The sequence below is a fragment of the Sphaeramia orbicularis genome, chromosome 13 (assembly GCF_902148855.1).
Source record: "Sphaeramia orbicularis chromosome 13, fSphaOr1.1, whole genome shotgun sequence".
In the NCBI taxonomy this organism is placed as follows: domain Eukaryota; kingdom Metazoa; phylum Chordata; class Actinopteri; order Kurtiformes; family Apogonidae; genus Sphaeramia; species Sphaeramia orbicularis.
In genome coordinates this window covers 43,921,225-44,065,403 of record NC_043969.1, presented here as the reverse complement: position 1 = coordinate 44,065,403, position 144,179 = coordinate 43,921,225, and the positions used below count along the sequence as shown (strand labels likewise).

General features: G+C 37.8%; 11 protein-coding genes across 16 annotated transcripts in view; 6 read left to right on the top strand and 5 right to left on the bottom strand.

The window, feature by feature from the left end:
• tmem91 (transmembrane protein 91) overlaps positions 1–36,424 on the top strand; it is a 37,578-nt gene extending 1,154 nt beyond the window's left edge. The window contains exons 2-4 of the mRNA XM_030152185.1: positions 17,292–18,897; positions 32,147–32,293; positions 35,312–36,424. Of these exons, the coding sequence (XP_030008045.1) occupies positions 18,460–18,897; positions 32,147–32,293; positions 35,312–35,467 (741 nt within the window). The 5' untranslated portion in view covers positions 17,292–18,459 and the 3' untranslated portion in view covers positions 35,468–36,424. The remainder of the gene's footprint in view (positions 1–17,291; positions 18,898–32,146; positions 32,294–35,311) is intronic.
• A 4,745-nt stretch (positions 36,425–41,169) lies between these two features.
• Positions 41,170–49,920, bottom strand: exosc5 (exosome component 5). Its single transcript, XM_030151193.1, has 6 exons — positions 49,773–49,920; positions 48,068–48,181; positions 44,533–44,654; positions 42,987–43,127; positions 41,633–41,722; positions 41,170–41,482 (listed from the first exon to the last, which is right to left on the bottom strand). The coding sequence occupies exons 1-6, from the start codon at positions 49,918–49,920 to the stop codon at positions 41,387–41,389; spliced, it is 711 nt and encodes a 236-aa protein (XP_030007053.1). The 3' UTR covers positions 41,170–41,386.
• A 944-nt stretch (positions 49,921–50,864) lies between these two features.
• Positions 50,865–56,202, bottom strand: LOC115431157 (C-reactive protein-like). Its single transcript, XM_030151392.1, has 5 exons — positions 56,149–56,202; positions 55,890–55,962; positions 53,335–53,437; positions 52,950–53,244; positions 50,865–51,083 (listed from the first exon to the last, which is right to left on the bottom strand). The coding sequence occupies exons 1-5, from the start codon at positions 56,200–56,202 to the stop codon at positions 50,865–50,867; spliced, it is 744 nt and encodes a 247-aa protein (XP_030007252.1).
• Positions 56,203–57,937: 1,735 nt separating this feature from the next.
• Positions 57,938–65,643, top strand: bckdha (branched chain keto acid dehydrogenase E1 subunit alpha). The gene is made up of 8 exons (XM_030152568.1): positions 57,938–58,229; positions 60,084–60,260; positions 61,732–61,818; positions 61,909–62,017; positions 62,735–62,896; positions 62,990–63,196; positions 63,284–63,425; positions 64,720–65,643. Exons 1-8 carry the CDS (start codon positions 58,134–58,136, stop codon positions 65,060–65,062), a joined length of 1,323 nt encoding a protein of 440 aa, XP_030008428.1. The 5' UTR covers positions 57,938–58,133; the 3' UTR covers positions 65,063–65,643.
• Positions 65,644–68,136: 2,493 nt separating this feature from the next.
• Positions 68,137–78,090, bottom strand: b3gnt2l (UDP-GlcNAc:betaGal beta-1,3-N-acetylglucosaminyltransferase 2, like). Its single transcript, XM_030152569.1, has 2 exons — positions 77,891–78,090; positions 68,137–70,845 (listed from the first exon to the last, which is right to left on the bottom strand). The coding sequence occupies exon 2, from the start codon at positions 70,702–70,704 to the stop codon at positions 69,412–69,414; it is 1,293 nt and encodes a 430-aa protein (XP_030008429.1). The 5' UTR covers positions 70,705–70,845; positions 77,891–78,090; the 3' UTR covers positions 68,137–69,411.
• A 486-nt stretch (positions 78,091–78,576) lies between these two features.
• napab (N-ethylmaleimide-sensitive factor attachment protein, alpha b) lies at positions 78,577–89,360 on the bottom strand. The gene is made up of 11 exons (XM_030152570.1): positions 89,134–89,360; positions 86,918–86,997; positions 86,705–86,821; positions 83,907–83,953; positions 83,701–83,778; positions 83,261–83,316; positions 82,988–83,072; positions 81,479–81,583; positions 81,321–81,389; positions 80,327–80,377; positions 78,577–79,297 (listed from the first exon to the last, which is right to left on the bottom strand). Exons 1-11 carry the CDS (start codon positions 89,229–89,231, stop codon positions 79,196–79,198), a joined length of 888 nt encoding a protein of 295 aa, XP_030008430.1. The 5' UTR covers positions 89,232–89,360; the 3' UTR covers positions 78,577–79,195.
• Positions 89,361–92,094: 2,734 nt separating this feature from the next.
• Positions 92,095–110,383, top strand: bicra (BRD4 interacting chromatin remodeling complex associated protein). Of its 5 annotated transcripts, none has more exons than XM_030152563.1 (15): positions 92,095–92,150; positions 94,189–94,234; positions 94,350–94,395; positions 94,912–94,977; positions 95,214–97,313; positions 97,897–98,025; positions 100,471–101,091; positions 101,962–102,163; positions 102,254–102,351; positions 103,096–103,230; positions 103,324–103,373; positions 103,469–103,617; positions 103,706–103,800; positions 103,899–104,004; positions 105,654–110,383. In XM_030152563.1, exons 2-15 carry the CDS (start codon positions 94,194–94,196, stop codon positions 107,501–107,503), a joined length of 5,688 nt encoding a protein of 1,895 aa, XP_030008423.1. In that variant the 5' UTR covers positions 92,095–92,150; positions 94,189–94,193; the 3' UTR covers positions 107,504–110,383. The 5 variants fall into 5 exon arrangements, with proteins under 5 accessions (XP_030008423.1, XP_030008421.1, XP_030008420.1 ...); XM_030152561.1 differs by having other exon boundaries at positions 97,897–98,085; positions 103,902–104,004; XM_030152560.1 differs by having other exon boundaries at positions 97,897–98,085.
• Positions 110,384–110,797: 414 nt separating this feature from the next.
• ehd2b (EH-domain containing 2b) lies at positions 110,798–126,550 on the top strand. 2 transcript variants are annotated; one of them, XM_030152567.1, is made up of 7 exons: positions 110,798–111,307; positions 112,294–112,762; positions 112,858–113,034; positions 116,369–116,466; positions 118,534–118,946; positions 122,074–122,238; positions 123,658–126,550. In XM_030152567.1, exons 2-7 carry the CDS (start codon positions 112,542–112,544, stop codon positions 124,204–124,206), a joined length of 1,623 nt encoding a protein of 540 aa, XP_030008427.1. In that variant the 5' UTR covers positions 110,798–111,307; positions 112,294–112,541; the 3' UTR covers positions 124,207–126,550. The 2 variants fall into 2 exon arrangements, with proteins under 2 accessions (XP_030008427.1, XP_030008426.1); XM_030152566.1 differs by having other exon boundaries at positions 116,369–116,484.
• A 4,074-nt stretch (positions 126,551–130,624) lies between these two features.
• Positions 130,625–133,197, bottom strand: nup88 (nucleoporin 88). The gene has a single exon (XM_030151706.1). The coding sequence runs from the start codon at positions 133,165–133,167 to the stop codon at positions 131,002–131,004; it is 2,166 nt and encodes a 721-aa protein (XP_030007566.1). The 5' UTR covers positions 133,168–133,197; the 3' UTR covers positions 130,625–131,001.
• Positions 133,198–133,236: 39 nt separating this feature from the next.
• Positions 133,237–136,517, top strand: psmd8 (proteasome 26S subunit, non-ATPase 8). Its single transcript, XM_030151708.1, has 7 exons — positions 133,237–133,383; positions 134,074–134,146; positions 134,259–134,361; positions 134,451–134,616; positions 134,748–134,848; positions 135,469–135,580; positions 135,725–136,517. The coding sequence occupies exons 1-7, from the start codon at positions 133,279–133,281 to the stop codon at positions 135,860–135,862; spliced, it is 798 nt and encodes a 265-aa protein (XP_030007568.1). The 5' UTR covers positions 133,237–133,278; the 3' UTR covers positions 135,863–136,517.
• Positions 136,518–143,169: 6,652 nt separating this feature from the next.
• Positions 143,170–144,179, top strand: part of spred3 (sprouty related EVH1 domain containing 3) — an 8,908-nt gene continuing 7,898 nt past the window's right edge. The window contains exon 1 of the mRNA XM_030151707.1: positions 143,170–143,459. Coding sequence (XP_030007567.1) covers positions 143,449–143,459 — 11 coding nt within the window. The 5' untranslated portion in view covers positions 143,170–143,448. The remainder of the gene's footprint in view (positions 143,460–144,179) is intronic.

Genomic DNA, 144,179 nt, shown 5'->3' with positions numbered 1-144,179 from the left:
TCTCCATTGTTTATGTTTGCACTGTTATTCACTGCCCTACAACTAGCCCTGTGTGCAGTCACATTAAACTCAAGCGCATCTATGCAGGGAATGTGAAATCGGATGCAATCTGATGTGGAAGTCTTTCAGCCAAGACTAATTTGAGAGTGAAATGTAAAACCTGCAGAAGAATGAGGATGTACGGTACTGTCTCACTGTCAGTATTCCTAATTAAGAGGCTTAACTGTGCATATATATCTATGTGTGTGTGTAAGTTATAGGTAATTAGCAGCTAACAAACATACCCTCCCTCTGATGATGTGATAACACCATGTAATACATCATCTGCCACGTTAAAGTCGGCGACAGGCTAATTACCTCACTCAGCTCATTCTTCAACACTTGTGAGCGTTTTTTTTTTTTGTTCTGTTTTTTTTTTACTTGATATGTGTTTCTTTAAAGGCTCAGTGTGTGGCTTTTAGTGACACCTAGTGGTAAAGTTGAATATAAAAAATAAATGAAGACCCTCCCACCACCCTCCCTTATGGTGGCCATGAAAAATATGGAATAATCTCCTTAGAACTCAGATTTTTTTGAGTGTTTTGTGTTTTTTTGTCAAGGGGATATGGACTAGAGCTCGACCAGTAGTGGTTTTTAACCTTCAACCAAGGCAAGGCAAGTTTATGTGTATAGCACATTTCAGCAACAAGGCAATTCAAGGTGCTTCACACAGGACATAGAAATACGACGACAGGGAAAAAGAAACACATTTAAAACATTATAAAAGAAACATGTAAAAGATGATTAAAAACAGCAAGTAAGAAAACAACACGTAAAATCCAAAAATATAAAAACACACATATAATAAAGTAAGAGTTGCAGTGCAGAGTTTCGAAAGAGATTATAAAATTTAAAAAGTCAAAAGCCTTTTAGTCAAAGGCAGCAGCGAACAGGTGAGTCTTTAACCTGGACTTAAAAGAACTCAGACTCTCAGCACACCTGATATTTTCTGGTAGTTTGTTCCAGATACACGGAGCATAGAAACTGAACCATAAGCACCTATTGATCTAAACAACATAATATCATGAAATCAACTAAATATACACACCACTTTTAATTGGCGTGTTATCTGTATGCATTATAAGCTTTCTGCGTGTATGTTCACGGCGCGTCAAGTACCACACACTGAGGGTTAGGGTTAGTGGTTACAGATGTGTGAAGTGGAGGTCTTGGCGTAAATTGACATGGCAAGTTACGCCATCAAGCATCAGATGGCATTGAATAATATGCGAAAGGACGAAAATGCGTACGTATAGCCCAAAAAATACCATGAGATCAGTCTCAAGCTAAAATAGTTTAATACCTTATGAACTACTAATCCTATCAATTAAAGTTGATGAATCAGGTAAACTGTGCTTTCTCTGCTTTTCGTGGTCATCAGATATGACCCATTTGGAAATTCAGAGGCTCCACAGTGAATGTGGAAAACCCTCATCTTCTGCAACATTGATTCACCAGTAAAACCCATGGAGTTTGATAAGTGACAGTGGTTGTAGGTACATTTTTTCACCATCAGTTAACAGTACATTTTGTTGAAAAAGTCTCTGACGCTCCAATATCTACAGAGTCAGTATAGTAGATACAGAAAAATACATGACTTTCATTGAAAATGCAGAGGATGAAATAACCCATTGTTCCAGTTCACTTAGGAAAGGTTAGATGTAGAAAAAAAAAAAGTCATTTGGAAGTCAATACAGAAATAGTTCTAGGTCTTCTTCTCATTGTTCAGTGTTTATTTGCGGTTGGTAAACGAGCTTAGAGATGCATTATCAACACCAAGATGACTAGAGTTGCTCCACTCTCAGTCGTGGGCTTTGGTAGTCTCATTTCTTCTCTTCTGACAGTCGTTATTATTCTATCCCTAATATTAACTCTGGTTCACACTCACATATAGTAGGTGGTAGTAATGTACTTCAACTTTGCATTCCCTGCCTAGAAGTCCATTTAGAATTGCTACAGACATATTTTGGACTGGCTTGTTCTAAGTAAGGAAAACACAGCTGTCATTTTTGTGCTACTTATTGTGCCAGTTCCCAAATTAATTTTTCTCTCTATTTAGCCTTTCTTAAGTGATTTATCACCATTTATTACAATATTATCCTCTGTATTTTGCATTTTTCAGTGTAAATTAGGTATTTTCCCTATATTTAACTCTTTAAAACCTGACGTGTCACTACTGACACACCCTGCGCGTTTGCAGTTTGGATGGCTGTAACTCTTCCACTGTTTGTCCAATTTGAAAAATTCCAATGGATTCTGAATCCTGAGATGTTGCGCTTTATAGCTCTTATTGAGTCATTTACGATAATTTCACTCACGCCTGTACGAGAGGCTGGAGAATAAACTGTTTTAGCAGAATTATAACATGCAGTAAATTCTAAATGATTGCTAGATTTTTAAAGATCTGGGGGGAAAAAAGTGCTCTGGAGAAATGGGCAAACAGACTCACTCACAGCAAATTTTCTAACCTATTTATAGTCAAAATAAGAAAAAAAAAGTCCAGGCAGGCCATTTTAGGCTTAGGGTTTAAAGGGTTCATTTCCTGATTATGTAGATGTTCATAAAATCTCAGAGTAAATTCAAACTTATTATATCAAAAGAAAGAAGAATTAAAGAAAAAGTGACTTTTTCAGCAAAATATGTCATTAATTGAACATAAAACAAGTGTGTCCATCCACTGTCATTGATCCAACTCCATGGGTTTTACTGGTGAATCGATGTTGTAGAAGATGACGGTGTTTCCATGGTAACTACAGAGCCTCTGAACGTCCAAATGGGTCATATCTGATGACCATGAAAAGATGACAAACTGCATTTTAAACTAATTATTTACATGTATAAACAGGATTAGTGGATCAACAGGTATTAAACATTATGGATGAGATGCTTTGGGTCTTTGGGTGTTTATGGGTTAACATAAACACAAACAGATCATATCCTAACCTATCCTATCCTAACCTCATCCATATCTGCTTCTTAGATGAATTAAAACTATAACTGACTGTCATTTCAGTGGTTTTACTCGTGTGGATCTGCTTCTTGTCCTCACATTGGAGGTGAATCACCACAAAATGTGTCAGCAGATTTAATCAGCACTTAGAGATTAACACAGATGAACACGTGCAGGCAGATGCAGGTCATTTTTATTGTTTACGCCGCCATATTGGTGTAATCGTCCGGTCATCTGAACAGCCTTTATTACTGAGTCTGTACACATCCTGTGAAGCATCGTGACAATTCTACCTCCTGCTTTAAAGTCAACGTGACCTGGAGAATGAGACAAATGATCATCGTTGCCAAGGTTTGATATGAAAACAAATAACAGTGAGCACTTGTGCCAAGAATGATCCCTGTAAAACCTGCAGGAAGAATTCCATTTGAAGCCATCAGTTTTACTCCTTCCACTTTATTTCATTTTTATTTATTTTATAGGCTTTTATGACATTTATGCATTTTAAAGTTTGGCAAAAGACCCTAAATGGCAGGTTTACTGCATCTCATCAGCTAGTAAATCACTATTTTTAAATATATTTTTCATATTTTGTATTATTTTGATCAATATTTATTTTATAGCAACCAGGAAAATGTATGTCAATAAACAAGAACCATTACGTTCAATCAGATGCATCTTGATCTGTTCATGAATGCATTTAGTGTATTTGTATGATCATTTTTCTTTTTCTATGATCAATGATACCAAATATCCAATAATTGTATCACTTTGGGACCACAGTATCAGTGGTAATAATCAGTCGAGGCTATCTCATTTTAATTAATTAATGTCTTTACATGAATTTCTTCTGACATGATATCTTTCAAGAGCTATTCTTAATATATATTGTCATTATTTATCAGAAATATAAGGTATTGTGGGCCAGTGTTATATTTACTCATTTTTATCATGACATGTGCATTCGTATTCTTCAAAATGCATTCATTTTAAGCCTATGGAATTTGATATTTAAAATTTTGCCTGTTAATCTGTTAATGCTGCTTCCAGGCTTTTTAGTGATACCTGATTATAGCAACTGCAGACACCACTGGCTATTGTCTATTAATTTCTTCTCTTCTATTTCATATTTGTGCGAAATTTTCTTCATATTTGGTGTATGAATTCTCATTGTGGCCGTGACCTTTGACCGATAAAAAGGTCAGAGTTGTTCCTTAAGTCTACTAAGCGAATGTTTTTTGCCAAATTTGAAGAAAGTTCCTGAAATGTAGTGTCTTAATGTACAGTAAATGCCATGTATGTTCCTCAAAATGGAAAAAAAAAGATGAGCCTCTCCTTCAAAACATAGAAGCTCTCATTCAGATGACTATTTCATGATGAAATCCTAAAAAACATGGATCATTTTTGCAGTACAAACAGCATGCCTCAAGTATTTTTATTTGATAAATTATTCAAAACATACTTGTGGCTGTACATGTTACTGAGGGCGTACAAGTGTGACCAACATGTGTAAACTTCACCTTACATGGTCAAGAGTTTTCTGCGCTGTAACATCTATATATAACTAGTACACACAAATAAACCCTGGGGAATATTGTAAACTGCAGTGGCACGACTGACAACCACACAAATGCTGTGAGATATGGTTATTCTCTGCTCAGAGCGTCCCATGATGCTCACAGATGCACAGAGCAGAACACTGAGTACAACATAACCCACTCTGCAGAGATGTGCCGGAGTCATTTGCCACATATTGCAGATGGGTAACTTCCCATTCCTCGGGCCTCGCTGCACACACGCACCAGCTGTGCGAGTCCAGAACATGTTCAAGTGTGTGTTTTTTGTGCGATCTTTGTGTAGTTCTGCATGTGAGCATGTAGGAGGCAGCGCATGAACGGCTTCAAAGGGTTCATTTATGGAAAGGACATAATGATGCAAAGCTTCAAGGGGATGTATGTGTTTGTATGTGTGGTTATGTAAAGGCAGCGTGGTGACAGAGTGTGTGTCTCTAGGGTTAGCGCAGGGCAAACCATGGACTGATTAATGAGCTCACGCTGTCATACACACATTCTGCACAGGGGGATTCAAGTAAACTGAGCGCCCAGCCAGCGTGACTGCTCTCATTTGTTGTTATAGAGTAATTCTGTGGAAATTATCCATCCTTTCTAGTCTAATGTGACAGTAACACATCCTTACTGGAAGGCACGGCTAGGCTGGAATTATCCCATCCAGTTATTATCAAGCCGAGCAGAGGAACAGTACTGAAATGGCAAATTAGCCTCTGCTTCATTTATCCTGCAGTGAGCACTCCACTCCACACAGTGAATGTGTTTCCATAGGAACATGATGTTACTTTGGGCTTCACAAGCTGTGCAATGCACTCCACGCCGCCGACAGTTTTTGCTTATCTTTTCTGTTCAGTTTCCTCCCTGCTTCTCGTCAGTCACTCCACGCAGATCAAGGAAAAGAGAGTGAGAAAAGGGGTTAGGAAGTGAAATCAATAGGACCATTAAAGTGCCACAGATTTCTGTTTGGCATATCTTGACGCCTGCTCTCGTCTTATCAGCCTGACATCGCTGTTCTTTAAAATGTCTTTTTATTAAAGCCTTACAGACCTTTACAGCTCCAATTTCCTACAGCCACTGTGCTGTTTCTTTTCTACGAGTGTGTTCACTGTATCTGCATCTCCTTGATCTGTATCAGCTGAAATATTACAGCAATTACTTCCAGCTCTGTGCATGAGTGTATGTGGAGCTAAGAGCCAGTGTGGGTAAAAAAAAAAAAAACAGAAAAAAAAAAAAACTGCAGAGTAGCTTAAAATTAGCCTAAGAGTCAGCAGCAACAGTTTTCTGCTTTTGTGACAGGGATATAAAGCAACATTTTACTTTAATTGCACATTTCAGCATCTCAGGAGCAGGCGTTATTCCACTGCAGCAAGGAGCAAGTCAAGTTTTAAGTTTGGTTCGGTGGCTTTGCAGACAGATTATGAAGAAGGCGAGGAGTCAGATATGCAGTCCGACCAAAACCAGATAATCATGAGTTTAGAGAAAAAAACGGTTTGTGTGATAATCAAAGTTACTTTGGAAATATTGTTTAAAATGAGAATAAAAGTCTAACCACTGAAAAACCTAATGGACTGAAATGAAAATGAGTTAATTAAAAGACGGACTTAAAGGACTGATATTTTCCTTTTTTTTAATGGAATTATGTATTTTAAAACATCTCACTGTGGTCTACATAAACTGTAAATGCTCTGCTTGGGTCTGAATTCTTCATTAATTCAACTCCACAGGTCCATCTTCAACCCTATTTCTGACTAATGACACCAGAAAGGTGGTTTTGAGCCCTGGACCTTTAAATGCAAATGAGCCACTTCAGGCCCCACCCCCTCCAGATTGTTGACTGTGCTGCTCTGTCCTGTTTAACCAACAACTGAACATTTTAGGTAATCATCTCGAAGTTTGGAATATTTTCAGTTTTTACTACAACTGCTGATGCTACTGATAATGTCGTACTCAGAGAAAAGTTCGTCAGAAGTCTTGACCTTATATGTGCACATGTCGTGGCATAACTAGTTATAGATGCAACAATTTAAGAAGGAACTGAAACAGGTTGTAGTAATCCACTCGATTTTTGCCAAAATGAATATAAAGATAGCTTTGCAGCACCTGGAGGGTTCAAATTCAAACTTTTTGAACTATTAGGGTCCAAATACACAAATAAATGAACCAAAGACTAATAAAAGCAGGTTTAGCAAAATATGACCCCTTTAAAGGTTCAATGTGTAAAATTTACATGAGTTTACATGAAGTTTGTGTTGGAGTCTGTGTTGTTCTCGGAGATTGATGCTTATTGACATTAGATTCTAGATATTAGCAGAAGCGAGTATATGGATTTTTGTGGATTTTGTGTGCATAAGCTGTTTTCATGGATGTAGGCACTCAAACCAGTTATTAGTTCAGAAATGGAGTTAGCTGACGTCAACTAGTGTTAAGTTCCAGGCACAAAACAACCTTCATGTAAACACATAAGCATAAATGAATCTTCCATATTTACTTTAGTATTCTTAAAATGAACATTGTGCTGGTCTGACTCTTGAAACTTCACTGTGCGATAGTTTTTTGGCGGTAATGGCCAAAAATTCCCTTATTATCATTACCTTAGTTAGTGGATGGAGGAACTATGATGTCACTTATTGGTTTCTGAAGCCAAAAGTTTGCAATTTAGACACTGTTATGTTGGCTTTTTGGTGGCCATAATTGGGAAAAAAGGGTGGGACTATGGGAGCCGTAGGGGTGAGAACTGAGCTAATGCTAAATGCTAGCTTACTGACTTGGTAAAATGGTGCATTTCATCAGGCACTGTGTAACAAGTTAGTTTTATAGTCTTGTTTGAGTACCCTACTACCCACTATTGTTGAGCTGTCTGCAAAAAAGTTTTATTAAACAAACCATAACTCACAAACTGATTTTGCAGGCGAACAAACTGTCAATCAAAGATGAATATGTCAGACATCAGAGCTTCAACTTGACCTGTGATCTAAGTAATGGAGGAAATAATTAAAGATGGTCCACCAGATCAGTTATTAGAGGATTCAAATAGAACGACAAAAAAGCATCGAAAAAAAGCTATTTACTTAGTAATTTTAGAGAGAAGTTCCATGTATGTCTATGGGAGATGGGGGTTTTTTGGAGCCATGTGAATTTATGTGTGTTCATTCAGAAGCATTAAATCTGTAGGTTACTTAAGCATTGGCTTCACTTTGGAGCTGAAGTCCTTCCCACTTGCTTTTATTATTGCATGTCAAGTAACGGGAAGTTTTTTGACTCAGTTGTTGAAGAAAATCTACTTTGTGGTGCAAGATTTTTGGTTGCTCACAGATGTCTTCAGACGGGTCGGGGCTTAAATATGTGATTGACAAGTTTAACTTCCAATGCTAGGACTCTACCACAAACAACTGCACTACTCTACTCATTGATTTGTCATAACAGCAACATGGCAGCTCCCATAACTGTGATATTTTCACTTTTACAACAACATTTGGTCATTATATATACAGTATATATATACAGTATAGATAGATAGATGGATGGATGGATGGATGGATGGATGGATGGATGGATGGATGGATGGATGGATGGATGGAAGGATGGACGGACGGACTATTTTGAACATAAGTGGGCAGCTTTTATTTATTTTAATAGGGAAGATCAATCTCAAAAACTTCCAATTACAGCACTTTTCACAAAGATTTGTTAATTCTGCAGCTTTAAAATCAGAAAAACTGTCTTTTTTCTCTGCTAGGATATTATCACATCACTATTTTTTAGTAAATTACTGGTTAAATCTACTTCACTGTTAGATGGAATATATTATTACGACAAAGTTCCATAGATTTTCTTATAAACAAGAATACTGTTCTAATGAAAACACACTTTACAAGACTACTTCATCTTAGAAAAATAACCTCATAAGACTTCCATTACATTCTTGAAATTCCTGTTTTCAGCTTAGAGGGCAAAAGAAGGGAGGCAACAGAGGCATACGAGTTGATGTGTAGTTGTGTATGACACAGCATCAGACTAAAAAGCAGCGATATACGGAGGCCAAAGAGAGGAGCTCTTGTAAAAGTGTCAGTGATGATTTGCAGCGACGTCCTTGCAACCTTCCCTCTACCTGACTGGATGTTTTATGAGTGTTGCAGAATCAGAAAAGGAGGCAGGCTTATGATACAGCTGACAGAAGTCGTTTTATGGTGCATGGGCAGAGGTGCAGGAGGAGGGGTGGAGGGCTGGTGGGCCTGTAATAAAGCTGAGTGCATCTCTCCTGGAATGAAGTTGTGAGGACTGGGAGGGGGCAGAAACGAGGAGGAACGGGGATGAAGTGCCTCAAACATTAGTGTATGAGTGAGTTTGGACGCATACGTGTGTGTTCGGTGTGTCACCACGTACAGTATGTGAACATGAGAGGGAGGCGTGCGCTCAGAGCCGCTGCTGACGTCAGTGTGTTGTTGGATGATCACTCAGCTTGTTCAGTATAAGAGGTACTATAGCCGTCCATAATGGGGTGAGTAAAGAGTGAGGAAGGGGGAGTCATGGTGGGTTTGCATGGTGAAGCATTATCAGAGCAGAATGCAGCCCTCAGCACCACATCAGCCCAGAGACACACTATTATCCTGTTTTTTTTTCCTGCGTTTGAGCGGTGAGGCATAGAACAACGACTCACTGAATTGATCTGGAGTTTGTAAAGCACTTGTGTTGAATACTTGCCTAAGAGATACGATGTAGTTTGTTCAAATGACATGTTCTCACTGTAATGAAAAGACCCAAACCACGCAGCACGCAGGCTGTTTTCATCTCCATGCACTTGCGAGCTCATAATAGCATTTCTTCTCCTCTCAATTAAGTTCTAATTTTAGATGTATTCAGTTTTTGCAGATTTTCTGTTTGGAGTATTTGGTGAGAAACAGAGTAGCAACGAGGACCACCCTACGAGGAATCTCCACTGAGCCTTTATATTAACAGAGTGATGTTGAAATAAGATAATTAAATGTTGTATGTGATGAATATTTAACCCATTCCACACCACAACAAATCACAACTAGAAGCTTTTCTCTAGTTCCATAATGGTGGATGACATACTGTAGTTTTAAACAGATGTGCTAAAGGTTGCACAGTGGAGAAGTGGTTAGTACTTCCACGTCACTGCAAGGAAGTTCTGGGGTCAACTCTCAGTTTGACCGGGCCCTTTTTATGCAGTGTTAAAGATTGGATACTCATCACAATAATTTTCACTATAATTACTCTGTACTGTACTTCCTGCACTTCCTTTTCCTATTGTATTTGTTTTTATCCATTGTTATGTTTCTTTGTTTGTTTGTTAACGCTGTAGCAGAAAAACTATTGGTTGAATTCATACCAAATTGGGTTTATAGATTTCCAGTGACCCACAACAGATCTCATTATAAATTGGAAACAGTAGGTCAAAGTTCAAATTTTTTATGAATTTTTAAAATCTTTTTTTTTTTCCTCACTTACTTATAATGGATGAAATTTCAAATGTCTGTAGCAGCAAAACTGTTGGTTGAATTCATACCAAATTGGGTTTATAGATTGCCAGTGATCCAGAATTGATGTCATTACATTTTGGGAAAAGTAGGTCAAAGTTTAAATTTTTTAGGATTTTTAAAAAAAAATTTTTTCTCCCATTTACTTATAATGGGCGAAATTTGAAATGTCCATTAAAAAACCTTAATTTTCTTTCAATTTACTTCAAACTTGGCACATATATAGAGTCAGCTGATATGCTGACATTAGCACACGTATAGACATGATGACAACAGCTGGATCGATGCCAAAATAAGCTACAATATGTGAGAGGGGCGGGCTTTGTTGTGCCTGGCACCACTTGTTAATAATATTATCATTAGTCGCTTTTCCATTGACCCTCAAATTGCGCAAATATAACTTGAGCATAAAAATTTACCTAATGGAAAAATGAAAATTTTGCCAAAAGCCAAACTTTTTGATTAAAAGTTTTTGCACTGGCAAGAAGTGGGTTTTTGGGCGTAGCGCAAATGGTATATCATGCAAAACTGCAATGGAAAGACCTTTTTCACAACTAGAGTCAGGTGAATTAAAAAAATGGATGTTGATGGACGTTACAACAAGCGAAGAAGAGGAAGAAACATGTTGCGGTATATGTGGACACACCAGGAAACCCAATCATTTTTTAATTTAGTACGAGATAGAGGAGTAATATATAATAATAATGAATATATCTGTATATATCTGGCATCCTGACCACCGCAAGAGACTGGCAGCTGCTGGTGGACCTCGAGCGGCAGCTGAAGTTCCCCAGACATATAGCTGCCACCACCCTACGCCCAGACATCGTCATACTATCAGAGGCCACCAAGCAAGCCGTGCTGCTGGAGCTGACAGTCCCGTGGGAAGATCGGATAGAAGAAGCCTTTGAGAGGAAGCTCTCGAAGTACACAGGACTGATCAGTGACTGTCAACAGGCTGGTTGGAAGGCAAGGTGCTTCCCAGTGGAGGTGGGATGCAGGGGTTTTGCGGCTCAATCCTTGGCCAGAGCCTTCAGTAACCTGGGCATCGAGGGAGAGAGTAGGAGGAGAGCCATCCGCAATGCCACCGAAGCGGCAGAGAGAGCCTCAAGATGGCTGTGGCTCAAGAGAGGAAAACCATGGAGCCATGGTAGCTAGTTGCCATCTGGACACAAGCCGGGGTCTGATCAGCCCTGGCTGGGTCACCTGGATGAGGGTGTATGATGTTGAAAGACCCGAAACACCCAGTGATTCCAGGAACATCACTGAAGATGTGTCCAGAGGCATCAGTAGATGTATTCCCACAGTAAATCAACACCATATTCACTTTCGTTGACATGTTTATGGGATGACTTCTCATGTCATCTCGCGATAATAAATGAACAAATCATTCGCATTTGTGATTTAATGGAAAAATCAACATTACTTCTGTTTTTTTGACATTTAGTAAATATCGGTAAAGTTTTGCACAGATGTCCAATGGAAAAGCAACTATTATCATCATTATCATTATTATTATTATTATTATTATTATTATTATTATTATTATCATCGTTATTCATTATTACTCCATTGGTTTCCTGTGGTTGCTGCAGTTTCTCCTGCCATTAAAAACAGGTATTTATGGGTTAATTCTCCAGTCAGCGCCATTGAGTTGTTTTATTTTGGCACTGACCAATAAATAACAACACAAACAGATACAGAAACAGGAAGAAAGAAACAGGTACATGATATTATGTACATAGACAGGTCATCCATTCTATAGATGAAAGTCCACACTACATGCACTAACAAAGAGTAAGTTATGAGGGAGTTGACATCACTACTAGAATCTCAACTAAGTCTATATCCATTATTATGTGGGTCCTGAAGTGGTCCCAGGAGGTAATTCTGTCTTCACTGCTACCTTTAAGTCTGTTGAACAAGGACTCATAAGATGCCGTCTCCACTATTGCACCACAGCTGTTTTTTAAGGTTGTCTTTTAAAGCTTTTCATCTATAATAAATAGCTTTAACAACATATTGTCATTCCCAAGTCGTCACATACTAAAGCCATGGTGATCGTATTTGGTTAGGTTTAGAAAAACTGTCACAGAAATAACCAAAATAAAAATGACAAAGCAAGAAAATGCAAAATAAATAAAGATAGCATGAAACAAGAGATGATGAATTTTAATCACTTCCTCCTAAGACAGTTTCTACTTAAATGCAGCCCCTGGTCTATGTCATTATTATTTTCTAATGTAAAGCATTTCCACCAACTTCTGTCTGGTTCCCTGCATGTTGGAATTTGAACCCTGGGCATTGAAATCAGATGTCAAGGGCTCTCAGCAAAAAAACACAGCATGACAAGCTGAATAGTGAGAACAGGCTCAAACAATAGGAAATCAGGTTTAAAAATTATACCTCCTTTCTGCCTCCTTTTTCCTTTCCGTGAATATCTATATTACAGTTCCATATGAATGCAATCACTCACAATCCTTACAAAAAAAAAATAATTTCATCTGTGGATTATAATGTGTAAAAGGACAAGAATAGAATAGAATAGAATAGAATAGAATAGAATAGAATAGAATAGAATAGAATAGAATAGAATAGAATAGAATCAGTGCTGGGCAGTGATTAAAATTTTTAATCGCATGGATTTCTGCAATTAATCGCATAGTTATGGGGCGGGGGGGGTTGCCTTTAAGTGATATTTCAGACTTAAAGTACTCCGGTGATAAAAATAATTCCACATTGCAGTGCTTACAAACAACTGTGTCCTTCTCAACCCCACCATCTGAACACAATTAAAATGAAAATGTCCATGGAACAGACTGCTACTTTTCTCCATGTTTATGTCCACACCAGTTTACTTCTGCTTGTGAGTAATTGACAGGAGTCTTAATCCCACTAATAAGTACTAATATTAATAAGACCAATAATATGTGATGTTCAGTTGTTCAAAGCAAGCAAAGGGGGCCCTCTAGTGGTGGTAATAAGTTGCACTAACGTTTGTTTTGTCCTTTCGGTGTTACCGTAGTCAGTTCAGACATAAGAAGGAACTAACAGACACGTTTCTTTCACTCTGTTTGTATGGCCCCAAAAACGTTTGCCTGTGAGTATTTTATGTTTAGTTGTTGTACGAATGAATAGTATAATATATATATATAGGCTGGCATATTATACCTAAACACAACCAATGAATTTACATAAACTTAGCATGAGCCTGCATAAAGAATTAGCAACCCATCTGCGACTGCTAGCATAAATGAATTAGCTTAAACATGTTAATAACACATTGTAATAAACACATCCAAAATAACGTCATAAACATGTTTCTAACGGCACGTTTGCATGTGAAATTATTTAGCAAACAACAGAATGGTTGATACATACAGGCGTTGAACTGCAGGAGTTAAAGTTTGATTCAGCATTACTGGGAAAGTTGGCTTTCTCCTCTCAGTTCGTGCACAGTTCACACAGAGCACCGGCGTGTGGAGCGCCAAAATAAAAGCATGAATTTCAAAATAAGAGTCAGTATGCGTAAATGAACTAAGACTTGCTTGAAAGGCAGAACGGCATTAACGGGAGATTTAAAAAATTGTCGGCGTTATTTAATGAATGAGTTAACGCGGTAATAACGCGTTAACTTGCCCAGCCCTAAATAGAATAGAATAGAATAGAATTGGATTGGATTGAATAGAACAGCTACAGGAACAATAAAAATCAGTTTAGCAGCTGTTTCTTTTTAGCAGCAAACTCTTAAAGTCGAAAAAAGACTTTACCAAAAAATATTGACAATATACAAAACTGCAATAACTACTAAAATATACAAAAAGCCAACTCTTTAGTATAGATCGAAATATGTACGACATACAAAGGATACATGCAGGTAATATAGGATATATACAAGGTGAAATTGAAAACAAGGGGCGTGATTCATGATTATTGCACTGAGGGGGCAACATGATATTATGAATTGTGTACAGATAACGCACCACTCTTTTAAATTTTTTTTTTCCTTTTATTTAGTGCTCGACAAAATATTGTGACGGGGTCACAAAGACAAATAAACAAACAAACAAACAAACAAAAGACAATTCATAAGACATACACATTAGGCAAAACAAAGACGGGTGCAAACAAAGGGCTTTTTACAAGTGCGTTTGTGTGCGTGCCTGTGAGTGTGGGCATGTGTGTGCGTATATGTGTGGTTATGTGGTTTATGATTTTATTAATTTTTTTATTTTATTTTATGTACAACATATAATGGATATATGCAGGTAATATAGGATGTATACAAGGTGAAATTGAAAACAAGGTGCGTGATTCATGATTATTGCACTGAGGTAGGGTGCAACGTGATATCATGAATTGCGTACAGATAACACGGCACTTTTAATTGGCGTGTTTATCTGTACACATTATAAGCTTTCCGTGTATGTTCACACCACATCAAGTACCATGCGATTAGCAGTTAGGGTTAGGTTTAAGTGTTAGGATTAGCTGTTACAGATATGTAAACTGGAGATTTTGGCTCACATTGACACCAAAGTTAAAATAGTTTTGGATTTTTCATTATAGTTTAGTTTTATTTAGTTTTGACTTTTTTTCTCTAATTCATTTAGTTTTAATGAGTTTTTAGAGCAGGTTTGCTAGTTTTTATTAGTTTTCATTTTTTTCTAAAGGCTTAGTTTTAGTTTAGCTTTAGTTTCATCATATCTTTTATCTTCTTCGCTGTCGTATTCATATAAATCCCAGACAGGACTCTGCTGCTTTCTCTCAGCTTTAGTCTCCATGTTTCAAGGTAGAGTGGGGACCAGAAGACGACCCTAAACCACAAGTGACAAAGTGCCGTATGGTGCCACTGGCTAAAATTACTCGAGCGAAATACATCGATTTCGTATCAATCCGACGTTGACAAAGATGAAAACTAAGGGAATTTTAGCTTTAATTTTTATACGTTTAAGTTAGTTTTGTAAGGACGCAATACAGTTTCAGTTAGTTATCGTTTTTTTCTTTGAAATATAGTTCTTATTTATTTCAGTTAACGAAAATGTTTTTGTCATTTCGTTAGTTTTCGTTAACAATAATAACCTTGATTGACACGTAATCAAATGGCTTTGAATAACACACAAAAGGTTGAAAATGCGTACATATAGTACGCCAAATGCCATAAGAACTGGCATGACATACAACGTGATTTCATGAGGTCAGTCTGTAGGGTGAGTATTGCAATGTTCATTAAACAATAAGCATGATTTTCCTCTAAAATAAGTGGAAAAAAGCCATAGTAGCCTCTGAACATATCTGTAGTTGCATTCAGACAAACACGTTAACCTTTAAGAGCAATTATAAGCTTCTCTGGGAGGTAAAATGACTGCACTATTTCGACAATGCAAAGCAGAAACACTAGCACTAGAAAAAAAAAAATACAGGATAAAAAGGGCTGGAGTTAAAAAGTGTCAGTTTAATGAAGTGAATGCACCAAAGCTGCAGCCGCTGCAGAGAACTGGAGTCTTGCATACATGGTGTCATTAATGCTCAGGCTGTTTTGCAGCATTGCAGTAACAGTCACAGTGTCTTATGTTCACTGTCCCCTTGTGTCATGAACTGAGCGCGTGTGTATCCATCAGAGGTTTAGCGCTGAGTTCGCAGTTTTCTCAAACAATCGGAACACGGGGCTAAGGGGACAGCAGCTGCTACACGTCGAGTAAACCTGGAAATACTTCAGAGCCTTTTCATTTACTGCTTTAAATCACATCACAGTGGACTCACACACAAGGTTAAGCTTTTATTCTAGTGTTAAGACTTGGCTTTGAGCTCCAGCGGTTCCCAAACTTTGTCAGTGTGAGACCAAAAAGAGAACTTAAGTGTTTCTCCAAGACCCAAACTTACAGAAATACATAAAGAATTTAAGATGAACACTTTTTACTGACTAACTGATGAACTTACATAATTAATGAGGGGAGGAGAGAGCATCTGAATGTCAGTTGTTTCTAAAACTGATGAATAATGTTGAAAACACCAACAAAATCAAGACAAACATGAATGATTTATACTTCTACACTTAAATCTGTGTCTTGTTACAAGTTTACCCAGTTTTACAAGCTGTGTTTTCTGAGTATTTCACCACCTGAAGCACATCCAGTATATCCTCTGCATGTCCAATAGCTTTATTAAAGCTAAAATCATCATCAGTCATCGTTGTATTTTCATTTTGACACAATTATTGACAGAGTTATAATTAAAAGTAATGGAGTCATAGAAGAAAACTCATCATATATTTTATTTAGAACAAAGAGCTGCCATACTATAGTATTATTGGGCCAACTGGGGACAAAATAAAAACAGGCCCTGACCCATTTTGGGTCCAAACCATAAGTTTAAGAAACACAGTAATAGAGGAACACATAGAGTCAAATAAATACACTAACAGCAGCAGAAATACACAAAACCACAGTTGTAAAACTTGCAAAGTAGGTCCCAACTAAGCATCATTTTTAACACGCAACTGTTGTGGAAATGTTCAACTGATAACCCACATGTATTTCTACTCAAATTTTAATTTACTGCACTGTAGTATTTATTCTTTGGAGTTTTATTATTACGTTTATAGATACAGTCAGCAAAGCTGGGGGTGGGAAACCTGAGGGGGAAAACACCCCCCCTCCCCTTCTGCAATACTGTAAAAAAAAAAAAAAAAAAAAAGTATACTTCTTTTGCTAAAAAATTGCTTTTTGGCCTAACTCATCAAATACTCAATTTCTGGTCAAGTTTTTGTGTTTTCTAAAAAAAAATGATATAGGTAATTATTTTAGGAAGGTGACAAAGTTTTTCCCTGTTATTTATAAGTTACATCTCATAACCACTCATGGAGTTTATATCATAATGTCCATTTCCTCCTGTGTTTTATTAGTTAACTCCAAACTGTAATGAAATGTTCATTCATACTGTGTATTTTGTCGACAGTCTTCCTTTGCCGTGAGCTTTGTCAGTATCTATGTTTGTCTTGAATTATTCCTTTTCTAATGTGACAAACAAGGCTGTGATGGTTTTCGTAGTTAAATATCATGCTGGTATTTCTTCCCTTTAACATCCTAACAGTGTCAAACTCTGCACAGATGTCACTATGCACAGTAACACTCACAGATTACCATTAAGGAGGATGAGAAAAGACTTGTTTTGGACTGGAGGGGCACATTAAACATGTTGTTGTTAGTGAGTGTGACCTTGTTTTTCTCTCAACAGACCAGGACTGGATAAAGAGCCACCCGACTCCTCTTCCGTCCTGAACGAAAACCCTCTTAAGGTGGACGTGGCTCGTTAAAAACAGTCCCGAAGCAGCGGCAGACGGCCCACCCACGGCCATAAATCAACACTCAGAACTTTGATTTCTTCATTATCGCTTCCAGCAGCAACAACAGAGGAACAAGCATGTTGGCGTGCCCGCTGACCCGCGGACGTGCACCATAGGATGCTATTTCTGGAGCCTCATTGCTTTTACAGATTAACTGCCCTCAAATATGGCCCCAATCCGTTCATTGCAGCACTAGTTTGACTGCTGCCCGAGGTTGTGCATATTCCAGCTTCAAAACACCCCGCAGTGAGTGGGTCCAGTCATCTGAAGGCCTGCTGCCTGTGGCCTGTTTTTAAAGCAGTGTCAGTCCAAAAGAACAAACACACAACTGTACATCACTGCAGCTTGGAAGTCTTATTCTCTTCGCCCTCACTTTTCACATTTCTACCAGATTATCTTTACTCTCAAAGGGTTAGATTGATATCCAGAGCTCTCAGACTAACACCATGACACAGTGCACTGAATAAGATTTCACATTTTATTGCGAGAGACATTTTCCATGAGTTCCTAAAGGCAAATCACACAGAAATCCCATTGGCTTGTGTTTTTATTAGACTGTCTGGGGGGTAATCAAGGTCCTCCATCACCAGAATTGACATTTCCATATTGTATGAGAGAAAGGAGCTGGCATTAGCATATTCATGAACGCTGACACACTCAATCATGTGAAATGAAAGACGTGGGGGCAAAGCCTGAGCCATCAGACCCTGAAACAAATAGCTTATGACACGTGAGGAAAAGAGGATCTTGTGAATCCCCCTAACGCAACTTCAGCACAACATTCCAAAGCACACAGGATTCCAGGAGGCAACCACCGGGATATTTCCCTTTGCTATAACCCTGCTGTTTCACACTGGACTCTGGAACTGGAATAACAAGAGGAAAATTTAAGCGTTAGATTAAATATGGATTATCACTGAAACTTTAAAGACGGCAAAGCAGCTGCCTGTTCAAAAGCTCATCAGACTCTTCAGGGAAACGCTGTGCAGACTGATTTTGTAGATTACAGTTCCTTGTTGATGTGGTTGACGCTTGCATTTTTGGAATTAAAAGAGAGGGATGGAGAATCTAGATGAGCTGGAGCACCCTCTACTGGGAGAAAGCACCCATAACAGCCGTGCGTCCGGGCCTGGGTTGGGGTCTGGAACCACCGGACAGGCCCCTGGTGGACTCTTGAAGGGCATCTTAGTGAAGTGTGAGGAGGACCGGGCGTACCCTCCTCTATCCTGGAGGAACTATTGTGGACATCCTCCTGAGCTTCAGCAGCAGCAGCTCCTGGACCCCTGCTCCTTACCTCGTACACTAGAGTCCTTTTACCCGGCAGCCCCCATCTGGGGCCACGCAGACTCACTGCTAAGCAAGGATTATCTGGAGACCACCTTTGTGGACATTCGACCTGGCTCAACGCTGGAGAGAAAGCTGCTGGCGGAGGCACAGGATTTCCACAGTGTGTCCTACAGCATGGATGATGAGGACGACCTGCTTCCTGATTCTGACGTAAGACCAGTCACATGACATGACAGGGCTTTTCTTGCAGTCACACCAGAGCTTAAGCAACATTAATCCAACATCAAGTGCCATGTTAAAGAGTTGAGTGGTCTGTACTATCTGACCTGTACAGTGTATTTATTCCAAATGCAAGTTAGAAATGTTCCCAAAAATATAGTCTTCATTGCGCGTTGATACAGTTCATTCCTTTTCTTTCTTGGTAAATTCCACTGGCATTTTCAGTTGATTAACCTCTCAGCTGGCATGTCTATTTCTGCACGTAAAATTTGACACCATGGCAACGTGGCCCTATCGATTATCTGTTGCTAGGTAACCCACTTCAGTGATGATTCTGTGATTCGAGACATTTGTAATGCCGTTGTATTCCAAAATTACTAATATCTCCGAAAATATTGGTCCTATCAACTTGCCGTTTTTGCTAGTCTCTTCCTTGACCAAAAATATAGAAGTATGCCAAACTGCAGCAGTCAGTCTACTTCCCTTTTATAATATAGATTATTTGAACATATTTACATAACCCATCCCACAGGCTATCTTCACCCATAAAGACCCAAACATCCACCGTCGACCAAAACCATCTACTGATCTAAAATGTTCAATACCTGTTGATCCACTAAACCTATCAATACATGTAAATAATTAATGTAAAACACAGTTTGTCATCTTTTCATGGTCATCAGATATGACCCATTTGGACATTCAGAGGCTCCGTAGTTACCATGGAAACACTGTCATCTTCTACAACATTGATTTGCCAGTAAAACCCATGGAGTTGGATCAATGACAGTGGATGGAGACAGTTGTTTTATGTTCAGTTAGTGATATATTTTGCTGAAAAAGTCACTTTTTTTCTCAGCCCTCAGAAATGTCCAGGGTGTACCCCGCCTTCGCCCGTAAGTAGCTGGGATAGGCTCCAAGCGACCCCCGTGACCCTAGTGAGGATAAAGCAGGTTCAGAAAATGAATGAATGAATGAAGTCACTTTTTTCTGTTTTCTTTGTTTCTGATATAATAATATTTGAATTTACTCTAAGCTTTTATGAACGTCTACATGATGAGTAAATTAAATATAGAAAAATACCTGATTTTATCTGAAGAAATGCAAAATAAAGAGGATAATAATACAATAAACAGTGATAAATCACACAAAGGGGTAATATAGAGAAAAATTCATTTGCAAACTGCCATTAAAAGTAGCACTGGGTCTGCATGGGTTAATACTGAAGGGTATGTCCACACTGACATGGATATTTTGTAAAGATTTTCTTCTGTTTGAGACTTTCTAAAATCTTTCCACAAAGCACATTTTAGAACACTGGCTTACAAATTACACCTCTGATGTCACAGCTTCATACACCCATACCTACTGAAACAACAGCTGGAACAAAATGTTTTCACAATACAAATTTCCAACTTGGCATTACTACACCATGTCCACAAAAATGCGAACTCTTTCCCATCTGCAGTTTTGTGTTTTACGCTGAGAAAATAAGATCACAACACAGGCTCAAAATACTGTTTGGTAGCTGAAGTATTGCTGATGTAAGCTTTATCAATGTCAACTGGCTTAACATATTTTATTAAATGTTTCTTGTCATATTTTATTCTCATCTGAACATGCATATTCTGTAAAACAAAGGTCACAGAGAAAATATCTGTATTAGTGTAGATGAGGCTTTGGTAAAAACCAACCTTAATTCCAGTCTTAGATTAATCTAATACAAGTCAGAGAGCATCACAAAAAGACACATTACCTTATTTATAGCACAAAACATTTGAAACACCAAAGATGCATGGACTACAGAAGCAAAAAGTTGATCTCCGGGTGTATTCATGTCACAGCCTTGGGGTCTTCAAAGGGAGACCAGGGTCTGATGTGTATGAATGGAGTCCTATGGGAGAAGTGTCTCAGTTCACTGGAGAAAAAACTATTGTGGGTCCCATAACGATCAGACGACTTCTGTGATGATCTTTAACATCTGATCTGTAGACGAACCAATTAAGACACCACCTCATAAGATCTAACATTAACCCATAAAGACCCAAACATCCACCGTCGACCAAAACCATCTACTGATCTAAAATTGATCCACTAATCCTATCGATGTACGTAAATAATTGTCGTAAAATACAGTTTGTCAGCTTTTCATGGTCATCAGATATGACTCATTTGGACATTCAGAGGCTCCATAGTTACCATGGAATCACCGTCATCTTCTACAACATTAATTCACCAGTAAAACCCATGGAGTTGGATCAATGTCAGTGGATAGACACACTTGTTTTATGTTCATTTATTGATATATTTGCTGAAAAAACCCACTTTTTCTTCAGTTTTTTTGTGTTTCTGATATATTAACCTTCAACTTTAATCTGAGTTTTTATGAACATCTACATGACCAGTGAATGAAATAAAGGAAAATACATGATTTATAATGAAAAACCTCAAAATAAAGAGGACAATATTGCAATAAATGATGATAAATCACTTAAGAATGGTTAAATAGAGAGAAAAATTCATTTGGGAACCTCTGTAGAAGTACCACTGGGTCTTTATGGGTTAAATAAATACTTGTTTTGTTCGACAGTGACAGTTTCAGGTGTTCACATTAAAAAGCAGACCTACAGTCTGCCATGAAGCTGAACCATGGAACAAACAAACATGTATTTATGTAGCTCTTTTCTTCTTTATCATCAAAGCCAAAGATAAAAATAACCAGTCATCAAACATGTCATTCATCTCTACCATCACAGCTAAGAAATCTCTACTGAACCACAACACTAACTGTCATAAATGTTCTGTAATGTCAGGGAACTGATATGATTGGTCACAGTGATACATGTGATCAAAACTTCATCTAATTAGCCACAGGTTAGACATTATATTTTCATCAATGGTTAAACTAACCAGATTGGAATCTTTCATCTTTCGTTTTAAGTATCTTTGGCGATGCTATGCTCACACTAACTTAGAAAAGAGACCCTTGTTACCATGGTAATACTCAGTTACAGCAGCTGACAGAGAGGATGAAAACATCATGTGCAGTTGGTGATTTAATAATATTATGGAATGAGAAATGAGAAGACATTTTTAGAAATCACATTAATCTGCTGGAAATATAAATCAATGAGAAATCAACAGTGATGCATCTAGGCTCATGTGGTAGAACATAAACACCTACAGTCGTGGGAAAAATTATTAGATCATCCCTTGTTTTCTTCAATTTCTTGTTCATTTTAATGCCTGGTACAACTAAAGGTACATTTGTTTGGACAAATATAATGATAACCACAAAAATAGCTCATAGTAGTTTAATTTCAGAGCTGATATCTATCCATTTTCCATGTTTTCTTGATAATAACCAAAATCACCTCAGTTCTTCCATCAATATCTGTGGCACTGTACCGACAAAAACAGTGCTTTTAGCCATTCCATGTTTTCTTTTCTGTCTGTTTTAGTCACATGATACACACAGGAGTTAGTACTTGATTACATAACCATTGTTTTTGATGACTTTTGATGGTCTGATAATTTTTTCCACAACTGTATCTGTCTCCTATATCTATAAAGAATGCTCAAAAAAGCCAACAAAACATATTTAACAGAGAACAGAAAGGCCCTGATCTCTCCGCCACTGAAGTAAATAACAGCTCACTATTTAAGATTCATTGGTGTATAAAATGTGTCTAATAAAATTATGAATCTTTTAGAGTGAACAGACTTGCTACATAAATAAAAATTATTGTAAAGAATAAGATAAAACACTACATAATGTCTTTCAAATACACAAATAAAAGTTTGTAAGGCTTTTAATGACAATTTAATAGGAGCAAATTATATGACTAGAACTTAAGAGTACTTACATATTTTAATATAGTATATATTTTATTGAAATACTTTTCATCTCTGTTTCATGTGGTTTCATTCAGATCATCATAAGTCATGGATTCCAAATGTCTGTTTTTTTTTTTTTTCCTTTCATTTTTCACCCAAAGCAGAAATAATGACATTATTAAGTACATCCTTCCTGCTGATGATAACAGAGGAGCACAGATAAAAACTAAAATTATCATATGATATATGATGGGTATTACTGACATGAAATGGACAGAATATACTTTTTGTTTTTTATACGGGTATGGTTAGGAATTGGACATAGTTTATTTTTGATAAGTATATTACTGCTAAGAAATGACAGTTTATTTTTGTGCATTATTGTTATGATACAGATAGTGTACTTTTGTTTCTGATATGGGCATTATTGAGTTTATTTTTGTTTTTTAATATCTGTAGTTTTGTTATGAAATGGACAGTTTATTTTTTTTTTTATATGTGCACCATTACTGCTCTGGAAAGGACAGAGTTTATTTTAATGTGAAATTTGGCTGCAAAATGGACAGTCTGTCCTTGATATGTACAGCAATTTTGTGTTTTAATCAGGCTTTAGTCTGATATGTGAGGATTTTTTTAGTTACTTATTGAATCTGACATAGGAATTTAGGGCAGGTGAAGGATGGTGTAAGGGGGCGGGAGCTTATAAATTCAACTTCTTCCTGCTCCTTTTCGAATGGTTTACTTTTTAAAATATATAATTCTTTTGTTGTTTGATTTTATTGCAATATTCGAAATAAATAACCAAACAAAATAATCCATTCATAAAATTTGGGAACTAAAGAAGACATTGAAGTAACCAGGTGAGTGGTGCATTCAGGGTACCTATTGAATGCTTACTGTCACAAAGCCAGATTAAATCAAGCTTCTGTCCTGCTGTGATGAAGGTAATGACTCCAGTCGAGATGGAGGATGCCAGTTCTATTTCATAGATCACTGAGCAAAGCTAACCCTGGAGTGAAATGTAAATTAGCTTTAAGTCTCTTACAGTGACGAGACTAGATTACAATGTATACGCTGTAAACGCCGCTGCTAAGTCAAGGTTAAATTAAAGGGTCCAGTTACCTGCTGTGACAAAAGACTGAAGGCCGTTTTTATTAAGCGCCAAAAGAACACGAGTAAAAGGACAAAAAACACACATAGTCCCTTTGAAATGATGCCACAAAGTTGAACTGTTACAATGAAGACTTTGTTCCACAAGGACAAAAGAACAGCACATGAAATAACTGTTGTTTTTTTTTTTCTCCGAGCTCATTCTGAATGCTGGCAGTAGTGCAGTGATGCAAAGACACGAGCCTGTGGGAATAAAACCTTGCAGTGACCTCAAAGAGACACAACACAGTCTAACCTCCTTTGTTTCACTTCAAACACTCAGGAGTGTCCTGCCCGGAGTGCATCTACATGAGCACCAGTGTCTGTCCGGCCTCCAGCTTCATTTAAGAGTCGCCTGTTTTGCTTTACAATCACAAACCACAGTAATTACACTGGGTTACAAAAAAATGTTTTTTGCAAGTTGTCTAGGTTTTTCCAACTGAAATAGGACCATTTTGCACCGCTAAATCCAAAAATGACATCTGTTTTTCTCAATCAGGTCAGGTTTTTTTGCTAATTTGATTTTGAAAAATTTGATCTTCTCACAAAATATAATAATTAATACCAAAATAAGATTGGTAAGCACACTTTATGAAACTTGTGACTTGATTCCTGTTAGGTACAATGGTGTATTCACCGCAGATGTAGCAGAATATGTCAGGCTTATTTTTGCAAGATCTTCTAGTCGAAGCCATTTCATTCACCTGTAATATTAAAAAAAACATTAATCATAAATTGGCAAAAGTAAAATCTTCAGAACTTGTTTATTGCAAGAAATATGAAAGAATTTTGTATCATATGATGTGAAAATGCCTATAAATGTACGCAAAAATGTTAAAAAGCCAATATGTAGCATAGTTCAGAAAGTTGACCTGATTGAGCAAAATTAATGTGATTTTTGGATTCAGAACACCAAAATGATCCTAAATCGGCTCAAAAAACTTAAACAATAAATTTGTTGTTGACCAGTGTTATAATTTAAGGGGAACTGAAATCTACAAGAAAATGAAGCGTACAACAAACATAAAAAGCCAGTGTATCTCTATTAGAGGGATACATCTGTGGAATAATCTGGAGCAAAACTTAAAAATGTCTTCTTCAATTTGTGCATTTAAAAGGATGTCTTTCATTTCACTTTTCATTTTATTTATTCATTCCAACCTCAATGATTGGAAAGGAGCAGGATGAAGAAACTTATAATACCTGCCCCTTTCTTCAAACATCTGCTTACATCAGATGTGTTGCTATTACAGCTATTACAATGAACACTTTACATAATAGTCAGTGTACAGGGTGGGGAAGCAAAATTTACAATATTTTGAGGCAGGGATTGAAAGACAGTGTATGACCAATTAGTTTATTGAAAGTCATGAGAATTTATTTGCCACAAGAAAATTTACATAATAGAAAATGTTTTTATTCTATGTGTCCTCCTTCTTTCTCAATAACTGCCTTCACACGCTTCCTGAAACTTGCGCAAGTGTTCCTCAAATATTCAGGTGACAACTTCTCCCATTCTTCTTTAATAGTATCTTCCAGACTTTCTCGTAATAGTTTTGCTCATAGTCATTCTCTTCTTTCCATTATAAACAGTCTTTATGGACACTCCAACTATTTTTGAAATCTCCTTTGGTGTGACGAGTGCATTCAGCAAATCACACACTCTTTGACGTTTGCTTTCCTGATTACTCATATGGGCAAAAGTTTCTGAAAAGGTATGGATAATAGTGTTAGGTATGATTATGACATCAATATATGTTTGGTTTCAAAACAACTGACGTAGTGCCTGCTGAGAAAAAACAACTAAATGCTCATTGTAAATTTTGCTTCCCCACCCTGTATTTAGCTTTTTGTCAAATGAAACATTTCACATTATAACATAACCTGTTGTTAAAACATAAAGTGTAGCACAGGTTTCACTGTTAGGATGTCAAATGTTTCTTGTTATATAATAAGTTTAAATGGGTGAAAATATCTTGGTATAACATGAAAAGTCCTTTTGTTGTAGCATATATGTCATGCTATAATAATGTGTCTAATAGCAAAGCATTTCCATATGTTCCATGTTATTTATCTTTATATTCATTCTCCATATAGATGCAAAATCATCCCCATCTTCTAGAATAACTACTTCTTTCCATATAGAGATATTCAAGTGATTCACTGAAAATCATAGCAATATACAGTACTATGCAAAAACCTTATTCCACCACTAGGCTTGTTGTTTTTTCAAGGCTGGGATGATGTTTGCTTTCCTGATTACTCATATGGACAAAAGTTTCTGAAAAGGTATGGATAATAGTGTTAGGTATGATTATGATATCAATATATGTTTGGTTTCAAAACAACTGACGTAGTGCCTGCTGAGAAAAAACAACTAAATGCTCATTGTAAATTTTGCTTCCCCACCCTGTAGAAGTAGTAGTAGTTTTATTTTGAGCTCATAGAATCATCAGATAACAAAGAATCATACAACATGGTCAAAAAAAAAAAAAAAAAAAAATCTGCGCTCAATGCAAATAAAACAAATCCAAAATCCATGAGTAAATTTATTTCATTTCATGCTTTATAAAGCTTCTCTATTCTTTCCTTATACAAACTCTTAAACTGAAAAATATTTGTACAGCTCTTCTCTTCCATTGCCAAAGAATTCCACATTCTGACACCCACAACACAAATACACATTTGCTTCACATTAGTCCGAACCCTTTGCTGTTTAAAAATTAACCCTCCTTCTATGTTCTTCATCCTTTGATACTAAAACAAATAATCTCTGCAAATTTGCAAAAGTCTGTTTCTCGCTCTCAACACAATTAACAATGTCTTTAATTCAGCTAACTCTTTAAACTTAAACAATCCTGATTTAATAAATCACTCATTTGTATGTTCCCTGAAATTAACATTATACATGGTTCTTATTGCCCTTTTCTGTCATAAAAACAATGGCTTTGTGTTATTCATATATGTCTTTCCCCATACTTCAATGCAATAACTCAAATATGGCAGAATAAGTGAAAAATATAAAATTCTCATTGCTTTATAATCCAACACATATTTTGCTTTACTCAATACAGAAATAGTTTTAGACACCTTTTTTTTTTTTTTACATAAGCAATATGTGGCCTCCATGTTAATTTATCGTCCACTATTACACCCAAAAAATGAATTTCTGAAACCTTCTCAATCGTAACACCAGAATAAATCCAGTATAATAACAAAATATAGAATATTGACTGAATAAGTGACTATCTAGTTATAACATAGAAGTACGCATAAAATAAGATACTATTGTAATTAATTAACCCTTTCATGCATGAATTATGAGAACCTTAATCATGATTTTTTCCCCCCCTGTTTTTATTCCTCTTTAGGCATGAAAAAAAAAATGCAGTTGACAGCTTTTTATGAACTTTTTTTTCATGGAGCTGCAAAAATGTCCACTCAAATGGATACGATGCGTTTAATTTTTGAATCAAAGAAACGTGTATTTACTGATATACTGTGAAAACTATGAAATATAAACACTTTTAATGCTGCTAATCTGATGTTTTCTCATATTTAAACCTACTCTAATACTAGTTATTACTCACTTCATGGAGATAATATACAAAAAAAAACCATTTTGTTAAAGAAAAAATGATAATTACAGTCTAATAACAATTGATTTACACTCAAACATGTTACTGCAGATCAGATTTATCAAGAACAGCAATGTTACATATGCATAAGCATCCACTGTGTTGGCTGATATGGAACTAAAACAACAAAACCCATGAATAGATAAGAGAACAGCTGGAGAATAACTGTCCACTGGAGTGAGCACTGTGCATGAAAGGGTTAATTATTATGATAAGAAGATATTATCACATTTATTGATCGTTGTATTTGTAGTAAATATTTAAAGTGCATATAAATATTATAGTTTATATTAAAAACGATTGATTATACAAATTGGATTGTGTGTGAGGTGATTAGAAAAGTGTATGTGAATGGTTTGATTGGATGTTTTGTGCTATTGTAAAAATATACAGAAGAAAAGGTTAACAAAGCAAAGAAAGCCGATTTAATTTAATTGTTAGTTTGTCAAAAAGGGTGTGAGAATAAGTACTACTACTACTACAACTGCTTTGTGTCAGAGAAAAAAAAATCTGATATACGAGAGTTTTATAAACCAGTAGTAATAGTCATTAACAGCAAATAATATCGGAAACATTGTACATTGGTTGACCCCTCTCTTAGTCTTTCCATTTGGACGCTGGTATATGAAGCAGATGTTCGTACATTAAAGGAGTCTCTTTAGAAAACATACACTGTTCTCATGCACAGAAACAAACAAGCAGAGTAACATGACAAGGCTGCAATGAGAGAGGGAGTCAGATTGAATATGCAGCTGTTTCCAAAAGATGCATGAGTCATGAATCGCCCGCGGTCAGCAGAGCTAGTGCACATCCAGTCTAACCCCATTCAGTCACATTATCTTACAGGCACCAGCACAAGTTAAGCCAAACACAAAAACACAACAACAAATATTTAATGCTTTCAGTAAAACAGGGATTACCTTTTACAGCAACTTGGAAAATGAAGTACAGTCAACACATAAAAATGTCTGAATGTAAAGGAAAGGGTAGGGAATGAAGAACAGAAGCATATTTTTATATTGCATTTTAGATTATTTTAACAGCAATTCTACAATCAATAAGCACAGATTTTGAAAATATAAAGTTTTTTGCTTTTTTTTTTTAATTAATTTTTTATTGAATGAGGTACAGTATACAGACATTGTATACAACAATAAAACAACACAACATGTTTGCTAGGGGGAATACACTACAATACAATGTTCAAATCAGAGCAAATACTGTTGGTTTTTATAGCCTTTTTGTTTCCAGATTTATCTAACAGCTTTAAATAAAGTTCAGCATCTTTCAAAAACTAAATAATATTTGGTTTTGTGTTATAGAACTTACATTTGTGAATGAAAAATTTTGCAAGTAAGAGAAATAAATTAATTATAAATGTTTTTTTTGTCCTTTTTGTGAAATAAAATCTGTAAAAACAAAATCATAAATTTTTCCATGATATGACAAAGTCTCTGAAAACATGGTCGATAAGAAATCTGCTGAATAAAAATATAAAGTTAATCCAAAATGTAAATGATTCATAATGTCATGGGTTGAGTTTGTGACATTTGTGCATGTTCATGTGCTTATGTCAAGTCTGAATCGGAGTCTGTTTTGCTGCTTTAGTTGCTATATTTTTAGGCTAATAGTAACCATGAGGATGAGGATTTCATCTTAAAAACGGAGTTAGCTAACATCAGCCGATGACCAGCTACTATGAGACACGAGCACCTACAAATCTTTTGCGCTGCATTATTATGTCAGTGGCTGAGTTTTAGAATTTCCTTTACAATATTTGAAGAACTAGCTGAGCTAAAGATTTTCCAAACTGCTCAAAATATGAAGCTAAAATGCAAATTTTTTATTCAGCATTTTATTTTCAATCAACTTTTAATAATTTACCCCTTCACTCAGGACCTCCTAACCCATCCAGTTGCTTTTGAATATCAAAAAGTACATCATTTATAAATGCACTGATCCATCATAAACCTGATGTTTAACTTGTATAATAAAATAAAAAATAGTAAGTAATAAAATGTATTTATTATATTATTCATGTTATGTTCATGATTTTTTTTCCTCCACATTTTTAAAAGACAATGCAATTTGACTAGTATTTATAGCAAGATAAATACATGATATCAAACAATTTGTTTGTGTCATTGGTAGCTATATGTATTATATATTATAATAAACAATGGATGGACAGATGGATGGTTTACTACTTATTATTTTTTATCTCCTTATATCTTTATCCTATATCTTTATTTTGTATCTGGCTTTTTTATTTATCAATTGCTGTGAGTGAAATTTATTCTGTTTATCTTATCTTATCTTATCTTATCAGTTTTCAAAGCAATTCTGTTGTTTTTCCAGCTCTAACAGAACAAAATATGTTGAGCGTTTCATCTAAATCATCATCTAATATATCTGATATTCATAAATGAGTTAAAATCAAATGAAAACCACAAAGTTAAAGGCTCCTTCTGTAAGATTTAGGATGAACTAATTGTAGAAATTGTTCAGAATTATGTTTTCATTGATGCATAATCCTGGAGGATTGTGTTGGGTTTCTGTAAATTGGCTTAGAGTCTGGTTTTGACCAACTTTATATGTAAAGTGTCATGAGATAACTTTTGTTATGATTTGGCGCTATATAAATAAAATTTGATTTGATTTGATAATGAAAATGAGGGCTGTTTGGTTTCCTTTATCATAGAACGTGTGTCTACATCTACAGAGGGAATGGGTCACCTTTCACAGTCCACCATGTTGCGATGCTACAGGCTTCTTGTTTTTTCTGTTTTATTGCATCGAGATTTAAAGTGCATTACATCACTTTCTGTGTCTGAGTGGGGACCAGAGTTAATGTCCCCTTGACTAAAAAGCTAGTTTTTAATGCTCATCATAGTGTAGGTTGAGGAGGGTATTCACCTGAATGTAATCTGCAGCTTCATCACTAGATGTCACTAAATCTTACACACTGGACCTTTGACCCTTTAACTCATGAAACATTATTTCAGGTAAATATTCTGCTGTGAATTAGTGTCTGTTTCAGTGTCATAAAAGCTGCTGTGAGTATGTGCTTGTGTTCCTTTTCTTCAGTGGTTTTGTTTTAAAGTGTGTTTTAGGGTCAAAACAGGGTGGAATAACAGAAGAGAGGAATTAAAGTTTTACAGGTTTTTACTAAATAAGGCACTAGGAATGTACATCAATAAGAGATTTAGGATACACTGAACATGAACTGTAGACTGGGACACACTGAAGAACATGTATTTGAATTTTGGCCAGGTAGTTCTTGTTTTTATGGCTCTATTTTTTTCTAAATCAGTCCAGCTGCTTTTCGACGCCTGGTTGAACTCCAAAAAACAGTTACACGGACAAAACTTGGTAAATACCCAGTAAAGAAAAATAATAATAATAAAGAAAAATCTCCACAACACTACAAACAACAGTAAAAACAAGAAATCACAAGGAAAATAGTGTAAAAAAAATCTATTTTTATAGCGAGTCGTTCTCACTCGCTGCTCTGTGTTTTGCCCCCCATTCCACAGGCAGCAGAGGATGCACTGAGCATGCTCAGTCTATGGAAAGAACAAGGTCTATTCTATTGGCACATTTTGAAATTTTTCCTATTAAGCAAATGGTTTAATTTTTACAAATATTTAAAGTAAATCAAACATTCAGAACGCTCACCACAGACACATTAGAGGTTAAAGGGTTAAAGTGAACAAAATCCATGCTCCTCTAAATACTTTAACCCATAAGGACCCAGCGCTATGTTTGTGTCACCCCAATGAATTTTTCTCTATACTTTTTTCACTTTGTTTTGGTTTTTTTCTTTCTGCTTTTAATTTTATCTTGCAGTATTGTTGTTATTGTTAATGTTGTTTTGTTTGATGGTTGAGTGTTCTTAAGAAGGAAATAGAAGGGTGAATCACATTGTTTTTATGCTTGTAAATGGATACTGTATGTCTGTTTGGAATGGGAGGACCCCAGGAAGAGTAGCTGATGTCCTGCATCAGCTAATGGGGATCCTAATAAATAAATCAATAAATAAATCTATATTTAACATTTCTTAAGAGATTTATCACCATTTATTATGACATTATCCTCTGTATTTTGTGGCTTTTCAGTGAACATTAGGTATGTTCCTGTATTCAATTTTGTGATCATGTAGATGTTCATAAAAGCTCAGATTAAAGTTTTGGATTATTCTATCAAAAACAGAGAAAACTGAAGAAAAAGTGACTATTTCAGCAAAATACATCATTAACTGAACATAAATCCAGTGTGTCCATTCACTGTTATTTATCAAACTCTATGGTTTTTACCAGTGAATCAAAGTTGTAGAAGATGACAGTGTTTCCATGGTAACTACGGAGCCTCTGAACGTCCAAATGAGTCATATCTGATGACCATGACAAGATGACAAACTGTATTTTACACCAATTATTCACATGTATTGATAGGATTAGTGGATCAGAAGTTATTAAACAGTTTAGATCAGTAGATGGTTTTGGTTGTCGGTGGCCGTTTGGGTCTTTATGGACTAAATGGGACTCCTTAGTAATGAAGACCCTCCATATAACCACACATCTTAACTCTATGAATCTATTTGTATCCAAATGCAGGACTCGTCCATCGATGACTTCAGTGACACAGACAGTGAGACCAACTTCCCGCTGATGATCCCACAGGACTACTTGGGTCTGGCCTTCTTCTCCATGCTCTGCTGCTTCTGGCCTCTGGGCATCGCTGCCTTCTACCTTTCACAGAAGGTACATGTACAGTCCTCAGCTGACGAGATACAAACTGGCACCGTAGTTCACAGCCGAGGGGGAGTTCTCACCCTGCGCAGTGTGTTTACACTAACAGCACTGTGTAATGTCAGTGAGGACACTATAGAAGTACCTGGGAGCTCAGACAGGCAGTGATTACACCTATAACTAATATCACTGTCGGCAGTGATGGAGAGTAACCAAATACTTTCACTGTACTTACTTTGAGGTACTTGTATTTTTAATTCTATCCATTCATGCTACTTTATACTTCTTCTCCATTACATCTCTGAGGTAACATTGTAATCATTACTCCACTACATTTGTCAGAACATTTTTTAATCTTTTAGACTTTTTCCATCTCTTTCTTGTTTAGAGAAAACCAAGTATCTCCAATAGCATTTTTTTTTAAATGTAAACTGTAGGATGAACTGTTTCCTTTAAAGGGGTCATATTTTGCTAAACCCACTTTTATTAGTCTTTGTTTCATTTATTTGTGTATTTGGACCCTAATAGTTCAAAAAGTTTGAATTTGAACCCTCCAGGTGCTGCAAATCTATCTTTATATTAATTCCGGCAAAAATCGAGTGGATTTCTACAACCTGTTTAAATTCCTGCTTAATTTGGTATGTTTTATAACTAGTTACATCACAACATTTGCACATATAAGGTCAAGACTTCCGATGAACATTCAGTTGTTGGTTGTATTAACAAATACAAGGGGGTGAATGGGACAGAGCAGCACAACCAACAAGCTGAGGGGGTGGGGCATGAAGTGACTCATGTGCATTTAAAGGGCCAGCGCTCAAAATGACCTTTCAAGTGTCATTACTCAGATATAGGGTTGAAGATGGACCTGTGGAGTTGAATTAATGAAGAATTCAGACCCAAGCAAAGGGTTTACAGTTTATGTAGACCACAGGGAAATGTTTGAAAAATGCATAATTCCACTTATAAAAGCAAAATATCATTTCTTTAAAAGTTGTGCTTCAAGTATTCCTCCTTCTTAGTAACACCCACCCATATTAATGTATGTATTTTGCTAAATGCATATTTCTGTGTTTTGGCATTTTGTCCACACATACATGTTATTTTAGGCAACAAAAGCAGATTATTGAAAACATTTGTATATCCTCGTGGACAGGGAAAATGGAGAGATTGGAAAACGATGGTGGTACATTCCATTCTGCTTCATTTCCCCAACATTCACGTCTCTAAGGAAGTCAAAAAAATTATGAACTTATTAGGTCCTACCCCCTATTTTCTTACCCTAAACAAATCAGTAATAATAGATAAATACCTTTGTGTTTTATCTCATTAAGATGTGCAAGTTCATCTCCAACAATAAATAAGATCATTTATATAACTGACATCATCACATGCATTTGTATTTCTGCAAAATAAATGCATCTTTAATTTGGATTTTATATTTATATTGCAAAGTTTAAAAGTCTAGGTCCACGTACTCTTTAAAGTCATCTGAACATGATATTTGTGGATTTGATTTTCCTCATGGGTTAAAAAATCTCCTTTGTAACTGAGAACTTTTTTGTATATTATCAAAAAGTCAATTGTTTCTTGCTTTACGTGTTAGTTGAGGTGTCTCAACTTTAACTAGATCTGTGAACTTTTTAAAAAAAATGTGTTTTCTAGATCCTACATTGTCAGCTCTCGTCATTCTTCTTGTATACATATAGATAATCTTTTCTACAGTATGTGTAATTATTTCATCTGTATACGTTCAAATACGGGCTAATATGTGGAAGATACATAATAACTAGCAATTGGAAATCAACAGTGTTGATTAAATGGTTCAAAATTAAAGTATGTGCCAAGTTTTTAGAGTTTAAGTAGTTGAAAATCAAGATATTTATTTTGAAATGCAAAGAGTTAAAGTAAAAATTTGTGAAAATTAAATATTAAAGTAGAACTACCAAAAACTCAAAAATAAATAAATGAATAAAAATAAGTATGCATCTGTATATGTTTTATTACTCATGAAAAATGTGTCTTAGCAGATAAGACACTTAAATGGATGATTTAACCTCCTGAGACCCAGAAAAGTACAACTTTTGGCTTTTTTTACATTAAATTATTGCCTTTATTGGAAATGACATGATGCAGCAGTTTTTTCCTGGTGCATTTGTAAAATTTTTATGGAATGTCCTTTGCAGCGAACAGTATTTTTTTTTTTTTTTGTCCCTCAATAAAGCTGTGAAACTCTTGTCCCCTACAGAGGACAAAAATGCATTGCTGAGTCTCAGGAGGATATCATGTTTTTTGATAATTAATGTTAATAATTTCAAACATGGATCAAATTGGACCCATAAACACAGCTCATAACCCCTGTCGATGTCAAACATAGGGTTAATCTGTTTGTTTGCTCAGATTATCAGTCTCTTTCAAGACGAGGTTGGTGAAAATACAGAGGAGGGCGACGGAAGGCGAGGACAGCAAACAGCACAAACTATCTCATCAGTCATTATTACCACTCGGAGCATGGAGAGGCCTCTAACGCCTCTATCTCCGGTCGCCAGAGTCCTCGAGTTTATACAGGCATCTTTCCAACAGTGCGGAGGGGGGAAAAAAAAATCCCATTAACACTTTTGCAAAGCTAACTGGCAGCAAGCTGCAAAGGCCTTTTGATCAGATCAATGGCCTTCGTTAAGGTTTAATTAGAGTCATAACAAGAAGCCTCAAGGTGATAGATTTCCAATATTGTTGAGTGCTACTTAGAACAGGGGTCAGAGTCAAAGACAAGGACTAGAGGGAGAAGAGGAAGGAACGGTGGAAGGAAGAGAAAGTGATGAATGAGGCACAAATGCTGGGTGTGATTCAGAGATGGAACATAATACGGGTTTAGCGTGCGACCGCAATGAGTGGAAGAGGAAAGTGAAGGCCAGGGAGGACACTGACAAATGATGACAAATGCCCTCCTCCTCCTCCTCCTCGTTTTCTTTCCCTCCTCCTTCTAATCCTTATCTCTTCCTCTCTCTCCTCACTCCTCTTGTTTTTCAGACCAACAAGGCATCGGCTCAGGGGGATTTTCAGGGCGCCAACGCAGCATCTCGCCAGGCTTTGTGGCTCTCCGTGCTCTCCATTGTGTTTGGAATCATAACGTACATCTGTGCCATTGCCGCACTGATCTCTTACCTGTCTGGAAAACCACCTTAAGAGCCACTCACACACAAAAAAAAAAAACCCAAACAAAAAAACCCAGACCTCTCACCACTCATTTCATGGATATCAACACATGCCGGCATACGTGTAAAACCTATAGATGTTAAATAATCACAGTATTTGTCCACTGATTCTGTCTCCAGTCATGTTACACCTACACCAAAAGCAGCAAACGGACATGAGGAGGTTTGGAGTAGAGCTCATCATCATCACGTCCAACTGGATCGAGCTTTGTTCGGCATCAACTCATGTATAGATTCACTCTCTATGTGTGATTATTTTGTCGCCAGAGGACTTCCGTTACCTACCATCGATCGGTTCGTTCTGTGCTGTCAAGTGTCAAAAAACAACTGTGACGACTAGTGCAGATTTGATCACAGCAGTGTACATATCACTGTCACAAAAAGATGAGCAATGGAGATGCAGAGAGGGTGAAAGGTGGCGCCGTCTGCCTCCGAGGAGTAAAGTAATGTTCGGCGTACTGCGATGGAGCCTGTAGATTTATGAGAAAGTCACAGCAAGGACGTGACACTGGCAAAGTCGTGGTAGACCTCGCCGTGGGTGTGAAGGAGGGGACGGCGTGGTGAGGAGGAAAATGGGGACAGTCTTAGAATCAAGGGTTTTATTAAAATGTAGAATTAATTGGAAACACCCACAGTTCCTTTGGACTATGGACTTACACGTGGTCATAGATACATCCAGGGTGCATTCATCTCCACTCACTGTTTACCTGCAAAAATGACTGATTCTGCTTCATTAATGCCAAGTCTAACCAGTTACAATATATTAGAAAGTTAAAGATGCAATATGTAACCTTTACACATGCTTGTGTGAAGTTTGTCTTGGGGCTGAGTAGTTTGCTGAGGTTTGCAGAATCGGCAGTGTTTACATGCACATTAATATTCTACCTTTAGTCTGAATATGAAATTATTCTGAGATTCATATAAATGGCAAAACTGGAATATTTCGTGCATGTAAACTAATCAGTGTTGACAATTATCTTCAATGGAAAGTCGCTAAAGATTATGGTGTGTTCAGTTTCAACTGGGGAATCAGAGTTTCTTAATTAGGTGCAGTGTAACGCATTTCTATCAGACTGTGGTGAACCTGGCTAGAACTGCACTGCTACTGGTTTTACATTGTACCACTAGAACAATATCAACTTAGCTGCATTCCTTCTCCTCATCCATCTTTCAAATTTTCAATTGTGAAAGGAATGCATCTTAACATTTGCATATCTGAATTGACATGTCTCTGAAACTCTGATTTCCCATTAAATACAAACACACCATCATTCATGGGTTTTAAATGTCAAGCCATCCTTCTCTTTAAGGAGGCTGAAATAGAAGGTTGCCACATTAGTCATTAGGTATTTTTTTGGGTTTTTTTACCCTCCCATCTGGAGGAGAGGCAAGAGGTATTGTTGTTTGGTTTGGTTTGTTTGTTTTTTTTGTCAACATTTTAGCAGCAAAACTATTGGTTCAATTCATCCCAAATTAGGTTTATAGATTGACAGTGACCCAGAACAGATGTCATTACATTTTGGGAACAGTAGGTCAAAGTTAAAATTTTGTATTTTTTTTTATCTTTCCATTTACTCATAATGGGTGAAATACATGCAAGGGCCAGGGTTTGTTGTATCTGGCACCACTTGTTTGTTTTTAAAAAAAAAAAGAAATAATATAAGAGGGTCTAAAAAGTTGCCAAATTTAGTAAAAAACAAAAAACAAGTGGTGCCAGGCACAACAAACCCCGCCCCTCGCACATTTTGTAACTTACTTTTTGCATCGATCCAGCTGATGTCATCATGTCTATGTATGTGCTGATGACAGCATATCAATTGCCTCTATATATGTGCCAAGTTTGAAGTAAAATGAAACAGAATTGATGTTTTTATAGACATGTGAAATTTCTGCTATTATAAGTAAATGGGAGAAAAAAAGAGGTAAAAAAATCATTAAAAATTTAAACTTTGACCTACTTTTCCCAAAATGTAATGACATCTATTCTTGGTCACTGGAAATCTATAAATCAAATTTGGTATGAATTCAACCAGTAGTTTTGATGCTAGTGTTAACAAACAAAAAAACTGAACCAAAAACAATGTCCCTTGCCTCTCCTTACGGGGGTGGGGTAAAAAACAACAGTATTAAAGAAACTCCATTTCTAAGTGAACAAAAGCTATTGTTGATAATGTTGTGGCTGTAGAGGAGCAGAAGAGAAGTACTGAAAAACCCAACAGCGAGAGTATGGATGTTCATGGAAAATTAGTAGAAATTAGTGACAAAGAAGTGACTCTGGATGTTGGTAACAGAGTCAGGGAAGATGGACATTCTTGAAGGTATGTTTTGTTCTGTTCACACTTTGGAGTAAAAAAAACAAAACAAAACAAAAAAAACAATTAATACATGTGTGTTTCTTCACATGTTACTTATTGCACCTTTAATGAATAAGTTTAAATACATTAGAAACTTGATAAATACTTATAGTGCCATGTTATCGGAAAATGAATAAAAAATGAGCAGCTGTGGAGTTTCTAAAGGGAAAGGCCATGATGTGAAAACTCTAGGTACAGACAAAAATGAACAGCTTCTATTTTCAGTGATAGAAAACGACATAGACAGCGAGGTGCAGAAGAAGGAAAAGTGCCAAAAAACATGGAAGAAACTCTGAGGATGATCCTTTTATGAGCTCTTCCATTAATAGAAGCAACTGGAACTGCAAACTTCATGCTCCCCAAATATAGATCCTGCTATTCTCTCCTCCAAAATAAGAAAAGACGACTGATATCCTTCAGGTACCTGCTACTGCTGCTACGTGCAGGATGACAAACTTTAGAAATGAAGTTGTCTACTTTAAACTTGTGTAAGCAAATAGTTGTTCCCGACGAGCTAAGGTGCTGCAAAAAGTGGGCTGACAGACGCCTGGTGCTCAGCCATGTGATGCATGACTCAGTGAAATCTCCATTTCGGTCGAACCTGCATGGTGAGTTTGCAGAATGCCATGTACAATTCTGCTCCGTGCTTCAGTCATTCCCTTCATTTGGTGTTTTGCTGCAGCTTTTATGAAGAGAAAAAAAAAATTACTTGGGGTTTATTGGTTGGAGCTTAAATGTGCCATTAATAAAACTGTGAACAAATGAACTCCCGCCTAATGTTTTAAAGAGGACTGTAAGGTAGAAGTCAACCTTTTCTATTTAGATGTACAGTATAGTTTTTATAAAGTCCACCACTGAACAACTCATTCACATCCAATGTTTTTTTTCTTCAGCTTCAATAGAATTTCTTCACCAAATCTGGTAAATAAATGTGCGCACATGGAATTCTGTAAGTCTTGTCACCAACACAGTCCACGTATTGTCTTACACTTCTGACAATCCCAAACCATCCTGTCTCCTGTGGACTTTTTAATGTCACGATTATCGATCTCCATGGAAGTGTTTATCGTGGATTGCCTTTATCGATCACTGACATAATGAGACGGACCCTGGTCAGATCTGTTTGTATGGACAGCAACCGGATGCAGTAAAGCAGCAGCTTATGTGAGCCAACAGCTGCTAAAGGTGGTGGAGAAACAGATAGATATATATAGATTACTAAATGATCTTCTTTACCTCCTTGTTCACTTCCTTGTATTACATGTAAATATTAAACTTTAAGAAATAAATCAATGAATCCCAATAAGTGCATTTGTTTGATATTCATGTTTTTCCAGAGCTGAAAAATGAAGCTCAAGGTCAGGTACGGCAGTCAAACCAGTTAACTGTGGACAGATGAGTCATTTACTGCATTTACTTCTAGGACACAGATGTGGATTTAGACTCTAGTGGTATAGGACTACAAAATCCAGCTGTGGTAAACACATTCCTGTTATCAAATCCCAACATACTGAGTTATTAATAGAATAATGCTTACAAAGTGTTTGTACTTAAAGACAATTAAAAACACTATATAGACAAAAGTATTGGGACACATTCACTTCAGGTGTTTCATTGCTAAAAGGAGGCTGGGTTACAAAATAATGATAAATATAACATAATTATGTTGTGATATCATTGCAATAAATGTTTTTAATTCATCTTTAAGGGTTAATTTTATTTACAATGTCACCGAAGCTACAAAATGCTTCACTGTTTGTTTTTAATTCATTTTACACAGTTTTATTGTGTTAAATGTTCTACTTTTAGATTTGTGAAATATCTAACCATAAATAAAGAATAAAGAAAAATCACCCTTTAAACTTAGAAATATCGATTTGACATTTATAGTGTTAATTATTAATAAGTGACATGGACATGTTTTTTATGATATGCCAAATTTACACAAATGGGAAGTCCTAAAAGCTGCAGGTGTGATGTGTCCCAATAGTTTTGTCTTAGTGCTGCGCTGCTGCTTCTGTTTATTGAATTAAACATATTTTTCCAGACAGATCTATTGAAGTTATATTTGAGGAGCTACGGTAATAAGATTTATAGGGGATTGTATCATAAGGTTTACAGGTACTGAATTGAAACAGCCAGCCCATTACGTAACTTAGCTGCATTAGCTAGCATTATTATTCAGTTAGTACTGCACTGCATAACGTTAGCCCCATAGCATAATTGCCAAAGTCACATTTTTTCAGGTCACAGCCAATGATGAAAAATGAAGCAGCAGTGTTCAGAGAGTAAAGTTACACAGATATCGCAATTTGGCCAAAAATATGATTTAGCCAACTATGCTATGAGGCTAACAATAAACTGTCATCTAGTGTAAATTAATATGTAATAGTGTTATTTAGCATCGTAGTGGGCATTTTCATTAAATCAGCACTAGCTTGTTGAGTTACATCCCTCTCTCATCTTCAGCTCCTCCCCCTTGTACATATATGGTCACTTCTGTTTCCAAGAAATAAGACCAAGGGTCCTGTAGTCAAACGGCATATTTAAAGACATTAATTGACATTTCTTTGGCCTTTCAAAGTCACTCAAGGTCAAAGGTCATAGCACCAAATAAAAGCCCATATGTGACTTCCTATCTATTACCAATAGTAATTATATCAATATCTTCAACTGTTTTGAAGTTACAACATACATTAAAAAATTTAAAAATCAGTATTTCTCAATTTTTTTTAACAAACTTGGTAGACCTTACCCAAAGAAACATCTGCTATGAATTTCAATCGATTGTGGCTGATGGTTTTGGAGAAGAAGCTTATAGAATCTGGACATAGATGACCTTGGGTTTGACCTTTCAAGGTTAGTCAAGGTCAAAGGTCATGGCACCAAATGAAAGCCCATATGTAACTTCCTATCTATTGCCAATGGTAATTACATCAATATCTTCAACTGTTTTGAAGTTATAACACTTTGAAATTTATCCTGTTATAAACCAATGGGGATTTTTAAAATTAAAAAAAAAAAATTTTAAATTTCAAAAATCAATATTTCCCAATTCTTTGAACAAACTTGGTAGACCTTACCCCAAAGATGGTCCACAAGAAATATCAAGTCATTCTGACAGACCGTTTTACAGAAAGATTCTTGAAAAATTGTTTATGGACAACGGACAGACACCAACTGATCCCAATAGTCCATTAGACCCTTCAGGACATTGGACTAAAAAACAAGATGGAAAAGACCAAAATGCCAAACTCATGGCTTCCCAATGTCAGTCAACAAACCAACGGATTACATCTTTGAGGTTTCATCCAATTTTTATATAAAATCTCAGCATTTCTCCTCATTTTGCAGATAAGCTAGACTTCCAATCTCATCCTCTCACTCACAGAAGTTCAACCACCCTCAGAATCAGACTTCACCCACAGCTGAATACAACTGAACTAAAGCAAATGTAGCCCAAAGCGCTTTCTAAATATTTTATTACAACATCAGTGTCTGCAAGTGTAAAAAAGGCTTAAAAGGCTGCGTCTGTATCAGAGGGTTTTGGAGTATCGTCGTCTGACAGAGTCTCTGTAGAACTGGAAGATCTTCTCTGATGCTTTCTGACTGACTGCTATGCACTGCTGCAGCTGTAGAAGACAAAACAATATTAACATCCTTCCTTTTAATGTATATCTGATATCACTTAGATCTGACACAATACTGACACATGAGAACAGTGGAAGTAAAACATCAGAGTACTTCGGGGAATCATTGCTCATTTTAGAGTGTTTACTGACCTCATGAACTGAAAAAGAACCTCTGGTTGAGGACATCAGTACTTTACGTTCTGTGCTGTCAACAGCAAAGGTCAGCAGAGCTCGACTTTCCTGGTGAAAAATAAGAGTGAAGTTTGACTTATCAGCAAATTCAGCACTGACTGTTCTCGTATTCAAATATTAACAAGTGGTTCCAGGCACAACAAACCCCGCCTCTTCCATGTATTGTAGCTTATTTTGGCATCCATCCAGCTGATATCCTCATGTCTATGTGTGTGGTGATGTCAGCATACCAATTATCTCTATGTGTGTGCCAAGTTTGACATAAATTGAAACAAAATTGATGTTTTTATAGACATTTGAAATTTCGCCCATTATAAGTAAATGGGGAAAAAAGAAAGATTTTAAAAGTTCATGAAAAATTAAAACTTTGACCTATTTTTCCCAAAATGTAATGACATCTATTCTGGGTCATTGGCAATCAATAAAACCAATTTGGTATGAATTCAACCAACAGTTTTGTTGCTACAGACATTTGAAATTGCGCCCATTATAAGTCAATGGGAGAGGAAAAAGATTTTAAAAATTTATAAAAATTTTTAAGTTTGACCTACTGTTCCCAAAGTGTAAAGAGATCTCTTCTGGGTCACTGGCAATCTAAACCAAATCTGGTATGAATTCAATAGTTTTGCTGTTAGAGTGTTAACAAACAAATCACACCAAAAACAATACCCCTTGCCTCCCCTTTGGAGAGTGGGGTAACAAAGATTTATTTATTAGTATTTAGCAAAACAAAAGTTATTAAATGAAATATTACACAATGATAACATTCAGATGCATATCATATATAATGCCATAGTTTATTTCATTATGTAATTATTAATTTAATCATGAAGTAACTAATTACATTTTATAGTGTCACTGAAACTGCTTTATCCAATACATTTCAGTGAGACTTAATACTAAAAATTTCAACTTATGTGATCATGTTGAAGTTTTATTTTTGACACCTCCTAAATCAAGCATCAGCCACTGTTGAAAAGGTTCCGTTTTCATCTAAAAATATATATAACCTTTATTTAATCATGAAACATAGTGAGGTGAAGGCCACATTTTCAATATAACTGAGAGAACGTGAAAAATAGTGATGATAAAAGCAGTTGATTCTGGAAAAATCTGAAAACCTAACATAAAATTAGAAGAAAATGGTTAATTTCACTAAAAGGAGGAAAATTTATTCCATGATGTTTATACACTTTTTGATAATTTGACTTAATTTTGAGGCTTTACACAAAAACCCCTGCAGGTATTAGTTATTTCAGACTCTGACCACACAGATACGTTGAATAAGATCAGTCAGCGTTTTCAGACTGACTTTTTCCTGAGCGGCCGTGGGGTCTGTGATGATCCGACCGTCGGCGTCGATGGCACATGTCACCCCACAGAACAGGCAGCTCATGGGTAAACCTGCGTCCATTAGAGCCATACAGGCGGCGTTCAGGGAGCATGACAAAAGCTGAGGGACAGGTAAGGAACACTGGCAACGGACATCAGACTGGACCACAATGTCAGAGCAGGTTCCTACACATTTCATTTTCAGACTAAATGTCAATATTTAAAGGCTCAATTATATCATTTACTTTAGTTCATTACTCTATCATGCATTAAACACCAACGTTTCACATTCTGTCATTGTCAGTTATTTTTAGGTTCACTTCAAATCCTCTAAACTGTCACTAATGCATTTTAATAGTTATCTAATGCACATTTGATATTTTGCATTGGAAAACGTTCATGTAAACAGCTCAACAGCCTCTGATGGTTTTAGTAAAGAGCCATCAAAGTCAAATTTAAGACATTTGAAGATGTTTCCAAGCCTAAAATTCAGATAACTGGATTTTACGTTGTCTATGGATCTGAAGAACACTTTCAGAAAAAACTGAGCTGACTTAAAATTGCATTGTAGTGTATTAAAATGGGCTTCAGCAAAAAAAATATTCTCTACAATGTGATGTGCAATACTGTGCGAGTCATATTCCACTTTTATCTTTTTTTTTTTTTTTTTTTTTAGTAATAGTTAACAGGACATTGTGGACAGAAAAACAACAACACATAGACGAAGGGAAAACAATGACAACATCATATTACAATGAAAAAGATCATAAATGTAAAGAGCAACTAAACAATATAGCTTGGTTAGGGGCGATAGGGAAAAGGGGAAGAGGGGAGTGTGAATGAAAGTGAGAAAGAGAGAGGGGGAAAATAATAATTGTTGTAATAATACAAAAATTTATAATAATAATAATACCAGTAGCCTAATTTGCTAGTATTATTGTGGCGGCGGTAGCGGCCTTTGTCTTGTTTTTTCAGGGTTGAAATGAACCTACATATTTATTTCTCATTCTCTTTTCTCCATTTACAACAAGTAAATATGTGCACAGCCTTAAAAGACACAAAAAAAACTGAACTAAATGTGTTGTAAAGGTTCAAGTCATTATAAAGTGTGACCTCTGACCCCATGACAAGAAGCAGAACAATTAGAAACATCTGACACGTGTTGAATGAAACCTGGTGTAAAACATCAGAAAATTAATGCCATAAATCTCAAATTGTCTGAACAAAAGGGTTAAAGACATGTTAAGAGCAAAGGGAGGTCACACTAAATACGTCCACTGTAGTTTATAGAAACTGTTTTTGCCCTGAAACTTTACTTTTTCCTGCTGTACATACTTCACATATATCAAATTAGATCTAAATACAGAGACAAATGCATATGTGTGGACATTAGAACTTTACTAAACCAACAAACAGAATGTTGGACTAAGACTTTTACACAGGAATGTATGTGATTATAGTGAATTTATGTGTGTGAACCCTGTTGCAGGTTGAATTAGTGATATAGAGTTTCAGTTAAAGGATACCGAGCCATCATCATGAAGGACCTGAAGGACAAGTGTGAGGGACGAACGAGGATGAAGTGTCAAGAGCAGAGACGCCTCGCATGTTTCTCGAACACACTGCTCCTGTGATCGCTCCTTTACAGCTAAAAAAAAAAAAAAAAAAAATTACTTTGAAACATATTACATACACAGGGTTCCCACACATTTCTACAGAGAAAATATCCAAACTTTTCCTCAATCTTTCTTTCACAGCCTTTAAGTCAGTGATTCCCTACTTTTTTTTGGCTCGTGACCCCATTTTAACATCACAAATTTCTGGTGACCCCAAACAAAACAGAGACATTTTTTTGCTAAAACTAATTTGTTTTGGATCATGTAATAGTTTGCTATACTATGTTGCAAATAAACGTTAGTTTTAAAGGACATTTAGTCTATATAATGTATATTATATAGACGGAGGCCGTAAAGCCAGGTGTAGATTACTGCACAAAGTGACAATTTTACTTTCCTTGGTCAGGATATGTACAGTCAGTCCAGCTTGGATTTACAAGGCTGACAATTAATACTGAACAAACAAGAACTCAAACTAGGAATTATGAAAGAGCTGCAGCATCTGAAACTGACCACAATGAACATGTGAAAGATAAACAGAACCACAGTGCTTCAGTTTCAGCTTCACAGTTTGTCATGTCTTTTATGGATTGTGATTGTCTCTCAATTCACCATATATTTTTTATTAGTAATTTTTTTTAAAATCAGTTACTAAAAATTTCAGGCGAACCCATTCGAATTCCAGGCGACCCCACGTGTGGTCCCGACCCCAAGGTTGAAAAACACTGCTTTAAGTACATGAACAGAAGAAACCTTTAGTTTATAATTGCATGACAATTAAATAGCAACATTTTTCACTTTTTAGTTATTTATTTTAATATTCAGTCCAAATACTCACAAAAACCATTAAGCTAATAAGCTTTAAGCTATAAGCTCTTCAGTCAAATATCAACAAAAAGCCACCTTAAGCTTTACTAAAATACATTCATTTGCTTCAGCTGGAAAGAAATGACTTCTGGTTCATCTTATGTTCTACTGATGTGATTATATTGTTGACATTTCACATTTAACTGTTTAACTGACCCGAAATCAGATCTGCATGAATCTCAGATGTCCTACTTCTATCTCAAACTAGATAATTACACCAAAAGTGAGCAATTATCTGAGGGGAGAAGGGAGTACAAATCCCTAACTATTCAATTATTTTTTCCAAACTTTACATGACTTCAATTTCATGACTTTCCCATTTCTGAAGATTTTAAAATTGGACGACTCTTTCAGCTTTTCCATGACTGCGCTAACCCTCATACATCAGTTTATTCAGATCAGCTCACTTCCACCTCCCTGTGGTGTGTTAAAGGTGTTACAGAGTCAGTGCATTTACTCCTTAAATTTCACAAGGCACCAGCGATTAAATGTCTAATATTTGTTTCAGCTGTACACCAAATTCTGTATGTACAATAGATCCAAATATGAACAAAAAACTAAACTTTTTTTTGAGTGTTCAAGGACTATATTTTTCTGCCTGAACTCAACACACAACATGATTGATAACTGTTTTCTCTAGCCAGACAAAAACAAATTAAAAAATGACACAAATCAGATGGAGGGATGGAGGGATGCCCCCCCCCCCCCCCCCCCCCCCCCACACACACACACACACACACACACACACACACACTCATGCACAGTGGTTAGAAGACTTTATGTCCTGCTTAAGACTGGAGAAAATTAGATACTCACTTCAGCAATCAAATGGGAAATTCCAGAAAGTGTGGGGTCCCTTCCTAAAAACATTCCAGACCCTGTAAATGCTTGACTTGTGCAGTTTAACAATGCTGCTTACTCCATACTAACTCCTAGCGCAGGTTTTTGTCATGATAGTGACCCCTTATTATTTCTAGTGCACTGGCAATGACTGAGGGATTATTTTATATAGTTTGTTGTTTGCTCTGCTTTGCTTTTTTTTTTTCTCCTCTATGGTGCTAGCTGCGTTTAATTTATACCCATGCTTACTTAAGATTTCTTTAATGACCATTCAGCACTGCACTTGTATTATATTGAGAAAACTTCAATAAAAAGATCTTGATCAAAAAAAAAAAAAAGGTACAAATCAATGGTGTCAATGTGGATTATCTGGTAAAAAAAAATAAAACAAAGCATACATTCTTGTAAAACAATGAATATACAACAAGTAAAGAGGTCACTTTGTGTGCGTTACATTTCAGGTACATTCAGTGAAGGCTTGGGGGAGAACTAAGGCAAACTAAAAACACAAATATATGCCAAAAAAGGCTTTAAAAGGTGATTTGGGTAGCAACCCCTAATCACCCATTAAATCCATCAGTGGAAATCAAATGAATGGGAACAGTTAAAATAACTCAGAACACAATGCAGGTCTTTTCTCTTAAGAGCAATATTGGGAGATCAAAATGAGACATTGGCTCCTCAGCATTCACAACCAGACTGACCAGTGAGTTTCAGCCTCCTTATATCCACACCCACTCAAGACAATTACCCTCAGCTGTGGTGGACACACAGGTGCATCCACTCACACCTGATCAATAGAACCTGAAGGCAGGATCTGCCTGAAACAGTGAGTTTTTGTTGAGCAGGAAAAGTCAACAGAGGAAGTACAAGAATTTACAATTCTTCAAAACAATCAGAGACAAAAACCGTATTAATCAAATGAAGGCAATAGATCATGTAATCCTAATCTACAATAAAGCCACAAAAATATGTGCACGTTTCAAAACAATAAAAAGCCATTCAGCTGTAATATTGTACTGTAATATTACAAGAAAAAAGATGCACTATTCTGAGAATAAAGAGTAAACCTGTTATTAAATCTAATGTTTGATTAGATACAAACAGTTGCTATTAGACTCATTTGTTATATTAAGACTTTTCTCAAAAAATATGACATACAAGTCTGCTTTGTAGACCTGTGTTAAAAAGGCAGAAGGATGAGCTGTGGTGAGTGTGCGTGGGATTCATCTGCCTGTGGGGTAGGCCCATGGTGGTGGTCACATGAGTGTTTTGTCCCTTTTGTTTGCTGTGATAATTTTGTAGTGTGTATTGTGTTGTTTTTGCTCACATGTTGATGTATAGCAATGGACTTTGATAGAATCTCCCCACAGTAAGTACTCCGCCCAGCTCTTATTTTAGCTTATTTTATCTTGTGTCTATTTTTAAAAGAATCATTTTAACTTTGAATTAATAATCATTTAAATAAAAATAACTATTTCTTTATTTGATAGATTTTCCTATCATTTTAATTTCATTACGTACCAATAAAATAGAAATTGGTGAAACTGAAAAAAAATATGACATGAATTTTTCCTCAAAATATTCAGATTTCTTTCAATGTTATGATTTCTTCTAAGTTTTGTTATCATCAGTGTGGCCCTAATACTCCTTCAAACTAACCTATACTGTAATTGTAACTTAATCAGATGAGGTCAGAACCTTGAGTGATCCTCCTCCTCCTCACATAAACACTTACTGGGCAGGCCAACTTTAGGCTGGACAAGAACCTCCAGCGTTGCTCGGTCATAGATCTCCTTACTGACTTTGACCTCAGCCGGTCCATAAACTCCAGCCAATACACTAGTGTCTCCTTAAAACAAGAGAATGACAGAAGATTAATGACCACAAACCACTATAGGAAACATTATTCCTGACTGACAAATAGAGCTGCAACCGATTAATCGGCTAGGTGCTTGAAGTCAATGCAAAAAGTCCTGATTCGATTAATCAACTCAAATTGATTGAAGGGAGATATTCTATTGCAGTTTTCCTGAATTGAAGCTTCTTTGTGCGTCACAATAAGTGTCCGTGTGAAACACAACAATGGAACCAATGTTTAACAGCAGAGAAATGAAGGAAACAAAGCTTTGATTCAGGAGAATTGTGGTTGAATGATTTTTTTGGATCACTTTGAGTCGATTAATCAGTTGCAGCTCTAGTGACAAACATGCAGACAGGAAGTGGAAGAGGAAAGCAAAAGTATTGAGACATTTCAGATAGAGTTCAAGACCTAAACCAGGACCAAGTCATGACGCAGATGACAACACAGACTAAACAAGAAAACATTAAGAAAACAGTATCGATGGAGCACATCAGCACAAAGCTTAATTATGGCTGGACAATAAGAAGAAACAAATATGTGAATAAATAAAAACAATCCTTTTAGTCTAATCACAGACAGAAGTTTATGTTTATACAACTAAAATACATTTAAATTAAAGATTTTAAAAATGTGTTGTACTTTTATTGGGTTGTTCGTTTATTGTTCTATTAGTGTGTTTTAATTGTGATTTTTTTTATTACCTACCTAAGGACTAGTACAGATGCAAATGAGCATTTCCACTATAATCCAGCATATTTACATTTGATGTTGTTCAATACAGACACAATCAGAGGTGGGTAATCCCAGCTCCATAGAGTACAAGTCCTGCCATGAATTTGTTCCAACCACTCACTGAACCAGCCCATTTGGATGAGCACAACTCCTCATCCAGGTAGATGAAGGGATAATGAGTGGAATCACCTGTGTTAAGTGAACAGGTAGAACTAATACATGGCAGGATTTTTACTCTACGGAGCTGGGACTACCCACCTCTAGACACAATACAATTCACTAAGGTGCACTCTCCCTACCAAATAACCTAGTAAATAAATACAATAACTACATACAAATACACCCAGACCACAAACACTGCCAAACAAAATTTTAACTTGTATTAAACATTTCCACCTTTGATAAAGACCAAAAGCAAAATTACTTTTCTCAAACATTTATGGATACAACTTAACAAGTTTTGTTGTAAGCTTTTTTTTATCATCACTTTTTTCTCTACAGTCTCTAGTTTTTAACTCTATAATATGCAGCAATATTAAAAAGACATGCAGCACACAAGACAAAACACTATAAATAAATGTAAATGTATATTTTAGTATTGCAGATGCAGATAAGGTGTGTATTGTGTGTACATGTTAGTGGAATGTTCACTTTTATTAGTTATATAAACGGCATGTTGGGAATGTACTCTTTTTCTGAATATGGGCAGAAAACAGGATTTCTTGCACGTAAACGTAGTCATTGACAGGTGATAGAACCCAGTCCCTCCCTCAGACTCGTCTTTAGTCGCAGTTTGCGGTTGTGATCCTGGTCCTGGCTCGACAAAAAGGAGACTACGTATCCTTACCTTGGACAAAGGATGCGGATCCGTCAGGTCTTGACAGTAAACTCTGTTCACAGCCAAACTCTCTGAGACACGAGTCTGTAGAACCGCACACTTCCATCATGTTGCCTTCACAGAGGGAAACGGACTCGTCGCAGGTAAATGACGTCATCTGTTGTTGATTTTCTTCTTGTCTTTAAGAGGCTGAAAAACTAACTGTTATCGCTCCCTATTGGTCGAATTAATGGAAAAGAAAAATACAATAAACACATTTATTATCATTATTATTACTATTATTATTACAGAATAAAACTCTATTTTTGTGGAAACCGTACCCTGATTTTCTATCTACCAAAATAAGTTTTATCACTTTTAGAGACATAATGTCTTATTTGTATAGGGCTATATCTTTAACTGTCATTAGACATAGATAGGAACACAACCGAGATGAAATCTGCAGGTAAGTCTTGAAATCCTCCATCCACAAGACATTGGTAATGCAAAACACTACAGAATATTAGATCCCCAGGCATATTCAGCTTGTATCCATGGTAAAAGGATCAACACAGGTTTTGGAGCTGCCCTAGAATTTTAAAACATTAAAATACTATTTTGTGTACTCAAATAAAAGCCTAAAAAAAATGTAGGTTTTCATGAATGTATTTCTCAAATGAACTAGATACACAAGAAAAGATTGTCATGATATGAGGAGATGTAAGGAGTTCCAAGAGGGTGATCTGAGAGGTGATATGATATGAAAATTTTGATAATTTTTATGAGTAATTAATTACATGTATATCTGTATTATTAGCCACAAGTGTCAATTCAATTTTTTAGACCATAGAGACCATGTGGCCACCAGTTAAAACAATACCAAGTGATTATCAATGTCTTATAAAGGCTGAATTTTTAGTTGTCAGAGAAACTCTATGAAACCAGACTTTATTTGGAGTTTCACATTTGTTGTAAATGACATAATGAGTCAAAAACAATATAAAAGACAAAACAAGACATAATGACAGGACCCAGTTTAGTTCTAATTTTTGGTCATTCAAAGTATGAGATGAACATTTGGTATTTTAAGTTTTTTTTTTTTTTTTTTATTGTTTTAGCAGCTTATGGACAGTTTAATGACTGCTTATTTTCTACCACAACTCGACCAAGGATGAAAATAGGCATTGATCCCCAGTTGAGCGCATTTCCTGGAGTGAAACGTAATTCTTCTGTGTAACGCTGGATCTCGCAGGGTGAGATAACATAGTCCCACATGTGGATGTCAGACATCATTCCAACAAATGACAGCTCTGGATTTGGACTGAGTGTAAAATCATGCTCCTGTAAACACAGTAGAAGATTATACTGATTAATGTTTGCGTGCACCAGCAAACTAAAGAAAAAAATAAATACAGAGAATTATTTAAAGATTCAGTGTGTGATATTTAGTGATATCCAGTGGTGAAGTCATAGACTGCAAACAACTGACTTAACTAATATGGATATTTTGTTAAAAAGAAAAGAAAAGAAAAGAAAAGAAAAGAAAAGAAAAGAAAAGAAAAGAAAAGAAAAGAAAATTTATTTTTTCTACTATGTTTGAGTTGTGGGTTTTGGTTTTAAAACAGCTTCCAATGTAAAGACCTTAAAAATGGAAAGTTTAGGAAATACACCCACTGTTCCCTTGATAATGGACATGAAAATGAGCATAATGTATGTTCATTATGCAAAGCCTGAAACAAGAATAACAACTGTTCCGTCTGTGTTGCAATATACACGTGTAGCAATATACACATGCTATACATCCAGGTAACCTCAAGAACAACAGCTAAAAAGTCAACAAAACCAATTTTCAGAAAATAACATTAAGCAGAGACAGCGAGACAAAAAAAGAGCAAAAAAAGATCACATTGTAAGACTGTGATTATGAATTTAGTCTTATTTTTGCTGTTTTGTGATCATAACTTGGTTTTCTGTGAATGAAGCTTCAGTTATCGGCTAATCCACTGTTTTATGTTACATTAAAATTATTCAGATTGGAAACATATGGTCCAGGGTTTAACAGGTTATTCTAAGGGATCTAAAACACAATGTTGTTTTTTTTTTCTTATGTGACTAGACACTAATGAAAACATAATTATGAATATTATAGTCCATTTCTGTAATTAGATCCTCCTGAATGCACCAACATTTTTACACACTGGACTTTTAACATTGTTAGGTGTTTTGGGGAGTAGGTCTACTCATACTCAAGAATTACATTGAAGTTCTCACTAAATATACAGTACTGTGTAAAAGTCCTGGTCCAACATTATGTTTGTTGGTTTAGTAAAGTTTTAATGACCATACATAGTCTCTGTGTTAAGATCCAAACTTGATATATGTGAAGTATGTAGAGCAGTAAAAACTAAAGTCACACTAAATAGTGACCTTTACTTTTATAACCCATTTAGTTCAATTTTTTTGTGTGTCTTTTAAGGCTGTCCACATATTTTCTGTATTTTCTTGTTGTATGTGAAGAAAAGGAAATGAGGAATAAATATGTGTGATCATTTCAACCCTGAATAAACAACACTAAAGGTGGCCTAAGATTTTTGCACTGGATTTTATATGAACTCAGTGAAACAAATGAGATGAACCACGGAAATGAAAAACCTAAGTCATATGCTGGAAAAAATCAGAATCTTACCAAGTGTATTTTTCCTCATTTCTAATCAAAATATCTCATCACACTTAAAACTAGAAAAGCACTCGGAGAGCGCAGACCTCCACCAAGGCAGATCAGTGTCCCCCCCCCCAATCACCACCAAAAATTAATCATTTGTTCCTTGCGCCAGTATCAACATTTCCTGAAAGTTTCATCAAAATCCTTCCTTAACTTGTTGAGTTGTCTTGCTAACAGTCAAACAGACAGACAAACCCTAATGAAAACATAACCTCCTTGGCGGAGGTAATAAGACGTGATCACCTAAAGAGGAACTTTTCAGTGAGATATAAGGACTTATTTTTAGACAATGGATCTTGAAAATCTTATTTCAAGAAATCTTACCAAGATAATTTTCACTTGTTCCATGGCAGATTTTTTTTTGCTTGAACTAAGCAAAAAAAAAAAAAAATCTTGAATTAAGAAAAATGCACTTGGTAAGATTTAGATTTTTTCCAGTGTAAAACTCATAACTGTTCATAGGGTGCTCAGAAATACAACTGTACCTGTCCTATACTGATTCTAAGAGAGCCTGCGATGTTTGAGTTGCTGATGTATTTCCTGACGGAGGGTTTTCCATTTAACCACATCTGCTCCAGTCCAGAGGCAGCATCCCACGTGGCGCAGAGAGAGTGCCACGTGTTTATCTTGTAGTCCTGACCTGGGAATCCTGTAAACATCTCCTTGGTACCAACCATAATCTCATTGGTTTCAGGATTGGTGAAGATACGGAAGTTGTGGAACAAGGAAGATGAAGCCAGATTGAAAAGATAGTAAGGTCTTTGGAGATCTGTAAAAAACCTGTAGCAACAACGAACACACAATCATCCATGACGGTACAAAGTAAAACACGCTCTTGTTATATTATCTGTTCTGTACGTTTAACCGTACCTGAGGCAGACTGTAATCGCAGCCAGATCCTCTTTGTCTGAAAACAGCTTCACATGATTAAGTCTGGTTCCTTGAGAAAAGACCAACATTTTACCGCTGAGATCTGAAAAGAGAAATTCCAAATCAGAATGTGAAACATTTAGAGCAGTGGTTCCCAACCTTTTTCGGCTCATGACCCCATTTTAACATCACAAATTTCTGGCGACCCCAGACATTCAAAACTGAGACTTTTTTTTTTTTTTTTTGGATCATGTAGTTTGGTATACTATGTAGCATATAAATGTTCAATTTAGTTGACAGTTAGTCTATATAATATATGTTATTATGGACAGAAGCAGAAAAGCCAGGTGATTACTGCACAAAGTGACAATTTTACTTTCCTTGGTCAGGATATGTACAGTCAGTCCAGCTTGGATTTACAAGGCTGACAATTAATACTGAACAAACAAGAACTCAAACTATGAATTATCAAAGAGCTGCAGCATCTGAAACTGACCACAATGAACATTTGAAAGAACATTTGAAAGATAAACAGTACTACAGTGCTCCAGTTTCAGCTTCACAGTTTGTCATGTCTTTTATCTATTGTGATTATCTCTCTCAAATCACCATGTGTTTTTATTAGTAAGTTTTCATCAATTACTAGAAATTTCAGGCGACCCCAAGGTTAAAAAACCCTGATTTAGGGGGTTTCGACATTTAAAGCTTGATAAGTTTGTGATGTCACTGGACACTTACAAACTGCATAAATATCTTATAGCATATTGTAATAAATGAGGAAACAAAAGTTGGACCCATTTCCCTGGACACTGTTTTTGCTAATCATAGGCGTTTTTAGACAGGGAGGATGTTAAATACCAGTCTGGAAGCTGTAATTACCAGACATTGTTGCATTTTCCTCAAATGTGACTCTATTTTTCATAGATTAATTGACTTAAATGTGAGTCTTTGGATTTTACCAAAGAATGTTTTGTAGATCCTTGGTGAGGTTAAACTTCACAAAATCTCCCATGCATATCTTCACACTGTCTGCAGTTCATATCTGTACGATCAAATACATTGGCATCTTTGGCAGAACTTCAGAACTCCTTATTCCAAACACTGTGATGATAATTTTAGTAGAAATATTACATACAGCTCCATTAAATCCAAATACTAAATATAAGTTCTAACTCTACAAGATGCAAATTATGTAAAAGTTCTAATTCAATAAAATGGATAATAAAGGTACCTGGATGGCAGAGAAAAGCTGTCATTGTTGTTAGGATTGCTATCGCTGACTGAGTTATGGTTGTTGTTTTTTTTTGTTGTTGTTTTTTCAGTATTTTAAGTTAAAATGGTTTAATAGTCTTCACACTGGACACACATAGACACTAAAAATGTTCTTCAAAGACTACTTTTGACATTTATTTTTTGAATATGTTTCAGATCCTGTACTTCTGCAATGGTACTGCAGTGAAAATTGAATTAGTACCTCTACTTTTACCACAGGCACAAATATAAGGTAAGGAATGCCTGTTTGTGCCTCCTCTGAGCATATTAACGTACATTAAACAATAACCATATATTTAATAATGAATATGTGCAGCAGGTATACTGTATGAGACAATTTTACTTGTCAAGTTGTTTGATCAAATGTAGTAACACATTCAACCTTGCATTTGTTCATGTTTTTTCCCAGATCGATGCCTACTAACCTGCCCTCTGGACTTGTTTAGTTATGCTGACATCATGTTAATTCCCATTTGTGTCACAATATGAGCTGAACATTATAGTTATTTTTTTGTTGTGTTTTTTGTTTGTTTGTTTGTTTGTTTGTTTAACATAATGAAAAACACACATTATATGTCAACACACTTTAACATTTAGTGTTAAGGTTGTGTCATTAGCACATACCTTATCATATTTCTTCTAAAAAGATACAAAAAGACTGAGCATCATCACACAATCAAATAATATCTTGTCTCATAATAACCTATTCTGATTTTAACTCTCTAAGACTTAAACAGTTGACAGCAACCACAAGCATCTACTAATCCAAATTGTTTTATAACTTCTGTACCACTAATCCTATCAATCCATGTAAATAATTCAGGTAAAATACAGTTTGTCATCTTTTCATGGTCATCAGATATGACCCATTTGGACGTTCAAAGGCACCGTGGTGAACGTGGAAACACGGTCACCTTCTACAACACTGATTCATCAGTAAAACCCATGGAGTTTGACAAATGAAAGTGGTGGAGTTTGTGATGTATTAATAGGATATTTTGCTGAAACTCAGTTTTTCCTTAGTTTTCTGTTTTGATATAATAACTTTTGTATTTACTCTGAGCAGTTATTGACATCTACATGATCAGTAAATTCAATATAGAAAAATACCTGATTTTCACTGAATAACGGAAAATACAGAGAATAATATTAAGATAAATGTTGATAAATCACTTTGGAAGGCTTAAGTATGGAGAGAAATTAATTAAGAAAACACCACAAAAGTAGTTCTAGGTCCTTAAGAGTTCATATTTTCTATGTTGATATAAATAAAGATCTTTTACCTTGAGGAGTGTCGAGAGGAGCGGCAGCTGAAGCTGTCACCATCACAAAGAGGAGGATGCAGAAAAATACCATCTAATACAAAAAAACAATGAAATGCACATCATACAAAGTGTTGACAGTTATCACATCTACTGTGTTTAAATAACCAGGTTAAAATCCACTGTTTTGCAGTGGGCAGTATCCTGATCTTACCTTGAATCCAATGTCAGGATATTGTGTTTAACTCTCCATGGGACTCAAGAGTTTTATACCCCTGACCACGAGGACCAGACCTTTAGGGGAGGATTCAGACTCTAAAGAGGGTGTCACCATCTTCAGTTTCAGATGTAGAGGTTTTACATGATTGCATCTATTTATTGATTTTGATGACTACCAGTTAGGTTTGCTATTTCATGTTTTTTTAACATGACTTTATAGAGTATTATTATTTGTTTTTTTGCATAATTGGACAAAAAAATTCCACAATTACCTCTCAGAATATTGTAATTCAAGAGGTTTGACAGGAAACAAGAATTCAACCCCGTCCCCTGGACTCTCTGTAGTAGCGTTAGAAAATCTACTATGTGACTTTTTCTTATACATACATTTTAATGATACTGATAATGTGAAAGATGGTGGTATTCCAGATGGAAGGCAAGCTGTAAGAAAGAAGAAGAAATAAAGAAATAAACACATACTCAGAATTTAGAGAATAAAGTTTTAGGACTGTGACTCTGAGTCTTACTATTGTGGTGTGGTTTTACTTGTGGTGTGAGTGTGTTTTTGGCATTCACTAAGAGGCAAAGTCTAGATTAATTTTAAGGTTTATTTAACCACTGACTTATACTAACTGTTTGTTTCGATTTTCAGTTTATTAGGCAATAGCTTAAGCAACCAGTGTGAGTTTTGTATATTTAGGAGACAGCTTAACCTTTAGTGAGTCCTCAGGCCATTTTTATACATTTTTCTCACTGTTCTGTTTGGATGTGGTGATCATTATGGCTGTGTTAAAGGCTTGTGGAAGGATTTTCTGCAAAAATGTTGCTTTTTTTTTGACACATTCATAAATCTAATGCCATGTTCATGCAAAATTTATATATAACAATTTTTTTCTGCTTTATTTTGCATAAATCCTTTAACACTCTTGAATTTCCCTCGGGATTAATAAAGTATCTATCTATCTATCTATCTATCTATCTATCTATCTATCTATCTATCTATCTATCTATCTATCTATCTATCTATCTATCTATCTATCTATCTATCTAAACCACTACAGCTTTGTTCAAAACTACCAAATGTTTAATCATATTCAGGATTTTAACACTTTAAAGGCCAGTTTGAATATACGATATCACTGTAATTTATGAAAACAGAAAGATTTTTATATGATATGTAATGGTTAGGTGAGTGGAAAGGGGGATTGCTGAATTAGAGTCTTGGATATGTCAAAAAGTAGCAACAATATTAATGTCATTGCATTACTATTTTTTATGTGACGTTAAAAACTGTAGTTTTAATGTAAGTCAATGAGGCATTCTTTCCCATGATGGTCCTGCACTGAACAAAAAATACTGATGCAATAAAATCAGTGTTTTTGCTAATATTTGACATTGACTTTGCCCAAGACTCTGATATAAGGCCACATCCCTCCAGCAGGTGTCTCATATTTTATATTGTTCTTTTATTATTATAACCTGCTCTTCCTTTAACCCAAAGTGTATCTGAATGAACCAGTTCAACAGGGTAATGTAACCTCATTGTGGCTGTAGAAGCATCTCTCTCTCTTTCCACCCGTTCATTCTCTCCAAGGCCAAACCTAAGCATATGTACTTCCTGTAAAGACATTTTTGTTTTTAAGGACTTCCGGATTTATTGTGTCAAACTTAATCCATGTCTATTACACACATATTAACAATGTACCTCTAGTAATGAAAGCAAACTTATAAATCACATGAGTACTTTACCATCTTGAAAACTAAGGTTTAGATTACCTCAGTCTTTACTGTAGCCTGATGTGGGTTTGCATGAGTGTTTTATTTTGAAGTTATGTCCGGATGCTGTGATCGCCGTGCTGTGGCTGCTCTACACATCAGACTGAGCCTGATAGTGGGTGGGAAAAAGGTGCAGACAGACTGTGAAGGATATCAAACACCTCTAGTGTGTGATACTGTGAAAACTGTTAGCATTAGCAACCTACTAGCATACAGTAACAGTGGTCATTTAGTCGAGGGCGAACTGTCCGGTCTGCAGCTGTGGCCACCATGAACAAAATGTATGGATTGTGTTTCCACGCTGTTCGCCAAACGGCAGGACTGAAGTCATCCAGACTGCTTCAACGTAGAGCCTTCAGAGTGTCTGTAAGTGCAAGTGCAGCTACACGACTGTCAACATCTACCGATAGTGGGCTTAGCAAATAAGCTAAAAAAAAAGCTAACAAAATATGCTAAATGGTATGAAATGACACCATAGCCTTCAGTCAGAACTGGTGCATTTATGGTCTTTCAAAGCAGCATACAAGATCCATATGCCTGTTAAAATTTTAAATAAAAGTGTGTTTTATACCTGTATGTGTAATAACAGGTTAAAATGGATGTTTATGAGACAGCTGGATTAGAGCTCCAAATGAGCACATCGCTTAACATCCTTAGTTATCGCGATATTTTGGATGGCAGCTAGCTTAAGCGACAACCTTGTTTTGCTTTAACAACAAGGAAACGGAGTCAAAATAAAGGTCCCATATTTCTGAGGTAATAAGTGCTCGAAAATGTATGTGTTAAGGCAACTGGTTCCAGTTCACCCTGTGTTTGTTGTTACATGACAGTAACAGTTTAGCTAACCGGCTAGCCGGTCAATGCTGTTGCTAGCTCCATCATTCCTATTGGCTGAACTAAGGGGCGTGAAGAGAAAACTTCCGTGTTCATTTTACAGTAGAAATACGAGTAGAAATGTCACCGTATCATTGATGAGAATTATGTGATATAACAAGAAAGGGCTTTGCATCTGTATAGCATTCCTTTCCTCGTTGTACATGCCAGATGCCACCAAAATGTGCAATAATAAGCTAATAGTTTTGTAGTTATCTGTCATGCAGGGTCTGGCTTACAAAGGTATGTAGAGTCATAACTGCAGTGTCACAATGTCATAGTGATAAGAATTGCAAGAGGAGGGAAAATCTGCTACCTGTTGGTACATTTCAAAACACCCAAGGACACATGTATCAAAGCATAATGAATAATCACAGTCAGAATCACAAATACCTTAGTAATCCTACAATGGGAAATTACTGGTAGCTGTATACACAGAACAAAGAGAAGATAAAGTGCAAAAAAAAAAAAAAATAGCCATATATAAAATAATGTAACATAATACACAGAAGATAACTTCAAATGTATGAATTAATGTTAATAAAGGGCAAAGACTGTTTGGGAAATCATTAGAAGATTATGGTTGTTCTATTGAGTCCATAAAGAACAAAATTAAAAATCAAAGTGGATGTAAAATGAGAGGATGACAGTTATTACAGGTTAATCTAAACAAATGTGTTTTGAGCTCTGATTGAAACTAGACTGATAATAATAACATTTTTAAAATTATTTTAATTTAACTTTAGATTTAGTTAGTCTTACAAGTGTAATATTAGTCTTCGTTTTTATTTTTACTTTGAGGAATTTTCATGTCTTTTGTTCGGTTTTAATCTTAGGCTCTGGAGTATTTTACCAAGAGCCATGATTTATAAGATGCTGAAAATGGTGGCATCAGAGATTAATGACCTCAGATATGATTTACATTCTTAATATAATTTCTCAAAGCCGCTTTGTACATGTGCTCCAAGAACTAAAGTGATTCATTATGTACAAGAAGTGGTCAGGTGTCTTTGCCTGCAATTCTAGAGTTTTGATTTAGAGCCAAGAGGGAAGTTTTTGGATGTATCAGTGAAAAAAACAGCTGTAATCAAACGGGGATTTTTATGACCAAGGACAAATGTGAGTCATAGTCTGTGTAGCTTCTACGTTAATACATTTAATGAGTTACAAAAAATACATTCACTCAGAACCTGTCAGGCATACATATTTTAATCTAAAATCTCTTGTCCATTTTTCTTCCTAATGTTCATTAAGGAAAAGATGAATCCCTCCATGTGTTTCCTCTTTTGATACTGTCACAGTGTTGTTATTAATGATTAAGGTCATTAATTAATGATGCCCTTTCAGACCCTGCACCGACAGCAGCCCTTTGACTCAACGCTGGAAAAGCCACAGTTTCCTGGAGCATCAGCTGAGTTTGTGGATCAGCTCGAGTTTATTGAGCCCAATGTGATCTCTGGGATCCCAGTATACCGGGTCATGGACCGTCAGGGCAACATCATCAACCCCTCTCAAGACCCCCAGGTTTGTTACTGAGCTTAAATAGGTACTTTACTTGAGTATTTCACTCTAGTCTCTACTTGTTAATTCAAATGTCTGCACTTTCTACTTAAGATAATTATGTCTCAAATTTTTATTTGTTTTTATTTTATGACTGATTTGGTGGTGCAGTGATTGGCATTGTCGCCTCACAGGAAGTAGATCCTGGGTTTGCATGTTCTCCCCAATGTCTGCGTGGGTTCTCTCTGGGTACTCTGACTTCCTTCCATCGTCCAGAGACAAAACACCTTGATAGTTTAATTGGTCACTCTAAATTTCCCGTGGGTGTGAATGTGAGAGCAAATAGTTGTTTGTCTCTATATGTGAGCTCTGCAATGAACTGATGAAATGTCGAGGGTGTACCCTATCTTCACCAGATGGTATCTGTGATAAGCTCCAGCACCCACATGACCCTCCACAGGACTAAACAGCTGTAGAACATGAATGAACGGATGAAACAGTAACACTCAGAAAAAATGATTCCTTAGTGTATTTATCAGGGCATGTCATACACAATAATTGTAATGTAAAAGACACATCATGACAAAAATGATGTGAAAGATTCAACAAGATTAAAAAGATATTAAAGATGTAACAAGATGAAAATAACATAAAAGACACAACAAGGTGGAAAGGACAGTAAACAAAACCAGATGTATCAAGACATAACAAGATGAAAACTAGAAAAGCAAAACTCGGAGAGCGCAGACGTCCACCAAGGCACATCAGCCCCCACCCCGATCACCACCAAAATGTAATCATTTGTTCCTTGTGCCAGTATCAACATTTCCTGAAAATTTCATGAAAATCTGTCCATAACTTTTTCAGTTATGTTGCTAACAAACAAACAAACAAACCCTGGCAAAAACATAATCTCCTTGGCGGAGGTAATGATGAAACAAAACCACACAACATGATGTGAATTATGTAAGGAGATGAAAATTATTTGAAAAAAATGTAACAAGATAAAACAGACAGTAAAATGGGACTGATAACAGAGAAAAGGCAATTAAAAGCAAATTTATATTCATTATTATCACGGTTCGTTTTTAGTATAATATGAAGGTGAATAGTCTAATTAATATGTCTTCTTATCATGTTACTATCCACTGAAAATGTCCTTCAAAAGGCTGAGATTTACTGCAGTAGAAAAATCGTATTAGTACTAAAGAGTATTTTTACACACCTATCTGTAGTGTTATTGGTCTAAAGAATATGTGAACTGTTTAGATTAGATTCCACATTATTGTCATTGGACAAGTATGAGAACTCAGCAAAGAAATGTAGTTTACATCCAATCCAAAGTGTGGAATAGTGCAAATATGGAAGAGGTAACAGAACTACAGTAAAAAAAAAAAAAAGAGCTTTAGTTAAAAATAAATGTAGGTGTTGATGAATATGTATAATTTGCTATGCTCATCTATTGGTTGTTTTTTTATGTTTATTCCTTCCTCAGCTTTCCAAAGAGACAGTTCTGAACTTTTACCAGAAGATGACGATGCTGAACACAATGGACCGCATTCTTTATGAATCTCAGAGACAGGTACTTTCTTTTCCTCCTCTCGCATTTTCTGGTTTGACCAGAAGAACGATTTCTGAAAATGAGGCGATGTTGATGAGTTATCTATTACAGGGTCGGATCTCTTTCTATATGACCAACTACGGCGAGGAGGGGACGCACATCGGTAGCGCTGCTGCACTCAATCCGAATGACTTGGTGTTTGGGCAGTACAGGGAAGCGGGTGAGGATTGGATATCACCTAGTTTTGGATGTTTTGGATTTTACCTGTGATTGGTAGCTGTGGGTTTATGTTTATTTAAAGAACTTTAAGTAGTTAGATAATACTCTGGTGTCTGTTATCAGCAGGTTTTTACAAACAATGATTCTATTTCTAGAGTCTCAACAGTGATATTCAAGTCTAACAAGGCTTCATTCATTCAGGCAGTTATATATTTCAAACAAACCCACATCAAACTGCGTCAGTTTGTCATTTAGTTGGTAAGTTTAAAAAGTTCTTAAGAACAAACAGCAACATTTCTCCACAACAGCTAAAACACCATATAAAACACATAGAGAAATGTGCAAGTTAGATCACATAAATTTTAACAATACCATGTTATTTAACCAGGTAAACACTGAGCTGTTTAAGCTGTTTAGATTTATCTAAATTCATCATATGAAGAAGTATTACTTTCATTTGACTGTATTTATTACCTATTTCCGCAGCAGATCAGTTATCAGAAATACTGATGTTGTTAGTATTACCTGATTTAAATAAGACTTCAAACCCTGAAAGCTTCAGGAGTGTCTTTTTGTCCATTTATTGTGGATATTTTACTGTTTGGCAACCTATGAACCACAACATGGTGCTAGAATAAATGGATAAGTGTGTCTATTAGTGCAGCTTCATCCTTTATTTACATCTATTTCTACTCCTACGTCCCATGTGTCCCTGCAGGAGTGCTGATGTACCGTGGGTTTTCTCTGGATCACTTCATGGCTCAATGCTACGCCAACGCCGATGACCTGGGAAAGGGCCGACAGATGCCCGTCCACTATGGATCCAAAGATCTGAACTTTGTCACCATTTCGTCTCCTCTGGCCACACAGATTCCTCAGGGTGACTACATATGTTTTAGTCACTGGCTATAAAGCGCATTTACATGTAACTGCTGTATGTTCACGGTTCAATTCTCTGATGCGTGTCTTTCAGCGGCTGGAGCTGCATATGCAGTCAAACGAGAAAACAGCAACCGTGCTGTGATCTGTTATTTTGGGGAGGGGGCAGCCAGTGAAGGGGACGCTCACGCTGGCTTCAACTTTTCCGCTACCCTTGAATGCCCGCTGATTTTCTTCTGTCGTAACAATGGCTACGCTATCTCTACCCCCACCAACGAGCAGTACAGGGGTGACGGCATTGGTAAGAGGCTCTGCGGTGTTTGTCCACTGCAGTGATCTGATGTCTGCTGATGTTTCGTGGAAGCTCATTGTTGGTCTGTTTGAACAGCCGCTCGTGGTCCTGGTTATGGCATGCTGTCAATTCGTGTGGATGGAAATGATGTATTTGCTGTGTACAACGCAACGAAGGAGGCGCGTCGCAGGGCCGTGGCTGAAAACCAGCCCTTCCTTATTGAGGCCATGACCTACAGGTCAGTTTGTGTCATTTGATCTAAAATGGATCAAAAACAGCTACTACTACTGTGTTTATTAAAGCTATTGTGTAACATAGCCTACACCACCACTTTTCTGCGGCACAATGCAGCCTAATTTACACATATAAATGGCTTAATTTGTGAATATGTAATGTCCTTTCTATGAAGTACATGTATAGGCTCATATATTAATAAAGATAAAACCAAAATAACTCCAGTTCATTCTGCTCCTCTCATTTACTGCTCATGTTGTGATGCAGTTCCATCTGAGAGACAAAAGCTCACCCATGGAGAGCATCCTAAATTCCACACTAACATACTAATTAGTTGGCAAAAACAGTATGCAAGATTTTAGTGTCTGAAATTATAGAATTAAACCAATAGTATGTGAATGATGTACTATTTCCTGGTCAATATCACAGTATGTGAGCCTTGGACACAAAGGTCCAACATCTGAACAGCAACAGAAGGTGAACAGAGCCCTGAAACCAGCAGTCAGTAGTATTACGCAGCTGCTAGTAGAGATGAGATGGCTGGGTTTCAGAACCTTTTCTCATACGGAGCAGTGCATCCAAAAAAAAGAAAAAAGTTTATTAGCTTAGATACTGAGATTGTAGTACATAGTATGGGATTTCAGTCCTGTTGATGCCCGTCACCCACTGGTCTACAAGTAAAATGCCTCCGGAACAAAAGTAGTGAAACTTCACCAAGTTTGAGTCACGAATGAATAAACATTAAGTTGAAAATGCTGGTTGGCTCTAGTTGCTTTCAAAGTAACATTTGTCTCAGAGCTACTTCAAAGCACTGTCTGCACATTACAATACACTCACTTTACAGGTTCTTTATACTGGAACATTTATACATTTTTTAGTTCAGTGCACATAAACCAATATATGTGTGTAGTAACACTTAATCATTTACATTGAAAACATCAGTTAACCAGCACTTTGGTCATTTGTTTTCCAATTTATCTTATTAAAATATGTAAGATTTAGCACATTTAATCTCTGAGGCGCATAGTTTCTAAAAAAAATGCAGACCAGTGTATTCACGAGGAAGGAGGTGAACTCTTCTGTACTTTTGTGAAGGTATGTATGAATGTGTTTATGTGTGCTTTAGAATATAACCACTGTGAAAGAATCTGAAAATAATGTTATATTTTTCTATTTTACAGCTTTATTCTTGGCATGGCGCTTTCATTTCCTATTCAGTTATGACAAAAGTGTTAAAGATTTTGTGTAAAAGAGCGTTGAACCCTGATGTACTCGCTGAATTATCGTTCCCTCTGCAGAATCGGCCACCACAGCACCAGCGACGACAGCTCCGCCTACCGCTCGGTGGACGAGGTCAACTACTGGGACAAGCAGGACCACCCCATCTCCAGACTGAGGCACTACATGACGGCTCGCGGTTGGTGGAGCGAGGACGACGAGAGAAGCTGGCGGAAACAGTCCCGCAAGACGGTGATGGAGGCATTCGAGAGGGCCGAGAGACGTCTGAAGCCCAATCCCGAACTGCTTTTCACTGACGTGTACCAGGAGATGACGCCCCAGCTGAACAAGCAGAGGGAATCCCTGTGGAGACATGTCCAGCAGTACAAAGAGCACTACCCCCTCGACCTGTACGACAAATAATCGCTCGGACGGGAGGGTTGATTGGCTGAACAAAAACATGGGGGTGGGTAACGGAGACTGTTGCACACATTTTACTGTAAACTTAAAAATGTAGTTTTGATATGACATCTGTTGCTTCTTTTCACACAACAAAGAAAGATTTCAGAATTACTGATTTCATCCCTCTGGGTGTGGTGCCTTAAGTTACTTTACTGTCAATTATAAAACTACACTTACACTTAGTTTTCACACTAACTTCTCTAGTGCAGCAAGAAGCAGCAGGTTGAGTTTGAGTACAAACTAAACTGAGCAATAAACAGTGGACGCTTACGTACTGTGGTGTTTCTCCCTTTCCCTGTAACTGTTCATTTGGTGATCATGACGTCAAACAGCTTCCCTTTGTGTTTATGAAGTGACTGGCTGACCTTGTGTTCATGGGTTTCCTTCTTTTAATAGTTTGTAGTATACACACCCAGGTTTTAGGTGGGTCTGTATGCTGTGTTGCGGTTATTTCTCCAATCTGTGAAGTGTACACCCAGTTATGCTCCTGTTACATGTTTGCTGTTTTTGTGAAAAAATAAAACATAAAACTTTCAGTCGTCTTTTTGAGTTGTTTAACCCTTTTTGGACCATTGTGTCTCCGGTGCCACATTTTTGCTTACACCATCATTGAAATGACCTTAACTTCTGAACCGTTTGCACTTGTCATTTTCTGTATTTTTACAGTTTGTATAGTTCATTGATAGTTGTATTTTAGTTGTAAATATTATATAAATGTATGTGTTAATATAGATAGAGCGTGAGAGAGATGCACTGTCTGCAGAAGAAGCAGAATATGGATGATTTTGTCAGTGAAATAAATAAGGGCCGAGGGCACTGTCTAGTACACAACTAGACAGTGACGAAGAGTATCATTCAGGCTAAAAATGACACGAAAAAACTAAAAATAAGCTGTAACATGGACACAGAATGCTCTAGACTCATGTATGAATACATGTAAAATAGTTGAAAGGTTGGCTCTCGAATCTCAAAGTTTCGTTTTGCACATTTACAGTTTTTCATAATATAAAAAAATGCAAATCCGTTTTTGTTTTTTTTTTACTATTTATGTTAAAACAGTTTTAAGCATTTATTACATTTTATCATGGGAATCAACAGCCAGAGACTGAAAGTTAAGTTCTTCATCAAAGAGGGTGCAAAAGAATGGCAAAAAAGACATTTTCTGACATTTTAACTGTAAGAACAACAAAGAAATCTAGGCCGTCTGTTATAATGGTAGTCCTTATAGGGTTAGTTCTACTTAAACTGGGTTGGAACATCCAAAAGGTCTCAGTTTGTGTATGATTAAACAAAAAATGTCTCATGTTCCTGTTGTGTTTTAGTTTATGGTGCCACCATGTTCCACAAAATAAAGCACTGAACATCCCTGTTTTTTCTTTATTGCACAAACCCCTCACATTGTGTCATCTGGAGAGTACAGTGGACACATCACTCTCAGTACACCCACTGCTTCGAGTCAGTTAAACACGTCAGTAATATCTATCTGTTGTGGAACTGCTGTTAATACCATAGAGGTTTTAACCCTCAAAGATCCAAACAGCCTCCCGTGATCAAAAACATCTACTGATGTAAAATGTTTAATAGCTTCTGAACTGCTGATCCTATCAATCCATGTAAATAATTCAGGTAAAATGCAGTTTATCATCTTTTCATGGTCATCAGATATGACCCATTTGGAAGTTCAGAGGCACTGTAGTGAACATGGAAACACAATCATCTGCAAAAGTGACTCACCAGTAAAACCCATGAAGTTCATAGCCAAATAACAGTGGTTGAAGACGTTTGTTTTTATATTCAGTCGGTAATTATATTTGGCTGAAGATTTCCCTTTATCTTCAGCTTTCTCTGTTTTGATTGGATAACCTCTGAATTTATTCTATTTAAGAACATCTTCATGATCAGTAAATTAAATGTAGGAAAATACCAGATTTTAACTGAAAAATACAAAAATGAAAATGAAAATATTATAATAAATGGTAATAAATCACTTGAGAAAGGTTAAATATAGGGAAAAACTCATTTGGAACTTACTGCAAAAAATAGCTCCAGGTCTTTGTGGGCTAAAATCCAGCCTTTCTTGGAGTCTAAACCCAAACCATAAGTTTGATGAGGCTTAGACCTGTAATAGATCAACAGAGTTCCCACATTCATGAAGAACCTAGACCTGAACCTGGAGAAGTGACAAAATTCATGGAATTCACCTTTTAGGATCAACGTAGATCAGGTTTTTGTCATTTTAAGTAAGGGGCACCCCCGATAGGCTTCATCTTTGTCACCTTTTTCAACATCTAATCAGTTTGTGTCCCAGAATTTTGTCTGCAATGAAATTCACAAAACAAGACAAAAAACCTGACAGCTTTAGACAAAGGCTTTTAGAGTTTTCCTCAGGTTTCTGGAGACTTATTTGTTGGGTCATCATTTGATTGATTGATTGATTGATTGATTGAAATCTTTATTTCAAACATGTAGACACTGAAATCAAAACAAAATCAACCAACAAAGTATCAGTAATGATACATGATATGTAAACAAAATAAAAAAAGAAATAAAATAAATGTAATTAAACATGCTCAAAAAAGAGTAGGAAGCAGTAAAAACGTATATACTCCTACCCCCAGTTTCTATTCTATTTCACTATAAATAAAACTTAATTTTGGATCTGCATTATTACAGTCTGTAGGAAATGGATTTCTTGGTTCATTTCTCGAGCATCTGAAATTAATATGAAAAACTACCAACAATTAAAAAGTTGCCTTGTTATTACCCAAAGACATACAGTTAGTGAGTGTGACTGCACATGTAAAGTTTATTACTGATATGCAAGAAGTCACAAAACATCATTTGAAAGGAAATGTGATTTATGTTGTGGCTCGAACACTGTGCCACTGCTGACCTGATGGATATTATGAGTTTCTTTGTTTGTTTTCTTTGTTCATCTTACATGTCTGGTGCTTTTGTAAAAAAAAAAAAAACAAAAAAAACAAAAAAAAAAACAAAACAAAAAAAAACAACTTACAGTTTTCTTTTTTATTCATTTTAATTTAGACTGAACTGGGTTAATGACATCTTAACAGTGTTTACCTGGACAGAACATGAATAACTATCATGCTGAACCACCCAAAAGGTCAGCTGGTGCAAAGAGGAAAGGTCACAGTTTCTCAGTCATTCCATTCTCTGCAGTTGAATCTAAGTCCGTTCAACATGTCAGAAACAGGCTGATTGCTTTTCATCTGCAGTGGGGGGCGCTGTTGCTACTGTAAGATCAAGCAATAAATAGGAAGGTGTGAATGCTTCTCTGTTTTTGATCAGAGTGGATGGCTATGTTAGCTGCAGAAAATGAATTCAGTCCTAAACATATATATGTAGACACCGCACTAGTCACTTTAACCCTCATTGGACTGGTCAAGACTCTGCTTAACACATGTAAAAACAATACAAAGAATGAGAAATGTGTGGTGTAAATTTGAAAATGGATTCTTTTGTGCAATACTGGGAGGGATGGGTGAGATATGTGAGGCCTTTGAGACCAAATGTTGTTGAGATGACTGCATAAATATGGACTCAAAATCCTCTAACTGAAGGAAATATGTTTTTGTGTTTTTATTTATCTATTTATATATTGATCCTTTACTCTGAAATCTGATATGCCAAGACAATAATAACCTGCTGTAAATGTTTTTGTTTTTACACCCTTTCTCTGGATGTATAAAGTTTATGTGTATCTGTAAAAATTTTTCAATGTTTGTAAAAACCTAACTTCTTTCGTTAAAAACAAAATTTAAAAAAGAGAGAGAGAAAGGTGTCATTTTTTATGTCATAGCCAATGCAAGTTGACATTTCTCATCTGATTTCAGTAAAAACCATCGAGACAAATCTTTTTTCCCTCCAAACACAGATCTATAACCTTTAAATATAATAAAACCCACTGAAATTGTTTGAAAAAAATATAAACATTAATGCTTCTTAATTGACAAAATGTATTCAGGAGAGTCTTGACTGATCCAATGTAGTGAACACACTGGTATATGATCCAACGGCGGTCCTATTATTTGGGGCATTTCATTGTATGTATTTCGTCCAGGGGCAGGGTTACGTTCTATGTGTTAGGGTTGGGGTTAGGGGGTTACTGGATTATAACACCACGCCAACACAAGAACCTGCATCAAACACATCAGTGATGCAGGACGTAACCCCAACCCCGGCCGAAATGCCCCAAAAAATAGGAGTCCCATGATCCAATACCCAATGCAGCATCTGTGGATCCAGTAAAGATCTCTTGTTGTTGCTAACGAGACTTTTTTTTATTTATTTCAACAAGTCAGAAATGGACTGTGAATGCCCTTCCACAACTTCTTCATCTGCTGTGGGGAGCGCTGGTGGACCAGAATTATAGATTTATGCACACACAGATTTTCACGGTCTTGTTCATTGACATCAAAGGTCTGGAAACCAGCATGTGGCTCAGGAGAAATTCCCAGTGCCTTAAAGCACATCCCATTGTAGACATCATCAATGGGGAAAAACGGAATAGCATGTGAAATGCCATATAGTTTCTGCAACAGCACACCAGAGAAAACAAAACCACCACCGCCGACGTAAGCAGGGTAAGGGCCGTCGTAGAAGCTCAAAGGGATGTAGTATTTGCTGCTGGGGTTTCTGAGGGGACTTGCTGTGTTTATGACCTGTCCGACGTAGAGCTGAGAGGCCTTGGAGGGCTCATGAGACTGCAAGTAACTGAGCAAAGCAGGCGTGTTGACAAATACATCGTCGTCCCCGCTGAACATGAAGGACACGTGGGGACAGTTCTTAAGTGTCCACTGGAGGAGCATGTTCATTTTGAGAGTCAGGTTTAAAAAGGAATCATGGAAGTCCCACTGCAGAACATCTCCAAAGGTTTTAGCTTCAAATGACAGCAGTGAGGTGAGATCTGGATCATCTGGCAACGAGCTGCCCAAGAGAAACACAGTCCGGACCCTCAGGTTGTTCTGATAAAGCCCCTCTTGTCCCCAGGTATCTCGAACCGCTTGCCTCTGCTCAAAATGTGCAGGTCTGGACTTGATAGCAAAAAGTAGGAAGGTCTTACTGTCTCCTTTTGCATCACTAGAGGTGCACTTGTTGGGTTGATCGATCAGAACCGGAGGAAACCTGCAGTTCATACCCTGCAGAAAGTCCTGGAATAAGGCCGGGTAGGAGTTGAAGTCATGGATATTGGTTTTCAGAGGTTCTTGACTGGTTTCTCTGCATTGAGGCCATGGTGGCTCATGTTTGGAACGGGACTCATTATCTACATTCTTAAGGGCTGAGTACAGCAGTCGGTTCCAGTACGCTCCATTTTGGGGGATGGTCTGCGTGAGGCTTTCAGAAACGGACACTCTGAAGACATCAGGGTGAGGCAGGGTGATGTTCTCCTGTTTGGAAGAGCCTACATCAACAACAGGGATCTCATCTTGTGGGTCGGACCTCAGCGGTTCCTCCTCCTTCAACAGGTCATCTCGCTCCACCATGCGACCGTGGGCGTTTTCCAGGTGAAGGGTCGAGTAGAACAAGATCAGAAACAATGAGGCGAGAAGAACCATAGCAATAAAGGTTTGAATCCGCCTCATTGGGTCCAGGTAAGTAATCCAATCTGTGTGGTTTGTTGTTCCTACAAGTGGATCATCTTTCGGGGGTACGGTCCCGGGACCCGGTGTGTTATTGTCTTCAGGTTACACGAACTGTGCCAGCAGGTGACACAATGAATGTACCTGCCAAAACAAAATCTACAGCTGTGAAAAATGCCTCCATTGTGAGTTAGGCTACTAGATTTCAGTTTCAGCTTTAACAGGCTTCATTAGAATGACTGCATGTGTACAGCATCACCAAAACATAACTATTACATCCACAGAAAAGCATTAAAAAGCATAAAAAGAGGGAAACTATTTCTATAAAACATTATAAAAGGTGGCCAGGTAGGTTTCCCACCGCTCAAATAGGGGAGGCGATACATGAGTGGAGGGAGACTGTCTCATAAAACCATAAAAACTGTGAAACTTTAACTGTTCTTTACATTTACTGCTCTTACTTCAGATCTAAGGAAGTTGCATTCTGGTCCCTCATATGCTGAAGGTCCAACCAGTTCAGTCTATTTTTTGAAGCAACATTGAAGACACTGATGACGTCCCACACAGACACACTCTGTCCCACCTTTGGTTTGTTGGGAAAACAAGAAAATAGCTGAGAAGTCACTAAAGTTTGTCTCAGACGACCTTCTCATCCACGTTTCTCATCACCCCTATCATAAAATGTCTCTGCCTTCATCATTCACCAGCAGGCGTGGTCTTTACTACTGAGTGTTGTTTATCATCGGTAATAAAGTGTGTGCTGTGAGGAGTTTGTTAACCGTCAAACACTTAAAACAGCCACCGGCAAATAAAAACATCTACTGATCTAAAATGTTTGATAGCCTTTAAACCACTGATCTCATCAACACATGTTAATAATTCATATAAAATGCACAAACGTCATCTTTTCATGGTCATCAGATATGACCCATTTGGACGGACTCCCAAACAAAAAAACATTGGAGAAATCTTCATCCATTTAAGTCAATACTCTAAGATAAGATATGCCTTTACTAGTCCCATAAGGGGATTGATTGATTGATTTATTGATTGATATCTTTATTTCGATCATGTAAATGACAAATGGCAAATAAATGATAATCAAGAGAACAGAACAAAACAAAACGGTAACTTAAAACTGCAACGTCTTAAGCCTCAAAATTTACATGAGCGAAAAGGAGTAGGAAAAATATAAACTTATCTAATATTATCTTATATAAACTTATCTAATATTATCTTATATAAACTTATCTAATCCTACCCCTTCAAACCTTTCCATACTTACTGAAAACAACACTGTCCCAAATTTATCAGCAATTTTTAAAACATGTACATTTAGTCACTCATCCATATTACAACACATTCACCAACGCATTGCAAAATCCAAATAACAAAGAAGCACCTTATGGAGTTTATTTATCAATGTACCTCTGGAAAATTATTCCTTTATGCCTCTTTTTAAACACAATCATACTGGCAATTTGTTTTAGCTCTGCACTCAATCTATTCCATAGTTTAACTCCCCTAACAGTGATACAATTTCTTTCAATGTTGTACGCACGCTTCTGACCTTTAGATTTAAATTTTCCTTTAAATGATGACCCCCCCCTCTTTTTCATAAAACATTTTTTTGAATGTTTTTCGGTAGCAATTTATTCCTTGCTTTGTATAGTATTAAAGCTGTTTTATGTTCCACCAAGTCAAAAAATGTTAGAGTTTTGGATTTTAGAAAGTCATTTGTGTGAACCCGAAAATCAGCATTATGAATGATTCTGATCGCTCTTTTTTGCAGAATGAAAAGTGGTTTAAGTGAAGTTTGTAAGTGTTTGCCTATGCCTCTGTACAGTAATCTAAATAAGGGAGAATAAGTGAGTTTATACAGAATATGGAGCGGTTTCTAGTCTAGTACATAATCATAATAATAATAATAATAATAATAATAATAATAATAATAATAATAATGGATTAGATTTTTATAGTGCTTTTCTATAAATGCATACTCAAAGCCGTACAGTGGATCCATTATTCATTCACTCACACTCTGGTGCTTTGGCCAGGACTGCAATGCTGCGAGACAGTTTGGATTTGATGTGTTTAATGTGAGGTTTCCAGCAAATTTTGTCATCTGTTATCACTCCTAGAAATGTATTTTCATTTACTCTTTCAATGTTTACACCCTCCATCTGTACTTATACTTAATTATATGTTTCATAGTTTCTAAATATCATGATTTTTGTTTTGTTCAGATTAAGTGATAATTTATTTTTGTCAAACCATGTTTTTATTTTACATAATTCTGAAGTGAAATTCCAGGTTTACAGCAGCAAAAGTACAAAAGCACACAAGAGCAAAAGAAGTACAAAATCAAAGATAAAGACAAATCAAAAATCAAAAAAGCTATATACGAGGGCTGTTCAATAAGTTCATGGCCTCACCCAGAACAGAACAACACAGACTGATAATTTATATTTTATTCTTCAACATAATCTCCATTTACAGCAATGCACTTGGTCCATCGATGTTCAAGCATCACTATCCCATCACAAAAGAATGTAACATTCTGTATTATAACAACCAGTATTTCTGGGTGAGGCCATGAACTTATTGAACAGCCCTCGTACAATTTACAACTGTGCGTATGCTGAATCTGTCACAGGTTGGATGGGGATACGGTTTATTGTACCAATTATTGCATGGTTTATTGCACAGAATCATTTGGAACAGTTTATGTTGTGGAGCCTGACAGCTGCAGGAAGGAAAGACTTATGCTACCTCTCCTTCACACACTTTGGGTGTCACATCCTGTCACTAATGGAGCTTTGTAGTGCAGTGAGTGTGTGTTGGAGGTCGTGGGATAATTGGTAAAGGGGCTAAAAACTCAACTTGAAATGAACCGGTTTCCATCAGAATGTCAAATTTTATGATCGAGATAACAGAGCGTCTCATTATTCCAACAATGGAAATTCTATTGCGTAAGGTGATATGGTTGTAAATAAATGACAATATATAAAATACAAAGGAGCTGTGTGTTTTTAAAACTGACATAAAGGCCAAAGTCTGTTTCCTACAACATGATTCTCCATGGCCACCAGGGACTCTGAAAGTGTCATTTTGTGCTTTTCTTTCAGATTAACTTTAGTATTTGTTGAAAGGGAATTCCCTGCCCAAAATAGCACAAGGTCATTTTCTGAACACATACTTCATCCTTCAGTTTTTTCTGTCCATACCTACTTTGTTATATAAGATACATCTCTACACACTAAACACAAAACTACCACAAACAGGAACAAATGCTCGGACAATTAATTGTTGGTTGTGGACTTAAAACTGTGAACATGAGGGATGCTCCAGCACATTGGCTGGACTTCAGTATCTGCTGATATGGACCGAGATCAGTGTATGATACTGATCAATATTGGCGTGAATATACAGTCGTGGAAAAAATTATTAGACCACCAAAATTCATCAAAAGCAATGGTTATGCAATCAAGTACTAACTCCTGTGTGTATCATGTGACTAAAACAGACAGAAAAGAAAACATGGAATGTCTAAAAGCACTGTTTTTGTCAGTACAATGCCATAGATATTGATGTAAGAACTGAAGTGATTTTGGTTATTATCCAGAAAACATGGACAATGAATAGATATCAGCTTTGAAATTAAACTATTATGAGCTATTTTTGTTGTTATCATTAGATTTGTCCAAACAAATGTACCTTTAGTTGTACCACGCATTAAAACGAACAAGAAATTGAAGAAAACATGGGTGGTCTAATTATCTTTTCCACGACTGTTTATATATATATATATATATATTTTTTTTTTTTTCACTAATAATAAGGCTCTTTCTTTTATACTTTGCTACTCTTTCAATATTCTTTTTTTTTAACTGCTTGGCCTGTCAGTGTAAATAAATTCAAGCAGTTTTCTTCCCACTTTGCACATTTCTTTCATATTCCAGTTGCATCATGATTCAGAGACTGATAAACACACATTTGCCGTCATTATAAATTGATAAAACTATAGATCTAATTAGGCTTTCATACAGTCCTGTCAAAGAAGAGGTGTCTGAAGAGCTGTCAGATGTGCTCAGCTCAGTTATGTTGCAAATGTTCCAGTAAAATATTATTATTCCCAGTTGATCTCATGGGACAGGACGGTTTAGGACTAATTAGACACAGGAGGATGAGGTGTGTTCAAGTGCTTCCCAAGGGAGTCTAATCTGCTTGTTTTGAACCCGGTCGATCTTCAGGAAATTTATGCAGGACAAATGCAGAGGTGACACCTCAGTCATTCCTGTTATTCCTGCAGACACCTTTTCTTTCCCAATAATTCACCCATATGTTCATATTTCTCAAAACAAAATGGCTCAAGTTATGTGTTTTGGTCTTGTTTTTAACAACATACAGACAATGAACAGCCAAAACACTAGACATTTTTGTATGTCTCACACACACACACACACACACATATATATATATATATATATATATATATATGTGTGTGTGTGTGTGTGTGTGTGTGTGTGTGTGTGTGTGTGTGTGTGTGTGTGTGGGTATGTGTTCAAATTGATCGTGCTCTGTGCATTGTAATCAGTGTCCACAAGAATATGAACTAGAGATCAACTGGAGGTAGATATTTGTACAGATTCTACCAGGAGTCAAGTGATCGCAGAATTAATCAATGAAAATCTTCTTGAAATATTTGTAAAATGTTAGTCAGTGTTAACTAAGTTTTACTTTAAATACAGAAAAAACACCTAAACAAGTGGTGCCAGGCACAACAAACCCCGCCCCTCACACATATTTCACCCATTATAAGTAAATGGGAAGATTTTCAAAATTCATAAAAATTTTTAACTTTGATCTACTGTTCCCAAAATGTAATGAGATGCACTCTGGGTCACTGGCAATCTATAAAGTCAGTTTGGTATGAATTCAACCAATAGTTTTACTGCTACAGACATTTGAAATTTCACCCATTAAAAGAAAATGGGGGGAAAAAAAGATTTTAAAAATTCATAAAAAAAATTTAACTTTTAATGTACTTTTTCCAAATTGTAATGGCATCTATTCTACATCACTGGCAATCTATAAACCAAATTTGGTATGAATTCAACCAATAGTTTTGCTGCTAAAATGTGAACAATCAAACAAACAAACCGAACCAAAAACAATACCCCTTGCCTTCCCCTTTGGGGGGGCCGGGATAAAAATATCATTACAGTGTTTACAAGAAAGATCTCTGAACTTCTGCGACAGATGCCAATGTACTGGGTAGTAGATGACCTGAATTTATTTCCAGTGATGGGCCTGGGTACTTATGTGACCACTAGAGGGAGTAGCAGCATTTCTTCTGCACAGGTGAGGTTAATTATGAGGTTTGTAAAGGTATAAAGTTATGTGATGTTATTATCTTTGCTAACGTTTGTTGAACCTCTGTTCAGATTCCAAACACATCTTTAGTTTAGCTACTGACGACACAAACCGTACAGAAAACAGAGGGGATTTACTGTGGCTGTTTTCTGTCTAAAAACATATTTATCTAACAGATTATCATTAGCCAAAATCATGGTCAATCAGTAAAAGAGCTGAACCGGCTTATATGAAACTAAGTAACCGTGGAGGTTAGCCAAAATCACAGTAAATCATTAAAGAACTGAACAGTCTTATGCAAAACTAACTGTGGCCAGAATTCTAAATGAATAAATCTGGAAGTGAACACCGACTAAATGATTCTAGGTGCATTTTTGACTATTATATATTCTCATCTCCATAACTGACATTGTCAAATATCCTATCATCGGTCTATCTGTAGTGTTTAACTTGCTTTATCATCCCCACAGGGAACACAGTTTATGTATTTTACCCATTCTTATACACACACAGTACCTAGCGTTAGCATTAGCACATAGCATATTAGTAGCAGTGAAGTGCTACTCAAGATCCTCATCAGTACCATGGTTAAGAAGGAGACAGAATTAACCTAAATTCACCACCTGTATCAAACCATTGACCAAATGGCGGTTGGAAACTGGAAATAAAAAGTGGGGTGTAAGTGCTAACCATTAGCCACCGTACCCGAACTAGCTAAAACCGTCTTATTATTCCTCTTGATTAATTTGATTGCTTCTAAATTTTAACTGGAATTAAACTTGTCCTTAATTAATCTTGTTTTATTCTTATTATTTATTTTATTTTTGACTCTGACTAGAAACTGTATTTATGTACAAGTCATGGGCAGAAGTTTTGGCAGTTACACAAATTTTGCTGCCTCAGTTTATTTATTTATTTTTTGTTTATTTATATATTTATTTTCCATCCAGATTTTCTTACAGGTACAATGAAAAAGCATTTTAGAGGCATTTTACACATTTCAGATAGTATTATGGGCAAATATATCACATTTATGCAGAGTCACTTTGTATCACTGTCATTGTATTGTATGAAACCTGTTTGTTCTCTTTATTTTAACAGTGTCTCTGATGATTTCTTTGCCTCATGGGGAAGAGCTTCTTAATCTCCATGATGGTTTCACCTGGTGAAATTAAGGTAAACACACCGTTTGCCCTATGCTCTCTTTCAGTTTTATTTTACTTCAGTATTTCCATTTTATTAGATTTTTTCTGTGTTTACTAGTTTTAAGGTTCCTTCCTGTATTTATAGACTTAATAGCTGTAAGTCATTACCACTTTAACTATTTTTATCCTGTCATTTCTTTTCTACCTTTTATTCCACTTTTATGGGGACTGGGTATTTACCTGAGTAATTATGACCTTAATAAATAAAAACATGGATAAGGTGTCCGTTCACATTCTGCAGCTGCTACTTTTTCCACTGAATGTATAACTTATTACTCTGGTTTTTAGTCCCAAACACAGAAAACAGGACTTTCACCTCGAAAATTAGTTTTCTAGGTTATTTTTTATTGATTACTCAAAATTTTCTGTTCTATGTATATTATTATTATTTTTACAATTTAAGTCAAAGGTCTGTTTAGTTAATTCAGGTACCAAAACTACATGTTTACTATGTTTTTCTCAGGCACAAATGTCTCTAAACTCACTTGTAAAATCACTCTACGTATTTACATAAAAAAATACCATTTAGAGGTCGACATACATGCTTGAAATTTACAAAGAAATGATAAAAACAGATAATTTTACATGCAAGTTTTGGAGATACTCACTAAGAGATCCGTACACCCATCAGGAGGAGTGTGTTGAAAGCTGATCATTGTCTTCACAGGTGTTAAAAAAAAAAAAATTAAATAAACACATCCCGGTTCCAGCCCGTATCTTTTCTGAACAGGGCAGCGCACTCCGCACATGCAAGTGCAGGTCTGAGCAGGTGACCAGGTGATCGGCTTCATGCAGGTACAGGCCACGCCCACGAGTTTGTACGTCTCAGACAAGTTTATTCAAACGTTTGACAGGAAACATCACTGATGTACAAATTATTTAAGACCCTGTGTCTACTGACAGACTCATCAGGAGGGTACATGAGCACAGTGTTCAGATCAGTAAAGCTCCTTTTTCTTTCAATGTATTGCATCTCGTGCAGGCTTAAAAATGTATTTTTTTTCCCAGCCTGGTTAGTTATAAGACAAAGAAGGGAAAAAAAAAAAAAATCACAAAAGACAATACACTTGAAAATAACTCACTTACAGTGGAAAACAGATGCTCTAGTCTTTCATTCGTTCCAAACCATGCAAATGTTAACAAAGCCTCTTTCACTTTTTTGTGGAATTAAAATGACAAAAACAATCAGCAAGGTAACATCTAAAAGCATGGATTCCTTTTTTTCCTCATCAGATCTCACTGTGCACATCCTGAGAACATCACAATATAAGGCAGAGGGTTTTTCATTTTTATCTTTTTTTTTTTTTTTTTTTTTACTGTGGAATACGCTCTGAAATGTTCGGCCTCTCTTGGCTCTACAGCTGAGATGAAGTGCTGTTTAATTAGAGGTGCCCTGATATGACCCACAGTATAAATGAGCACTCGAACGCACCACAAACTAATGAGGTTTTGTTTTGGGTTTTTTTAGCAGATATTGGCATTTTAGAAAATTGTGTGGTTTTTTTGACTAAGTATTTATAAATTGGCATCCTCTCATTCTTTTTATAACAATAACCATAAAATACAAAGTTTATTTTCACTGTATGCTGGTATGAGTATCTGGTATCGCAGCCCATTTGTGTGTATTTTAATTTTGGGCCAGTACCTTGATAATATACACAAGTGCCAATGAAGGAGAGTAGTGTTCATGCCTATAAGGACCATCATTTTTAGAGCACTGAGTTAACAAAAGGATTTAGCAGATTAAAAAGGCATCAAGAAAAAATATTGCAGATGGTGAAAAAGAGTGTCAGAGTATAAGGGCTACTGGTCAAAATTATATATAATCAAGACATGAATGGAAGTGAGAGGCTCAAGGCAAAAACAAGGATGCAAGGTATGGATGCCGGTTGGAGGGCAATTGGGGAGGGAAGTCAGCGGAGGTCACTCTCGTCATCCTGTATGGTTTTCTTAATCCGGAGAAGCATGGTAGTGAGCCACTGATCCAACCGAGAAATGGTGTCAAACTCCTTCACCTGTGATGGACAAAACAATGCAAAAACAACCGCCAGTTTTACAGAAAGATTAGGATGTTTGGCTCTATTCATTGTGGGGGGAAAAAAGGGGATCCACTATGTTTAGAAGAAGAAATTGCAATATTTATTTCATTAAAATAAATGACTTTCACATATGCACTGAGAAAAATAACACGTTTTAAAGATTGGTCGTATTTTACTACATAATGTTCCATTTTTGGGTTTTTTTGGGTTATTTTACATGAACAGTTACACAGTAGGGATGCAATTGTACAGGGTATCCACGGTTTGGTACGTATTGTGGTTCTTGACCCACAGTTCATGGATCGTACGCAGAGCCCGGCTGTGCACCGAAACATAACTGAGAGCTGATGGAGAGCCTTAAGGCTCATTTATGTTCCCTTATGTATGTAAACAGGTATGTCCGTTTCTAACATTGTCATGTGTAACTGCCTTCATAGTTCCATGCGTCCTGTACGTTAGAATGAGCATTTCTCAATCAATCCACCAGAGGGCACCACTCTTCATTACCATACTGGCGAAAATACGATTAAGAAGAGTAAAGTTTTTTGAAAAGAAGAAGAAAATCAATAATAACAAACATGGCGACCACAGAGGAGATTTTAATAATGTGGATGCTAATGTTAATATTGAGAAGTGTAGTTGGAAGTAAAAGGGCTGTGTTCCGCGTCTGGATCGGGCTGGGGTCCGCTGCTTCCGGCTCGGGCCAGGCTCAGGCTGCACCTGGCTCGGGCTGGGCTAGCCACTTCCAGCTTGGGCTGGGGTCCGCCGAGTTCGAACCGTGAGGGACATACCAAACGGTATAATGATACGACGTGTACCGTTGCACTCCTAATGTGAACCATCATTTCTTGAACTTTAATCCTATAAAGCTTTTGTTCAACGTCATAATTTGTGTCTAAAATAATTCAAAATTATTCTCAATTTTTCCTTCAATTTAATAATGTTTTGTGGGCACACAGCAGCTGCAGATGACTAGTTTCAAGTAACAAACCATCGTCCACTCACCGAATCAGTGTAGGCGTCCACGTTCTGCTCTTCATGTGCATCTAGAAGTTTCTGGTTTGAGGAAGACAGTGTGGAAACAATCAGAAAACACATCAGCAACTGAGAACACAAACAGAAACTCAACCATTTCTCTGTCTGCTTCATTTTTAACATTTTACAGTTTGTACACACCTACAGTGTTTTCTAAAGCCACTCAGATCATAACCTGAGATGTAATAATTTATCATTTGCAATCTCATGATGTAATTTTTTTCTCCTACATCATCCCCTCCCTGTGTTTAGATCTACAGCAGTGGACCCATATTTGAGATTGGCACCTGAATGATCAGTTTGGTGTCTCCTTAGAACCCGTTTTACCAAGATTCATCTGGAACTGCATTTTTACAGAATAAATGATTTGTTAGCTCCATTCAGACTGCAGGCAAATATGGCCCAAATCCATTTTTTTGCCCATATGTGTCCTGCATCCAATCTGTTGGAGACAGTTTGAACAACACAAATCCGATTTTTTTCAAATCCGACCCAGGCCACTTTCATATATGGTCCTAAATCTGATACGCATCTGATATTTTGCAATGCAACTTCAGTCCGAACAGCCAGGTCGCATTTATCTGACCTTTATGTCATTGAAATGTGACAAACATCATAATTCTGCGTCCCTCCATATTTACTTCCAAAAACACAGCGCATGCCTGCATGGTCACGTATTAGTTAGGACCTCTTTTCACATTTAATGTGTAATATGAACAAGCACACAAAAAAAAAATTGGATTCTACCAAAACATCTGAATTGCACATTAAGACCTGCTGTCTGAACGTAGCCTGAGATAATAAACATTCATTATTACCAATCATGCACAAAAATACAACTGACTGACTTTTTTTCCCCTTATTTTCTTAGTCTCTTCTTTTTAATCTTTAGCTTTTTATTTTGTTCAGGACATTTGGGTTCTGATCCTAACTTTGGGAAATTAGATGATTATTTCACAGTTACCTTCAAAAGCTTGCATTCTCGTGAGTCTGAAAAGGCTGGGAACATTTCCTCGTACTTCTGCACAGCGAGCTGGAGACAGAATACAAACATTTAGAACAGAGAGGCTCCTGGTTTTACTCAACAGTTTCAACAGGGCAGAGGTTTGGCTCATGTCTTACCTGTGCGTTGTGTGCGTCTACACAGAAGTGACAGAGTGCCGCCTTAAAGAAGTGGTCCTTGGCACTGTACTTCAGGAGTGTACTGTCCATTGCATGGGTTCCCACCTAAAAACCAAATAGTATAAGTTCTGTTTCTTAGTACTTTCACTGACTTTAGCCTTTTCATTAGTATGATTCAAAGGCAAATTAATATCTGTACATCTACACTATACAGATAAAAGTACAGGGACATGTTGAATTCAGGTGTTTCTTTTCTAATGGGTCTGGGATACAAAACAATAATGATAAATGTCATAATATAGTTTTATATGGTGATAAATATTATTGCATTACATTGGTCAGTTTTGTTTAAATTGTTATCTATGCTTCCAAAATGCCTCAGATGGTTTTTACTTAATTTCTCTCAATATTGATTTTGTTTTTTTATTCATGACTATGATTTTAAATGTTCTACCTTTAAAGTTCTAAATTATTTTTTGTGCTCTGACAGTAAATAATAATTTTCTACCACAACTAACCATCTACTATTGATGTTTATAAACTATATGAACTAAAAAAGCCCTAACCCTTTGACCCCTGTGATTATACAATGTTTGTGTCATGGGGTAGATTTTCAACAGCCTAAAAATAAGGTCCAGAAAAGTGGGTATTCTTATTTCATCTCAGACTACTTGCATTACAGTCATCTATTAATGATCTATTTTTAGACAAATGGCACAAAACAACTATTTAATACAGCAGCTTTAACCAGAGTTGTTATATCGAGTATCAAAAGAAAAATCACAGGCGGTCTAGTATTTACTTCTTAACCCATAAAGACCCAGTACTACTTCTGCGGCAGTTCCCAAATGAATTTTTCTCTCCATTTCACATTTCTTAAGTGATTTATCACTATTTATTATAATATTGTCCTCTGTATTTTGCATTTTTCAGTGTAAATCAGGTATTTTTCTATATTTAATTTACAAATCATGTAGATATTCATTAAAACTCAGAGTAAATTCAAAGTTGTTTTTTTGTCAAAACAGAGAAAATTGACAAAAAGCAAATTTTTCAATAAAATCTATTATTAATTGAACATAAACCAAGTGTGTCCATCTGCTGTCTTTTATCAAACTCCATGGGTTTTACTGGTGAATCAATGTTGTAGAAGATGACAGTGTTTCCACGTTCACTACAGAGCCTCTGAACGTCCAAATGGGTCATATCTGATGACCATAAAAAGATGAAAAACTGTATTTTACATCAATTATTTACATGTATTGATAGGATTAGTGGATCATCAAATATTAAACAGTTTAGATCAGTAGATGCTTTTGGTCACCAGTGGCTGTTTGGGTCTTTATGGGTTAAATTGTATGTGGCCCAGACCACCTCTGAATGTGGTCTGACTTATCAGATCTCAATGTGTTCAGCCTTTGTGTGTCCAGACCTGGCATTAGAGCTGTCTGCTGTGATCTAAACACAAAAAAATGTTAATGCATGTCTTAACTAGGCAGATCATCTCACCTGTTCATAGATCTCAATAGCTTTTGGATACTGCTCCAGTTGAGCTGCATAGGTTGCAACCTTCAGAAGGCACTTGTTGGCTGAACTGTAAAAGAAAATAAAGAGGCTTTTCAGAACGCATATATTTATAGAATTTAAAGAACATCAACTGCAGTATCTACTCAGATATACACACAAAGCTTGATGAAAAAGCTATAATTCAGAAAAGATAAAGCAGAATAGAACATAAAGCTGAACCAAGTAAAAAAATAAAATTAAAATAATAATAGTCACCTGGTAGATTCTTCACCTTTGTAATAATCTGCTGCTTGTTCATAATGGGCAACAGCCTGCAAGAAAGAGACAGAATGATTTTAAGTGTTTTTATGAAGTACATCCAGTTCACTAAAGTACTTTCATTGACATTTATTCTATTTCTATTTTTTGACACTTTTTATTTATAAGCAGTTTAATTTTACAAAACAAGAACAAGAAAGTGAGGTCTAGGGATGACAATTATATCGCAAACATGCATACAACATCAGTCGTTCATTTAATCTATTTTTTGTCTTTAGTGGAACTACAGTTGAAAACTATTTTACACCATCACTGTAAAGGTAAACAATATCACTAACTAAATATAAAAATACCATACAAGTTAAAGTCAAAAGAAAATTCTCCCCTCAAGTTAATATATAAAATAATAAAGACAGAGCAGGAATATGTGATCTGACCTTATCAATGTCCACCAGTTCAGTCTCGTATATCTCCGCGATGGTGATGTGATGTTTGGCTGCAATGGTGAAACGTCCCTGTGGAAGACCAAAGAAACCGCATGAGAGGATCATAACATGTTATCGAAGTCCATCAGGTACTTCAACATATGAGAGGGTTTATCATCTGCAATAACTTCATACTAACGTGTGGTTTAAAGACTCACCATGTCAGTGTATATCTCAATAGCTCGGTTTAGACAGTTAATCGCCTCTGTTGAAACAAACAATAGTAATTAGTCGCAACATATTTATAGACCGTACCTCTGCAGTGATTCACTGAAGTCACATCTTTACGGGAATATTCAGAAAAATACCAAGGATCAGTCAGCGCATCAGTGATTTGAGTTCAATGGAAGAATTTATTCCAAAAGCTGTCTCCATTCCTTAGTACCATACTTTCTGGACTATAAGCCACTACTTTTTTCTCACACTTTGAACCCTGCGACTTATACAACGATGCAGCTCGAGTATATATTTTTATGGGCTAACGGCCTCCAGGGGGCGCTCTAGCAGGAAACGCAAAAAGACAGACAGGTGGAAGAGGTGATTAAGAGGAAAAGTTTAAAGCTTTACTTAATCATTTTGCGTGTCATGCACAAACCCTCATGGAAAACACACAAAGAAATGCATATGATGCAGCTTTTAAGTTAAAAATAATCGATGTGTCTGTCTAAGAAGGAAACAGAGCTGCAGCACGGAAGTGCCACTGAGAGTGACAATGGAAGAAAGACTGAGAGGGTGTGTGACGGAGCCTTCCTGAGGCTGTTCAACTCTGACACTGAAAAGATGACTGCAGTGGTTTCAATGCACAGAAGGAAGATGAAGACAGCGATCAATGACTTTTCTGGGTTTTTTAACCAGCCGTGTTACTGCCGTTTTACTGCTATGTTACAGGCACTATTTGGAAAAAAGCAGTTAAGGTATCAAAATAAATATTTAAATAAACTTTCTGTTTACCATCTTTCTGTGTAAATATCTCATGTTACAACGTGGACACCTGTGGTTTATATTCAGGTGTACAAATATTTTTTTCTTTTAAAATTTGGTGGGTGCAGCTTATAGTCAGGTGCGCTCTATAGCCTGGAAAGTACAGTATGTATAATACTGCTTTTGAGAAATATTAAAACTAACTCAAGAGATCAGACCTTTATTTTGCAGAACTAATAACATTTTTTTCCCAATTCTTCTATTTCTATATGTGTTTCTGGAAGCTTTTTGAAACTTCTGTTTGCGGAAGTACACCTAGTGTTAGCTGACCTTGGTTTCTGTAAGATCTGTAGGATTTGTAAATGTCAGCAGAGTTACGCCATACAAGCACTTTACTGTATGCTTACCAGACACAAAATGTTCATATACTGAACCACTGTTTACTCTCAGAACTCAAAAGTCCAATTTCAAGTTATACTGAAACTGGACTTTGATCAGAAGAATGAAGGCTTTATGGTGAACACAGCCATGACCATCCATGACAGTTAAATAATTAATAATGATGATAATGAGAAGAACAAGAACATGAAAAAATATTTAATTTATTGCTAGATTTGGACTGTATTAAAACATACAGAGGAGCATCTTACAGCTGCTGATTTTATATAAACAGATCAAATTTATTCTCTAGGGTTAATTACCATCTTGCAGGTCTAGTCTAGTGTTAAAGCTTAAACCATTTTGGTTTATTCAAACCATCTGAACAGACATTCATTACTCAGATTCAATCAAAAACATGTTCTACATCAGCATCCTGTAAGAACTGATGCAGACATTGTTACACAGTTTATTATATTGTTATAAACAGACATATGGTGCCTGTGTAATTTCCTCCTGAGCTGAAGGCGTTAAGATGAACATCACATGTCCGTACTAGAGGGAAGGATATGCTTATGTTGTACTGTTTGTTTATGAGAGAGTCAGTGTGGTTTTTTTGGGTGATGACGAGAGGAGATTTGGCAGCTTTAAAATGCACCGATATTATAATGTGTTGGACTTGATGCGAGAAGAAGTGAAGCTGAAAAAGTCAACAAAGCCACATGTCCATACTGCAAAACGTTATGGTGATGACTGGTCTCCAGACCTTACTAACGTTTCTTCTCTTTGTGTTTATTAATGATTGTCAATAAAGGTTACAGCGCTACCTTGTGGACTGGTGTTGTTACACTCTCACCCAGTCTCATTTCTCCACTCTGCAGGCATTCATAATGGAAGGAGTGACACCTAGTGGTAAACTTCTAGTTAGAAAGTTTTTACACCAGCCCGAACACGTTTTCCTCAAGAAATTATTTTGGGGCCTAGTTTCATATGTACTTGAGTCACTATAATAATATAAATACTTTTACTAATATCAGCTCTGCTTACCTCAGAATACAGCCATGTTTTAGTTAAACAGTGGGAAATAACTCAATAATTCATCTGTAACTTTACTCTTGCTCCTTTATTGTTTATGTATTGTCTCTTCAACCCCCTTCTGTTTATAGTTATATTCTATTTTTTCTATTATGTTGATTGTTGCACTGTGGCTCCTTAGAGTTTTTGCAATTTCAGTCTTCTATTCGTGCTGTACATATGGCAAAACTGATATTAAAGCTCACTTTGACTTTGATAACGTAAGTATTTGAGTAGTTCTGGAGTTCCCTACAAACAGGACACTGCAGGAATCCCCCGGATGAAAAATTCAAACTTGAAATAATAGTGGAATTCAGGAGCATTTCATAAGAAGAAAGCATGAAAATGTTAAGAATCTGTCCCAAATCATCAGGGTTGCTTTTATTAATCAAAGTACAACCCTAGGCTTAATTCTTCATTTTCTGCTTTTCCAGTATTCATCTGTAAAGAAGCGTGGATGATGATGCTTAAAGTTTAGACAACACTGGCCTTATGAGCGGGATACACTGGAGCTCAGAGTGCAGCTTGTAAAGCAGGCCTTCCAAATGAGCTCCAGTGAACATCCATAATGAGTAATCATTACCTTGTGGATCTGCTTTTTTGAAGGCGTTTCCAGCATCTATGAAGTTAGTCGCCGCGTCGTGTTTGCTCTGCATCTGCAGGTGAAGGCGAGCAGCTTGGGAGAATGCATTTCCTGCAGCTGGTAAGACAAAACAGTAAAAGACTTTACAACCTTAAAACATGATAAAAGGACATTTTGCTTGTTATTTTAACCTGTGAGAGAAAAACCTCTTACCACACCAGTTTTTGGCCATTTTATACATGTTGGCAGCCCTCACATACATGTCGCACGCCTCTTCCATCTTGGAGCCACCACTGTGGAAGAAAAGATGTGACTGATTAAACAAGGAGGCCTTTGTTATTTCTTCATCCAAATGAGTTTGCAAAAAAAAAAATATCAGAAACCTGCATCATTTTAGTTTAATCTGACCAGAATAAAACTGTCAAAAATAATAATGAAATAAACAATGAAAATAAAATCCAACTGCAGTTTTTTTTCTAAGTATTAGGACATTGTCATTGTCAAATCTTTAGTCTTATCACATGTCAATTACTGTCCAGCAGTTTGGTCTAGCAAAGTATACTTTATTTTCTACCTATGACAGTGAATCGAATAACATTGGGTTGTAAAACAAACAAGACATTTGAGGAACATCTAAAACATTTTATAGACCAAAAGCTACTTATTCAATTAAAATAGAAAATACCCCACTGGTTAATCAACAATCCAATTCATCAAAAAGCCTTACATTTTAATCTTTGTTTGGGCACCAGGAGTAATAGTTGTTATATTGATAGTAAATAATGGGGATCTCAGATAAAGAAGGAGTAAAGTAACAACGAATATAGTCCAGACTCTCTGTATTCAAATGGTTTTGCAACACTGCATCAGTGGAACCTTTTGTAACCAATAAGAGATACTGAAAATACAGCAGGGGTTTCCTTTGGTTTTCAGACATATCTGCTGATTGAAATCTAGCTTTTTGCAAGTGTGTGAAGACTTAAGTTCACATCTGAAGGTTCTACTGCAAAACAGCATAGAAATTAGAATAATTTTGGACAATACTGATTATTACACATACATTACATGTGGACAATAACACAAAAAGCTTTAAAAATACAGATATTTTCTGAAGTGAACTGTGGATCATTCTCTATCATTCATTCACGGAAAACTGATTTTAGTTTGTTTCGATGCTCTCTACATTGATTTTACTCTGTCTTTTTTGAAGATTAGATCCAGTCCATATCAGCCAGCTAATCACATACTGTGTAGAAGTCCACAAGCTTGTTGTTTTTCCAATGAGCATACGTATTTATTTCTCATTCTCTTTCTTCAGATACAAGAAAATGCAGAAATGATGTGCACAAAAACACATGAAAATAACCAGAAGTGAATACCTTCTACTGGTAAAAGCTAATATTTAGTGTGCCCTCTGTTCCCATGACAAAAAGCTGCTCAAACAAGAAAGTTTTTGTCATGTGTTGAGTGAAACCTAATGTAAATGCAATACAAATTTCTTATTGGCTGCACAAAAGAGGTCAAGTGCATACACAGCTCACACCAATACCAGACACTTTATTGTGATGAAATGACTCTGAAATATAAGTTTTTAAACTATTTGCATATTTCCTGGCTGAAAACATTACATCAACAAACTTGATGGTGGCCCAAGACTTTTATAAGGTACTGTACATATAGACCTATATCTTTGAGTTAGTTCATAGAGCTTAACTTGGACACAAAGTCATCATGACTTTGTGTATGATATCACTTGTTGATATCACGAGGAAAAACCCATTTGAGTGATTAACATGGGTGTTGCTCAGTCATGTGTATGAATTAAGGCTTATTCTGCTAAATTCAGTGCAGTTCACACATCCTCTGCACCCAATACCTTAACATGACTTTCACTAAATCGTCCAGCCGTTGTTTACGTTGTTCTGTTGTCAATAAATGTAGTGAATAACATGTGATGTGCACAAAAATGAGTGATCGTCCATCATCTGGTAGCATTTTTCCAGTAGATGGCGCTATAGTCTGTACACTTAACGAGATCATAATCAAGCTATACTACATTAATATGGATTTATCTCGATTGCATGCGTAACCTTGGCTCAGAAATTGCCCAAACACCTACTGAATGAAGTCACCATCAAATAAAAACGCAGTGCAGCTACAGACAGTATGTACATGAGGTGCGTTCACTGCCGCAGACGGCTATGTTTTATTTATTCTTAGAAAATGTACAGAGCAGACCCAGAAGGAATGACATTAACCTGATGTTTTAGCCCGGAATGTAACCACCACACCTTACCCCGAAGCTAACTTTAGTAGAGTTGTTAAGACATTGTTTGGGCCTTTTAGAGGCTGGTGTTTACTGGACAGATAGCCACCTTCCGCGTAGTTGGCCCAAAAGTAGCTAAAGAGAAGCTAAGATAAACACTCACCCAAATAACGCTCCAAAAAACGACTGTGATGACTTCATTTTCTTTTCGGCCTCAGCCATTAAAGCCGTCGCTTCCTTTTCTTTCCCGCTGTTGTCCATTTTCGTGTCACTGGTGCGATTCTGAAGGAAAAAATGAGCAAGGCTAAAGTCAACAAACCTGCTAACTGTAGCTAGCAGCAGCAGCAGCACTGGTTTGCCGTGTCACATCAGCAGCCGCAAAGTAACCATAACCTGCGTCATGTGACACTGGAGCCACGACGGAAACACTGCCGCTGCGTTCGTGGTACTCGTAAATTATATAACTCATCGTTTAAAGACCCACTGCTGCTGTGCTAAAGACAACAATCCATGAAACACAACAGAGACACGTCTTTCCCTGCATTCTTGTATATTTACTGGATTTAGAATCAAATTAGAAACTATTTTGAGATCACTTTTCCTTCAGCAGCTGTCTGACACATCATTGATGTATATAGGGCAATTAATTAAATTAATCACTCAACGTTGACTCATCAACATTCTAATCACTCCTGACTTAAAATTACAATGATATAGGCATTTAATAATCACTATCGGAATTTTACATCCACCACATAGTATTTGTGCCTCATCAGCAACATAAAAAAAAACAACTTTTCTGATTGTCATGAAGGCATCTCATCATATATTGATGGCGTAAAGATGCAGACGTTCAAGCCTATTTCTAGTCAATTGTTCATTCATTTAACAGCATTGTAATAACAGAACGTCTTAAAATATTGTCTTTATGCTATGTTAAAATGTTGTTTCATGTAATGTTATATAGAGGTCAGCTGCTGCAATAGTTGTAGGAGATGTCCTCTAATGTTTATTAAATTTGTTTCACATTAAATTTTGGTAAATACTCTGTTGTTATTTATTGTTGCTGTCTATATCTATGTAGTAATTCTCTATAGTATAGATAAAGAATAGGCAAGCTAATGAAACAAACAGAACAAAATTATACTGTGTATGTACAAGTGCAGCATGCTCTGCATTTGTGCAAACATGAATCCATTACACTTAGTTGTGTAGGATCAAATTACAGTTAAAATGGAAAATAATCACATTACAAAACTGCATGTAAACACATTTGTGGTACAAAATGAAAGGAAGGAGGGCACTCAGTCTTTTACCACCAACCTCATGATTTTTGCTAATCTGTTGATAAAAAAAAAAAAATTATATTTCAAAGTGAAATTTTATTAGAGAAAGTTGACACTGCTGTTTTGTGTTGCACCCACTAAAAAACAATGGTATTTGGCTTCATCTGGGTACTTTTTTCAAGGTCTTGCATCATTTGTATTGCAATTGTGTTTTTGCCTCATGTTGTCACTGCTAAAGATTGGCTGATAGTGGCATTTTAAAGGCCAATATAATAACATTATTTTGGAGCTGGAAAAAGTAATTACTGATTAATCAGCTGATCACAACTGTTTTACCACATGAAGACTGACACTGAAAATGTATCACACACATGAGAAATTGAATGACACCTCATATCATCTATGAACCACTTCAGGCACCAGCTTCTGCTGATATCCATGGCTTGTAAGATGTATTATTGGCACTGATTGTCTTTATTGACAGCCATTATGAGAAAAAATACCCCAACTTTTTATATTTCAAGTTTACAAATCTTGGAGTGAAAGAGAAACTAGGCTTCTCAAACTACAAAATTCTGCATATAGTTTATACCTCTACCTCTAAATACCTTCTGAAATTTCCTTTCAATGGTTCTCCAATGGTTCTCCAATGGTTCTCTTTAAGGTGACCTAGCCAATAATGGGAAATTTTTATCAAATAACCAAAACAAATACACACAACATCAGTAATAAAAATACAAGTGATTTGTCTCTTCATATCTATTTCATACACTTGATATTTTCTCATCCTGCTGATGAAAATAAAATTAACAAGAAAGCTGAGTAACAATGAACTTAGTTTCTTCATTTTGATTTATAATTTGGAGCAAGTGAAAAATGAACAAAATAATAACCACAATGGGCAAAATAACAATAAACAAAACCAAAAAAAGGCACTAAATAAACAAAATGAGCAATAAATAGCTTATAATGAACAAACAAATAAAAACATATATAAATGTAACAAAACAAACATAAGTGCTGAATCCACAACATAATCAACATAATGGACAAAATCTTAAAAATGATAAACTTAACCAAAATGAACAGAATAAACACTGCAACCCCAAAATGAAAAATAAATAAGCAACAAAATAATAAAATATATCAAAAATAATTAACTAACTGGGGGGAAAAGAGCAAAAAAAAAGCACAACAAAATAAACATTAAAATGCATGAAATATACAAAATTAAGGAAAATATAAAAGGAAATAAAGGAGAAAAAAAACAAAATAGTTTCCTGATCTCCTAAGCACAGCCCCACTACTTCCTGAACTTCAGGTGGCTTTTTTATTTCCTGTCTTTCATTACTGGACACACTAAAATCATCCAGGTGTGCCTAATTAATTAGTAGTCGCAACAAGACGTAGCAGACACACCTGGATTAATCAGTGTGTCCAATAACGAAAGAGGAAATAAAGGAGCCACTGGAGGCTCAGGAAGTAATGGGGCTGTGTACAGATCCCGTTATATTCACTGTGTTCAGTCCGCTTCAACTACTTGAACTCATGTATTCCATTAAAAATCTAAATGTGGGGCAGTGCTTCAGTATGTGGGACGACGTGGAGACGATTAATTATAAAAACACTGTGCAATTACTCATGAAACGGGTCAAAACTTGGACCTTTCTATAACAAAAAGCTGGAGATTTAAACATTAGAGGGAAACTCCGAGGAACAAGGAGGGCTACATTCACATCCAAACATTCAGGAAAGTACAGGGCGATGAGGCGGTGCAGATTTCACTCAGGCAGAGCGGAAGCCTCCTGTTTCCTGCCTGTAGTTGGGTCCTGTACAGCAGCCCGTGCGAGGCTGTCCTGGAGACCCCGCGCTGCCTGCACCTCTATCGTCTCGGGTGAGTTTGTTACAATGTAGCAATTTCTGTATTAATCCGAATAACTGTAACAAAGCTGCAATATCCGCGAACTGCAGAGGAGCCGCAAACTGCACAGCTACCGACATCCAAACGTTACGCTGCTGCACGGCCCGGCAAACATAGGCATTTTCCACCGAATTCCCAAGCATACCCCCCTCATCCAAGAGTATTCCAACATTAACTCATATTTTGCTTGCAAGGAGAGATAGATAGCTCGCTACGCAATTGCGTTTATATATCTACGCAAACAATACTGTGCTGTCTTGGCTGAACCGAGGCGCCGATGTACAATATAAGCGTTAAAATTGTGTCCCTCGGTGGTTTGTTTTGAATGTCAAAGGCTGAAGCTAGCTGGACGTCTGAATATTGTTGATAGCTGGTTGGCTAAGCAGGCTAGTTAGCTAGGCTAACGAAATTCAATCCAGATGCATCAAAATGCTTCAAATACATGATAAACGTGTTGTTGAAACCACACGATTTATTCATTTTGAGTCCTTAGTCGTTCGTTAAGTTGTTAAATACAAAGGGTTGTAACAAACGTGCAAAATATGCATGCAAATCTCTTTGAAAACACAAGCTAGCATTTAGCAAGCCGCTTGCAGTGTCTCCATTCATATCCTGCGCACCTACTCTACTCTGACCGAGTAATGGCTACGATCCGCTGCGTTTTAGAGCGGCAACCGGCCGTACGTTCCCCTCATATCATCAGCTATAGGTTTGCAAGTACATTTTGGTGATTTGTTTTTGTGTTACTGGAAGTGTAGCCTTACATAGTTGTTGTGATTTGTGATACAACAGCGACAACCCGCACTCGGAATCTTTGGAGGCTGCGTGAAAACCGCGCGTTTTCAGTTTGTTGTCTATTACCATCCGCTGCTTTTCGGTGTAAAGCAAAACTCATCTGCTGCTTGATCCCCAGATGAGTCCATAACAGCTGTGTGTGTCCTTCTTAGCGGTTGAATTTATTAAACATGGTATGTTCAATCTGTTTCTGAAGCTAAGGTTATGTGTTACTACGCACGTATTTCGTAGTTTTTCTTCTTGAAGACTTAAGTTCCTTAGTCCCAATTGCTGACATACTACAGCCTTGTAGAATGGCACCTGTGTTTGTTTTTATCTGAGCAGACCCACATACATTTGTGTTAATCATAGTAAGTCAGGCCTACACAATGTTTTTAAGCATGAGTCAAAACGTGAATGTGGTAAAACTATGATTTAAACATGAAACTTATACTCGCCAAGATAACTAGTCTTCACAACATGATCTTTGAGCAAAGAAAATTAGAAAATAAATTAAAATTGTTTTTAGTACAAGCCTTGATATGAAGCTAACTATGTACTCTGCACAACCAAAGAGCAATTTAGAATCGAGACTTTTTTTGTCAATAATGAAATGTCTAGAAAGATAGGTTAAAGGTAAATAGTTATCCATTAAATGTGTTAAGTTTATTATAATCACTGCATTGTTGAGATCGATTGTAAAGTCATTGTGTAAAACTATATTTTAATAATATTCATGACCATATTGTCTGTAGGACTAAAGAATGCTTGCGGAGGAAACTAATTCCTAACAAACTCCATGGATAAGTTGGTACTAAAATGTCATTTGGCTTTTAGGCATTTAAATATGGCTGCAATTGTGGATAATTTTCATTGATGCCAAATCAAGTTATGGTTTTTAGAAATCAGTTAAGTGTTTGTATTATGAAGTGTTTGAAAAAAGTAAAAATATTAATTTTAAATGTTAATCTTACTTTTTTGACTATGGAAATGTTATGTAAAGCAAAGAACCAGTCGTCTCAAAGGAAGAACACACTGGAATTAAATTTTTGGATTAAAAAAAATGGCAAAAGAGTTAAATGTAGTCTATCGCACGAAAGATGGATCTGAAATATTGCAGATGCTGTTGGTTTAATATAATACCACTGATATAACAGTACAGACATTCTCTACCAGAAGGACTACTTTTTCACTCGTTTTAGTGTTTAATCAATTGTGTTTTCTGTGTCTTGGACAGTTGTCATGGATGATGAAGACGGCAGGTGCCTTCTAGATGTAATTTGGTAAGTCACCACTGATGTAGTAGAATAGCTAGCTGATATAATAAACTTTTCAGTCATTTTCTTTTGTCATGCTTTGTACTGTAGCGAGTCATATTGTCTCTTTCTTTTCCTGCAGTGACCCAGAAGCTCTCAATGACTTTCTTCATGGATCTGAGACCCATGTGAGTATGGGAGAACAAAACCGAAAGAAGTCACAACTGTTTGACTTAAAAGTTGTGCAAAATGGGTTTTTCAATTGCTGTATTGCAGGTTACATTGTGCATTTCTAGTGGGGTTTCAGCTACTTACAGATTACACGTAGATGCACCTTGCAACTCACATCCCTCACTGCTTTGTGTGACTTTTTTGGTGCTTTCTCTGCTTAAAGGTTGCCTTTGCTTTTTGACTGCACTTTTTATGGTTTTAGCTTGCCCTCCCTTTTTGTAAAACTTTCCAATCTTAAAATGAAAAATGCTAACACTGACAGTTCCAACTCTGATAATCCCATTAATTTGACCCTCTTTCCCTTATCTTTCACTGCCTCTAACAATCTTGGTTCTCTGGACTGTGTTTTGTCTTTTCCTTGCCCTCCTCCGTTTTTTGATGGTCTATATGTTTCTCTGTCCTGGTGGCTTTTGCCTGCTGGTTTGGGTGCGTTTGGTTTCTGTCTGTCCTATCCTGGGTGGGTGTGTCTGTAGTTGGACACTGACGACCTTTTGGATGGTTCGAGTGACCCCTCCAGCTCGTTCTTCTCTACCACTGGGGTGAGTAAAATCCCCCAATCCTCTTCCTCCTGTTTTCTATCCATCTGTGTAGCATGCATCTCCAAATACCCCCCTTTTCCACTAACACATACACACTCTACAAGCTTTATTTGCCGCAGTGGGACAAATCGTTATTGTGGGGTTTGTGCACGTATTTTGCAATAACCATTGGTATTACATTTAGTCTAAACTTCACTCATCTTGGTTTTATGTCTGTTCTTTTCTTCTTCTTCAAGGGCCATGTTTCAGAGGTCCAGCCTACAGTCCAGCTGTCGGCTAATGAGCCGGCAGGCCTACCCAGAGTCAGTGTTGACCTGGACTTCTTGGAAGACGATGACATCCTGGGTGGATCCCCAGGCGGTGAAGGTGGGAGCAATGGCATTGGGACAAATCATGAGCCTTGTGACATCCTGCAGCAGAGCTTGGCTGAAGCCAACATCACAGAGCAAAGCTTACAAGAGGCAGAGGCTGAGCTTGACCTGGGCTCTTTTGGGATTCCAGGCCTTACGCAGGTGGTACAGACACTGCCTGATGCCAGTCTCTCTGGGGCTGGAGGCACTGCTGTTGGTGTAGGCATAGGTGTTGGGGGTGCGGGAGCAATATTCCCCGGGTCAGGCCCAAGTACCACTGCTACTCCCCCCAATGCCACAGCTGACATGCTGGGTTCAGTGCTGGCTCAGCAAGGCCTTCAGCTCCAGCCCCAGGTCATGAACAAGGCCATTAGTGTTCAGCCATTTATGCAGCCTGTCGGCCTGGGAAATGTGACGCTTCAACCCATTTCAAGTCTCCAAGCTCTTCCCAATGGGAGCCAATCTGGACATTTGGGAATTGGACAGATTCAAGTTGTGGGTCAGCCCACAGTCATGACTATCAATCAGTCTGGGCAGCCAATCCTGGCTAAAGCCATGGGTGGTTACCAGCTGCATCAGTCTGGGCCAGAGGTATCGGGCGCTGGCTCTCAGGCAGGGCTTGGAGGCACAGGAGGTGGACTTCTGATCCAAGGCAACAAAGCCACTTTGGGATCTCCAGCTTTAAATGGACCGGCAGTTTGTGTCAGCAGCACCAACAGCAGCAGTGGCGGTACAATGACTGCTCCTGCTGGGCTTGTGGGCTTTGGCAGTACCCCTCTAAGTTCAGGAATTGGACCCCAGACGCAAACTCAAGGCCAAATCATGCAGAACGTTATCATTCAGCGCACACCAACACCCATTCAGCCTAAACCCCCTCAGGGTGGAGCCATCCAACCAAAACTATTCAAACAGCAACAACAGCAGCAGCCGCAACAGCCGGCACCCCAACCTCTGCAAAATGATGCTCACAAGGCTCTAGGGCTGCAGCAACTTCCAGTTTCTGCAGCTCAAAATGTAGCCTTCTTGACTGGAAAGCCTGGCTCTAATGTGGTTCTAAGTACTCAAGCCACAACACAAGGCCCTCAGTTTCAGCAGACCCTGTTCAAACAACAAGCACCACAACCATCAGGCAAGCCCCTTAGTGTCCACTTGTTAAACCAATCTGGCAGCATTGTAATTCCCTCTCAGACTGTTCTGCAAGGTCAAAACCACCAGTTTCTCCTGCCACAGATACCGGCAGGTGGGCAGATCCTTACACAGCACCCTGGGGGCCACATCATAACTAGTCAGGGTCCTGGTGGACAGCTCATTGCAAACCAGATTTTAGCTACAAATCAAAACATCAACTTGGGCCAAGTGTTGACATCACAAGGCCACCCGGGGGCTGCCCACATCCTCTCTGGACCCATTCAGCTCCAGCCTGGTCAGATGGGTGCCCCCACCCTCTTTCAGATGCCTGTCTCCTTGGCTCAGAATCAAAACCAGACACAAACCCACACCGTTTCAGGTCATGCCCAGACAGTCATACAGGGCATGCCCATACAGAACTCCCTGACCATGCTGAGTCAGGTGGAGGGGCTGAGCCCCGCAGTCAGCCTTCAGCCAACCCTGCAACCAGGTGGTGTCCCCAGCAGCAGCAGCAGCAGCACCACAAGCAGCAGCAGCACTGGAGCAGCGACCATGGCCCAGGGCCAGCCAGGAGAGTGTGTTACTGTGCTGGGAAGTTCCACAGACCAGGCTTCTCATCCTGCGCAACATCATGTTCAGCAGTCCTCTATCCTAGCCATGCAGTCTGCTCCCACTGTGTCCACAGCTACCACAGTACCCTCCTCTTCTCCGTCCATGTCTGTGTCCACCTCTTCCTCTGTGACAGCAGTGGGGCTGGTCCCCCCTCAGGCTCAGCAAAGTCCAGGGAGGTTACTGTTCACCAACCAGGGCTCCAGCATGATCCTGAGTCAAGAGTCTCTCCAGATGTTCCTGCAACAGGTCAGTGTTAGGATTTTTGCTTGACCGCTTATTGCACTTTTCTACTGCATTGTATTGGCTCAAGTCAACTTGACTCATTTTGGTATCTGGTACCCCTCAGTGTAGTTGGTTTTCATAGCGACATGTCATGAAACTGCTGCAGTGTCATCTTTAACATTTCAAAACTTTTGTCTTAACTGAAACATCCGCACCTTATTGACCACAAGTTGGGGTTATAGGCTACAGTAGGGAGTAGTAGCTTGGTTGTTTAGTCCCATTTCCCATTGACGATGCAGTGATAGTGACAACTGTCTTTGTCTGCAGTATTTTCATCTCAGCTTGCTTGGAATCTCAGTAGAGGAGTTACCAAAAAAGTACCTGGTCCTCACTGTAAGAGTAGAATCGAGTTAAATCCAGCTGGTACCATGCAGTGGAAAATGGCCATCAGATTGTGTACAGTTAACTTTGTTTTTAAAAAATTAATAACATGCACGGAGTGATGTTTTGGTCTGATCTGTTTGGTTTACTATTTTACTCCCCCTTCCCTCCAACCCCCTTCCTCCTTCCCCACTTCATCCTGAAATGGTAAATATACTCCTATCAGGAACCGCACCACCAAACAGAGAATGAGTCGACCCCCTCTGTGGGCGTACCGGCGTCTGTAATCGTCAGCAGCAACAGCATCACGGCTCCGGCCCCCGCTGTCCATGACAGCCAATTATCTGAGTCTTGGGTGGGTCAGAGTCTCAGCCCTTCCCCTGGCCCCTCCCACATGACAGCAGTGGTAAACCAGGTAGAAATGCCCCTATATGTTAAGCCCCACCCACTTGTTGCTGCTGCTGCCGTTAGGATAACTTACCTTTTCCCCCATCACTGCTTCGCTCTTCTCTTCTGCATTAATCATTTCTTACATGACCAGTCATTCACACTGACAAACCTACACGTTCGCTTGCAGCTGTTGTGAGTTACTAACACTGCTGTCTTGTACATAGTGGTCATAATCATTGTGGTTATCCATATGTAGGGGTGGGAGAAATATCAACATAGGAACATATTCTTTTGTATGACATATATCATACAGGTGCTAAACTATTTATAAAGCAGTGAATAGTTTCCTCTGCCAATTTGAGTCCCTCCTTCTGCAGAATAATGGACATTGCAGTGTCTGTATTTATTAGAGACACTAAGATCAGACTTGGTTTCTCTTTTTAGTGGCGTATTTGCACTGAAATATATCGTACATGATTGTTTTGCAATGTATCGAATATTACAGAGTTGTTGTACATCCCAAAGCACCACAGCTGTATTAAACTTGCAGATGAAATACTGTAACAGAATCATATCGTGACTTAATCTGTGATTCCCACCCCTATCAATATGGATCTTGTGAGTCATTGTGCTTTTTTTTTTTTTTTTTTTGAAGTGTTGAGCCACAGGCCATGCATCTCTATTAAATCTGGGTTTGGAAATAAAGTGCTACTTCTTCTTTTTCTGGCTGAATTCAGTTGCTTGTGTAATTCATTATGCATTTCATCCATGTATGTTGTAACCAGACATAGAAATCATGCTTCAAAGAAGGCCGACATGGTGCCAGGTGTTATGTGTTGACCTGTTTACTAACTTCCATTCATTCAACTCACCTTTATACTTTCATCCACTGCATCACTGCCACATCAAATAACTCCTCAACTTCTCTGTGTTCATTTAAACTCCTATGTGCTTACCCCCACCCCATCCCCCGTAGCCGTAACCCCTAGTCTGACCAGTGTAACGACCTTCAAGTGCAAAATTAAATTACATGCTCCCCTGATTTCCCCACACCTGAAGTCCACAGATCACCTTCTACTTCACCATCACAGGCCCGCAGATCTTGACCTCTTGCTTTGTCAACTGTTTTTCTTTATGGCTCACCAATTGATCATTGCTGCCTTTTTATGTGTAATCTTCCCTAACAGTGTTGCCAGATGTGCGATAATTCCCATATTAGTGTGTTAATGTAAAATAATATGATTGCTTTGTGAGATGCATTAATAGTTGTAGTCACTCTAGGCTGTTTTTTTTTTAATATTATTTAATCTCCTGTCATGATTGGGGCAGTAAAATATGGATCCTCCATCCGTGTTTGAACATTTTATCTCTTGTTAAGTCTCTCCAGCCAGTATTGCTTCTCCTGACAATTAGCTTAAAGCCTGTTTACTAATCAGGTATAATGGGAAGTTTTTACAGAAACTTAGTCTTGTAGTATGTTTGCCTATGATATGAGCATGTGCAATAAACACATTGCGTATTTACTGTCAGCGTAGTATTGATCATTGTTATCGCACATTTGCAGATTTTCCTCAGGTCTCCTATAGGTGTGTATTTACCCAGTGCAGATCTCTTGGTTATGAGTGACAAATGCGTGTGATTTTCTAAACCCTGTGGCAGAATCATGTAACATTTCACATCTGGCAACACTTCCTTAAGCACTAGTGAAAATCAATGGGCTTCCACTGCTTTTACTTGAGCAACTAGTAGATTTTTGAAAAGTCTAACACTTTGCTTTTGTATTGTTTGGTGTCGTTTACCCATGTCTGTGTTGTTTTTTATTGGGGCTGGGCGAGGAATTGGTCAGTTTTGTTAAATTTGAGGGCCTTTGCCTGATACATAACACTACTACATATAGGTTTATTTTGTGAGATTGTTTTTTTTTTGTGCTTAGAGTTTAGTTTACATTTACTCATAACACAGTACAGCACAAAACACACTTTAACAATGATTTGGTAGCACATTTAAATGGACTTAGCACTATCTAAACAGAACTAAAAGGAGTACAGCTGCAGCCAGATGTTGCTGAGCTTTCATGTTTTGTACAGATTGGCCACTGCCATCAGTGAAGGTCATCTTTTTTACTGACCAGTTACTGTTCAGCAAATAGGTGAATAGTGATATATTGAGATAAATAGATTCATATTTTTATTTGTACTTACGATGTAGAGATACAGTCTAGATATACCGCCCAGCCCTGTTTTGTATCTGCTGTCCAATTGTAAACTGTACTAGAGTCATAATTGTTATAGTCATGCATGCTAAGCATAATTTATGTGCTCTACACCCCAAGTTCCTCCTGTGTTGAAATATTTACTGGAATTCTTGAATGAGTTATACTTACGAGTTTGTCACAAATGCTCTTGTTCAGGTTCCCTCCGGTGGACATCAACAGCCCCTGAAGATCCAGGGCATGTCCCCGTCACCGGCCTTGACCACTCACACCACAGCGCCTCCAGTGGCAGTGAGCCCCCAGCCTTCCCAGTCTCCCCTCACTCTGAGCCAGCAGATCCAGTCACCGCACCATCAGCAGCAGTCGCGCCCCCCCTCTCAGCCCCAGCCACAATCTCAGACTCCTTCTCGCTCATGCACGCCCTCATCCCACCCTCCGCTCTTTATCATCCATAACCAAACAGCCGAGTCCCCTCAGTCGGCTCCTCAAGGACAGACGCAGCCCCAGCAGGCCCACATTCAAGTCCAGCTTCAGCCACAGCCGGCCTCTCATCCCCCCTTTCAGCAAGAAATGCCTCCTATGTCCCAGTCACCTAAACCTCCCCCGCCTCCACCTCCTGGTGCCCCTGCACAGCATCAGTTCACCACGCTGCCCGTCAGCACCTCCACTGCTGCTGTAGTAAAAACCCAGGTACCAATCGCGGGCCTGACAGCAGAGCAGCAGCATCACCTCCAGTTAGTAGGAGCCCAAATTCAGACTCTGTCAGGCATCAACCAACCCTCACCTCAGCAGAAACAGCTGCTGGAGAAGCTGCACCAGGTACTGTCCCGGTCCAACACACTTTTCAAATGCTCATTACTTGTCTTTACAATTAGAACTGTTAGTGATAAACATGTAGAGTTTCTGCAGGTTTTAATCTATAATCAAATCATCTGAATTCAAGGCCTTGAGATGTCCTGACTGTGATTTGATGGATCTTAAAAAGCAGTACTGTTTGACTTAAAATAACATTAAAAGTAATGGATTTGAAAGCCACTGCATGTTGTGCAAAAATGCTCTACTTTAGGTAAAAGAGTCCATAAATTGGCTGTAGGAAAACCAACAATAAACACATTCCATTGTTCAGTGTTGTTCACATTGAGAACATCAGCAAAGTCAAAGTCTGTCTTAAATCTAACTTGTTAAAACCTGTAGAAACTCAGTTTTTGTTCTGACATCATGCACTACCCTTTTCCTCCCTTTTAAGTAATGGTGTGCTGGAGAATTATAAATGTTTCTCAGAACTGTAGAAGCCGTATTGTAGACTGCAATGTGTGTTGCAATTTTCCCATGATGTAAAATGTTAGTCATGAAGGAAATTAGTTTGGCATATTGGAAGGAATGAGGGGAAAAAAGAGCCTAAATGGTAGTATTGTCATTATTTGAGTTTAATCCACGACATAGCAGGAACCAAAACAAAAAAGGTGAGCATAGACAGTATCATGCTGCAGAAATGTGGCAGTATAGGCTACTCGCCAATAAACTTTCCCACAACTATAGAAAGTTTAGTGAACTGCATTCTGTCCGTTGGATTTGTTGTCTCATAATTAGTGCAAAAATCTTTCAGAACATGCCTCAGGAATCATGGCTAGCCCCTCTATAATTTCTGGTACATGAATGTGTAACTGAACGGTCCTGGTGTGTTTCCAGGTCCAGCAGAACATCCTGCTACAGGCCAAAACCTCTGCTCAGTCTCAACCTCAACCTCAGCCTCAAATCACCAGTCAGTTCAGCTCCCAGCAAGATGTGCCTGTTGACAAAGTGGTGATAACATCATCAGCCAGTGCTGTTACGCCTGCTCAGCTTCCCTCTGTGCTGCAGCCATCAGTACTCGTCAAAACTCCCGCTACAGGTTTGACTCTATGAGCTTCTAATAATCCACAAACCTGAGCACACCTGTTAGTGTTTTCCCTTTGTAACAACGTGTTTGCTCTTGTTTTAGCATCAAGTGACTTACAGGTATTCTCAGGAGCCCAAGGACCAGCTGGAGCAATGGTGAATCAAACTGTCACTCCTGCCAGCCTTACCCAGCCTGCACAGGTACGATGCAATGGAAAATCCTCCTAATGGTGTATTCAGACCAAAGGTGGAGTGATTACACACAGATGCACTGACAAACATGGATTTATGCTGACCAGAGAAAGTATGTGTCCAACCATATGTATTGAAAATGTTTTTCTACATTTACAAAACGGAAAAAATCACCTTCACCATTAATCTAAAATTAGAAGTATTCGTCAAACATTGGGAAAAATGTGATAATTATGTGAAACAATACATGACAAATGTTACCTTGGTGCTATAAAAGGGGACTATTTGATTTAACATGCCCTTTTTTACTTTTTATTTTCATTCTATATTAATATCACTTTTAATCTTTCTTTTCTATTGAATATTATACAAAGCTAGATATGTCCATGCTGTTCTCCCATTGGATGTTTGAAGAAAAAAAAAAGTATGACTTCTAATCCCTAAGAAGAAAGTGGGACAGAGACCACCAGAAATGTATTGGCCTCACTGTACCTTGTTTGATGGAGAATGTATTTTTAAATATGTACACTGTGAAGGATATGTAACAGATTAGTGTGACTGGAAGGTGTTGTGTCTCTTATGCTTTAGTAAAAACAAAATAAATAAAAGAACATGTAGATAAAAAGCAAAAAGAAAGTTTTTCTGAGAGAAGTTGTGTAAATTCAGTGCTGAGAGAGCTATGTTAGCACTAGTTTTAGCATCTTAAGTTCCTGCCTTTTGTCACTTTCTAAACTTTAATCTTTCCCTCCACAGGTTCAGCCAAAGTCAGGAGTGATTAGCTCAGTCGGAGGGATGACTCTGGGGAAAGGAGGGATGCAGATACAGGTGTTAGGAGCAAGTCTGACTCAGATGCCTGCTCCTCAACCCCCTGCTCCAGTACAAACTCAGGTAAGGTGCTGAATGATATTGAGGTCAGACAAGACTATGGTTCGGCTACACGACTCTTATTTACCGGCTTTTGTCTGTTTGCTCACATCACAGACAACAACAATGAAGATGCCTTTTAGTGCAGAGCCCAGCAAAGAAGCCAGGTAAGTGCTAGTTTTGATGATGATTGTTCATTATTTCTTGGTTTGTTTTTTTTCTTCTCGGTAAATCTCACTTCTGTATGCACATCTGCCTGCAGGATGCTAGAACAGCTGAGGAAACAGCAGGGTTCAGTGCTTCACCCAAACTACAGTGCTCCTTTCCACTCTTTTGAGGACACACTGCACAGACTGCTGCCTTACCATCTCTACCAGGGAACTGCCAACTCCTCTCAAGACTATCAAAGAGGTGACAGTGCAGCAGCCATTGTATAATGTTATTTACCTTTCTCCCTATGGCACAGTTTTCCTGAATTTGTTGTTTTTTTTGTGCATAGTGGATGATGAATTTGAGAGAGTCTCCTCCCAGCTGCTGAAAAGGACCCAGGCCATGCTGGATAAATATCGCTACCTGCTCTTTGCAGAGTCAAAGGTAAGTATATAAACCAGAGTTTTCACTCTAGGCAGTCTAGTTGTTGCTTCTATCCTGAATTGATTTTGACCTGATGGTGTTGGGGATTTGTACCTGAGCAGAGACTGGGCCCCTCGGCAGAGATGGTGATGATCGACCGGATGTTCATTCAGGAGGAGAAGATAGCGTTGAGTCAAGACAGGATTTTGGCCAAGGAGAGACCAGGTACGCTACCCCTGTCAGCAGATTTTTTAGACGGTTTAAATTCTGTGATCTGAAATTTAGGCATTAAAATGTTGAAGATGGTTTTGGCAGGCTGCTTATGAACGTAATGTCACTTGTTTAAAGGGGTCATATTTTGCTAAACCCACTTTTATTAGTCTTTGGATCATTTATTTGTCTATATGGACCCTAATAGTTCATAAAATTTGAATTTGAACCCTCCAGGTGCTGCGAAGCCAACTTTATATTCATTTTGGCAAAAATTGAGTGAATTTCTACAACCTGTTTCATTTCCTTCTTAATTTGTTACGTATTATAATTATTTACGTCATGACATTTGTACATATAAGGTCAAAACTTCCAACGAACATTTCTCTGAGTATGACATAATTGTTTATCAGCAGCAACAGTCGTAGTCCATACTGAAAATATGTCCAAACTTTGAGCCGATTATTCAAAATATTCAGTTGTTGGTTGTGTTAACAAACATAAGTGGCTGAAGGGGACATAGTGCACAGTCAGCAACCGGGAGGGGGTGGGGCGTGAAGTGGCTCATGTGCATTTAAAGGGCCAGTGCTCAAAACCACCTTTCTGATGTCATTACTCAGAAACAGGGTTGAAGATGGACCTGTGGAGTTGAATTAATGAAGAATTCAGACCCAAGCAGAGCATTTACAGTTTTTGTAGACCACAGGGAAATGTTTTAAAATGCATAATTCCATTTTAAAAAAAGGCAAAATATCACTCCTTTTAAAGCTGCCCTAACCTCAGTCTCGCTTTTTGGTGAAAACTGTGTTGTACCAAAAATACAAACCCAGTAAACTCATACAATAACTAAACACAAGCTTTTCTGCCTGGTTAGAATTAATCGGTGCACATCTAACTAGTGTATTGTAATGTAGTGTGTGAGCAAACATGGTATCTTTTCTTATATTAAAACAACTTTTGGAAGCAATGAGCTGTTTATGTCAACTTGCATTAGATGAAAGTAATGTTAGGTGTAAATTAGCTGAGATGTGGTTGGATTTCATTCAATACTTGGTTGAAGCCTGTTTAAAAATAACTCATTTAAATCCTGCTGCACCTTGTGCAACAAAACCCTCAAATTAAGAACTTTAGGGATAAAGGCATTAGAGTCTCATGGGAGTCAGAAAAGCTTTGGTAACAGACAGCAAATACCTGTCACCACCCAATGTTCAGTTGGAGTGTAAGCTGCATGTCTGAGGTTTGTCTTCAAGAAGCCTTTGTTAAATGCATTCAAGCATATTTTTAATTAAAAAAGAACTTCAACACTCATAAAACATGAGCAAGGAGTTCCAAACTGTATAGTGAAATAAATACAACTGGTAAAACTTTGAGTTGTACTCATTTTGGAGCCTTGATTGATTGAGATTACGTTGCAAACAGGCAATTGCACCGGAGCCAGAGGAATGCACATTTAGATGAATTTATCGTATTGGAAAAAAAATACTTATCAGCCACAAGAATAATCAGACTCTTCTGCATCACATGGGACCATATTAAATCCAGCTCCAACACAACACTAACAGGGTTTGAAACCTGCAGGAGTCCTGTCTGTGCCTATAAATAGTTGTCATCTGTTTGGATCAAAAGCTGGTGTGCTAATGATAAAATTGTTTGTGTCATTGCAGAGGAGTTTGTGGCAAATGTGCGCATGATGGAGAGTGCAGCTTCATCCCAACAGAAGTGTTCTTCCTCTGAGACCACGTCAGGGAGTGTGACTCCTGCTCCTCCACCTGCAGCTCCTGCCCTAGCCCCACTTCCAAACAATGCCCCAAACCCTCCTCCTCCTGCCCTTGCACCTGCACCTGCCCCTGCCCCAACTCCTGCTCCCGGTCCACCTCCTGCTCCAGTTCCAGTTCCTACCCCCGCCCCTGCTCCAGCTCCAGCCCCAACTCCAACCCCAACTCCCGCACCTCCTGCTCCCCCCTCCGTATCCCCCTTCCCTCCCACCAAACTGGTTATAAAGCAGGGTGGAGGTGGAGCCTCTGTGTCCTGGTCCAGCAGCTGCGCCCCACCTCCAGCCACGTCAAGCAAGTCAACAACTGAACCAACAAGCCAGAGCTCTTCATTCAGTCGTGCTCCGGCATTGTCATCTTCATCGTCCTTCTTCTCTTCGTCCTCCAACTCACAAGCGGCCGACGACGATGACGCTCTCCCGCAAAGAACCAGCAAACCACCGATTAAGACCTATGAGGCTCGCAGGAGAATTGGCCTGAAGCTGAAGATTAAGCAGGACCAGACAGGGTTCAGTAAGGTGGTTCACAACACTGCCTTAGATCCGGTGCACACACCTCAACCTCAGCAGAGCAGCCAGTCCATTTCCCAGTCTCAGAATCAGCCCGAAGCTGCTGTACTGCACCCCAAATCCCACCCTTTATCAACTCCAACTACTACTGTCATCAGAACTCAGTCCCCTGTATGCACTACTTCTTCTTCCTCATCGGTCACCATAGCAACCACTCAGTCTAACCTGCCACTGAGAGGTAATGCCCCCCCCAAAGCAGCGCCATCTTCCTCTACCTCTTCTTCTCACACTTGGTCGTCGTCCACCTCCTCCTCCACCCAAATGAACGGGACTTTGGATCACCACGATGTAGGTGGGGTCAAACTCAATCCTGCCTCCACTGCCACTCCTTCACAAACCACCTGTCGCCTCCCCCTTCGGAAAACCTACCGGGAAAACATCAGCCCCCGTGTTAGGCCCGGAGTCCCTGGAGGAGGAGGGGAAGAGGGTTTGTCTTATCCCAGGCCCACACCGTCACCTCCCAGTCACACAGCCTCATCTCCTCCTTTGGAGCGGACAGTGATAGCTAGTGTGAAGGTGGAGAAAAGAGGCAGGGAGCACACGGAGTCTGGCCACGACACAGGCCGTTTAGGGAGTGCAATGCAGGGGCTGGACCACGTGGATGAGGTGTTTAACCGTGGGATCAAAACCACACAACACCATCATCTGCCTCAGCTCCTTGACCGGGACGGGGCAAAGGAGAGACAGGAGGAGCACACAGACCAAGAGACAGATGTAAGTAAGTACAAGAGGATGAAAAATAGACAAAGGCCAGGCGGGACATTCAGAATGGACCAGCATGCCCCTGGGCCTCCCTCTCCCGAGTCGTCTTTTACGCGAGACTCTTTGCTTCCTGCCAAACGCTGCAAATCCGACTCCCCTGACATGGATAATGCCAGCTTCTCCAGCGGCAGCCCGCAGGACGACTCTCTGAACGAGCACTTGCAGTGCGCTATCGACAGCATCCTTAACCTGCAACAGGAGCCGTCTGCCCGCCACATCAAAGGCGGCGGCGGCAGACCCCATCAACACCAAAGCCACCGCGCAGGGGGCTCGGCCACCTCATCCCACAGACCCACAATCCCGCCTTCCTCTTCTTCCTCTGCGTCCTCGTCCTCCTCCTTGGCCCAGCACCCTCAGGTCGGCGGCCGTGGCCACAACGGCAGCCTGGTGCCCCAGACTCAAAGCAGATAACAGCCCCTCATCCCCAACCAGACTGACACTGGGGAACTAAGGGCAGGTCCACACCTAGACGTCATTCACTCCAGGCTGAACCAGCTGATGACATTGTGAACAGGGAATGCCCTCCCTCTTGGTTTGGTTTTTAGGCACACAGTAAAAACTCAGCAAATCAAAATGTAGAGCAAGATGGTAAAGCAAGGACAAAGGTCTGGTGTTGTGAGTTTGTGCAGATTTCTGTAACAGAGGCTTTGTCCAGTTATCTGCTGCTATAATTCACGAATTTTCATGGTTTACTACTTTAGGAGATTATAACTGAACGATTGAACTACATTAAGATTCAACAGACTAAAGGAAAGTTGCAGCAGGAGCATCAGTTAAACATGTTCCCCCTTGAAACAGTACTTTTGGTCAGGTATAAATACAGTAATTCTTAAGTGTAAACCAAGTCACCTATACTAAGACTGTATAGAACAGGTGTCCACAAACATCCAGAGTTTACCTGGTAGTTGGATCAAATCATGTTTCCCCCATAAATAGACTGCTCTTAAGTTATTTTGGATCTTTTTTTAAGTGGTTTCATTGTGGTTCTTTTAGTCCTGACTTGAATGAAAAACCTGACCAAACAAATCCCACAAATGGGGAAAGTAATTTTGGCTAAAATGGGGGACAAATCAGACTAAAAGGAGGGAGGTTTCAGAGGAAGCAAACTCTAGTAGCAGCTAACTGGAAAATGTCTCAGAAATCTGCACATTCTTCCTGAATTTACATTCTTTCTCCCACAGAGTGAACATTCTCACATGTTTGATGCATTTTGGCTTTGCTTCAGTTTTTAAATCAAGTCCAAAGAAATCAAACCAAAGAGAAAATGCTCCAGGTTTACAAATTCATCACCTGATTAGAGCCTGAGTAAACAGAGTCGAGGTGTGAAAGCGCCCTGAGAGACAGATTTTGGGTGTGCAGGAAAGGAGAGGGGGCACTGTGAAAACAGTATCACTGTACTACTCTGCCAAGATGTGTTTGTCCCTTTGAATTGTCCAGACATTTTTGTGTCACTGATGGCCTGAGGTAGACCTGTGACAGTGTGCTGGGAGCTAAACTGTCTGTGGATGTAGACTTGAACAGCCTGGTGTTTTCTATGTTCTCACAGCCAAGCTTGGGTTAACACGCTGAAATTGTCTGAGGTTCTTGTTGTTGTTCCCTATTTCTTTTCCCCCCCTTTTCACTTTTGATCTTTCTCCTTTCTAAGTCAGTATTCATACATTCCCTTCACGTAGCCCAAGCGCCAGTTCACTGGTTTATCTCCTCATTTAAACTATATCCCAAAGAGCATCAGGCGGCTCATTAAACAGCTCAGTAGTCGACAGCCTTCCATCTCTGTCAACGACAACCGAGAGGTAAAAAATAGTACGACCGTGCTTATTCTGTGATCAACTGGCGGACCACGGCCCACAGCCGGCCCACAGGATATCAGTAAAATCAGGAAACATTAGGAGGGAAAAATCCAGTATTTAGCATCATGTCAGATATTGAAACATCCCTGAAAACATTAATGATGGAATTAATTTTATTAAGAATTACGTTTAAACCTCAGTTATGTGCATTTAACCTGCAGACGTTTCAAACCCATCTGTCAGATTGGTCAAGCTTTATTCCACTAGGCTGGTCTAATAACAGTTAAAGGTGATTAATATTTCTACAGTTACAGATTTCAACTGTTACTCCTCAGTTTCAGAGTATTTTCCAGTATAGTCTAAGTAGGCAGTATGGCCAGAAATCTTATTATAATTATAAATAATTTCAGCCACCATCATATAATTATCAGCATAAACATCAAATCATTTACTTTCTCAAGTTTAAAGGCTGGTTTTGGGTTTTGACTCAAAGTTAGAGACCAGATGATTATTTGTGGTTTTAAACTCTTCCAGAAATCTATAGAGAACATTCAAAGCAGGTTGTATTGATAAATCCATTAAAATCAAAATATGCACAAGTGAAATCAAGTAAAACAACAAAACGGAGAGGTTAAATGAATTGAAACTTGAAGACAAAAGAAAAACTTGTGAACATGATCTTCGTTGCAATGTAAAATTATTTTGCAGTTATTATCACTCATTGTGTCTTGATTGTATTAAGGATTCCCCATGTGTTTAAGGAAATCCCTATTGGTACTACTGTAATGAGAACAACAGATTTGTACTGGGCGAATGTAGATCATCCTTGTTGGAAGGCGTCACAATATACCATGTAAATTACATTTTCTAGATGCAAACAGCACCACGTTTAACTCTGAATCGATTCAGAAAACAACCTTTTAGAAGCTGCTGATTACAAAAACTTGAGCTTCAACTTGCGTTTTCCCTCCATTTCATATTAAAAAAACCCACTGGTGCTTCAGAGGAGTCGTACTGAACCGTCTGAGATGTTATGGGTACGCTATGAGGAACTTTTCTGCTTTAAGTGTCCGATCATTTTACAGGTTTTTGTTTTTAGACCACACACATTTACACAGAACAGTACCTGCCCCCTGCTGCTGACAACACCAGGTTTCAGTCAGCAGGGGGCAGGCCAGATTTAACTGTTGGTTTTCTATTTCATCGGTTTGTTCGGTTCATCTTTCTTCGTGCCACTGTATCCCTGCCCCATTCCTCCTCCCCCTCCTTTTTTTTTTCTTCTTGTTAAAGCCTGGTGGACAATTCAAACACAAACACAGCACAAGCATTGAAATGGAAAAAAGGAACAATAATAATGTACAAAAAGACAGTAAGAGAATTTGAAGTATAGTATTACAGATTAATTTTGTATTGTATTTATTGTGTATAATGACACTTTTTAAAAAGAAATGTACATTTAGTAAAACTGTAAATTAAACATTGCTTCTTTTATGAAAAAAAAGTAGATTCTGTATTGTTTTGTGCGGCAAAAGTGTGTAATCTTGTGGCTAAATTCCTCTGGATGACTAACCGGTGCTGTATGAGAGTCAGGAGGGGATGGTGATGATGGTGATAATGATGGTTGTGGTGGGGTGTGTTCTACTGTATGTTCGACAGCCAGCAGGTGGTGCATGAAAGTGGAAAAGTAGAGCTGGCTTGTGTTTGATTCATGGCCAGAGGGTTCACAGAGTGTGGGCGGAGCAAGAGATTGATGAGAGGAAAACTGTCATGTGTGTAAAAGTATGACGAGTCACATAAGGTTAGGTAGTAGCATCAAAAAAAAAAAAAAGTACAAAAACATGGAGGAGTGTGAAGTCTGAGTAACAGGAGGGAAGTGGGGGGGGGGGGGGTAAAAGATGAGGTTATCGTTTATGATCTGGTGCTGAAAAAAATTCAACAAATTTACCCCACCCAAATTATTTATTCACAATCCCTCCTCCAGGTCCACGCCTTCTGGCTGCTGCTCATCTCTGCTCGGAGTTCTCCTGCTGCCCACAGTGTTGTCAGGCATCCCTGGAAGAGGAGGTGCATTGAAGAGGGGAGAGGGAAAAAAGTTTAGCCTCGGTGTGGTGCCTCTGTTTGCCTTGTGTTTTTTTTTTTTCCCCAGTAAAGCAGTTCAAGGATCCGCGCCAGATCTGGAGCTCATCTGAAATACATTAAAACCCTGGAGAAGAAGGATCCTCTGTAATCTAGCAGTGTTGACTCTACACTGAGGGCTCCTATTTGCTGTCAGAGGTACACCCATACATGTAGCAGCAGCTCCTCCATTAGACTGTTTTTAATCTCTTGCAGTCAAAATATTTTCCAAACTCCAGTGGGCAAGACTGGAGAGAGGCACAGAGAGAGACAACAAGGTGCTAGAGGAAGCTTTCTCCATCATTTCTGGGTAAATACTCCTTTTAAACTTCTAAAATTCAGCCTGTACTTGAACTTTTACTTAAATATAGTTAGATTTTGATACAACAGACCTGATTAAACATTGCGAGTACTTCATAAATGCAAAGATCACACCTTTCTTAAACTTTCCATAAACTGTAGCCTTTCTGAACATGTTTTCCACATCTCTGTTTGTGATATTAAGCTATATCTGCTCTGATACTGTTTGCTCTTGCAGTCGAATGTTAGCATTTCTTGCTCCAAGTCCAAATCTGTGCTCCAGTCGTGGTTCACAAACCCACAAGGCTTTTTCCACCACCTATAAAGTAAACTCTGATCCTAAAGCCTGAACCAAACATTTGGATTCTTACTGTAAAATTAAATTTTTGCTTGTGCAGCTCGGCCTGTTTGGTTACTCATTGCGTTTCTCTATCCTTGATTCGCCATTTTGATATCTTGCTTCATTAGTCTTGTGACATGTTTGGACAGTCTTGCCTTTTCTCCACTGTGCAGATATATTTTCTAAGAGGAATCCCCCACAAATGAGTTCATGTCTGCTGATGTGGGCCTTTGTGGCCGTCTCCTTGGAGATTCTAACCCAGTGTTTCTGTACACGACAGTAAAACATGTCCAAGTCAAGGGTTAAATGTGTTTTTTCCTTGTATAGACACTAAAGGATCTTTCCCTTGCATGAACAATTGAGCCGTACACGTAATTCATGCTCCCCTGAGAATAACTGCAGGGGTCAAAAGGAATGTCTTACTCATTTCACTTTAAAGAAATGAGCTGTGCCTGTGCAGATCCTAACACGGGGCAGGGTTTGAAAGTTTTCCAGCCTGAACACCAACTTTTTCCAGACATGCACTGACAATGTTAGGCACACTAGTGGTGGGCTGAATCTCAGCTCCAGACTTTTCAGCTCCAGGGTCTGTGGATTCAAAGATTTCTGCCTTTGGGATTAACCTCTACTTGTCGTCTTTCCTGTTCACATTTTAGGGTTTATATTTAAGCATCGTGACGACTGATTTCAAAGGGGAGACTTCAAACGAAACATCAGCCCTATCGTTGCTCTAGACGTGTGCAGAGGAGGCTTCAAGGACAAGTGAGCAGCAGGCACAGAAATACAGGAAACACCTGAAGATTTTCCAGGTTCAACCACAGGAAAGACATCTCCAAACAACAATACTCAACTTCAGCACTGTTTTTCTTTTTTGAGAAGCTCCCTGTCAACTTGTTAATTAAACATGTCACGCTGGGGGCGAAAGAATGTGAAGAAGGCGCCTGAGGTGATCCGCACTGTGACAGAGGGGCTCAAGTCCCTGTATCGTAAGAAGCTGCTGCCTCTGGAGCAGTATTATGGTTTCCATGACTTCCACTCTCCCAGTCTGGAGGATGCAGACTTTGATAACAAGCCTATGGTGCTGGTGGTCGGACAGTACTCCACTGGAAAGACCACTTTCATCAAGTAAGACACTCCAGCTCTGCAGCAAATAGTGACCACTGTTGAATTTGGCGTAAGTTTAGATGTCAGATTTGTCAACATGTATCTGTTACTGACAGGTATCTACTGGAGCAAGAAATTCCTGGAAGCAGGGTGGGTCCTGAACCCACCACTGACTGCTTTACTGCCATCATGCACGGGGATGTGGAGAGTGTCATCCCCGGGAACGCCCTCATCGTAGACCCCAACAAGCCTTTCCGCAAACTCAACCCCTTCGGAAACACGTTCCTCAACAGGTGAGAAGCTTTTCACAGTGTCAAATGAGCTAACATGCATATCAGCTCAGAGTATAAACCACCAGTGGGAAACAGGGAAGAAAAGATAACAGTTTTTTAGGCCTTTGGAATGTCAAGTCCTTGTGCCAAATTTCAGAGCAGGGAGGCACTTGCCTTATTTGTGGAAAAACGGAGAAAGGGAGCGATCTCACCACAGAGGGTGATGAAAGCTAATGTACTCAGACAGGAACTGCAATGTACGCAAGTTCAAAGATGAGGTCAAAGGGTGTCAAAGCCCCTCAGGGCAAAGACAAATAAATGAAGTCACAGGCCTTGAAAGTTTCATGGAATCTGTAAGAGAAGCCCTCACACCACTCTGGTTTCCTCGACTGTTTGCTGTCTGACCTGCCAGGTTCCTGAGTATATTTTTCCACTGATGTACACTAAGCTCCAGAAATCTCATGTTTTACAATAAGGTGCTGTTACTGGATAGAAACACAGTCATGCAGCCCAGAAGTGACAGGAACATAGAGTGCCCCTGTTAACAGTGAAGTTCTGCTGCTAGTTTTCCAGCGGCCTCCCTCAACAGGGTGTGTTTGTGGACGTATTTGCGTCTATCCTTTTGCTTCAACTTCCTGTTCTGGAGCCGGTGGCCTCGTTAAGCTCATAAACCACAGGAAGTGCCGTTGTTGTTCTAAGCCACACATCGTTAGCGGCCCTTATTGTTTGATTCTGGCACTTGTGGTCATTTTCCTTCAGGAAACCCCGAGCAATGAGAGGCCTGCTTGCACACAATGGGCTCGAGTGGAACAGTTTGGAGGTGGGGTGTGGGGAAAGGTCCAATCTGCCTCTTGATCATTACATTGGCCTCTTTGATAAGACTTAACCGAACTCACATGGTTTAGATTTTTTCCATCTGAGCATGAACAGAGCGTTTTTCAGACAAAACTGATTTCCAAGGTCTGTTTAGACTGCAGGTACAGAAAAAGGATAATAAAAGTTGATCTTTTCAGTTCTGATTTGACAACTTCTAGATGTTGTCTTGAATATTATTCTGGCTTTGGTCTGAACTGTCATATTAAAGTTAATGCAACTTTGCGCTCTGGATTGACATTCATCATGCTTCTGTACTGATGGTCATCATCGTAAACATTTGGTCAAGCAGACAGACTTTCAGCTGAGGTACAAGGGCTAAAAGTTCACAAGTGTAGCAGGTTGTTGCGGATGAATGGATTGTGTTCAGGAGCCTGGGGTTTGTGTCCCAGTGGGAATTACTGTTTTAAGAGTTAGACTTACTGGTTCACTTTCCAGTTACAACATGGTTAGGTTTAGGAAACAATCATGGTTTGGGATAAAATAGAGTTCACAGTAGCACAAAAATAAATATGTAAATAAATAAAAATTCTGCAAGAAAGCCATGAGTGTAAACTTCTCCTGAGTATGTCCATACAAATATGGAAGACAGCTGCAGGGACATTAGCTGCAGGCACATGGACAATATTTCTTCTGTCCGATTGTAGTCATTCTAAAGATTCCAGCTGGAGTTTTCATGGATGTTGATCGGATAAAATGTGATTTATGGGCTCAATGCATTATATGAGTGTAACGTTTTGGACAACTGCAAAGTTCTGCTAGGAAAATAGCAGAAGAAGATGTTGTTTTCCTGCATTTGATTTTTAAGATGACCAAGACTGACCCAAAATGCCTTCTTGGACAAAGATTTGCTTTTGACCATGGTCGTGTTGACAATTCTTCAGTCTGTAAATGTTTCTGATAAAGGGGTTATATTGCCCACAGAGCAGTTTTTTTTTTTTTTACTGTCCCTACCTACTCATCATGTGATCTTATGTTAGAGAAGAAACTGGAGTCCTTAAATAGCTGATATTTTCCTGTTGATCAGATTATCTTCCATTTTTAATTTTGTTAGACCAGTCTATTGTGATAGAGGCACTAACATGAGTTTTATTTAATCATATTGGTCTGTACTTCACTTCCCATTTTATCTTCTGTACAAACTTAATGTGACTGGTCTGTGTTTGAGAGTATATCAATAGAAATGTACAGAAAATTAGCTAAACATCCTCCCTTTTCATGGATATAACAAGTATGTTCTGTTAGACCCTGTTTGAAGGGGAATATCTTCTTGTTTCTGTGTTTAAAGCAGCATATGACTTTTATCACAATTTTTTTTTTTTTTTTTCAAATTTGTAAAACCTCAGTGATAGCCTAATTATCACTAATTCATTTGTCTTTTTTTGAACAACTTCGAAGATGACTCCATCATAAACGCAGTCCTCTTGTTTACAGAACAAACCAAAATGTCACTCGGGCCTTTTCGGAAATTTTGTAGCGAAGTGCACTGTGGGAATAGGAATTCCATGCAGCGACCAAACAAAAGCGGTTTCTCACAGATTTGGCAAGAAAATGAACCAGATTGCTACAATGTAAAATTCTCCAATCTACCAAGGTTGTTTTAAAGAATGAGTGTAGTCGGTGGATGGAGATAAAGGCGGCATTTGACTTGAGCACTCATGAAGAGACAGCGAAATTGCTGCTGCATGGAATTCCCATTCCGACAATGCTCTTCGCAACAAAATTTTCAAAAAGGCCAGAGTGACGTTTCCATTTGTTATGTAAACAAGCGGACTGTGTTTATGATGGAGTCATCTTCGAAGTTGTTCACAGTGAGGGAAGTGATTCAGGTGCAAAAGCATGGAAAGACTAATGTATTAGTGATGGTAAATGGACTGCACTTATATAATGCATTTTCTACACCTTCATGGTGCCCAAAGCGCTTTACAAAGCCTCACATTCACCCATTCATGTCCACGTTCATACACCAGTGGGCGACTGCTGCCATGCAGGGCGCTGCCAGGCCCTACCGGGAGCAATGTAGGGTTTAGTGTCTTGCCCAAGGACACTTTGACATGTGGACAGTCGGAGCCAGGATTCGAACCGCCAAGTGATAATAGTGATAATTAGACTATCGCTCACACACAATTTCTGATGAAAGACATACGCTGCTCTAACATATGCTAAAACACATTCTCAAATGTAACTCTAACCCTTAAACACCCTGCCAGTGATCTAGTGGATGTTTAAAGCCTGAAGCCATGTTTAAAGACTCAAATAAACAAATTTGTCCTGGTATGTTATTGTTCTTCTCCACATGTGGGTCACTTCAGGACACACTGGGATCTGACAATGGCCACATTTTTAAAAATAATGTGCAGAGCCAAACAGAAAATATCAGAACTGAGCCATAAATCTGAGCTGAACACAAAGGCATGCAGTGTGAACGCAAGCAACGCGCTCATGATGTGACTCTTCTCCTTCACGCTGATGAAAACACCAGGTTCCAGTGTGCCCAGATGCACAACCAGGTCCTGGAGAGCATCAGCATCATCGACACCCCGGGGATCCTGTCCGGCGCCAAACAGAGAGTGAGCCGAGGTGAGAGAGCCAACAAAGGTAAGGAGAGGGGCATGGGGGCGGCCGTCCGGAGACACAACATCCCAGAATTCAGCTCACAAACTCATCTCCCTGGCACGCCTCTGGCTAACTCATGGGACCAATCTACTCTGTCACCATAACTCCTGGCAACGGGCGTGAAAACATCTCAGCAGTACACTGAGCAGCAATAAAACCATAATTAGGAGCAGAGAGGAGACAGACAAAAATCTGCTGAGAATACTGTTGAGAAATAACTACCATCATCCATCTCACTGTAGCTTTTCCACTCCTCAATACTTCCCATACTTTGAGTAACCCATAACTCAAGTCGATCTGCATGAGCTACTAACAAGTTCAAAGAATCAGTGCATCCACAACATGAAACAAACCACTGTGCTTGTTGTAGACATGCAGGTTTTGGGTTTCTTCCCCTGACAGGATGAAATCTCTGCCTCCTCCTCAATCTGGTAGAGGTGAATGGAATGTTGTTTATTGTGCTCACGTCATTAAAAAAAATCCGGCATTCATAAAATTCTGCCTCAGCTTGTCTCAACTGCAACCAAATAGTATCTAAATAGAAAGTAACAACATATCCGACTGCAATTTAGTTCTTTAATAACGACTTTATTTAGACAGCACTTAAAGTACTTAAAGTAAAATCTGAAGATGAAAACAGCATAAATGCATGTAAATATCAAATTAAATACCAACAAATAAGAAAGGTCATGCACTATATGGACAAAGGACATCCCATTACTGTTGATTTGAAGTGTTATGGTAAAACTGTTCATGTCAAGTTGTTGTCGACAATGATCACAATAAATGTCAACTTAATATTTCTTTAAAGTTTAACGGCTGATTTTTCTTCCTGCGCTGAAGAAACAAGACTGTTACTTAATAATGATTCATGGACATAAATGATGAAATGATTGAAAAATTAAATGTTAAATAAAATTAGGTAATTAGCATTTTGTAAGAATCGGTAACAATGGAAACAAAATTAATCCTGAAGATAAAACAAAATGTTTATTGCAAAGATATTTTTTATAACATATTATAACATTTGTCATAGTCTAAGGTGTATCCCAGCACTCCTAGCAAAAATCACCTGAATTCAATGTGCTTTTGTCCATGTAATGCACATTAAAAGGGAGTTAAAGTCTGAAAAAAAGTACAGCTGTACTGATGTATCGGCCAATATCTGCTGAAATCACACATAATCTTTGATAGTGACAGAATATTTACCCGTTGTCTTATATTGAAGGTTTTTTGATTGATTGAATTTTATGTCATTCTATTGTCAAACAGTTAAATGAAACTATTTTTGCATATAATGAAGATTCAGCATAGCAGAAATAAGCATAGACAAGGAAATGAATGACAAAAATAAATAAACAAACAAAAGCAAATAAACTAAAAATAAATATCGGCATCAGCCTAGATTAGAGAATTTCAGTTGCTGTATCCCTAAAAAACAATAATTATTCTTAAACCAGTCTTAATAATCTCAGCGTGCGCTTTTACAGTTTATTACTTCCAAAAACAAGTTACAGTAATGACATTACTGCTGGATCATTGATTATAAATCTTGATTATATGATTAGTTTTTGCAGTGTTTCATTAAAATCTGAGTAAAACATAGTTGTTCAGAACAGCTGAGACTATTTTTTCCCTAGAATGGTCATATATTTTTAAGACTTTGAGCACTGTAGACATTATTCACCTTAAATGAGTGTCAGAGATGGATATATTTTACTCCAAAAGGTAAGTGATTTAATGCTGAATATCTTAGTGTTGTAAAATATTCAGGTTGAGAAATGCATTTAGATAGAAAATATTTCTCCAGACGTGTGTGGTAGTATTTTACACTTTGAGAGCAGAAGTGGTATGTTGTATGAAGTGAAGCCAGAGCTCTGGGTTTGACATGTTCAGATAAGAAGTGTTGAAGGGTTTGTGTCTGTGTCGACCTCCTCCCCTCTCCTGATTCTGTTCCTCACTGTACATGTAGATTTATGAACATTTCATCCATCCAACCTCCCTTTTTTTTTTTTTTTCAAACTTGAACAGGCTATGACTTCCCAGCTGTCCTGCGCTGGTTTGCGGAGCGTGTGGACCGCATCATCCTGCTGTTTGACGCCCATAAACTGGAGATCTCAGATGAGTTCTCCGAGGCCATCGGGGCCCTCAAGGGCAACGAGGATAAGCTGCGTGTGGTTCTCAACAAGGCGGACATGGTGGGGACGCAGCAGCTGATGCGGGTCTATGGAGCGCTCATGTGGTCCCTCGGAAAGGTCTTCGGGACCCCTGAGGTTCTGCGGGTCTACATCGGCTCCTTCTGGTCGGAGCCGCTGATGGTCTCAGATAACAGGAAGCTGTTTGAGCTGGAGGAGGAGGATCTGTTCGCTGACATCCAGAATCTGCCTCGAAATGCAGCTCTGCGCAAACTCAATGACCTGGTGAAGAGGGCCCGACTGGTCAGGGTAGGGTGCATTTTATTTCTGGATGTCTTCACATGTTGGTACCACGTTAACTCATAAAGACCCAGTGCTACTTTTTTTTTTTAAATTTTCCTCTAGATTTAACCTTTCTTAAATGATTTATCACCATGTATTATACTATTATCCTCTGTATTTTGCGTTTTATTTTCAGTGAAAATCATGTATTTTCCTGTATTTAATTTACTGATCATGTAGATGTTCATGGAAGCTCAGATTAACCCTTTATAGTTCACTCATAGAAATACTCTGAAATTCAACACTTCAACTTGATTGTGTTATTAGAGGATATAACAAGACTTTATTACTTTTGTGAAATTTTACATTTTTTGTTTTGTTTTTATATAGAAAATCAAGGTCAATGAAGTTACCATATTTGGTTCCATACCCACAAGCGGCAAAAAAAAAAACCAAAAAAAAACACAAGAAGTAAATATAAAAAATACAAGAAAAACACATGTAAGGTGAAAAAAACATGAATTTTAGAACATTACAACAACATACCAGGCACCTGTCAACATCCACATTATCACTTTGAACATCATTATTTATATTAAATCATCACTTACATTAAATTGTGTGAATGTGTAAGTAATTGGTTATTTGTCTCTATATGTCCAGGTCGTTATTGAAATGTAAATCAGTTCTCAACTAAGTTACCTGGCTAAATAAAGGTAAAATAAATAAATAAACATAGTACCATTACTCACGGTGACACGGTGGTGCAGTGGTTAGCACTCGTGCCTCACAGCAAGAAGGTCCTGGGTTCGATTCCAACACCAGTTGACGGGGGGTGGGACCTTTCTGTATGGAGTTTGCATGTTCTCCCCGTGTCTGCGTGGGTTCCCTCCGGGTACTCCGGCTTCCTCCCACCATCCAAAGACATGCACTGATAGGTTAATTGGTTAATCTAAATTGCCCATAGGTGTGAATGTGAGAATGATTGTTTGTCTCTGTATGTCAGCCCTGCGATGAACTGGCGACTCGTCTAGGGTGTACCCCGCCTTCGCCCCTATGTAGCTGGGATAGGCTCCAAGCGACCCCCGTGACTCTAGTGAGGATAAAGCGGGTTCAGAAAATGAATGAGTACCATTACTTCATGGTACCTAACAAAGCAGTTCCACTCACTGTTCATGCAGAGGTGGACCTTACAAACCCTGTAGACCACATTGGACCTGAGATTGCTGAGACTGTCACTGTCCTGTAATGTGTGCGAAAATGACTAAAAATAGACACTTGCCCAAACAAAGGGTTAAAGTTGAGGGTTATTATGTGAAAAAAAAACAAAGAAAACTTCCTACTCAAATGGAGAGACTCTGCCCCTCCTGCTCATGCACAGTGGCTCCATGACCTTATGTCTTCTTTAAAACTGGAAAAAATTACAAACTCACTTCAGCGTACTACTGCAAAGTTTTACAGTATATGGGCCCCTTTTTTTAGACACATTCCGGAATCCTTAGTGTTGTCTGACTCGTGCACCTTTTATTAACTAGCAAAACTGCATCCTGACAGGTGAGGGACTGTGTTGAGCCTGTGACAGTGAACTTCATGGGGATAAATGTGATTACTTTGAGGGGTTTACTTTGATTAGTAATTTTTTGTTTGTTTGTTTGTTTAGGGATTCTTTTGGTTTTTCCCTTCTTTTTGTTTCTTTTTTTGTTTTCTTTTCTATAATGCACAGTTCTGTATTGTTCGTTGTCATTACTGTTTGCATTATTTATAAGAAAAACGTATTAAAAAAACAATGGTTAAAAAAAAAATAAAACAAAGAAAACTGATAAAAGTGACTTTATAAGCAAAGATAACAATAACTGAACACAAAAATAAGCATCTACAACCACTGGCATTTATCAAACTCCATGGGTTTTACTGGTGAATCAATGTTGTAGAAGATGACGGTGTCTCCACGTTCACTACAGAACCTCTGAGTGTCCCAATGGGTCATATCTGATGACCATGAAAAGATGACAAACTGTATTATACACCAATTATTTACATGTATTGATAGGATTAGTAGATCAGAAGTTATTAAATGTTTTAGATCAGTAGATGCTTTTCGTTGCCAGTTGCTGTTTGGGTCTTTATGGGTTAAGAGAAGGCGATGTCTGCAAAGAATATATAAATGTTTATATTGAGGGTTAAGTTTTAAACACTGAATAGGTTATGAATATACACTCATCAAGAAGTTATAACAGTTTACATACAGTGATTCAAGATCATTATTTGACAAGATTCAGTCACTACTGGAGAAGTATTTCGTCTCTTAAATCTCAAATGCTGCTCATTGTTTGTCTTACTCTGCCAAACTCTACTCTATAGAGGTTCAAAGACAAGGTTGGGACCCAAAATTGGTCATGGAGCTGTTTTCATTGGGTCACCTCAGTGTAATGACAATGTAATATGCCAGTAATATGTGACAATAATATAATTGTGAATTATTTTCCTAATTAAGATGGAAGAGTGTTCTCTGGAGCACTTAATCTTAAAAGATCTAACAAGAGGAAAATAATATAAAAGACACAACAAGAGGAAAATGACATTGCAGACAGAAATGGGATAAACAAGATGAGAATGATGTAAAAGATGCAACAAAATGAAAATATTTAAGACAAAAATGACATAAAAGATGCAACAAAATGAAAATGAGTCACTACATTTAGAGCAAAAGGAAGATTAATACCTCAATGTAAAACATGATTCAATATATTCCCAGGTTTAGTGTATGAATCTGTTAACTTCATGTGCTATTTTCAAGTCTGAATAAATTAATTAATGATTGAGTATGACTATATGCCGATGATGGTTAAATGGTAATTGATGATGTAACTTCTTGATAAATGATGCCAGGATGAATCTGACTGTCGATGGAAACAAAGGAAGCTGATGAAGCCTCATAGTAAAGATAAACATGGAATCATTTAACTGTTTATAAAACCATAATATATAACATAGCCTTATTGTAAAGTGATGCTCATGTGTTCAGTAATAAACTAATAGGATTAAATAACTTTTCAGTAGTTCAACAGAGTAAAAACAATGTAAATCTGTAGTCATAAAGGACTACAGCCACTTTGTCTGAAGAGTTTTTTCATGTTTTTGTTGTAAATCCCAGGTCCATGCTCACATCATCAGCTATCTGAAACAGGAGATGCCCTCTGTCTTCAGGAAAGACAACAAAAAGAAGAATCTGATCTACCAGCTTCCGGTTATTTTCTCCAAGATCCAACTGCAGCACAACATTTCAGCTGGAGACTTTCCAGATTGTGCTAAAATGCAGGTATGTTGAACACTGTGCAGGCTAGAAGCGAAAAAACAGCCAATACCTCCACAAAATATATATTTATAATCAAACACATGCAGAATTTAAGATAGATGCAGAAGTTAGGTTAAGACAGAAACTCAAAACTGGTACAAATGTATCATTTCCGTAGAGATTTTCCAGTATTCATTGATTATTTAAAGGTTTAAAGTAATATTTGCATGTGCTTACTTTATGTTGTGTTTAAGGTTTTGGTGGAAAATCTGATCCAAGTCATTTACAGGCTGTTAATATGGATGTAGACAAAACTTATAAATGGAGTTCACAGCAAATTAGAAATAAAAAATTAAAAGCACTGAACAGGCTCCAGCGCAACAGAAGTTTAGAAAAGATTTTTTTTTTTTTTCTATTCTTTTATGGGCTCAGCTGGCTGACAGACAGCTGTCTGTACCGATAAGGCAGCAGCCGACACCAACTGTACTCCCAGTCATCATTGCCCATTTTTCTAACACCTTTGCTTGTGTATCCTCTTTTATTTGGACATTTTACCAGGGAGTATCTCACACTACTTTTTTTTTTTTTTTTTTTTCCCTACTTGTCTTGTCCAGCATCCTAACAGCAGAATGGTAGTCTGGTTCCTTTTGGTGCTGAACAAATTTGCTTTGCCAAGGGTAACTTCATAAAGTATATGACGCGCCCTTTGATATTCTACTGTGTTTATTATGAGTTTTGTTGAACCACATTTTGATGCCGGACCTGACATGGGGGGTGGGGGTGGGGGGGTAGAAGAAGGGGAGAGAACGAGAGAAGAAGGTGGCGAAGACCCTCACAAGAAAGTATCAACAATACAAACAGCAACAACCATGGAGACAATTATAATGGTGACAATAACTACAACCAGAACTGAGTAAACTGGGCAGAAGAAAGAGAAAAAAAACAAAACAAAACAAACAAAACTACAAAAAACAAAACAAAACACAACAATGAGATACATAAGACCTATGAAATGAAGAATATAAGAAGATAGAAAAGATTTTTAACATACAAAAGAAATATATCACCTCATGTAAACACTAATATGAAATGTACAATACGAAACATGTAACTGTTAGTTGACATTCTCAGTAAGTAGCTGGTAAGATAATATTGCACACTGGTTAAGTCTCTGTTTGGGTTTTTGTGTTTAGAACTGAGTCCTCTACATAGAAAGGATTCTAGATGGATTTAAGCAAATGAGAAATTCAGGGAAGATGCTCATTTTCTAAGATTCATTATGATCATATTATTATCATGATCATATTCTGCTCCTCTACAGCAGCAACATTATACAACACTGCTGTCAATGCAGAAATGGATTCACCTCCTACATACACCAGTCTAAGTGAATCTTTATGTATCATTTACTGTTTTTTTTTTTGTTTGTTTGTTTTTTAACAGGAACAACTGATGGTTCATGACTTCACCAAATTCAAAACCTTAAAGCCCAACCTGATGGCGGCCCTGGATGAGCTGCTCTCCTCTGACATCGCCAAGCTGATGCCCCTTCTGCGGCAGGAGGAGCTGGAGGCCGGCGACCAGCCAGGCGTACAGGGCGGAGCCTTCCTGGGAACCCGCGCCGGACCCTTCTCTGAAGGAGACCCCTTCGCTGAGGAGAACGGAGAGGGCTGTGAGGAGGAGGAGGATTGGGTGGTGACCAAAGACAAGCCCAAATACGATGAAATCTTCTATAACCTCGCCCCCAACGAGGGCAAACTGAGTGGCAACAAGGCCAGGGACTGGATGGTGAGCTCCCGCCTTCCCAACTCTGTGCTGGGTCGCATCTGGAAATTGTCAGATGTGGACCGTGATGGCATGTTGGATGATGAAGAATTTGCCCTGGCCAGCCACCTGATCGAGGTCAAGCTGGAAGGCCACGGTCTGCCCCCCGAGCTGCCGACCCGCCTCATCCCACCATCCAAACGCAGGCAGAAGGGCTCGGACGCATAGACATGTCCCACGGAGACGCCTCTGTCACACTTATGCTACTGTTTGTATTTGTCTTTTTCTCCCAAACCCAAGCTTTAAGGCTTATGTGTATTTGACTGTTTACCCTAAGACCTATAGTGTATATTGTATTTAAATGAATCCTTAAGCAGGGTTCCCACAGAGATGACAAACCCATAAAAGTCACAGAGTTTTAAAGTCTGACTTCCCACAAGTGGAAAAGTCATTAAAATGTAGTAAAATTTTTCAGAACTTTGGAAAAGTCAAGGAATATAAATTATAGGGATGCAAAGTTCTCACCTTCGCTGTTTTGACATGCAAATACTTTATTTATCCTGATACAAAAGTTGATTGTAATTCCACATTTTAGAGATGATGTTTAAAGCATTTCCATTTTGCATCTTTGTCACCTTTTTCAGATGTGATGAGTTTGCATCCCTGAAGTTTTTCAGTACAGAAAAATGTGAAAAACAGAGCCGAGCTTTGGGAAGCATTCAGGTGCTGGGGTGGGTTTTTGTGGTTGTTATTTGATGCATTTTGCTTAGGTTTGCATCTATATTATTACGATCCTTAAAAAACACACTATCTTTTCAGAATATTTGAAGTGAATATTAAACTTACCATCAGCCAGCTATAATTTGCATTTAATTTTCATACCTGAATTATCTTCTGCTCAAATAGTTATAGAAACTACTTTGAAAATTTGTGAAAATGAAAATTTTGCATGTGTGGGAACCCTGTTAAGGCTATAAGTCCTCAGTGCAAAGGACTGTGCATAAAAAGTAACTGTAACAATGCATTATGTAGAAATGCTTTATTTTATTTAATGGCTTGACAAAACTGAACAAATTTCATTTTTATATGCAATAACATCTGCAGTTTTACTACTACATAGCCAGAATACAAAATGCAACACATTTCCCTACATTTTTAAATAAATTATAATGTACAGTGGTGGATGTTGCAAAAAAGATGCACTTTTTATGATGTAAATGTAATGATATGGTGTATTATGTAACCATCAACTAAAGTGGAAATCTTTCTCTACATATGCGATAAAATAAATTACACTCCCCAAACATTAAAGGGTCAATATATAAGATTAGTCTGCACTTACTTGTAGTTTGTGTTGAAGTCAGTTTCATGCTAAAGACAGTAGTTACCATTAGTACTGTGAATGTGTTAGCTAACTTCATTTCTAAATGTAGCCAGTTTTGCTACTGTAGAGAAGCAGAATAGAGACATTAAAGACCTCAAGAGTGAACAAAAGGAAGCTTGGGGGAAAATTAGCCCCTTGTAGGGTCAAAACACGGTATTCGACGGGACATTTTAGAGACAATTTCACAGATTAGTGTTGCCAAATGACCCACATTTTTACTTTTAAATTCATTTTTGCTTCAGTTTGACCATAAGGGAGTATCCAAAACAAGGAGCTACTTTATATTAAAATAAATGTTGGAAGGGCAATTAATTAAAGTTCGCTCTCTGACGGGACATTAGTGTGTTTTGACCCTATATGGAAATTAATGAATAGACAGTTATCAAGGATGTAGGGAATGGAGACAAATGTTAGCTTTGAAATGGAGCTAGGTAGCATTAGCAAACTACCGACTTCTAGCATAAAACAGACTCCAACACAAACTTAAAATACACCACCTTAAAAGTCTAAAAAGTGGAAATATCGGCCTTCTGTTATTTTTCAAACTCAGGGACTTCATGTCAATAGTCAACCTGGAAAAAGTCATTCATAGTTTTCACTCAGTTGCATGTATTAGGAAAAAATGTGTCAGATTATCCCAGTGTAGTACCATGAAGTTGTGTTCTGTTATGTCAAGTGATTACATAATGGGTTGTTCCAGTCACTGCTGCTTCTCCTTTCGGCCTCTAGAAGTCCGCTTTCTATACCGAGCTCTTAAAATATCTTCTTGTGTGTGCTGAGCAGAAGTAAATAAAGGCTGGTGCCCTCTGAGAGAGCTAAGAGCAAAGTTATCTATATAAAACCTTTAAATTTAACATTCCTTCAGTGACTAGACTGGAGTGGCACAGTATTATCTGGGTAGTAGTGTTTATTTTTGATTATCCTCTACTTTTATTTTGCTCGTTTGTTTCATTTTTCATGTAACCTGAGTGCATTTCACGTCGATGCTTTTCACGCCACCACTTTGTGCATACTTTATATATTATTTTTGTATTTGTTGCTGTTGTTTCGTATGCGCAGGAGCAAGACCTCACTTATCCCAAAGACCAATACATGCTGAGATGAATGTCTCTACCAGACTGAATGATTGATATATAACTGACTACTGTACACAGCTCCACCATAACCAAATAAAGTTCCCTGACTGTGTTTTGGCTCTTAGTGACCTTTTTGCAGTGGTGGAATGTAACTAAGTAAAAGTACTTAGTTACTGTACTTAAGTCAATTCTTTATGTATCTATACTTAAATAAATGTATGGAAGGGTGCTTTTTACTTTTACTTCACTACATTTTAGAGCAGGTATCTGTACTTTTTACTCCACTACTTTTCGAATTGTGTTTGCATTACATGCTACTTTTGTTTTCTTCTTTTTGTAAATTAATTGTTTTACCATGCGCATAACGCTGTGCATCACTGTAATCAAGCCGCTTTACAAGCAAGCAACATCACAAATTTCTGCCGATCCCAGACGTTCAAAACAGACATTGCTATACTATGTTGCAAATAAGCGTAAATTTTAGACGACATTTAGTCTATATAATGTATATTATTATGGATGGAGGCAGAAAAGCCAGGTGTAGATTACTGCACAAAGTGAGAATTTGATTTTCCTTGGTCAGGATATGTACAGTCAGTCCAGCTTGGATTTACAAGGCTGACAATTAATACTGAACAAACAAGAACTCAAACTATGAATTATGAAAGAGCTGCAGCATCTGAAACTGACCACAATGAACATTTGAAAGATAAACAGTACCACAGTGCTTCAGTTTCAGCTTCAGAGTTTTCATGTCTTTTATGGATTATTATTGTCTCTGTCAACTCACCATATATTTTTTAATTAGTAATTAAAAAAAAAAATAAAAAATTTAATCAATTACCAGAAATTTCAGGCGACCCCACCGTTGAAAAGCACTGCTGTAGAGGCACAGCTGGATTGCTCTTATCTCCCAAGAGCGGAACTCAATTCAAAAAACTTTGAACATCCACTCCTTTTGAAGTTGAATCATAAATACTGGTAATCAGATTCAGACATGTCTGGCCTGTTGGGTTGATTACTGTGCCAGAAGATTCTGTTTATTGTGAGTCGTCTTTATACCTTGACACCAGAGCTTGTTATGCTTCTGTTTACAGTCCTCAGTACTAAATAAGTTGAGCAGTCAGTTCTAATGTTGGTTCTATCTTTGTATATTTACCAAACATCCAGTTCCATCACGTTTGATCAATATCTACTTTATTAAGTATAATGGCTGAATCTGGATCAAATACTTTGACTTTTTACTTTTAAAGAACATTTTAAAATGAGTACTTTTGTACTTTTACTTAAGTAGATTTTCCCTGGATACTTTTACTTAAGTACATTTTTTGCCCCTGTATCTGTACTTTTACTTCAGTAAAAAAAGTGAGTACTTCATCCACCACTGCATTTTTGTGGGTTAAATCTCACACACATCCTCGACAGTAGTAACCAAGGAGTTGGTTAAGATGCATTTCTAGTATTTGAGTGTGTTTCACTTGCCCTTCTTTTTTTTTTTTTTTTACCAATCTCACTTGGTCGCCCAGTGACAGACCAGATAAACACTGACTCACAGCCTCCTCTGCCAAGTCCCCATACCACCATTTTCCGAGGCTCTCTCCTGTCTCATTCCCACCATGTGAGGGCCTTTTTTTTTTCCTTTTTTGCTGCCCCTCAGTGAACATAGAGTCGACTCCGTCCCTTCACTCCTCGCTCTCACTGGCCTGTTTGTACATCTTTTTTGTTTTTATCCTGTGTAAACTATGCTGTGCAAATATGCGTCCTGTGTGTGTGTGTGTGTGTTTCTCATAAGGCGTTTGGAGAAAGGGGTGGCCTTCCCTGCCTCCCCTTTTCCACTCCTCCATGGAAAGAAACACAAATGAGAAACAGGCAATCCAGCCCTTTTCCTCGCGGCTCTCTGGCTTACAGTGACTCACATGTGAAGAATGTGGTGGGTTGGCCCATGAGTTATTAATATCTCCTTTCCTAGGGTCCGCTAAGTTTCCTCAGGCTGAAGCACAGGATCTAGACACTGTACCTTTATGAAAGACATTACAAACATAGCCCTATTTGGAGTGTTCTGGGCTAAACCTGCAGCACATACCACACCCTCTCATATGTGTTTTGACAGAGAAAAAGGGAGAAAATGGTGCCGGACTTGGATTCAGCTTCTACCGGGGGTATTTTCTTGTTTCTTTCAAATCATTTTAGAGAGAACAATACAAAAAAGTGCCTCATAGACGTTTGCACAAAGCCTGTTTGTTACATAATCAGACCATGCTGAGTCATAAAACAGCTCAAACATGTCTTGCTTATGGAGCGCAAACACATGAGGGACATACAGGAGAAGGGGGGTGAGGGGGGTTGCAGGCAGAGGACCCCCACCAACATCACACATCCCTGACAATGGAGCTTACTCAACGAAACCGGGGTCTCCGTATACGTCACTCTGTGTTTACGTGGGGAATTCCTCACCAAGAAACCTGCAGTGGAAAAAACACTGAGGTCAGCAGCTCAGGAGGCGAGTGACATCTGGTGGATGAAGGAGTCATTTCTATCAGCTCCTTGTGTGATCAGAGTGTGGAGTTACAAATGTTTACCCTCAGGACCATGATGGAGTGTTATATCCTTAGTAAACTTAGTGAACAGTTTAACCAGGGTTTCTGCAAGTATCAGCGAATCTAATTTAATGCTTTTTAATGCCACTTTAAACAAATTTAATGCCCATGTCCAACTGCAGATACAGTTTTATCTATAGTTTTATGACAGTTTACCATCGACAGGCTTTAACCAGGTTCTGAATAGTTCCTCCTCCAATCACTTCTGCTGAAACTTGCATTTTCCCATTTTTCCGACATTTAGTCATATTCCCTCTGCTCCTTCACCACAGCATGAGCACACTCCTAGCACATTGCATTCCAAGCATCCAGTGTATTAACTACATGTACCAGCCATAAACAATAGGCAATTAAAGGGTTCAGCCTGTCAATCATCACACTATACTTCTGATCAAAATTATTAAATGTTTATGTAATCAAAATAAATCATGAACAACAATGCTTTTTTCCATTGAGTGTATTTCATTTTTTTAATGCTTCTGGACATCAAATTTAAAGCTTTTTAATGTCATTTAAGGCCTTAATTTTTATAAAATCTATTTAATGACTTAATGCCTTTTAATAATCTGCAGAAACCCTGTTAACGTTCCATATTTTATCTATAAATGTATTTGAGTCTCATACACATAATGTTAAATTGGACTCATTAATTGGACAAGCAAATGTGATTTGTGGCATCCAAACAGTATAGGAGAATATGCATTAAGTACAAATATTATGAAAACTTGGAGAATGAGAGGGGAGGTTAAGAACAGAGCTGTAAAGGTACTGAATTATTCTATGAAATATCTGTATTTGTGGTGGCATTTACTGAAAAACAAATCTTCCTCTTACCATCCACCAGGTCGCCAGCAACTCATTTTAAGGTCACATTTGAGCCATGTTTAAAATATGTAGTCTAGGTTTTATCTAAGCCACAATAAATACAAATACTACAAAATGGTCCTTTTAAATGAAGCATAATCCATAAACTCTATTCTAAGCCAAATAAAATGGCTTGGAAGATGTAATATTGTATAACAAACTGATAACATGCAGAATGAGCAGATCCTACTTTTACTTTAAATTATGCTTATTGCTTCACTGGCATTTTTAATTCAGGACTTTAATGTGAAATAGTAATTCTACAGCTTTTTATTTTTTTACTTTCACAGATATGAATACTTCCTCCACACTTGCCTAATTCAATAGTCACATGTTTTCAGATAATGTGGACTGTATTTTGCACAGAAAAGTTACATATATCAGTTGTACTGAAGACCGTTTAGTAGATGTTTGGCAGTAATCAAAACTATCTAACCAAAATATAATTGTGCGAATCTACATTACTTTGATGGAGCAACCAAGAACTGTTTTATCAAAAAGACCTAATTTTGTGCAAAACAGAAAAAAGTTGACTCATCTAAGGGATCATGTAAAAGTCTTAAAATGAGTTAAAAACATGTCACAGGAAAACCTATAAAACGAAATGTACAATTTCTGACTAGTATGAATGCCCAAGGTTTTTGTATATACAGCTTGAACCTTCAAAATGAAAACAAACTTCTATATCTTTACGTTTTTCATGCCTTATCTGTCACAAATGAGGAACACAAATTATACACAACATTTATTTTTTTCATCCAAAAACTGAAGAAAAATAGTTTTGTAAACCCAACTCAAACATTAACACGTAAAAACGTTAAGGATATACATGACCAGAAGACAGATCTGTTGTATTTCTTTCATAAGAAACTATCTATTAACTGACATGTTACATGTATTAAAGGTAAAGTTCCATCAATGCATAGAAAATATCTCTGAAGTCATATACTCATTCATCACATGGCACATTCACTTATGACAATAACATTCATTCTTGTTTCTCATCATATGATACAAAATGGGCTGATTTAATCAGATTTAATCACGGACAGCATCAAAAGTGCAGTCTGTTTAACTTTTAGTGATGCAGTCTGCAGTATGTTTAGAAACTGAAGTGGTTTTTAATGTCTTTAATCTGTTTCATCATATCTCCTATTTGCTGTCCATGTTCTCTGAGGACATCTTGAACAACCTTCTTTTGGTGGACGTTGAGTAAAACTGGGGCCTTGGTTGTAGACAGGGCTTTGTCTTTGTCCACCTGTGTCTTCTGGTAGTCCATCTTCATGTTCACCTGTTTAATGAGGTTGTCCAGGTGCTTAAGCTGATCGCTGATGGACTGTAGCTCCTTCTTCATTTCTTTTTCACTGTTTGACAGTATGGGCAGCTGGTTTTGCAGGCTGCCAAGCACATTTTTAACCCTTTTCATGATGGTCTCCTGGCGGTACTTTGCATCTTCGTACTTATCGGCCAACCTCTCTGCTGACTCCGTCAGACTCTTCCTTTCCTCCCTGCACAGAGTCAGCTCTTCCAGCTGTTTGTTCTTCTGGCCCGTCAGGAGCTTCACTCTTCTCTGCATCTCCTCACGGGCCATGTCCTGTTTGAGAATGTACTCCTCACGGAAGACCTGCGTGGCTCTGCTGAGGAGCTGTAGACACTCTGGAGGTGGTGGCGACGTGTCCTTGTCCCCAGCCTTCAGAACAAGAGGATTGGTGGAGCTACGTGCCAGAATGTTGCGGACGTGCTGCTCGAAGGAGTCGTCGGCCAGTCCTCTCAGAGGGGAGCTGACAGAGCCGGGACCTGGGTGTGAACACAGCAGTGGAGGGGAGGGAGGCCGAATGGAGCTCAGCAGGGGAAGCAGGATGCACTCATAGCTGTTGGTGATGCAGATCATGGTGGCACCCAGAGAAAGGTCAGAAACAATCAGAAAGCCACGCACTGGAGCTGATTCACTGGTTAAGAGGGGTCTGGTACAGAGAATGTGCTCCACAATGCAGCGCTTCTCAGCTGCCAGCTCCTGGAGACTGTCCTTATCCTCCTCATCTGATTGGAGGAACTTCTGTAACTTGTTGACCCAGATTAACCCCACACTGTGCACTCCTGCTTCATGGGTGCAGTGATACCTGTACTGACACAAGGGGTCTCTGTGGAGTCTGATTGGGCAGGTAAAGTCCAACTCCTGGGGCTCCTCGTCTTCTGCTGTGGCTACTTTGAGCGTGAGCTCCAACTCCACACACTCGAACACATATAGAGCTGGCACAGATTCTGTGTTTCGGATCCACTTCTCCACAGCTCTGGTCTCTTCTTCTTCCTCAGACTCCATGACCACGCAGTGATACAGCGTGCCCGTCTCTGTGGCGATCACCAGGATGCTGGGGACACATGGCAGACACAGAATGGCGCAGGCATCATATCCATAGTTATCCTCTGCTGCAGGATACATGGGCAGAGGTCCGGCTGGTTTGCTTATGCTCAGCCCGTTTGCCTGGCTCGTATAACTCAGGTAGGTCTCTCCATTCTCGTAGAGGATGTACAGAGGGTAGACCGCCTGTTCTTTGGAGAGCTGTGCTGCCAGCTGCCGTGGAGCGGACGAAACAGGACCGATGTCAAACGCCACAGCGATCTCCCCCAGAGACGCGGCGTAGGAGCGGACGGGATGGTGGACGCTACTGTCATCCTCCGACTGGGAAAGGGGGAGGATTTTGGCCGGGGTCTGTGGCGATTTCAACCCATAAAACCGAATGGTATTGTCCGATGTGAGCAGCACCAGGTAGGGCTCCTCGGTCTCACTGGGGTACCAGGCAGCCTGTCGCAGATTCACGGACGGTGAGCTGGTGAAGAACCGCTCCGCCACTGGGATGGTCTTACAGTTGATCTCGCTCCTCCCGCCCTCGAACTCGGACCTCTTACCCCACCGCTGAGGAAGCTCCAGGACCGAGACCCCCCGCTGTCCGACCAGAGCGACATGATGCCTCGTTGGGCTCAACAACACCTGACACACTTCAAACCGGAGGGGGTTTATGCACAGTAACGTCTGGTAGTTCCCGCTACTGCCGCTGTCCTCAGAGTTCAACTGTCGTAAATTGGTCGTGTAAAAAGCGCGCTCTGCTTCATCCCAAACGAAAAAGTCTCCGCCCAAACAGAAAGCGAGATTTTTAGCATTCCCTCTTTCGTTTCCTTTTGGTCCCGAATGAAGGTTTTCGCGTAATCTTTTGAAAATTGCGTGGTTTGGTAAGTCATTCAGCCACTGTTCAGCGTTGAAAGCCGCCATCTTGAACTGCCGACTGTTTCAGAGGGAAAACAGTTCATGGCAACACGAGGGTTTTACGACAGCGATTTAACGTATTCCGACGGCCGGTGTCGTGTATTTTGCAGATTCACCATGGCGTTGAAAGAGACCGCAGGACTGTATGAGACGCTGAAAGCGGAATGGAACAAGAAAAACCCCAATTTGAGTAAATGTGGAGAGCTTCTGAGCAAACTGAAGGTAGAGATACACCTCAAATTATCTGGTTTAGTATCATGAGGGGAACCAGGGCCTCTTATTTTCTATACCGACAATCTGGTTAGCGGTACTGGCGAATATAGCATAGATAGCTAACTGAAGCTAGCTACTCAACGTAGTTTATAGAGTTGAGATTAAATGCCAGATGCATCGTAGAACTTGAAAGTATTGTATATATGCTATTTGGCAGAATTTAGCTGATAAGTCACTTTAATAGTTTTCGGAGTCTCTAAACCGACCACCAGAAAACAATCTTTGTCTTTGTGATGCTAAGGCTAACGATTGCTTATTCATTGCCCAACTTGTTTTAACCTGACATCGGCGTCTGAAACAAACATTCGACTGCAAATTGAGGCTCCATCCTACTAATTTGTTTCAACTGCAGTAATGTAGTGTACTCTTTGTATATTCCAAACTCTCTTGTCACAAGTAGAACTTGATTTGTATGGTTTGTATCATGGGATTCATGTAATAGCCTAATAATAATAAGTTTTATCTTTAGATTATTTTATTCAGTGTAGACTTCATACATTATTATTATTATTATTATTATTATTATTAATAATAATATCAATAATAATAATAATAATATTGTTACAATTGTTATTTTATTGCAGTTTGTGTTTTATAAAAGAATAAGCAGCAAACTGTTATTTAATCTTGTCTTAACAGGTTTCATTACTGGAGCTGAACTTCCTCCCCACCTCTGGGTCTGCTCTCACGAAGCAACAGCTCATATTGGCTCGTGAGTATAGATGAAAATTAAGATAATGACCTTTTGCACAGAGTTGGTTGAAGTAGTACATAATTTATCAAGTAAAGCCCTTCATTTAGACATATTTATCCCTGTGTTTTAGGTGATGTTCTTGAAATTGGAGCGTTGTGGAGTATCCTGAAAAAGGACATTCCGTCCTTTGAGAGATACATGGCCCAACTTAAGTGTTATTACTTTGATTACAAGTAAGTTTGGCTTTTCATGTAAAATGAACTTTTGTTGTATATGGCATTAATTAGATTTTCTAATATTGTTTTTTTTCCTTCTCTTTAAGGGATGAACTGCCTGAAGCTGCCTACATGCACCAGTTACTTGGGCTGAATCTGCTCTTCCTGCTGTCACAGAACCGTGTGTCTGAATTTCACACAGAACTTGAGAGACTGAGTGCACGAGATATCCAGACCAATGTATACATCAGACACCCAGTGTCCTTAGAACAGGTACTCGACATATGCACTCATTTTTGAACCTCTGATACATTTTGGGGGTCTGTAAAACTTTATGTACATATAGTAAATAATATATACAACATAAATCCCATTTTAACCTCTTGTGTCTTGAAATGTTACAGTACTTGATGGAGGGAAGCTACAACAAGGTGTTTCTTGCCAAAGGCAATATACCTGCTGAGAGCTACACCTTCTTTATAGATATTCTGCTTGACACAATTCGGTAAGGATCAATATGGTAACCTTGTCTACAATCTATTATCAGTCCATTGACACGGTAAAGTACCGTTTGTCTTCCTTTCGAGAATAATCCTAGTTTGTACATTTACTAATGTTTTTTAGTTAGTTCCAAAAAGCCTTTAAGACCAAAGATTCATAACAAGAGTAGCTTGCAATTATTTGCAAAATCCATGGTCTGCTACATTAGAAAAACTGCCAGTGTACACAAATGCAGTGACATAGGAGATGTATCATCCATAGCAATGACCTTCTGTACTTCTAAGTACAGGCTTTTATGTAGCTGGATATTATTTGCAGTGTCTTACAAATATTAAGAATGAGTTATCTTTTACAGCTGCATTTCCTGCACTGATGAAATAATAAATATATTAAAAAATAGAACAGTTTTGGCTTATTGCAAAGCTTTGGTCTGAATGGGGCTTTACTTGAGGACTCAAAGCCTTTGCTGGTTTTAAAGAGTCAGTTAAATCTGACTTCAATAGTCACTCATTATGTTGAGCCATGTTTTTCTAATAAGTTACTGTGATTCAATAAGCTGCAGTATAGAAAGATGAAGAAGATGCGATTATAAGTTGAACTAAACTGTGATATGTTGAATTGCAGTGATGAAATTGCGGGTTGCATAGAGAAGGCATATGAGCAGATCCAGTTCAATGAAGCCACCCGTGTGCTTTTCTTCAGTTCGCCAAAAAAGATGACAGAGTATGCCAAGAAGGTATGTACACATTAAATTTTAAGATCCAAATTTGTAAAGTAGATTTTAGTTGAAGTTAAAGTTATTCCCTGGATTTAAATTCTCAAAACTGTCCCCATTCCAACTGCCGAGGAATAAATCTGATGATTGTTCTTTTCATTACAGAGGAGATGGACTTTGAGTCCAGATGGATATTATTCTTTCACCAGTCAGCAGCAGCGGACAGAAGAGGTGACCATCCCCTCCACAGAGCTGGCACAGCAGGTCATCGAATATGCACGACAGCTGGAAATGATTGTGTAATCCGCCCCCAGAAACACACTCGACCATGTACAGACGCACTCAGACACACACCACTAATCCAGTATGCATCCAGTCCGCTCAGATACAGTCTCCTGAGGGAAATGGCTTCATTTATTGCCAGAGTGGTTGATTTGTTGTCCATACCTAAGAACATTTTTCTTAAATATATCTACAGGTCATTTGCTTTCATATAAAAGGGAGGAATTAAGAGTATTACACAGGACCAGTCTAACAGTTGCATAAGTACATTTTATAGTTTCATATATTAGAATTGATCATTTTATCCAAATGCCATCTGTCCTACCATGTGACAGAAAACGAGAAAGACTATTACAGCTACAACAGAGTTCATTATAGTCACCAACCCGTGACTTTGCCTTTCAGTGTCACACAAAGCTGTCAACACAATTCATTTTGTCCAGCATTTTATCCAACTCTTTGTATACAAAGTTCATTTTTTTTCCTTATTGGATCTCACAGAACTGTAGTGCTCTGCCTTGTATCCTAGCAACTGACAGAATTGCCAGTGAAGTTTGTGAGTGTTTTCTTAATGGTAATGCTTCTTCCTTCCTAGATGGTTTGTAATCCAGTTAATCTTACAATGTAAATCTTTGTCTGCAATAAATGATTGACAAAATAAACTTTTTGACTGTGACTGTGAATTTCAGTTTTTTTTAATGCTCGAACTTTTCCAAAGAAAGAAGTTACACAAACCAAATATTTTTTGAAAAGGCTTTAAATCTGGTAACATAGTTTTGTGCAAAAGTCCAATTCCAACATTAGGTTTTATTGGTTTAGTAAAGTTCTAGTGCTTACAAATAATTTCAGGGGGAAAAAAACAGCTATAAACCAAAGTGATAGTATTTAGTGTGACCTGCCTTTGCACTTAACATGTTTTTAACTCTTGTTCAAACAATATGAGATTTATGAAAATGTTCTGATGTTTTATACCAGGTTTCATTCAACACATCAGATGTTTCTAATTGTGCTGCTTCTCGTCATGGGGTCAGAGGTCACACTAAATAGCGACTTAAATCTTTACTACCCATTTAGTCCCGTTTTTCTGTGGTTTATGGCTGTGCACATATGCTCTATTTTCTTGTATCTGATGAAAAGAGAATGTGAAATGAATATGCATGTTCATTTCAACCCTAATAACACAACAAAGATAAAAGTGGACTAAGACTTTTGCACAGTACTCTATGTTCCCTCATTGTGTGTCTCTTCTCTTGTCCTCCTCGATTTGTCCCAGTGCCAAGCAAGCCGCTAGTTTGGCTATGGTGACCCACGGAAGGTAGTTTGGACATTCATCAGTCTGTAGATTAAAACGTACTAATTACCATCATGAACAGAAACAGCACAATTACATGAAAACTGAATTAAAAACTGTATTATGTGTTTCTACATTGCACAGTAGTTCAGTAATGTCTAGGATGGACTAAAGGAATTAAGAATATGGCAAAGTATTGTGTGTGTGATTTGACCAAAAGTGTAACAGTGACTGAAAAGAGTTCTTATCATTATTAATATTAAATCATCATCATTTGTCATATTAGGTAAAACACTGAAACACTTTGTGGTTTAACGGTGTCTGTTTCATCAGAATTAAATAACATTACGTGAATGTATAGTTGCAGAAAAAATTATTAGACCACCCTTGTTTTCTTCAGTTTCTCATTCATTTTAATGCCTGGTACAACTAAAGGTACATTTGTTTGGACAAATATAATGATAACAACAAAAATAGCTCATAAGAGTTTAATTTCAGAGCTGATATCTATTCATTTTCCATGTTTTCTTGATAATAACCAAAATCACTTCAGCTCTTACATCTATATCTATGGCCTTGTACTGACAAAAACAGTGCTTTTAGGCATTCCATGTTTTCTTTTCTGTCTGTTGTAGTCACATAATACAGGAATTAGTACTTGATTATATAACCATTGTTTCTGATGACTTTTGATGGTCTAATAATTTTTTCCATGACTATATCAATGAATTAATTTTTTTAATTTTTTTTTTTCTTTCAGTTTCCTCTTCATTAAAAGCTGTACATAATGTAGTGAGTGTGAATGTTCCGGGCTTTTATTGTGAAGGATAAAATCAGAAGTGACAGCAAATATTACGTTGATTGAGAGAAACCTACACTCTAGCTGCAGAAAATACTCACTGTATTTACTGATCTGTAAACGAATAAAGGGAACAAATTGATCACATCTGTACTGCTGAAAAGAACTAAATTAATATGGTAATTCAATGTGTGATGCATAGTTGTTGGTATTTTTATGTTGCATTTGTCCTCAAATTGATTTGCAAATCTTATTTTTCCATTGTAATATACATTTGTGACTGTTTTGAAACACAGTGTGAATCATAACTCACCATTTCTCGTTAGGGGGTAAATCAGGCCCAGGGTTCTGCCGATAGCGTACCTTTAAAGGACAGGACTTGTTCACTGTAAGCAGGTGCCAGTGACCCTCCTTGCAGACTCAAGGGTTAGTGCAGGGGTTGGAGATGAATCCTCTTCTTGGATCTGATCATTCTGCTTGGTCTCCACTTCTCTATCCTCCTCAGGCTGTTTGTGATGTAATCCCTTAGGTGTGTTTTTCTTCTTTTCCACATTAACATTACGATTTTGAGGCTTTGAAACCTTCTGTTTAATCTGGGGTCTTTACATGTCATTTGTTCCTTCTGCTCCAGGTATTTGGTGGTAACTGGATAACCTGGTACTAATTCCTCTGAGGGCTTTTCTTCAGCTACTGGGACATTCAGTTCTAATGTTTTTAAATTGTGCTTTTGTTCGGAAGGTAAATGCTGCCTGTCACTGTTGTTCAAGTCTGGTTTGTTAAGTCAAGGTGTTTGTTGTGGCTCATTTTTGTGTTTTATCACTTCCAAGCTGGTGCGATCTGCCTGCTGTGAACTCCTTTGACCAGTGGCTGCAGCTTCTTCAGGTGTTTGCTGGGAGGTTTTACTGCCATCTTCTGGTAAAACATTTGACGTCTTGTCTTGTCTCAGCCTCTGCTTCCTTCTCAGAACTTTAACAATATGTGTTTTTGTTTTACACAGTGTGTTTTCCTGAACAGTTTCTTGAGCTTTTGTCATTTTTATCATTTGTGTTGAAGGGTCTGGCTGTTTTGTAATGATGATGGGCTTGGCTGCAGAAAACAAACTGGTAAAATAAAAGGCAGATGCAAGTGCAGAGGTTAATTTGAATATCTATTTTTACTAATTACAGGAAGAACATGTGACATTATTTATTTTTACATCGGTGCTTTTTTTATTATTCATAACCTCAGACTGTCAGGATTAATTCACGGGCAACTTAAAAATAATAATACCTACAAAATAATGATCACTTATTCTAATTTTTGAAACAGTGATATATACATTGTTGCCCATAAAGTTGTAATAATTTTATTTTCAGACACGTTCCGCTCTTTATTTCTATTTATACACGTCAGAAATCACCTTTGATCAAGTGTAATGATTACATACTGAGACCCAGCTACACTTTATCTATCAAGAATGAATCATATTTTCACAATAATTTCTTGAGACAAGGTAAGAAATATTTTATTCCAACTTTATGGGAAATAGTGCACATTTATTAATAACTTAACTCACCTGTATACTACCTGAGTTGAAGTGTCTCCACTGAACATCAGGACTGAGGTGTTTATGTCTAAATTACCAACAATATCTGCAGTTTCTAATATATTTTCTCCATATGTTATCTGTCTGTTTGTCTGTTGCTGTGCTGGTGTTTTCAGCCTCTGATGTAAACTGTTTTGAGGGACATCAACAGCAACAACTGTCACTTCTTCTGTACAGCTGGACACCACTGGATGACCGGTAGGTTGGACAACTTCAGCTAAACCCTTTTCTTTGCTGAGGTTGAAAACCATTTCAGTGTCACCTGGAGAAATACTGGTTTTGTTGTTACTTTTTTGTTTTTTCTTCCTGTTTGTTTGAGTGTGTTTGTTCATCACCCACATTTTTTGTCAATAATCCTGAAAATATGACACCTATTAATACAATATACAGCCATAAATAATATAATTTTAATAATGATGATACTTTTTTTTTTTTTACTACTAACAATAAAAAATAATACTATACTCTTTTCAGTTCGAGTGAAAGTGTAATATAAAGTGTGATTTATTGCAAACATTACATCTTATACATGTGCTGAAGCGACTATTACCTGAATGACAGTGGAATAGGGATGTAACGATTACCAGTATAACGATAAACCACAGTAAAATTGCAGACGGTTAGTATTACTGTGTAAATTCTAATTTTCATGATAACCGTGTTTGATTACTGCACTTTTAGGGGAAAAAAACCCTATGTAAAGATATGCTTTTATGTCAAATAATTGAGTATAGTTTTAATTTATTACAATTTTAATTGTATATACCTAATATTTGGAACCAATATTCATTTTTAAAATCTTTGAAAAGGTTCGTTAAGCATCTTTGTGTTATTTATGCAATAAATTTTATACATTTTTCAAATCGGATTTTTTTTTTTGTGTGTGTTTTCTGTCCTTTTGTGTTGATATAGTAGGTTAAAGTGAAAAAAAAAAAAAAAAAATAGGCAGTTAATATAGATGAAGTTGTGCTGAAAAAACAGATACCAAACATGGGTATAGTAAACATTTGTTTATATCGTATATAAAGGCAAAATCAAAAGTACTGAAAAACAGCCAAAATAGGCTCAGACCACAAAGGGTTAATATTTGAATGTTTCTGCAACAGAAGGTACATTGTGCCACTTATTTTATTTTTTTTAATCGAACTTGGTTAAATTATTCCAGTGTGTGTATCAGTACTTTTTGAACATTTTGAGCACAATTTCAACAATACCGCGATACTAATAATAACCGTGATAATTTTGGTCACAATAACCGTGATATGAAATTTTTATATCGTTACATCCCTACAGTGGAACAAGCTAAGCTAACCTTCAACCTCTCCTTGCTGTTTGTAAGTTATGTACTTTTTTTATTTATTAAATTTAGTTTAGTAGATTGTTAAAGAGCTGCAGAAATAGAAACTCAGACTTAGTACAATCAAATTTAACCTGAAACTCAAAACACTCAAGTTTATCTGCAAAAACGTTAGCTAGCATTACAAGTTATAAAGAAGCCAGTTAGCTTAGCTTAGCTGGTTTTAACTTTTAGCTTAAATTAAGCTAAAAGCGCCAACTTCAGCTAAATCACTGATAAATAAGCAAATTTAATAATTACATATAACGATATATATATGTGTGTGTTTTGCGTTCAGACTAACCTCTGTGGCCTCTTCTTTGGTTTACAGCGACCTTTAACGGTTAAAATACATGCATGTTTCTAAATAACTGTCATTTTATCCCATAAACAACACAATACACATCCAGTGACGTTAAATACAACTGTTTTAACATTAGAATTTCTACTTACCTTTTAACAGTGAACATTTACCAAGTATTTAGCCCCGGTAGACTCTTGTAGTGTCAAAGTGTAGATAGTTTAAGGGGATTATGTGAATGAAAATGTCAGGGAACACAAAATAACATGCTAACATGACAGATCCGACATACATTTAACTTTTTAGCAGAAAACTATGTTGTAGAGGCAGTGTACGAGTAACTGTAGGTAATAATGAAGGTGTTTATGAAGAGCTTGAGGCATTGATAAGATATAAGAAAAAATGTGGTTATTTTAATGTGTTTTACTACGGAAGCCGAAGTGACATTAAACAGGATATGGGTTATGAAGGCGCTGTCCTTGGTTCTGAAACATAAAGAGGTCATCACTAAAATAGATGCCATCAGTGGAGTCTGTAAATAAAGATGATGTAAATTATATGTATTAAGACAACTGGAATCCCATTATGGAAAGATGGCTGTTTCATCTTTGTGTTTTAGCTTATATACTCTATATTATCCCCAAATTGTGCATTCCATTCTTTATATTTGGCCACTTCCTGCGCATTTTGACCCCATTTTCACTTGTTGAACGTCTAATTGAGTACAAACACCTTATGCTAACTTCACATCACAAGTACAGTAAAGTTCTAGCACGTTAGACGCAGCATGGCTTCAATGAGGTCAGATATTCTAGCACTTAATTTATTTATTTTTTAATAAAACGCGCTGATAAAATCCAAGATGGCGTTTGTAACCGCTGGGCAGATGTCGCTCTCCATGGTGCTGAAAGGACAGTCCTGTGCAAAAGTTCACCTTTAGTTGTGTTATTTTTAATAGTTATAATGATGACACAGACTTATTTCTTCATCTTTTCATTCACATAAAACAAGACAACACAAGAAATATGTGTATGACATTAAAAAGAAACACTCAAAAATAAGAAACATTTGATATTTGTTGAATTATATCTGGTGTAAAACATTAGAACAAAAGTGTAGATTTCCTGTGATTTTATTTTTGAAAAAGTAACTTCTTACTAATTAAATAGCTACTTATTCTTGTACTTTTAATACTTAATTTTCCACTTGTCTAATGATTCAAATAGTTTATTGCATATATGTCTTAACTTTTCATTCCAAGTAAATTATGAGTTGGTGAGGAAACGTAGCCTTGACAATTTCTTTTATGTTGTACTTGGGTTTGGATCTCAGCAAGATGCCATATTTATCTACTCTTATCTTGTCTTGAGCTGAAACAGTTGGTTTGCTCCTGCTTTTCATGAATGAAAACATTCTTGCTGTAAAGAAAATGCACAAATTGATCAATGAATATCATGGAAGGCAGGAAATTAAATGTTTAAAGCCCAGATCCCTCACCTCAATATATGAACAAGTCCTACGTCTATGCACTAGAAGACTAGTAACAGTCAAATTTGATCTGTAGAAACGTTTTCTGTGATGTTTGCAGATTTCCTGTGTATTTTATGATTATTGCAACCTTATAAAGCAACATAGGAGTGTAAAATACTGTGGTAAATTTATCAAAATGTCCTTACTGTGTATAGTTTCTTTGCCCAGTGATTATCATAGGATCAACTGGAGGTCATTGATGGTTTACCCAGCTTTTATATTTACCACCCACGTCACTGCGTATATCAGCAACTCAAGTGGTAAATTTCAATAATTTCCAATCACATGGTCGCAGGCTGACTGGAGCAGCCTATAGCCCACCTAAAGCCACGACGCTGTCAACGATTAGTGCGGATGTGTCGGTACAGGGCAGGTAGAGAGAGGAAGGGAATAGGCGACAGCGAGGGAGTGATTTTAAGCGAGTGAGAGAGAGAGAGAGAAAGAGAGAGAGAGGGAGGGAGGGAGAGAGAGAGGGAGGATGCTGCCAGCGGAAAATGGCTGCTGCAACCTCAAGCCTATCCTGATACACCGAAACGACATCAAGGTGGAGAGAGAGAGAGCGAGAGCAAGAGAGGGAGAGAGAAAGGGAGAGGAAGATTAGGAAAATGAGAGCAGATAAAGAGAGAATGTGAGTGAGTCTGTGAGTGTTTCCTGAAAGGAGGATATAAAGAGAGAGAGAGGGAGAGAGAGGGAGAGAGAGAGAGGGAGAGAGAGAGAGAGGAGACCCTGGGGTGGGCTGCTGCAAGCGGCGGGCAACACCGAGCCATGGAGGGCGAGTAAGTCCTTACATTTTCATTTTTAACATTGCAAAATAGATTTATCGAGCCATCTGCCAGAACTGATAGAAAGAACGCCACCGCCATCAATGTTACACCAAAGCCAGCATCAATGCACTATTATCACAATCGGTGCACTTCAATTTAGCTGGCTGCCGAGAATAAAAACACCATTACGTAGTCCTGAATCAACAGCATACACCCCATTTCCGATACATCCATGCCAATGTGTGATAAATGTTAAACCAGCGACTTGTGTGTGTATATGTGTGAACCTGTGCTTTTTCTTTTATACACGACTGGTACTCAATCTACACGCACAAAAATGATTTTTTTTTTTTTTTTTTTTTTTTAGAAAGAAAGGACACGTTAAATAAGCGACACGAGCGGTGGATAATTTCAAAGTAAATGCGTGGATAGCAAATGTTAAAAAAAAAAAAAAAAGAAAAGAAAAAAAAAAGAAAAAAAAAACAGTCACGAAATGAGCCAATGTGTAAAATGTAAGGGGGGGAAAAGGCGAAATATGGCGAGTTTGGGGCCAGCATCGCGTCATTCAAGACATGGCTACAGTAAAACGAGGGAGGGATGGAGGCGTTGTGATTTTTATCAACGTGTCTCGGGGTTTCATTATGATTTTTAAAGCCAAACTTTATGAATGAAATGTGATTTTTTTTCTCTCTCTCTCGCTCCCTCGCTCTCCCTCATCCTCACCCCTCCTCT

Coding starts and splice junctions, on each gene's coding strand:
- exosc5 (XM_030151193.1), bottom strand. CDS start 49,920: ATGACGTCATTTACCTGCGACGAGTCCGTTTCCCTCTGTGAAGGCAAC. Junction 41,723..42,986: donor CCACGGCCGCTCAGGAAAAA/GTCAGTCTGAAA, acceptor ATTTTTCACCAG/GAAAGTCGAGCTCTGCTGAC. Junction 41,483..41,632: donor GTTCTTTTTCAGTTCATGAG/GTCAGTAAACAC, acceptor TGTCTTCTACAG/CTGCAGCAGTGCATAGCAGT.
- LOC115431157 (XM_030151392.1), bottom strand. CDS start 56,202: ATGGTGACACCCTCTTTAGAGTCTGAATCCTCCCCTAAAGGTCTGGTC. Junction 53,438..55,889: donor TCCTCTCGACACTCCTCAAG/GTAAAAGATCTT, acceptor TTCTCTTTTCAG/ATCTCAGCGGTAAAATGTTG. Junction 51,084..52,949: donor TTAGAATCAGTATAGGACAG/GTACAGTTGTAT, acceptor CTGTGTTTACAG/GAGCATGATTTTACACTCAG.
- bckdha (XM_030152568.1), top strand. CDS start 58,134: ATGAACAAAATGTATGGATTGTGTTTCCACGCTGTTCGCCAAACGGCA. Junction 60,261..61,731: donor ACCCCTCTCAAGACCCCCAG/GTTTGTTACTGA, acceptor TTCCTTCCTCAG/CTTTCCAAAGAGACAGTTCT. Junction 61,819..61,908: donor TTTATGAATCTCAGAGACAG/GTACTTTCTTTT, acceptor TATCTATTACAG/GGTCGGATCTCTTTCTATAT.
- b3gnt2l (XM_030152569.1), bottom strand. CDS start 70,704: ATGAGGCGGATTCAAACCTTTATTGCTATGGTTCTTCTCGCCTCATTG.
- napab (XM_030152570.1), bottom strand. CDS start 89,231: ATGGACAACAGCGGGAAAGAAAAGGAAGCGACGGCTTTAATGGCTGAG. Junction 86,998..89,133: donor TTTTTTGGAGCGTTATTTGG/GTGAGTGTTTAT, acceptor TTTCTTCCACAG/TGGTGGCTCCAAGATGGAAG. Junction 83,073..83,260: donor AAAGGTGAAGAATCTACCAG/GTGACTATTATT, acceptor TTTCTTTTACAG/TTCAGCCAACAAGTGCCTTC.
- bicra (XM_030152560.1), top strand. CDS start 94,194: ATGGATGATGAAGACGGCAGGTGCCTTCTAGATGTAATTTG. Junction 94,235..94,349: donor TGCCTTCTAGATGTAATTTG/GTAAGTCACCAC, acceptor CTTTTCCTGCAG/TGACCCAGAAGCTCTCAATG. Junction 103,618..103,705: donor CTCTCAAGACTATCAAAGAG/GTGACAGTGCAG, acceptor TTTTGTGCATAG/TGGATGATGAATTTGAGAGA.
- ehd2b (XM_030152566.1), top strand. CDS start 112,542: ATGTCACGCTGGGGGCGAAAGAATGTGAAGAAGGCGCCTGAGGTGATC. Junction 112,763..112,857: donor GGAAAGACCACTTTCATCAA/GTAAGACACTCC, acceptor TGTTACTGACAG/GTATCTACTGGAGCAAGAAA. Junction 118,947..122,073: donor AGAGGGCCCGACTGGTCAGG/GTAGGGTGCATT, acceptor TGTAAATCCCAG/GTCCATGCTCACATCATCAG.
- nup88 (XM_030151706.1), bottom strand. CDS start 133,167: ATGGCGGCTTTCAACGCTGAACAGTGGCTGAATGACTTACCAAACCAC.
- psmd8 (XM_030151708.1), top strand. CDS start 133,279: ATGGCGTTGAAAGAGACCGCAGGACTGTATGAGACGCTGAAAGCGGAA. Junction 134,362..134,450: donor TGTTATTACTTTGATTACAA/GTAAGTTTGGCT, acceptor CTTCTCTTTAAG/GGATGAACTGCCTGAAGCTG. Junction 135,581..135,724: donor TGACAGAGTATGCCAAGAAG/GTATGTACACAT, acceptor TTTTCATTACAG/AGGAGATGGACTTTGAGTCC.